This window comes from Caretta caretta, chromosome 6 (assembly GCF_965140235.1).
Source record: "Caretta caretta isolate rCarCar2 chromosome 6, rCarCar1.hap1, whole genome shotgun sequence".
NCBI lineage: Eukaryota > Metazoa > Chordata > Testudines > Cheloniidae > Caretta > Caretta caretta.
Genome location: NC_134211.1, coordinates 118,716,625 through 118,839,157, shown reverse-complemented (window position 1 = coordinate 118,839,157; position 122,533 = coordinate 118,716,625). Strand labels below are relative to the sequence as shown.

General features: G+C 40.5%; 2 protein-coding genes across 12 annotated transcripts; one reads left to right on the top strand and one right to left on the bottom strand.

Annotated features, from left to right (window-relative positions):
• Window positions 1-1,272: 1,272 nt before the first annotated feature.
• TRMT5 (tRNA methyltransferase 5) lies at window positions 1,273-15,881 on the bottom strand. 3 transcript variants are annotated; one of them, XM_048852784.2, is made up of 5 exons: window positions 15,794-15,881; window positions 12,252-12,907; window positions 11,154-11,278; window positions 2,130-2,784; window positions 1,273-1,596 (listed from the first exon to the last, which is right to left on the bottom strand). In XM_048852784.2, the coding sequence occupies exons 2-5, from the start codon at window positions 12,739-12,741 to the stop codon at window positions 1,538-1,540; spliced, it is 1,329 nt and encodes a 442-aa protein (XP_048708741.1). In that variant the 5' UTR covers window positions 12,742-12,907; window positions 15,794-15,881; the 3' UTR covers window positions 1,273-1,537. The 3 variants fall into 3 exon arrangements, with proteins under 3 accessions (XP_048708741.1, XP_048708740.1, XP_048708742.1); XM_048852783.1 differs by having other exon boundaries at window positions 15,787-15,872; XM_048852785.2 differs by lacking the exon at window positions 15,794-15,881 and adding an exon at window positions 14,246-15,750.
• A 34-nt stretch (window positions 15,882-15,915) lies between these two features.
• On the top strand, window positions 15,916-69,517 carry SLC38A6 (solute carrier family 38 member 6). 9 transcript variants are annotated; one of them, XM_048852786.2, is made up of 16 exons: window positions 15,916-16,152; window positions 18,319-18,449; window positions 19,281-19,354; window positions 23,439-23,491; window positions 29,308-29,347; window positions 45,042-45,120; window positions 49,945-50,027; window positions 50,498-50,556; window positions 53,850-53,915; window positions 54,179-54,232; window positions 55,108-55,187; window positions 56,217-56,317; window positions 61,194-61,318; window positions 62,223-62,367; window positions 62,511-62,605; window positions 63,952-69,517. In XM_048852786.2, the coding sequence occupies exons 1-16, from the start codon at window positions 16,036-16,038 to the stop codon at window positions 64,030-64,032; spliced, it is 1,383 nt and encodes a 460-aa protein (XP_048708743.1). In that variant the 5' UTR covers window positions 15,916-16,035; the 3' UTR covers window positions 64,033-69,517. The 9 variants fall into 9 exon arrangements, 8 of the variants coding, with proteins under 8 accessions (XP_048708743.1, XP_048708751.1, XP_048708749.1 ...); XM_048852787.2 differs by lacking the exon at window positions 56,217-56,317 and adding an exon at window positions 57,609-57,634 and having other exon boundaries at window positions 15,917-16,152; XM_048852788.2 differs by lacking the exon at window positions 15,916-16,152 and adding an exon at window positions 16,374-16,519.
• The last annotated feature ends 53,016 nt before the right edge of the window (window positions 69,518-122,533 follow it).

Below are 122,533 nucleotides of genomic sequence, written 5' to 3'. Positions count from 1 at the left end.
AAAGGAGTACTTGTGGCACCTTAGAGACTAACCAATTTATTTGAGCATGAGCTTTCGTGAGCTACAGCTCACTTCATCAGATGCATACCGTGGAAACTGCAGCAGACTTTATATACACACAGAGAATATGAAACAATACCTCCTCCCACCCCACTGTCCTGCTGGTAATAGCTTACGATGATCACTTTAGATAAGCTATTACCAGCAGGACAGTGGGGTGGGAGGAGGTATTGTTTCATATTCTCTGTGTGTATATAAAGTCTGCTGCAGTTTCCACGGTATGCATCTGATGAAGTGAGCTGTAGCTCACGAAAGCTCATGCTCAAATAAATTGGTTAGTCTCTAAGGTGCCACAAGTACTCCTTTTTTTTTTTTAAAGTATACAGTGTAAATAAGAGGGATTAAATGACTTGCCCAAGATGACCTAGCAAGTGAACTTAAGTCTCTGGGGTACAGTGGCTGGAATTTGAAGCTAGACAAATCCAAACTGGAACTAAGGCATACCTTTAACGGAGAATAATTAACCACTGGAATAATTCACCAAGGGTTGTGATAGATTCTCCATCACTGGCAATTTTTAAATCTTGATTGAGAAATTGATTTTTTTTTTTTTTTTTAAAAATATGCTCTAGCTTCAAAAGGAATTATTTTGGAGGTGTTCTATGGCCTGTTACACAGGAGGTCAATGAATCCCAGTTCAGTTCCCTAGCCACAACCTTGCACTGAAGCAAAACTAAATTACTTGTGTTTGGTACTAATGGCCACTTAGTAGGTAGCAGAGTCTTTCAAGCTTCAGTAAGTACAGAGTTCTCTAACACCTAGCGAAATCAATTTGGTGGTAATGCCATTTGTCATTACAGTGGCACAGGTACGTGTGTTTACTTGTACCTTAGGTCAAAATTTCAAAAAGCTGTCTTGCTGACACACAAGCTGTTCATGTGTTCATGCACTCTCCAGTCACGCAAATCCAGTACACGTAAGCACCAAACCGGTCTGCATGTGAAAGAGCCCAGTTCTGCTTGCACAAATACAGATGGCCTTCCCTAACGTACGTACAATTCTCCTTAGAAAAGTTCTACAAAAACAGAATGGGCCATGTTGGGCCATGTTGTCCCATCTAAAACATTTACAATAAAAGTGTTGCCATAAACTGAAAATGCCCAAAATAAAGCTACACCTGGAAATGTTCACAATCTTTGTGCTATCACACCCTCCCTGGCCATTTCCCCACCCCCAAGGACAACATACGTATGACAGAACTAACACACAATGTGAGAAAATAAAAAGTTTAATATTCTTTGCAATAAAAGAAACGATCCTGTCTAGTTACTGATCCTGTTTTTTTAAAAATGGACAGGAGTAAGGTGCTCACAATCCCTCCCCCTGCCCCCCGACTTTCATGCATTATGACTATTTTCTTGGTGTATGTGGGTAAATCCATTCTGCTTTCAGTGACTTGAGGGTAGATTTTCCACCTAGCTCTCTTGCACAAAATAACCAAAATTGTATTAACTAGTCTTTTAAATTTAGTCAATTTTTATTCTGGAAAGTCTTCATTTGGGCGCAGACGTTTAGAGGCTGGTTCTGCAGGACTCTCTGGAACAAGTTCAGAAAACAGTACGTTAACATTTAATACATTTCTACACTAAAACTAAAACGTCTCTACGCAGGACTTGTGGCACTTCAATTAACGGCAAAGAGTCCAGTGTCAAAGCTGTCAGAGGAGAAGGGCGTAAAAATTAATCGGCAGGGAGGGTGGAAGGTAAGCATGTGATGAATGCCATTAACCTTACTAGGACTAAAGCCTGACTCTACTGAACTCAATAGGAGTTTCTACGTGAACTTCAAGTTTTCCAATTTATAGAACCTGATCCTGCCAATTTAGAGGCTCTGATTCTACAACTGACTTTACACAGGCACAGGGGTCTGCCTGTGTGTTCCTTAGTGCAGGAGGGGATCTAAATTAGGACTAACAAATTGGAATTACACCACTAAATGAGACTAGAATCAGCTCAGAGAGAATTCTAGTTTTAAATCCATCAAATGCAGTCTCTTTTTCTCAAGTATAATTTGAGGCAAAGCATACAGTTGAAAAACCCTAAAGTTTCTAGCATCAGACTTTAATTTACCTTCATGAGTACACTGCTTCTTGAACAGCACTTCAGCTGGGATCTGGAAACTGATGCACATCATTTCCTTATTTGGTGCAACATTTCTCACCAGATGAGTAGAACAGCGTCCCTCTAAGGAAGTTCCCAAAAAAGCTTCAGCCCGTTCTTGAACATCTTTGGCAGGATTATCCTGTTTTGAGAAGCTGTAACAGTGCACTGTGGGAAGGAGGTCAGTGCTGCATGGCTTTCCGTCTAAGAAATGTTTGAAAACATCTAGAAATTCAATAGCCAAAGCTGGCAAATTCATGACTATGTGCAGAGTGTTTTTCCTTTCTTTTGTCAGAAGTGACAGTTCCTTGGTTAGCTCTTCTTTAACTGGTCCCAGAAGAAAATCCCTACCATCCATATTGAATTTTTTTATTTTTTTGTCCACTTTGTTTAATTTACAGTTGTGTACAAGCCATTTGTAGGATTCAGGGTTGAGATCATTTGCAAATACGCTGCACTTTCTCTTTGCTGCTGGGATGGCAAAAGGCCCAACCCCAGCAAAGACATCAAATAGAACATCACCTGGCTTTAAAAGTTCAATGATACGGCCATGTTCTGTGCTTAGACGGGAATTCCAATAGACTTTAGAAAAGTCAAATTCATAGGTGATGTAGTTTTCTCTAGTCTGAAAAAAGTCCAAGACATTTGTTTAAACCAACTGTATTTAGGTTCCAGACATACATGTATGTTTAAACAGTAATCAATTTATTAAATATTTTACTAAAATGTAATGGGAACATTGATGTTCATGCCACTGATAGGCATCTTCAATGCCAACTGGCTTTCCCAGCCCAGCTCTTTCTATAAAAGGGCCATTAAATGGTCCTCTGTAGCCAAATAAGGGATATTTCAGTCAGTCAATCCAGGTAGCTGGCATATGTAAATCACCAGGTGGGGAAAAAAGCAACAACTTAAAATAACTATTTTACACTCTCATGCAAGAACTCTTATAGTAGAGAAACATAGCTCAAATATGCTTAATTATGAGCTAATGCCACCTGGTTGTCTTGAATGAAATCACTGTTGATCTGATTTAAATGCTTTCTATCTGTATATTTTGCCAGCGCTACACATCCAAACTATTCAATTATGTTTCAGAGGGAAGAGGAAACACATTTAAAAGTTAAAACAAAAAAAACTTATTTTAAAAAAGCAATTGCCAAATTAGAAATTGTTGCCTTAACTCCTGTCTAAGCCTCAACAGTCCAGTTAAATAAATAGTACAGTACTTTCTATGTTGTGATACAGCATGGCCAGAAGGCAGCAAGAGAGTGATATAGGAGAGATATGGAAGTCCCAGGATGAGGAGAAGCTTTATTCCCTGTAGAGGGAAGAAAGATTTCTATAGATTAATTAAAAGCACCTGAAGCTATCACCTGATAAAAACCCCCTGCTTCAATCAGCCAGGGGAAGGAGTTGGAGTAGAGGAGGGTTTGGAGTTGGAGCAGAGAGCAGTTTGAAGGAGTTGGAGTAGAGGAGAGTTTGGAGAAGTGCCATGGCTGGCTAGAAGACCAAGACCCTAGGTAAAGAGACACCCAGCTTGTGCAGAGAGAGAGGGCAGGAAGCCCCACAAGCTGAAGAGCAGGAGAGGGAAGTAGCTCAGGGGAAGGAACCACTATCCCTCAGGCCCCTGGGTTGGGACCTGGAGTAGAGGGCGGGCCCAGGTCTCTCCCTCTCCACTACCCTTCTCTGGGTTACTAGTGGGACAGTAAATATCCTAGTTCAGGGGCAGGAAACTGCACCCTGAACCCCTGCCAAGAAGAGGAAGCGCGGGACGCACCATAATCGTACCGGCAATTTGCCACACGTGGTGTTAGCAGTGGGATCTCCATGCTGGGGACTTAAACCAAGGTTAACCAAAACCATCCCGTCCCCAAGATGGATGACGTGGTCAAGGCTCTAATACAAGCCACTGCGGCCCAGTAGGAGGCTACCCGAATCCAAGCAACCGCACAACAGGAGGTGACTCGGGTGCAGCAGGAGACTAATCGGCTGCTGATGAATCAGTCTGCCCAGGACCGAGCTCTGCTACAGGAGTTGGCAAACCAGATGAAGGCCCTTATGGAGCAGAACCACAACTGCGACGGAACCTGGACTATACAGGCCAGCCACTGCCTATAGACAGGCACGGGAGGATGATATAAAGGCGTACCTCCTGGCATTTGAGAGAACAGCCCTGCAGGAGGCCTGGCCACAAGATCAGTGGTCTGGTATCCTCACCCCGTTCCTGTGTGGAGAGGCCCATAAGGTCTGCTACGATATGGCTGCAGAGACTGCGGAGGATTACCCCCAGCTGAAGGCAGAGATCCTGGCCAGATCCGGAGTAACCACGGCATTGCGAGCCCAGAGCTTTCATGAATGGCAGTACACAGAGGACAAGACACCCCAACTGCAATTGTTTGACCTGATCCACCTGACCCGAAAATGGCTGCGCCCTGAGGCCCTTAGCTCTGAAAAAATGATGGAGTTCCTGGTACTGGACCAATATATGAGGGGGCCACCACCAGGCCTTCGGGTTTGGGTTGGCCAGAATGACCCCTCTACCTACGATGAGTTGGTCTCCCTTGTGGCAATACAGCTGGCAGCCCGTGAACTGTTCCAGACCCCGGCAAACCAGGAAGACAGCCCCAAACCCAAGGCCCCGGATTGTCGAGAACTACAGAAGAACCATAACTGGGAGGAAAGACCAAACGCCCAAGGCCATATTATGTGATCAAATGTGATCTGTTGTACTCAATAGTGCAAATTTGAGGGGAAGAAGTAGAGCAGCTCTTTGTCCCACAGAAACACACAAGGGCAGTACTAGAGTTAGCTCACAGTCATTTATTTGGGGGACATCTAGGAGTAGACAAGACACTTGATAGAGTCCTAAGAAAATTTTATTGGCCAGGAATACGTGCAGAGGTCCAACACTATTGTACCTCCTGCCTGGAATGCCAATTGCATAGCCTCCGACCTCACTTGCAGGCCCCATTATTACCTTTGCCTATTATTGAAGTCCCTTTCAAAAGGATAGCCATGGACCTAGTGGGCCTGCTGGAAAGATCAGCACGGGGCCACCAAAATGTATTAGTCATCCTTGACTACGCCACACGGAATCCAGAAGCCATTCCTTCAAGAAACCCCATATCCAAGGCAATAGCAAAAGAACTACTTCAGGTTTTTGCCAGAGTGGGCATCCCTAAGGAGATCTTGACTGACCAACGAACCTCTTTCATGTCGAAATTGATGAAGGACTTATGTACCCTGCTCCGCATCCATGCCATATGGACCTCAGTCTACCATCCACAAACAGACGGACAGGTAGAGCCGTTTAACTGCACTCTTAAAGGTATGATCCAGAAGGTGGTAGCACAGGACGGAAAAGACTGGGATACCCTTCTACCATACCTAATGTTTGCAATACGGGAAGTCCCCCAGGTGTCCACCGGTTTCTCTCCCTTTGAGCTACTATACAGACTCCACCCACGCGAAATACTAGATAGCGCCAAGGAGGACTGGGAAGAACAACCCAACACAGGAAAGGATGTCATTGAGCACATGACACAGATGAGAGAGTGAATAGCTCGAGTAATCCCTATAGTACGAGAACATTTGGAAAAAAGCACAAGAGACCCAGTAGACATATTATAACCGCCGGGCGAAAGTACGGAAATTTCAGCTGGGAGAACGGGTGATGGTGCGAGTGCTGACAGCGGAAAGCAAACTCCTGGCCAGCTGGCATGGGCCATATGAGATAGTGGAAGCCATTGGAGAAGTGGACTATAAGGTCAGACAACCAGACCGCCGAAGACCAGAGCAGATCTACCACATAAACTTACTGAAGCCCTGGCGTGACTGAGACACATGCCTGATCATTCAGAGAGCTCCACCTCAGATGGACGACGTACAGGAGTAGGTAAGGATATCCCCCAAGTTAGCCCCAGAACAACGAATAGAGGTCATTGATATGATCCAACGGAACCAAGATGTGTTCTGTACACATCCGGGCCGTACAACACTGGTCCAACATCATATCGTCACCAAGCCCGGAATAAGGGTGACCATAAGACCATACCGGATACCGGAAGCTAAAAGAGAGGAAATTAGGACAGAAGAGATGACGTTGGAACTTGGGGTTATTGAAGAATCCCACAGACAGTGGTCCAGCCCTATCATCCTAGTACCCAAGCCTGACAGCACCCTGAGATTTTGCAATGACTTCTGGAAGTTGAATGAAGTATCCCAATTCGATGCCTATCCGATACCACATGTCGATGAGCTAGTTGATCAGTTAGGCAAGCCCCGACATCTAACCACTCTGGACCTGACCAAAGGATATTGGCAAATTCCCCTGGCCCAGAACGCCAAGGAGAAGACTGCTCTCTCTACACCTGATGGCCTGTTCCAATACACTGTCCTCCCTTTCGGACTCCATGGGACCCCTGCAACATTCCAACGACTTATGGATAAATTGCTGCGACCCCATGCTGCCGCCTATTTAGAAGATATAGTCATCCATAGCCCTGACTGCGAAACGCACCTAGGGAAAATAGAAGCGGTACTAGATGCCCTGTGGAAGGCCAGCCTCACTGCCAACCCTCTCAAGTGCGTGATAGGACTAACTGAGGGGAGATACCTCGGGTATGTAGGCTTGGTAAAACCCCAATGGAACAAAGTGGAGGTGATACAAGATTGGCCTTGGCCAGTCCGTAAAAAGCAGGTCAGAGCATTTCTCGGGTTAGTAGGGTACTATCTGAGATTCATCCTTCATTTCGCCACAAAAGCAGGGCCATTGACGGACCTGATAAAGGCTCGGGGCCCTGAGATAGTAAAATGGTCTGATGCAGCAGAAGGAGCATTCACAGATTTAAGGACAGCCCTTTGCTGCCATACAGTACTCAAAGCCCCAGACTTCAAGAAAAAATTTGTCCTACAAACAGATGCCTCGGAAGTAGAGCTAGGAGCTGCCCTTTCGCAGATGGTAGGGGAGGAGGAACACCCGATCCTGTACCTCAGCCGGAAGCTCCTCCCCAGGGAGCAAAAGTACACCGTTGTTGAAAAGGAATGTCTGGCGATAAAATGGGCCATGGAAACTCTCTGCTACTACCTACTGGGGTGGCGATTTACCCTGGTGACAGACCACGCCCCGCTCCAGTGGATGCACAGAAACCAGAAGAATGCAAGAGTGACTAGATGGTTCCTATCTTTGCAACCCTTTCATTCCCGAGTACAGCATAGGGCCGGATGTCAACACGACAACGCAGATTGCTTGTCATGAAAGCATTGCCGCTCGTCCCAAGTAGCCAAACCCCATGGTGTTGAGCGGGGGGAGGATGATATGTGATACAGCATGGCCAGAAGGCAGCAGGAGAGTGATATAGGAGAGAGATGTAAGTCCCAGGATGAGGAGAAGCCTTATTCCCTGTAGAGGGAAGAAAGGTTTCTATAGATTAATTAAAAGCACCTGAAGCCAATTAAGAGCACCTGAAGCTAGTCACCTGATAAAAACCCCTGCTTCAAACAGCCAGGGAAGGAGTTGGAGCAGAGTGGTTTGGAGTTGGAGCAGAGAGCGGTTTGAAGGAGTTGGAGCAGTGCCGTGGCGGGCTAGAAGACCAAGACCCTAGGTAAAGAGACACCCGGCTTGTGCAGAGGGAGAGGGCAGGAAGCCCCACAAGCTGAAGAGGGAAGTAGCCCAGGGGAAGGAACCACTATCCTTAGGGCCCCTGAGCTGGGACCCGGAGTAGAGGGTGGGCCCAGGTCCCTCCCTCTCCACTACGCTTCTCTGGGTTACTAGTGGGACAGTAAATACCCTAGTTCAGGGGTAGGAAACTGTGCCCTGAACCCCCCGGGGGGCCAAGAAGAGGAAGCACGGGACCCATCATAATCGTACCGGCAATTTGCCACAATGTATAGACAAATTGTACTTTTCACCCAAAGGTCATAAAACATCTACCAAAGTGTTACAGAAGGGGAAATTGAGGCACAGAATCTCTTGCCTAGGTCAGAGTTAGTCAGTGGTAGACACAGGAACAGAATCTAAGTTCCAGTCCTGTGCTCCAGCCACTACACTACGCAAAGTGAATCCAAAGCACTTACCTTATTTTCTTGCGCCAAATGCATTTAACAATGTAAAAATACTTTTTTTTTTTTTTTTGGAAGGGGAAGGGAACCTACATTCTACATTAGTAACTTTTAGGGCTGTTAAGTGATTTAAAAAATTAATCGCGATTAAGCAATAGAATACCATTTATTTAAATATACTGATTTCAGTTACATCGCAGAATACAAAGTGTACAGTGCTCACTTTATATTTTTTGATTAAATATTTGCACTGCAAAAAACTAGTATTTTTCAACTTACCTAATACAAGTACTGTAGTGCAATCTCTTTACCATGAAAGTTGAACTTACAAATGTAGAATTATGTACATCAATAACTGCATTCAAAAATAACACAATGTAGAATTTTAGAGCCTACAAGTCTAGTCAGTCCTATTTCTTGTTCAGCCAATTGCTCAGACAGACAAGTCTGTTTACATTTGCAGGAGATAATGCTGCCTGCTTCTTGTTCACAATGTCCCCAGAAAGTGAGAACAGGTGTTCGCATGGCACTGTTGCAGCCGGCGTGTCACGATATTTACATGCCAGATGCGCTGAAGATTTATATGTCCCTTCATGCTTCATCCACTATTCCAGAGGACATGTGTTCATGCTGATGATAGGTTCTGCTCGATAAGAAACCAAACCAGTACGGACCAACGCATGTTCATGTTCATAATCCGAGTCAGCTGCCACCAACAGAAGGTTGATTTTCTTTTATGGTGGTTCAGATTATGTAGTTTCTCCATCAGAGTATTGCTCTTTTAAGACTTCTGAAAATCTGCTCCACATCTTATCCCTCTCACATTTTGGAAGGCATTTCTGATTCTTAAAACTTGGATCAAGTGCTGTAGATATCTTTAGAAATCTCACATTAGTACCTTCTTTGCGTTTTGTCAAATCTGCAGTGAAAGCGTTCTTAAAATGAACATGTGCTGAGTCATCATCCAAGACTGCTATAACACAAAATATATGGCAGAATGTGGGTAAAACAGAGCTGGAGACGCACTATTCTCCCCGAAGAAATTCAGTCACAAATATAATTTAATGTTTTTTTTAACAAGCATCATCAGCATGGAAGCATGTCCTCTAGAATGGTAGCTGAAGCATGAAGGAGAATACAAATGTAAGCATATCTGGCACATAAATACCTTGCGATGCCGGCTACAAAAGTGCCATGTGAATGCCTGTTCTCACTTTCTGTGACACGGTAAACAAAAAGTGGGCAGCATTATCTCCTGTAAATGTAAACAAACTTGTTTGTCTTAGTGATTGGCTGAACAAGAATAGGACTGACTAGACTTGTAGGCTCTAAGCTTCTACATTGTTTTGTTTTTGAGTGCAGTTACGTAACAAAAAAATCTACATTTTTAAATTGCACATTCAGGATAAAGAGATTGCACTAGAGTACTTGTATGAGGTGAACTGAAAAATACTTTATCATTTTTACAGTGCCAGTATTTGTAATAAATAAAGTGAGCAGTCTACACTTTGCATTTTGTGTTGCAATTGAAATCATATTTGAAAATGTAGAAAAACATGCAAAAACATTTAATAAATTTCAACTGGTATACTGTTTAACAGTGCGATTAAAACTGATTAATCACTATTGATTTAATCACATAAGTTAACTGCAATTAATCTGTTTCAAAGTAGCAGCTGTGTTAGTCTGTATCTGCAAAAAGAAAAGGAGGACTTGTGGCACCTTAGAGACTAAAATTTATTTGAGCATAAGCTTTCGTGGACTACAGCCCACTTCATCGGATGCATAGAATGGAACATATAGTAAGAAGATTATATATATATACATATACAGAAAACATGAAAAAGTGGAGTAAAGAGGCTAATTATTATCAGCAGGAGAAAAAACACTTTTGTAGTGATAATCAAGATGGTCCATTTAGACAGTTGACAATAAGGTGTGAGGATACTTAACATGGGGAAATAGATTCAATATGTGTAATGACCCAGCCACTCCCAGTCTCTATTCAAACCCAAGTTAATGGTATCTAGTTTGCATATTAATTCAAGCTCAGCAGTTTCTCATTAGTCTGTTTTTGAAGCTTTTCTGTTGCAAAATTGCCACCTTTAAGTCTGTTACTGAGTGGCCAGAGAGGTTGAAGTGTTCTCCTACCGGTTTTTGAATGTTATAATTCCTGATGTCAGATTTGTGTCCATTTATTCTTTTGCGTAGAGACTGTCCGGTTTGGCCAATGCACATGGCAGAGGGGCATTGCTGGCACATGATGGCATATATCACATTGGTAGATGTGCAGGTGAATGAGCCCCCGATGGCATGGCTAATGTGATTAGGTCCTATGATGGTGTCACTTGAATAAATGTGGGTTTTTTTCTCCTGCTGATAATAGCTCATCTTAATTAATTAGCCTCTTACTCCACTTTTTCGTGTTCTGTTTGTGTGTGTGTATATATATATGTATGTATAAATAAAATCTTCTTACTATATGTTCCATTCTATGCATCCGATGAAGTGCGCTGTAGCCCATGAAAGCTTATGCTCAAATAAATGTTAGTCTATAAGGTGCTACAAGTACTCCTGTTCTTTTTGCAATTAATCAACAGCCTTAATAACTTTGTAAGAGTCCATTACTTTACCTGACTTTGAATATAGTTTATCTGATTCTCAATAAAAGCTAGGCTATACAAGTTCAAATAATGCTTAGCAATATCCTTATAAAGATCTTGTAAACATAGCTAGCTGTGATTTCATTCATGGTAGACTGGGGCACACAAAACACATACAGGACTGCTAAGCACTGAGATACTGGGCCAAGGGTGGGGTTGGGACAACATTTAAGTTTTACAGTATCTTTCCATCACATCTACTCTTCCATTTCAACTGCACTGTGTGTGTCTGATGAGGTATGCCAGGAGAAAATAGGAAAAATTGTACCTTTGTTATCATATTGGCCTCTCCTGCTAGCACTTCCATTTGAAAATTTCGATAAGTGTTGTCAATAATATTGATTTTATTTACTGTACAGGTGATTCCTGGATTCTTGTCAATTATAACCTGACCTGCAAGAAAGGAATAAAAATATTCAACTACTAAGTGTTGCTAAATCTTTAAATCCTGTAGGATATATAAGACAGCAATTCTGAGTTGTATTTTAAAAAAGCAAACTGCCTATAGAATGACTTACATGTGAAATCATTCAGCGTGCTATAAATTATTTCCACTTGTGTCACAGGGAACTCCTACTGCAAATATTTTACACTGAAAAAAGAGGGTTAGATTCCCAGTGAAGGCTCTTGTGCTTCAGGGAGAGAGTACTGTCTACTGCAGAGATTCCCAACCTGTAATATGTGAACTTGATGTTCCATCCAGTCACTTCACCATTTAAGGTGATGGTAGGTGAACCAATGAAGTTTAGGAGCTGCTGCTGGTCACTGGTCTGGAACTCAAGAGACCTAGTTCTGCTACTGACCTGCCATGTGACCTTGGACAAGTCACTTCTTGTAAAGTGTAAAGACACACAGACCTCTAGTGTTCTAGGGCATTCCAGCAGTACCGTAATACACATAATAAATTATTATCTAGAGGACCGATTCAACTTCCGTATCAACGTGATTCTACTGGTACCCAGATCAGCTAGTAACATAAGTTTAAAGAGTGAACTAGAGCAGTAAACTTTCGCTGCTGTATCAATAAAATGTTAGTTTTGATCTTGGTCTCCCCTGCCATAAAGGGGTTGAGTTTAATGGGCCTAACCTGAAATTTGCTAGATGCAAAGGGCCTGACCCAATGCCCAGTGAGGTCAATAGGCTACTGTTAACTTCAAGTTCGCTAAAAGGCCTGATCCAGTGCCCTTTAACTCAAGCATTCACTTTTAATAAAAGACTGTTTAAGGTAAGAAATTTTTAAAACGAGGGGTTCCAATAAGTTTCCCTGTGCAAAATAATAATCTCTAGCTCAGGCACTTATTAAAATGACTTATCCAATTATACACTTCTCCCAAAGCTATTTGTTGAGTATGAAGGTTGTACATACCAATCAGATGTTTGTAGGGTAGCTGATGATCTCTAAGATTCAAGTGAGCTATATGGCCAATCCTACTAAATCCAGAGGTGACATCTTGACCTTCAGGAAGCACCGCTCGTAAGATTTCCTCAGTCTTGAAATTGTCATAAGTTAGTTCCAAGTTATACTTGGACACATGAGGGTCAATATTAAACTGCTTTAATACTTCTTGTTCAGATTCTCCCAGTGAATATTCTGCTGATATTTTATGAGGATCCAACAAAACAAGTCTATTGTCTTCATCTTTTGGATCATCAATCACTCGCTTCAGACCTGGGCGCTGCAGTGTTGTATGTTTGAGGGATTTTAACAATTTGTTTATTACTACTTTTTTCACTTTTAGAACTGGAACAACAATTGTCCTTTTGAAAGCTGCTCTATCAAGTGTTGTCATTCCACGTACTTCAGGATGAGGTGAATACAGTTCAAGATCAGCTTTATTTTCTAGAATTTCAGGCATTGTAAAGAAACTGTTTCTCTGAACTACCCAAAAAAATCCAGGTACTCTCTCAAAATACTGTATCAGCAGTATCCAAACTTCTGGAAATGATGTATTTGATGCAGCTGTTCTAAAAAGCTTAGTTTTCAGTAGCCTAGCAGAGTATCCATATAATCTCCATAAAATCCTAGAAGGGAAATTATTCCTTTTATAGATATTATGCAATCACTCCATTAAAAAAAAACAACACTGCAAGTCATATGGATTTGCAATCTCACAAAATAAAGTTTTTTTGTATCAACTAATTCACAGCAGTTTTGTATAGTTCATAGAGAATTAGACGACAAATTTCTATCCTTGTACATGGCCAAAAAACACAACTCAACCAATTTTATGTAATGGTGGATGATCACCTCATACCCATACCCAAAGGTAAAGTTTACTTATGATTGATGAGCCTGATGATACTCCCATTAAGACAAATGTGTTTAGATCTGTTTGCTGTCTCTGATAAACCTGATCAGAGAACACTGGTAGCAATACTGCAATTGCTGGTGGGTGGAATACTCTGCAGGGACTTAGCACATTTGTGGGAGGGTAACCTGAACTGGAACAGGAATCTTTGTCTTTTGAGTGTTTCCCCTAAGGGCTGTTGCTTTCTGCCCCACTCTACCTCCCCATTCAATATATACAAAATGAGGCTATTATTGGTTTTACAAGAAAAAGAAGTACAGCTATCCTCTGACACTAGTTCTATGTACGTTTTCATATTGCATCCATCACTTGTAGTATCTGAGTGCTGTGTCTCACTGTGTAAGTCTTCCCATGATGGCAGTCAGTTGTTTGGATGTAAGTCTTATTTGTATTGCTCTTAAGTCAAACAGCTGATTTTTTTTGGTGGTGCTGGTAAAAAGCCATCCACCTCCCTGTTCACCCTCATATCCTGTCCTGCCCTCATGCAGTTGCTACCACCTTTCCTTTGCGTTTTTATCCTTTTCCTTCTCCTGTGCGTCTTTTACCTGTCTTTATTTTTTTGCCCCCCTTTTCACTCACCAAAGGCTCCTCAGTGTTCAGACTGGACACCTATTGGTGAGTGTATGTGTTCTCAGAGCTTAAGTTGAGTATTGTGCAAAAAATATAGAAGCCTAGACCAGTGGGCTTTGGTGCTTTTGCCTCGGGCCAAGATACATCAACTGCTAGCATGGCCAGCTGTACAAAGGGTTACCATAGGGTGGTGGAAGTAGAGGACTTTCCACGTGTCACCCACAACCACAGAAACAGACCTGGGGTCATACAAGTTTCCTTGTTTCACTCCTCACTTTGCCTCATTCCACTAGACTGCCCCTTTGTAGGAAACCTGACTTAAGTAATGCTCCTGGAAAGCATACTGAGGGTGGCTTACGCTTTCTAGTTACTCAGTTAATGTGGCTACCGTTCATCATTGGACGAGTTCAGAATTTCAGAGTGTCTGGATGCTGTTTCCACTGAGAATTTTATTGGGCAACATTATTTTAGGATGACTTACCTTCTTAAGTTTTTCTATAAAGACTGTCTTTCCTCTCTAATGGAGTCCTGAATACAATCACTCATGTTTTCTTTAGTCCCCTTCATATTGCACGTAATTCACTCCTAAAAGGCTTGCCTTGAAATTAATCTAAAAGCGGCAAGAGTTGACAAATGTGGTTTTGTGTTTGTCTTCCTTTTATACCAAGGAACAATTAGTAATTCCTTAGCTCCATAATCTGCACTTGTTGCCACTATGAAAATGGATTCAGTTCAAGGTTCTTCTGATGGTACAGTAAGGCCTTTATTTTGCTAGGTTCAAAGTAACTGAAGAATTTTCTGTTGCTAGTCTCCCTCCAAAACAATTGATGTCAGATGGACTGTTCTGTCATGAGGTTGCACTTGAACTGGGTCAGAAGCAGGTTGGTCTTGCTTCAAAGATGCAATTTACAGAATTCATTCCCTGATTATGTTTTAGGGCATGTCTACATGACAGCTACTGTAGTTCTGACACTTCCTACAATAATGTAAGGTGGTTTTCTTTTGATGTAGTTAATCCATCCCTCCAAGAGGCAGTAGTCAGGTCAACAGAACAATTTTTCCAGTGCCCTACCTCTGTCTGCACCAGCAGTTAGGTCAAACCTACCTACAGCCCTCAGGGTACATACATTTTCTATATCTCTGAGCCCCAGGAGCTAGGTGAATTTAATTTTTAAGTCGACTGTGCCTTAGTCTCTCTTCAACATTCAGGGTATCGGACTACATTAGCCTTCTCTTTTTGAATTTGTTTGACGCAGTTTTGTTTGAGTGGCAGGTTTTCCAGACCAGTAGGTCCAGTTTTTTTTTTTTAGGGGAGCAAGATCAGATCAACTTGGGCCCAAAAGACCAACCAATGAATGGATCCCTGAACTTGATTCAAATGGAAACTTTTGTAAACAACTAAACATTCCCTTCTGTATTTGCAGTAGAGGCTGCAGCCTTGTTCTTGTGCCTATGAACCTGAGCTGGGAGCTAAGAACAGAAAGAGAAGAACCGTCCTGGTGCACTTTCAGTGTCCCGGCGCAGAGGGGAGTGAACCAACCCCTTGCACAATGAAAAGCAAAGGAGCTCTTCCGTGCGGTAACTCTCCAGGTGGCGACCAGCAGCGGCGAGGCAGCTGGTTTATAAAGACCATGAATTGCTACCCCGGCGTCTCTCTGCAGCCGGGCCCCGGCCAGAACGTGTGAGCCCCTGCTCGGGCTCGCTCCTCAGCCAGGGGGACAGGAGCGCCTCCTGGAAAAGCTGCGCCGGGCCGCGGCTGAGCTCGGCTCCGATCCCCTCCCCCGCCGGAGCTCGGCTCCGGCCCCCGGCGCGGCTCGCCGGCTTCACAGCACGAGCAAGAGCCGCAGCCTCCTGCTCCGAGTGGGGGTGTCTGGGGCCGGCGCAGGGTCAGACCCTTCCCCCTCAGATGCCCTGCGCCGGGCCGGGCCCGGCCCTTCCCACTCCAGGCGTCGGCCCACAGGGTCCCGTATCCCCCTCACTAACCGGCTCCCCGGCCGGCGGCGAGCCTTGCCCGCCCCTCACCTCATACCGGGCTCCAGCAGCGCGCGCGCTCACGTCTCGGCGCTCTCCTCAGGCGCATTAAGACGTAATCAGCCGGAGACCGGCGAACGGCGGGGGGGGAGGCATCAGTGACGGCATCAGGAGGCGCCGCCTTCCCCGGCCGGCCCGAAGGGGGCGGCCCCAGCCCGGCTTGAGGCGCCGCCCAACTCCCTCCCCTCGAGAGGAGGCGCGGGAAGGAGCGGTTGGCCTAGCTGGGAGGCAAAGGGCACCATGCAGCAGCCGGGGCCCGGGAGTATCAACTGCGAGCCGGGCTGGTACCTGTCCGCCCGCGAGCAGGAAGGGGAGCAGGAGTCCACCCCGTTGCTGCCGCCGGCGCCGCTGGGCGATGTGTGTGAGGGGACGGGGGGCTGGGCGGGTCCCGGGGGGTGTCTGGGGCAGGAGCTGAGGGAGCGGAGCTGGGTCTGAGCTGGAGCCGGGGAGGAGGGAGGTGTCAGGCACGTAGGTGTGAGGGGAGGAGGGGGAGACTTTTTATCCGCAGGACAGGTCCCGCCTAGCCAGGCTTCCCCGCTTGTGCTTTGAGGGGTGACTGGGGATGGGAGGAGGGATCATTCTCCATGGGCAATTCAAGCCTTGGCTTCTTGGCTTGATCCTGCCACCCGAGAAAGTAGATGAAGGGCCAGTGGGTTGTTTGTGAAGTGAAACCATTGTTCACCCGACTGAAATCACCAAACTCGTCTTGGACAGCTGTTAGATGGTAATGACTATTGGGTTGGGTGTTACTAGTCTGGGCTGAATTTAAACCAGCAGGGACATGCAGCCCTGATGATAATGTGGGGAGGTTGGGTGGGAATTACTGTGTTGGTATTTTTTGGTGCTGCTTGTATTTTATTAGCATTAGTGTGCTTGGTGCCCTAGAAGCAAATAAGAGGACAGTCTCCACCCAAGAAGCTGATAGGCTAGTTCAGACAAATGATACGTAATATCGCCATTGAGTAAGAATATTGAAGCATTTTGTTTTTGAGAGACTTCATCAATGATTTAGATAATGGCATAAAGAGTACACTTACCAAGTTTTGTGGACGATACCAAGCTGGGAGGGGAGGATTAAAATTCAAAATGATCTGGACAAACTGGAGAAAGGGTCTGAAGTAAATAGGATGAAATTCAATAAGGACAAATTCAAAGTACTCTACTTAGGAAGGAACAATCAGTTGCACACATACAAAATGGGAAATGACTGTCTAGGAAGGAGTACTGCGGAAAGGGATCTGGGAGTCATAGTGGATCACAAGCTAAATATGAGTCAACAGTGTAATGCTGTTGCAAAAAGAGCAAACATCATTCTGGGATGTATTAGCAGGAGTATTGTAAGCAAGACATAAGAAGTAATTCTTCTGCTGTTCTCCACGCTGATTAGGCCTCTTCTGGATTATTGAGTCCAGTTCTGGGCGCCACATTTCAGGAAAGATGTGGACGAATTAGAGACGGTCCAGAGAAGAGCAACAAAAAAGATTAAAGGTCTAGAAAACATGACCTGTGAAGGAAGATTGAAAAAATTGAGTTTGTTTAGTCTGGAGAAGAGAAGACTGAGAGGGGACATGATAACAGTTTTCAAGTACATAAACGGTTGTTACAAGGAGGAGGGAGGAAAAATTGTTCTTCTTAAGCTCTGAGGATGGACAAGAAGCAATGGGCTTAAATTGCAGCAAGGGCGGTTAAGGTTGGACATTAGGAAAAACTTCCTGACTGTCAGAGAGGTTAAGCACTGGAATAAATTGCCTAGGGAAATGGTGGAATCTCTATCATTGGGGATTTTTAAGAGCAGGTTGGACAACTACCTGTCAGGGATGGCCTAGATAATACTTAGTCCTGCCTTGATGCAGGGGACTGGACTAGATGACCTCTCAAGGTCCGTTCCAGTTCTATGATTCTATGAAGAAAGTGTATTTTGAGGAGATATTTTAAGGAGAGGAGAAGGTGTTTAGTACATGGAAAAAAAAGACACTCAAGCTCAAAGGACAGTGTGAACTAGTGAAATACTACCTAGAAGGTGGCAGAAAGATGACAAGGATACAAAGTGGGGCCTATAGTAGGGAGATCTGGCCCTACAGAGTGGAGCAGGAAGAAATGAGCAGAGATGCAGGCACACAGAGTAGTACAGGGCTTTAAAGTGAGGAGAACAGTTTTTCTGAGATGTTTGATTAACTAAGGCTTGGAAGTATTCAACTCTCCCACATGCTGCTGTTTCCTTACCTTTCTCCTCCTTCCTCCCCCCCCCCCCCCACTCAATTGGCTATCAAAGCCTTCTTTAACAAACAAAGCTAACCACATTCTAATCTAAACCACTCTAGTTTGTGTAGAAAACTACTGTGTTTGGGGATCATTACTACAGCTGTACTATTTATTTTTTAAGTCTGGGTTCTAGAGTTTTATAAGGGTCTGTTGGATGGAGAGAGGGAGAAGTTATGTGGCTGAAATTTCTTTGGTCTCTCCAAAACAAACAACCAACCACAAAACCCTCATACTAATTGTATTTGTTTATCCTATTTACAGAGAGCCCTGAATCATGCGTCTTCAGGTGTTTCGTTTGGTTTCTCAGTATTTAATTTAATGAATGCAATCATGGGAAGTGGAATACTTGGTTTATCCTATGCCATGGCCAACACAGGGATCATTGGATTTAGGTAAGTTTTTAGTTTCACATACATATCCATTTTAAAATGACCTTTGCATGTTCTTCTTTTTTAAAAAAAAAAGTTATTACAGTATTTAAAGTGGGGAGCAAGATCTGAGCTGAGGTTTTTTGTATGGAAAAATATTACAGTGTACAAGGGCTGGGTGGCTTATATTTATGTCATTAAGGCTATGGACCCTTTCACTTCTAGGTTATTATTTCAAATCTGGCCTTGGAGGTAGTGACCTGAAGTCTCATTAAATTACTATTAAATTGGTGGCAATTTGGTACTCAACCCAATTGCTAATGGATAGATGTTTATATCACAAAATCATTATCCCATTTAGCTTTAAAATTGGGCTGTCCAGGATAGGGCTGATGCACTTCTGCTGAGCAGTGTGGGGAAGCTTGTATTTCTGCTCTTCATGCTGTACCTGTTCTGTGAATAAATAGAGGACTAACTACCATTGTCAGTCTGACTCCTTCTGTAAGGACTAAGTTCACTTTAATATATATACAAACACACATGCGGTAGAGTTGCAGTTCCTGGTGGTTATGTTCCACTTGTGGTTATGAAATGGTTCATGTGCAGTGCTTTTGTCCTAAATAAAATCTGTGATGACTTATAGTCTAGCACATAAAAATGTGAAGTGTGGTGGAACATAGCAAACAGCAGATAAGTCAGTGACTATTTGAACTTTGGTCAGCAGATGTGAGCCATAAAATGTGGAAGTCCTGTCTCGTGATAACTTCTTACTGGTTTATTATTGCACAAGATTTAAAAAGAGAACATGTATTTTACTTTAAGAAATGCCTTAAACGTCAATATTTTATATTTTAGTATCTTGCTGCTGATTGTTGCCAGCCTTGCTTCTTACTCTGTATTTCTGCTGCTTAGTATGTGCATTCAGACTGGTAAGTGAAGAGAATATATAGAACAGTAGTCTATAGTTTGTCTCATCTACATCTCAAAGATGTGACCCTGTAAAATTATTTGAATTAATGTTATATAAATATGATACTGTATATCTCACTATTGCTGTAATATTTTGATAATTAAGATATGTCATTATTTTGTTATAAAACTCATCCATAAGTGTGATTTTTGAAACATTGTCATACTTCTGAAACTTTGTGAATAAATTTGTTTTTTTTTTGGTGGTAGGTGGTATGCACTAAATGATTTTTGAGCTCCCAGAAATTCTGTAAAGATGCACGAAAAAAGGCAAATATCTGATATAGCTTTGTAAGGACTGTTTTAACAGCTTCTGGATTCAAGCATTTTGTTCATTTACATATATACTCCAAGACCCTGCTGCTGCTGCTTTCTTTGAAGTCATAAGAGCAGCAGCAAGCCCTAAATTAGTATCATTGTGGACACTCATTCACTTTAATGGATACCTTATCAGGCTTGGTAATCTTATTTGACTGTTCTCCATCCCCTTCCTCTTTGCATACCTCTTCTATCTTAAGGATCATCTGACGCTGCTTGATTCTGGTGTGTCTTCTGATTCTAGACCCTTAGTATTAACTTATCATAGTTCAGGAGTGTTTGCTTTGGAGTCTTAACTCTCTACAATATCTAATCAGCTGCCACCTAATGATTTAACTCATGCCTTTTTTAAAACTGTTATTGAAACCTTAAGATTCCAGTTCCATAAATTCTTCTACATGGAGGTTTTCTGGTATAACCTGGTCTCTGTCCCCTCATCCACCTTGTCATTACTGCCCTATCTGTCATCTTCACTTTAAGGATGGTTTTCATGGTAAGAGAAACCTTCTTTTCTTTCCTTATTGCCTTCGTTTCCCATAGCTAGCTTTGGTCACTCAGCTGACTGTTTCCTGATTCTGCTGTTCCTGTCTTCATCGGTTGAGTGATCTCCTTTTCACACACTTTATATATAATATTAAAAAAAATCAGTGGAGGTTAGGGATACTTTAATGAAAGAGAGCAATAGCTGCTTGGTGCTTTTGGAATAGTTTATGGCTACCTCTTTCTCTCCGGCCAGTTAAGGTTCCAAGTTTAGAAAGGAATCATTACCTGATAGTGCAAAGGTTTGAAAATTCTTTGTCTACTGTAGGTTTTTATATGGTCCCCATTACCACAATCTTTTAAAGTACAGTATTTCTCATAGGAGGTATCCATGCAGTGGATAAGGCACTGGACTGGAAGTCAGGAGACACAGATTCTGTTCCCAGTTATGTGATAGATATGCTTTCTGACTTTGGGCAAGATATTTAATCTGTTTTCCCATCTGTAAAATGAGGGTAAAAAACATTACAGAGTATCAAAACCATGGATGAAAAGCACTGTATCATATCCATCCTAAATTGTGGCGGTATTATGTTGATTTTATTTATTATCTTCATGGACAACCCAGTGCAAAGGAAATTACTGGGGCAGGCAAAGGGGGAAAATGGAGGAAAAGCTATTTTACAGTAAAGGAACTTTCCACTTGGTGAACTTTGAGGCTTTAAACCATCTTTATATTCTAGGTCCCTAAGTCATTATTCATAGGTAATATTGCTCTTCTGGGAAGCTTTTTTTTTTTTTTTTTACATATACAAGTATAAGGAGGCAATGTCAGTAAAGTGATTGTATGAATTATTTCACATGCTGTAGAAGAACACCTTTCCAATTAATAATTACTACCAATTAACTCATTGCCAGGCTAAACTAGGACCAGAAATATGCCTCAGTACTTCATTGAATAAAAAATGTATTAAAATTCCTGGATGTAAACTTATAGGCTTTCATTGATTTCGAGATGGTTGCAGTCAGGTTACATTTAATATAGTTTTGGTCAGTGGTTCCTGTAAAAACAATGAGATAATTCCAGGTTACAGAACATTGCTGGTCTTTTAGTGGAAACCTGTTAAGGCTGAAAGGCCACAAGCTTGACCTACTATGTCTCTATCTCAGTGAAATATATACTGTTCTTTATACGTGGGGTACTCTTCAAAACAGATCATTACATATTCTTTAAAAAAATGCAGGAGACCAGCATTTGTGAACAAACGTACAATAATGAGCTAATGTGTGACTGGGGTTGGGAAGGAAGGAATTGCAGTGGTTAATTCTAGAGAATGAGTTGGGGATATACTTTTATGGTAAGAAAAGTACCTTGACAACGTTTATAAATTGTCCATTGTGGTGAAAAATGAGTGTAAAAAGAAATGGTATGCAGCTGTCTTCAGAGGAAGCTTCTATATGAATTCTATTGTAAAGGGAGATAGATCTCCAATAAGACATCATGACCAAAATGTTTGTGCTTAATAGAAGTGTTTCTAATTTTTTAATGAGACAAATACTCTGGATTTGTAACAGTGACCGAATCTAATTACTAGTAGCAATCAAATGGCTTAGCAGATAAACATTGCTGTTTACTCCCAAGTTGTGTGTTGAGGGTTGTTCAGTCTTCAATTATAGCAGGATTGAGCTAATAGCTGGATTGATTTTTGCAGGAGTAGAGGGTTAAGGTTACTGTGAGCTGCTGCTGCTACATTTTTATATGTGAAGTGTGCAGCCATCAGTGTTAGTGGTATTGTAATTGTCAATTTCACCTCAGTGGATACAACTGGATTTCCCTTTTGTTGCAGTATGTTTCAGAAATCATATATTTTTGCTGAACTACCTTGTCTTTAAACTGGTAGAGTTTATTTTGCTTTTTAAATCAAATTGTTGTACTTTTGAAAAATTGAGAATAAATGCCAAACTATTCACAGGACTTAATTTCTAGCATAAATGCAGAGTTATTCCAGGTTTACACTGGCGTAACAGAGCAGACTCTGGCCCATTTTGTTTTTGCACAACATATTGATGATGGTACTAGAGAGGAATGTCATACACTGAGCTTGCAAAAGGCCTACAAGATGATTAAGTGATTATTTATCTGTGCTACAGTAATTATTACTGTGTGTATAACTTTACAGAAAAATAACAGTGTCTCTGTCTTGAGTTTAGTCTGAGGCCCCAATCCTGCAACTTGATTGACGCAGGCTGATGCTTTCTCCCGTGTGATATTCCATTGACTTCAACGGGACTCAGCTTGGGGGTCTGTCCTGGCAGGTCAGCTTGCAGGGTTGGGGCCAAAATAAATTGTGACATGGGGAGAGATGGTAAAGCACACTGTAAGGGGCTAAGTGAGAGGAAAGCGTATAAGAGTTATAAAAATAAAATCATGTGTTTAAGACTGATTTGCCCTCTAAAATATTTACAGCAGTTTGAATCTCAGCCATGCCCTGCATTAATATAGACTAGAAGAAAGGCATTTTTGAGAATAATTTGCGTCTTTTTTGATACTTCTTGATTTTCTAGTAACAAAATGTGTATCGACCAACATTTTGAGATTAATTCTTCTATTCAGAATGATCCCTTAAGTTACCAGCATATATATATTGGAAATATTGAATTACTTTAATATGGTTGCTTAGGTCAAGTGATTACTTTTGAAGGTGGGCCTCAGTTCAGGTTACACTGTATGTAAGGATCTATAGTGATTGTTCTTAGGGCCTGACCCTGCAAAGTATAGTGTACCTTCAGCTCTCTCTTAAATTAGTTGGAGTTGGGCAGAATTGAGCGGTGAGGTTGACATTTCTTGAAAGATTTATCCACTATAATACAAAGCTGCCCCGGTTATTCTTTATGAAAATGAAATAAAATAATTAGTTCAATGAATATTGTTCAGAATTGTTTAGTCCATGGTATAATTTACAAGAATCCTTAAAGAGAAGGTGATGTGGTATCCATTTATTTGTAATCATGTTTAACGTAAAACTACTATAATATAAATTTCTACTGAGCATACTGATCATTATGTACATGGAGCAATGTATGTTGAAGAAAGTGTTTATATCCAAAAGCTATATTATAAATGAGCATCATAAAATACTGCTTTAGTTTTGTCAGTGTAAAAATAAATAAATAAATTAACCACACCCAACTATTCATAACTAAGTGTATATGAAGTTGGAAATACTTTTGTTTTTCTTTTAACAGCTGTCACTTCTTATGAAGATCTTGGTCTCTTTGCATTTGGATCACCTGGGAAGGTAACTTCTGTTTACAGTACCCATGTCTCTTTTATTCTGTACTATAGTTCTGAGAAATATTTTGTTGACTATAATTACATCATTCTTGTTTAAGAAATAGCTATGTAGTATAATTAGCAAAACCCTAAGATTGTACAAATCCTATGATTTTGGTAAATAAATTTCTACTAATCCCCAGTTTTCAATTCTAGACTGTGTAGGCCAAAAGTTTAGTTAGCCCTAAAGTATGTAGCTTTAATTTATGGTGGCATATTCTGTTTAAACACAAAGATCTCTTGAAGGAAAATGTTGTTACTTTCCAGTCCATAGATAGTATTTACTACAGTACGTTAGCTTTTGCTACCACCTACTCATCCCAATACTCTATTTCCAATGTTTTTATCTGACATTCAAATTCTGCACAATATTACCACATAATCTGTTTACAGATGCCTCTGAATGAGTCACCATGGTGCTTCAACTCTGAGTGCTTAGGGGATGTCTACACAGCAAACCCCTTTGCAGCAGTGAGTCTCAGACCCCAGGTCAGCTGACTCAGGCTTGCCAGCCCTGCTCTGCAGGACTAAAAATAGTAGTGATATTCAGGCTTGGGTTAGAGCCCGGGTTCCAAGACCCTTACTGGGTTTCAGAGCCTGAGCCCAAACACCTATACTTAGGGCCCTACCAAATTCATGGTCCATTTTGATCAATTTCATGGCCAGAGGGTTTTTAAATTGGTCAGTTTCATGTTTTCGGCTGTTTACATCTGAAATATCATGGTGTTGTAACCATGGGGGTCTCAACCCAAAAGGTACTCAGAAGTGGGTCTGATTCCCCTCCTCCTCCCCATCCCGAGCTGCCATGCAAGGGAAGGACAAATCTTGTCCCTCCCCAGCCCAGCAGGGAATAACAGCTAGGAGCCCCCTAGCTGGAGCGCTTCCAGGAGCAGGAGGATATCGGACCCACCTCCACAAGCCTCCTCCAGCTGCAGAAACCTCTGATGCTAGACAGGGAGCTTCCTGCAGCAGGGGAAGGTGGATCTGATCTCTTTTCCCCGCCCTCCAGACCTCCAAAACTGCCATGGAAGGGAAGGACAAGTCCTGTCCACCCCAGCCCAGTAAGGACTTGCAGCTAGGAGAGCAGCTGGGTGATATCGGACAACCCACTTCCACAAGCCTCCTCCAGCTGCAGGAACCTCTGGGGCTGGAGCTTCCTGCAGCAGGGGAGGCAATCGGAGGTGGGTCTGATCTCCCCCTGAGAGTGAGAGCAGCTGTGCAGGGGAAGGACAAGTCCTTTCCCTTCCAATCCTGACTGGGACTTGCACCTAGGAGCCCCCTGGCTGGGGTGTTCCCAGTAGCAAGGGGGAAATCAGATTTCACAGGGAAGGACTTATTTCATGGTCTGTGACACATTTTTCACAGCCATAAATTTGGTAGGGCCTTATCTATACTATTATTTTTAGCTCCTCAGCATGAGCTCCAGTAAGTTGACCCAGGCTCTGAGACTCTCTGTGGTGGGTCTTTGTTTGCTGTGAAGATGTACCTTAGATACTACATGAAAGGTGAATACTGTAAGTAAATCAGACAAAGTTTAAGGAGTGTTATTAATTTAGTGATCACTTCAGATGAACAATTCTTATTCTCAGACATCCTTATAAAGGCTTTTTTGGGTTAAGAATAAATTGATGTGGCTTCCAGGTTGATTAATAGATGGTCTGCTGCATGCTTTTTTTCTTAACCAGATTTGTCCAGTATTAGATGTAGCATGTGCAGGTGTAACAGTGTTCACTCGCTGTTGGGACACCACCAACTAGATATTAGCTCCTTTCAGGTCTGAGGCCCCCCATCTCACAGTTGCTCCTACCACATCTCCCCCTCACTCTCCTGGATTCGTGGTGCTCCCTCTTTGTGACTCAGTCCTCCAGCCAGGTCACTGTAGGTCTCCCCTTCCAGGATATCAGCATCCCACTGGATCCACTGTCCACATGCTGTTCCAGGCGGTCTTCCAGTTCAAGGCCAGGTCTTGTGCAACTTTCCCAGCTGCTGACAGGGAAACCTGGGTCCACCAGGTTCAGGCCCAGGGACCATATGTCTAGCAGCTACAGTCTTCTTGCTCCCAGGCCCTGTCGCTGGTTCTCTGGGCTCTTTCCTACATCCCTTTTTTAGTCCCCTGGCGTCCCCAGTCCAACTACTTCCTCCCTTTGACTTGTCAAGACTCTGTAGCCTTAAAGAAACCTCCCTTCCCTCGGGGAGTGATTGCCAACTACTTCCTCTGGAGCAGCTCCCTTCTGTTCTCCACTTCATCCCTTTAGACAGGCCCAACCTGTTCCTTCCCAGTGGAACTACTTCTTCCATTAGGCTTTATTGAGCTCTGGCTCTCCTCTAGATTCAGCATATAAGGTTAATTGACCTACTTTAACCCACTCTGCCTTGTGTGGGGTGAACACCCTGTCACAGTGGGGAAAACACTGGTAGTGGATCTCCTTTTTGAGACGGAAGTATATTAAACATTACACATTCTCCATTATTATTCTGATCTGTGTTTCAGGTTCTGTGTGAACTGCCAAAACAAAGTGTTAAAAGGTTGCCTTTTTAAACAACTTCCTGAGGACAAAAAAAGCACAAGGCAGAAGTCTCTTTTCTGCTTCACTGGCCAGATTCTGATCTCAGATGCATTGGGTGTAACTGAGATTGGAATCTGGCCCATTAGGCATGCACAACTTCCAGTAGCATTAATTAGTAAATAATGACTCTAGTCTAGGTGACCTTCAGTATTTATTGACTAAAACTAAGATTAGATCAGGTTACCTCAACCAGTAATAAATCTTGATATTTAACAAAATATTAAATCCATTGTAAATGTGTTAACCACAAGTAATCAGAACCAAAAATGTTTCTACTGTTGAAAAGCTGGTAATTTTAGCTCTCTGGTAGTGTTAGACATTTCTTTCCAGCCTTAGCAAATGACAAGGTCTCATACTTCTTAAAAACATGTCAAACTTATCTTGCTTTTTTTCTCAACTTCAATTCTGGCATGATTTTAATAGCTGCTATTTTGTAACACATCACAACTAGAAATTAATTCTGTAAACTACCTGAAAGATTGAAATCTGAGCGTTGAAATGGTATGTAGAAGTTGATCCAGGTTTTCAGCCACCTCTTTTTCTTCTCTTTATTCCTCCTTCTTAGCTTTTTCCATTGCGCCCAACACCGTAATAGTCTAACGCTGATTATTTACTTACTAACTTTGTGCCCACAAAATAAGTACCCACTACCTTGGTCCATGGTTATACGTTGGAATTGAACTAGAAAGACAGCAAGATAGTAATCACAGAAACATAATTTGTTAACCTGATTTTATAGGGCTGATTTATTATAGGCTTGCCAATGATCTGCCCAGAAGATACTTAGGTTCTTGTTCCAAAATCAGACTACAGAATTAGAGAATGTAGAGAGTTCGGTACTTTGTCTGGACTCTTGAGGTGTGCAGCAAGGACATTCACACTGAGGACAAAGTCAAAATTTTAAGATCTGTATTAAAATAAACGAGAGAGTAATCAAAGCTACAAACCACAGAGCCACAAAAAAAGAGTAGTTTTAGAGTGGTAACCGTGTTAGTCAGTATCAGCAAAAATAACAAGGAGTCCTTGTTGCACCTTAGAGACTAACCAATTTATTTGGGCATAAGTGTTCGTGGGTTAGAACCCACTTCATCAGATGCATGGAGTGAACAGGAGCAGGTATAAATACATGAAAGGATGGGGGTTGCTTTACCAAGTGTGAGGTCAGTCTAACAAGATAAATCAATTAACAGCAGGATACCAAGGGAGGAAAAATAACTTCTGAAGTGGTAAGAGAGTGGCCCATTACAGACAGTTGACAAGAAGATGTGAGTAACAGTAGGGAGAAATTAGTACTGGGGAAATTAAGTTTAGTATTTGTAATGACCCAACCACTCCCAGTCTCTATTCAGGTCTAATCTGATGGTATACAGTTTGCAAATTAATTCCAGTTCTGCAGCTTCACAATGGAGTCTGTTTTGAAGGGTTTTTTTGTTGAAGAATTGCTACTTTTAGGTTTGTTACTGAGTGATCAGAGAGTTTGAAGTGTTCTCCTACTGGTTTTTGAATGTTATGATTCCTGATGTCAGATTTGTGTCCATTTATTCTTTTGCGTAGAGACTGTCCGGTTTGGCCAATGTACATGGCAGAGGGGCATTGCTGGCACAGGATGGCATATATCACATTGGTAGATGTGCAGGTGAACAAGCCCCGATGGTGTGGCTGATGTGGTTAGGTCCTATGATGTTGTCCCTTGAATAGATATGTGAACAGAGTTGGCACCGGGGTTTGTAGCAGGGTACAGTTCTATAGTTCCTGGTGGTAAGATCCCTTTTACAAAAGCTATTTAAACTAGCATACTCACACCCTGCATGGGGGATCTGGTTGTGAGACACAAAAGGCCACCCTGGTCTCTAGCATATCCATTGAGTTTGATGGTCCAGGTTCCTCAATCCCAAAATAGTAGAGATCAGGTTCGAGTGTTGAGTAGCTAAGCTATATTGCAGAAGCTGAGCTGATAGCTTAACAAAAGAGAACTTAAAGAAAGATAACCAAGAGAAGGATTCTTCAACATGGGGGTTTGTCCTCTTATAGGGTCCTGGCACTATCTTGAATATTCATATTCGTGCCCAACCTTCCATGCCCAAATCTTATTTCCTCATCCAGATAAATCTTAGGGTGCACTTACTCTATAGACTAGCACATTCGTACCTATGAATAACATATTCATACATATTAATATCGATTATCTCATTCTCAAAACCATTACCTTTGCTCTGAACTGTTTCTTCCATGCTCCTGCGGTGCACCTTGTGGTTACTGATATGTCCCAGAATTTTGGTAAACACCTTCAGTTCTCCATTCAGTTCCCCAAAGTCAGAAGGGTAACTGGTAGGCAATTTATCTATGCCAAAGGTTACAAACACTTATGCAACTTGCTCTAACTAATCATACAGGATACAGGCCTGTAGGTTCCTTGCATTACAGCCAAATATAATGAAATAATATCCACTGCAATATAAACCAAAATAATATACTCAATCAAATTAATAAAGGCAAACAGATTATATAACACAGCAAGCTGGCAGGCTAGCCCCATTGACTACAAATATTAAGGTCTTCTCTCATGACTGTAAAGGCTAGATATACTTTGGATCAGTTCAGTGCTTTCTGGACTGGTAAACTTCTTTCCCAGCACTGGTCCTACAAATGATCAGAAATTTAAATTTAAAAAATCCCTGATCTAAGAGCTGTAGCTCACGAAAGCTTATGCTCAAATAAATTTGTTAGTCACTAAGGTGCTCCTTTTATTTTTGCTGATCTAAGAGTAAATTTTTAATATTCTAAAGAGAAAATGAGGTTTAAGGTTCAGAATAAAATATTCATAGCCTCTGATGAGGCTGACACACAGAAAAGATTTGCATGTACTATGTGATTGTCTCTTCAGAGGCGAATGACAGATGCAGCAAAGTTCTAAGAAAATTATTAGAATATACTCAAATGCCCTCTGAATGATACAAAAATGAGCGGTCTACAGAGCAGACTTCATTTATAACTACTTTTGTTCTGTCATCTCAAAATGAAAATACAGTATTCTGGTGAAGATTTTTTGCTGTTGTATTACATTTGTTTCCACATGTGTTAAACTAAACAGAAGACAGTACTAATTATCAGTTCTACGTTTGGTTTAAGATAATCAATATGCAATTTGACTGTTAGACTGAAGTTTTGATTTAAGTTTTCCTTACCCTTTCTAAAGAAATCAATTTTTTTATAGGTTATTGTGGGAAGTACGATAATTATTCAGAATATTGGAGGTAAGAAATTTCATAGTGGAGTATGTGTGCTTTGGGGTGTTTATAAACACAAAAGGCTATATTTCGGTAAAATTATACTTGTGAGAGAGGCTGACAAAAAGGAAATTTACGGGTTTATGAGATCTTGTTATGCCCAAGTGCTACAGTAGGTACACTTTGTCACATCACATGCTCTTTACCTTGCAATTCCTACCCATGACGTGATGAATGCAAACATAAAAGTTGGCCTTTGAATTTAATTGTTTTAGTGGCTTCTATTTACTGAACCATAGAATGCTGTGTATGCTAGCTTAATGGTAGTTTTTCTCTATTTTTGGTTAATTTGATATTTTGTGTTGATTATACATTATCCTTCGTAATGTGGTCTGTTTTTCACACTAATCAGTTTTTTGTCATCTGCTGCGTAGTCTAGCTATTTTTATTTCAAGACAGTTATTTTATTAGGAAATGTACTAAGATGAGCAAAAAAGAACTACCGGTATATAATCAATTAAATAGTTATAAACATGTAAATCCCAATTAGCAACCAGCATATGAATAAAGTAGGAGTACTTACAGAAATATTAAGAGTAGAGTCCAAAAGAAGGTAGGTTTAAAAGGTAGAGTTAGAAGAGAGTGACTGACCGCTGTGGAATGCTCAGGTTTAAACTGATTCTTTCTCCTGTATGAAAGCAGGAAATGTGCTGAAAACAAAATAAAAAGATTAAGAAAGAGGATGCAGACAGTCATTTATAATGACTCAGAGAAACAGTGTTCCAGTGTCTGTCTGTAAAGAACAAGCAGTCATTATCAGAGTACCTGGACTTATTGCAAAATGGACGTAGAAGTAGACCAAGTAACTGCTTTTATGATTGGCCTGCCTTTACTAAAATTGCTAGTAATGGAAACTACTTAATTTAAATGACTATAAAAATCCTGGAATTAATATCAGACAGGAGCAAACACATTAATTCCAAGGTCTAAAGATTATTTATTCATGCAGGTTTTAGCGGATGTTATGTAGCTATGAACAGATTTTTAAATTTCCTTTCCCATTTGACTGGACCACTAAATAAATGCTTTTAGACAAAGAGGGGATACATAGTGAAGGTTCGGGTGACTCTGGGATCTAGTACAAGGCTATTCGGTCAAAGGAAATTTGAGTCTTATTTCATCCCCATAACAGTTCATAACCTTCTCTGTGTGTCATTTTTAATAAAACTCAGTTTAGTCATGCTAGAGGCCCAAGCTGTTGCATGTTGGATATTATCAAACTGCTTATTCCATCTTCTGCAATGGAATTCTCTGCCAGGGATCTTGACCTGTTCTGCCAAGAATTTCATTTCTGTTTAACAGGTTAATTCAAGGAGCAGCTTTCACAATTGGAAAGCGTTCTTTCAGGTATTTAAAAATGCCTGTCACTTTCCAAATCCTCTGTCTTTTGGTTCTCAGGATTTAAGTGCAAAGATCTTTTGTATAGGAGAGTGGTACACGTATTTCCTGCCCTCATACATTTAAGTTCTTTGCAAAGATTAACCCATTTCACAGATAGGGATAGGCGATTTTTCCCTAACTGAATCAATGTAGTGTTGCTAGATCAAAAGCACCCCCCCCCTTTGCATAAAGAGGCACTCTGTCTTGTCTAACTGGAGGTGGGGATGGGGAATGCAGCCTCCATGGCACTTCCTCCATCTCCTGGTATCCTGTGGGAGCTTTGTTTTCACTCTCAATGAATCCTCCCTCCCCAGCAGCTGCTATTTCTACTGTCTCAAAGAGACTCAGCCAATAGCAGCATGGTCCTTTGGAAGCATGCTGCCAGGGGAAAGGTGGGAGCTAGTGAAGCCGTGTGGTGGTCAGGAACCACCCTTACAATTGGCTCTCCTAGTATTTAACAGATTTCCAGGATTAGGAGGCCTCTCCCAATCAAAACTCCATGTTCTTGACCCTTGAAGAGACAATTAAGGTACAGGAAGTTTTCTTGCCTTTTTGGTCCCCTTCCATGGGTTTCTCAGTGAGAGAGGTCAGGCCTTTGAGTTTAGTTTGTCCTGAAGGGATGCCTCTAGTCTTATCAGTATAGACTTCTTTATGTTCAGCGCTTTCTTTGATGTTCCATCCCCCCGCCCTGTTTCTTTTGCATCCAGCAAAGCCATGACCCTTCAGTAGTCTTTCACGCTGTATCAGTGTCTTAAATTTCAGAGTACGACTAGAAATAAAATGTTCTCAGTTTACCTTTTCCATCATCAGAGCTGGGAATATTGTATCATTTGGAATCTCATTACAAAGAAGATTATTGGCACTTTCAGAATGTAGGCTAAGCATTATTTTTTAGTGTGGTCTCATTATTTCTAAAAGTAACCAGAATATATGGAAGTGACTTACACTCAATTGGAGTGGAAACGTTATTTAACGTTTAAAGGGATGCCTTTAGTGTTCTGGGTTAGTTTGTTTTTTTTTTTTTTTTCATAAACTTTAAAAAGCCTTTTTCTTATGGTTATATTTTTTTAAAAAAACCCAAAACAAAAAACATCTTGCAGAATTGAAAGTAAACTTCTTATTTTTAATAACTTTATTGCACATACCCACTGGTTTGTTTGTTTATATGGGGATGCTGACTTTACTACTGTGCAAAGAAGCATTGACAAAAGAAGAACTTGCTTGGTTTTTACAAACAGCTATAAGAAGAGGAATAGTAACTCAAATTTGGATCAATCAGCCTTAAAAATTTTTTCCTTAATAGTCATTTTAAAAGTTAAAGTTGAGACATAAGCAATCAGAAGCTAGGGAATTCAAAGTTAGGGATAGGGCTTGGGATTTGTCACTCTAAAGTATTTAAACATGATTTTTCTTTTTTCCACATTTATAAGTCTAATTGAATAATCGTCTTTAAAAACTTTACTCCTACTAGTAATAGTTACTCACTCAAATAGTCCCACTGACTTCAGTGGGACTATTCACATAAGTGCTACTTAGCATGAGAAGGGGTTGGAGAATTAGGCTGTAGATAGGAAGTTGCATGATGCCAGATCATCATGTTGTCCTATCCATGTCCTGTACTGTCTCACTTCCCACCTCCTCCTGAGATCCATGCATGGAATGATCCTCTAGGTCAGGGGCGGGCAAACCTTTTGGCCTGAGGACCACATCGGGTTTCCAAAATTGTATGGAGGGCCGGTTAGGGGAGGCTGTGCCTCCCTCAACAGCCAGGCGTGGCCTGGCACAGCCCCTGACCCCTATCCTACCCCTCCTGCTTCTTGCCCCCTGACTGCCCCCCTGGGACTCCTGCTCCATCCACCACGCCCTGCTCCCTGACCACCCCCGGACCTCCCTCACCTGACTGCCCCCCACCGCCCCATCCAACCCCTCCTCTCATTCCTGACTGCCCCACCCCAGGACCCCTGCCCCATCCAACTACCCCTTCTCCCTATCCCCTGACTGCCCCCCACTGCCCCCTCCAACCCCTCCCCTCCTCTCCTTCCTGACTGCCCTTCTGGAACCCCTGCCCCCATTCAACCCCCCTATTCCCTGCTCTCTGACCGCCCCGACCCCTATCCACACCCCCGCCCCCTAACCACCACCCCGAACTCCCCTGTCCTCTATCCAACCCCCCGCCCCCTTACTGCGCTGCCTGGAGCACCGGTGGCTGGCAGTGCTACAGCCGTGCCTCTGCGCAGCACAGAGCACCGGGTCAGGCCGGGCTCTGCAGCTGCGCTGCCCCAGGAGCTCGCAGCCCCCCTGCCCAGAGCACGGCACTGGCAGCCCAGTGAGCTGAGGCTGCATGGGAGGGGGAACAGCGGGGGAGGGGCTGGGGACTAGTCTCCCGGACCAGGAGCTCAGGGGCCAGGCCTGAGGGTCCCACGGGCCGGATGTGGCCCGTGGGCTGTAGTTTGCCCACCTCTGCTCTAGGTGTACGTTTCAGGCCTGCCATGCTGAAAGGGGGGAGGAGGTCTGTTGTCTATTCCATCTACACACATCCCAGCTGAAGGGCTCTCCATGCAGTTCTGAGTCTGCATGTGTGAGAGGAGGGGGGAAAAAGCATTTTGTCCTAAGGAAGATTCTTGGTTACCACAGCACCAGGCTGTATTCACTTATTTACGTAAGAAGGTGGATTGATTTAAATCACTGATCTTGATTTAAATCAGCAAGCAGGAAATCTTGATTTACATAATTGATTTTAATCTTGTTCTGCATTTATACTTTTTAGTTTTTTTGAAAAAGATGGTTCATTCTCATTGGTTAGTATGTGTCACAGGGTGACACTGGCCTTTTAAGAGGAGCAGGGACAGTACCTGTGCTGCCTCAGCTCACTTCAGTGGGGCTTAAAAGAGGTTATCTGAGCTCTAGAGAAGAGAGAGCGCCAATGAATGAAGGTAACCTTAGAACACAGACATGAGTCAGTTGGGAGAGGGGCGGATGAGAGCTGCCAGAGCTAGGAGACTGACTGTGGTTCCTGGGAGAAGGCTGAAGGCAAGGAGAGCAGCAAGAGGGGTTTCTCCTCGAGCCAGGGCTGAAGGCAACAGGTGCCTGCTGTTTCCAAGCTGGAGCTAAGACTGATGTCTCAGCACTGAAAGGCTGAACCTTAGAGAACAGTGAGAGGGCCAGAGGGAGTTAAGAGATGCTCCTCTGGCAAGAATGATTTCCCAACATGTGGATGATTCCCCTGGGAAGAGCAGGTTTGCACTCCAGTTGGAAGGTCTGGGGTGGCTGTTCTGGCAGAGGGACCGAAGAGGACTGGCAAAGAGGCCATGGTTGAAGGTGCCAGTGTGTGGTATATGTGGCATTGAGGGCCAAAGATGTGTTGGGTGTTTGCACTTGGGTGATAAATGGAATATGTGTTGGGACTTTACCAGAACATAGTTCAAAACAGTTCATGATAATAAACCATGTTGATGGATTAGAGGATGAGACTGTATGGAGTCCTTCAGTTACCCAAGAGGGGATACTGAGGCAGGGTGCCACAGAGCTACTCCTGGCCATGAGGGGACAGTCAGGAGGTGAGTAGCCCTGCTACGGTATGATTTGGTCCTTTTTTTGCTAACCATACTAATACCCATTATTTAAGCAATTATATATTTATTCCAATTCTTGATTTTTACTACTTTTATTATATTGAGATGCATTTCTTATTCTCTAAATGATTAATATTTTTACTTACGATTTGTGTCAAGCTGCATTTGGATGGAAATTGAAATTCAATTAAAAATCTGCAAAATCATCATTTTAAAAATGTTTTTGTTAGTTAAATACAATTACATTAAATGTGCTGGCCACATATGGAAAAAAGTTAATCAAACTATGTTTTACATATAAAAATGATTTATTAAACAAAGGAAGTATTATCTGTAGTTAATGAAGTCAACTGATTGTTTCTAGTCACCATGACCTTCAAGATTTTAGAACTGTCAGATCTCCTCCTATCACACCTTGTTTTTAGTCTTAGATTGGAAGAGGAAAATAAACATTCCTGCTTTTTCAGCTCCCAACAGGTTTCTCAAACTTTGAATGAACTAGTTGTTGAACTGAACTAGTGGGATGTGGAATAAACTGAAAAGAAGAAAATATTCTCTCTGCACCTGCAGAAGAGGCTACTACTGTCAAAAGCTGATTTAGCCCTTCAACAAACTCTGGTTCCAGTGCTTATTCAGTGACTGTTCAAAGAGAGTCAGTGGTATGACTTTCTTTGAAACTTCAGGAGCAAAGATGTACTGTTTGAATGTTTTTTATTTAATTCAAATGATTTTAATAGAGTATAGTAAGGTTGTCATTTTAAATGGGTTTAATTTTTAAAAGAAAAATTTATTTTAATTTAAAATCAGATTTGACATTTTAAAACATCAATTTTTTAATTTAAAAAACCCCATCAATGTTTATCTATTCTGTTACATAATCCTCTCCAGAAGTAACTGAATCTAGAGGGAGCCCCTGCTATTGAAGCTCCAATGGAGTTGTGTGTCTGTGTAGCAGTGAGCGGGGTGCAGTGGGCCAGAGCCAGGGTTCTGCATCCTGTGGGTTCCCCTAGATCCTGAAGGATCTGCCAGGTTTTGGGCTGCTACTCCATGGAAGGGGGCAGGACAATGAGAAGGAATTCTTCCCCAAGGAAAAGCTCTCAAAGATTTCCCATTTAAAAAATACCCTCCGATTAATTGTCCTCTCCAGCAATAAAGTGTGTGTGTCAGTAGGGATATAACAGCATATATAATGAATGAAGTTGGAGAGTGAAGTATTTTAGCAAGATTTGTGGAAAATGGAGAGACACATCATAAAGTATTGCGCAACAGCATTTCACAATCTGTTGCCAACACTAACAAATCTTCAGCATTGAGGTCTAAAGCGGGAATTATGTGGGCGGAGTTTTACAGCATATTTCTCCAGGCTAAAGACTGGCACTAGCAGAAGATCATTGCTTTAGGGAGGTATGACTGATCACATGGAACCTGGAAGTTTTGATAGATAGAAACAAATTGGAAATTTTGAGAACATTAATTTAATGATACTATATGCAGGAGCAGCTGGAATTAAATACTGCAGTTGAACACAGATGATTTCCGCAGGGATCTTTTGCAACAACAGTCTGAGGTGTACAGTGGAACTCTTTTGTTAAAGATCAGTTTGCCTGCTTTTTGTTTGTTGTGTCCAAATGATCAGTATTTGCAGCTCCATGGAATTGAGTTTCCCAAATCAAATGTATGTGAAAGCAGAATTTCATTTTACAAGGATTTAGTAAATTCTAGTGCTGAAGAAGATTAGTTAGTTTATAATGGTTTCCAGTTGTGCCTTCTACAAGTTAAATTATTTACCTGCAGTCAACTGGCTCTCAAAAGGTGCAAAATTATTTCCTCTTTGAAAACATCAAAAACTGTTTCCAGTCAGATTCTAAACTAAAAGCAAAAACAAATTGATGAACGCCAAAGGGTATCGGGAAAGGAAACTGAAGCAATGGTGGTGGTTTTGCATCCTGCAAGCCTAGCTCTATCTTGAGCTATGCTGTTTGCTTGCATACTATGCATTTTAAACAGACGTTCTACAGATAACCGCAGACATTTTATTCTCTTGTGAGTTACATTTTACAGTCTGTTAATATGATCAACAAAATGAACAACACATGAAGGCAGTCGACTAAACTGTAGCAAATTTCAGTAAATGATGTTGAATACATTACTGAATATGTATTTCTTATTTTTTGTTTAGGAGATTTTTTGCGATTAAAATAGTCAATATTTGGCAGACTTTTCTTAAGTATAAAAAGAGCTAAATCTAGGAAAGGGTCTGCATAAGAGACTTTTTGGGGGGTTTTGTAGAGGTGTGGGTAATGTGCTTTTCCAACAATGCTCTCTCAATGCCATCTGCTGGCCAGTCAGAGCATAGCACTAACATGAAGTTGTGATGTTGGGTTTTTGTTTGTATTTTTTAAGTGCTGCTAATTAGCAGTCTTAAGCTGGTTATGCTGAAGAGAGGGCCTTTTTTAGATTTTACTTGGAATTACATTTATTACAGTTAAGACAGTGGGAGAATTGGAGGGAGCCTAAATTAGGGAAGAAGGAATTTATAACTTGCATAAGCTTGGTTAAACATACTTATAGCTCCAGTGATGAATTTGTACACAGTACAATTTACATAACTTATATATAAAACTACAGCATTATCTTGCTTCTGCCAAAGCTCAAGTGGCATATTTTACACCATGAAATTAAAATACTCGAACTTCAGTTGTTTTCTATGATCAAGATAGTCATATTTTTCTGCTTTGCAACTTACCTTTTATTCTGCTCAGAGTTCATTTGTCATTTAATTAAAAATGTATTGTAAATAGAATTTTGTCTTGTTTAAAAAGTACTAATCTGGAGGAATTTAAATATGGCAAATATAGTGAGAAAATCAGGGATTGCATCCTTGTCTCTCCCATCAGAGTACATATTCAACCAACCTATTTGAATAAATTAACAGCCCCATAGAGTGGAAGGGCAGACCTAGTGCATCTCTTTGCTAAAGACTGGATTGGTTAATCCTTTAAGAAGTTACTGACCTTCCCCCAAATACAGAAAATCAAATCTTGTTTTTAAGCAAACTGGAATGCATGCTGCCGTTTGTGTTTGACCTGAAAGCTAATTAGCCTTATTTTTTTTAAACTGAGGATTTCCAGTGTAGAGCTTCTTTAAATAAGGGCAGGTTTATCAATTGCCATACTAAATTAACAATTGATGGCCAGTAAGAACAATTATGCTGTATTTTCATAATGTAGTGAATGTAATTGGGGGATTTTTGACACAGTGAAAAAATTAAGACTTTTAAGAAAATAATTCTTATATTTATTTGCAGATTTAATACATTTAGAGCTTTCTACGTGAGACATTTTTCCTGTTAGATTGGTCTATTTGTAGTTAAACCACCATAGTTACACCAGTATAACTCCCATATGTGGATGCTCTTATTCCAGAATCAGAGTGGCTGTTTTCAGCTTTATTTAAATCCCTTCCAAAGTGACATAAACTAAACTGGAAAAAGACTCTCATGCCAGAATAAAATAGTCCACACAGGAAGTTCTGTTGGTATAATTTATAGCAGATTATATTCATCCTGCCTTCTACCAGTATACCTTTCCCATTCAGACAAGTACTAAATCTGTGGTGGTGTTGTGTTTTGTTTTGTTTTTTTAGTACTGTTTTAAACTAAATACATGCAGCTCCAGTGATTTTTGTAGATTTCTGCTAAAGGAAATATATTCTTTTCATAAATATTGAGTGGGAGAGCCTTCAAGACTTTGTTTTGATTGTGTAATATTTTTATACATACCTAATGCATGGGATGGATGCCTTAGAGTGGTTCTCAAACTTTTGTATTGATGACTGCTTTCACACAGCAAGCCCCTGAGTGTGACCACCCTCCACCCAACCCCCAATTAAAAACAGAATTTTTTACATTAAACACTGTTATAAATGTTGGAGGCAAAGCGGGGCTTGGGGTGGAAGCTGACAGGTCGTGACCCCCATGTAATACCCTCGCAACCCCTGAGGGGTCACAACCCCCATTTTGAGAACCCCTGCCTTAGAAACTGACATAAACAGAAGAGCTGCAAAGAGTTCTGTGGCATCTTGTAGACTAACAGACGTATTGGAGCATGAGCTTTTGATCCAACGAAGTGGGTATTCACCCACAAAAGCTCGTGCTCCAATACGTCTGTTAGTCTACAAGGTACCACAGGACTCTTTGCCGCTTTTACAGCTCCAGACTAACACTGCTACCCCTCTGAAGATAAACAGAAGCCTCATGCAGTATGAGGGGCAAAGTAGCTCATGGATTTTTGGTAGCATTCACACTTTGTTTCTTCTGCTCCTCTTCTCTTCGCAGTTTGGTTATAGTATTATTTTGATTTTCAGATGGGTAGATGGAGATACTCATGGGAGCGGGTGAACTGCCAGCTGGGGGAGGCCAGCCCCGCTGCCCTCTCTGGCCCCCGAGCACAGGGCGGCCCCAGCCACCCCAAGTCTTGGCCGCCCAATCCCCAGCAGCACTGAAGAGGAGCAGCCTGCCACCTGGGGGAAGGGCGAGCAGGAGGTGGCTTTGGGGAAGAGCTAGGCTGGGCCACACGGGGTTGTTTGGGGAGGCACAGCTTTCCCCAGCATATTGGATGTGCCACCCATGGAGATACGGTAATGTTCCTCTCCCTCAGCCCCACTCCAAATCCCCATGAAACAGAATTGCCTACTAAAAATTCAGCATTCCACTCTCCAGTTTCACTTGCATTCACAACTCTCATCTCCTGACATCTCACTATTTAGATGGACACTTTCTCTTGCATCCATTGGGTCAGAACAGACTATTGCTAAGAAGGTCATTTTATCTACAGAGGGAAATGTAAAAGTTCAAATATCTGTTGTCTCATTAGTTTCTATGAAAGATCCAATTTTATCTGAGCAGTCCAGCTCAGTTTCTCAGTGATAGGGTGGTTGTTTTTTTGTTTTTTAGCCTAGTGTAACTTTTAACTAGGTTTACCCCCGCCCTTATTTTAGTTTTTAACCTTTCTTCTCAGTGTTTTGAAATGAACAGGACTTTATTGGTCAGATTCTCTCTAGCAAGGGAATACAATTGTTACTTTTCTTTCCATCTTCTGTGCTGCCTGGAATCTGTGAGGAGACACCTTATTGATCTGGTATTTGCCCAGTTCCACAAGACAAGACTGCTCTGCTGTCTTACTGTCCCCCATCTCTCTCTTCACAGTTCTCTTGTCTCTTCTGTCCAAGAGATCAGTGTCTGGACAGAGGGGTTTTTACAAAGTCTGTTTCCCTTCCTCACCTCACTCCTCTCCTGTGTATAAAGTTTATAAAGTGCTTTGGGATTTTTTGCATGAGGCATTATAAAGATGCAAGGTATTAATAATAACGTAACAAACTGAACTAGTTGAGAACAAGTAGCCAGAGGGAATAAGGTTCATTCTTTCCAACCATGAGATTTTTTTTTAAAGGGTATATCACCAACCCAAGTATTAGGAAGGAACAATCATGTCAACAGTTCCCTTTGGATATGAATATACATCCTCCCAAGTCACTACTTTAGACTTTGGCAGCAAATCCCTTGTTTGTGGATAGGATGATGAAAAGAAACTGAAGTTAGTATTATGGGAACCAAAAAGCAAAGCCATTTAGGTGGCTTAAGGTTGGACTACCTGAGAGGATTGGTGGTGCGTTTATTGGACTTTTCCCAATTTTTCTCTTTTCTTCCCGCCCCCGCCCATGGTTTTTCAAATCTGGGCTCATATGGTGAGTGCCAAACAGTATAAATGCACAGTATAGAAATGCTGACTAATGCATTTATTACATATGTGTTTCTAGTTAGTATTAACCTGTTGTGATGCCCTCAGCTACATAATGAAGAACTCTTGGTGTAAAGTAGCTTAACGTTATACATTATAAATCCTATCCTGCAAACTAGCCAGCCAACATCAGCATTTCACAATGTGCTAATAAGTTCTGTATATCAATAAGTGTGATCACTTGTTGCTCTTAGGACAGTGGTGAATCTATTGGCTGATAACTTTAAGGTGTTGAGAATTGTTGTTTTTCTCCCTGATGGAATGTTGAATTACAAAATTTCCATAAGTCGAGTTGTTGTTGGTATAAAGTTCAACTCTGGTTAATTCTTCTTGATCAGCCAGTTCCTAGTAGTAACTATGTACAAAAAGTTAAATTAAAGGATCATTAAAGTTGCTAAATCAAGCAATAGGAAATGCCCAAATTAAGGTTGCCTCTGCAACTGTATTTCAGCCTCTTTGTGCATCGGCATTATGTTAAAGTCTCTAGTTACGTCGCCACGTACCATTTATTCCATAGGACCTCGGCATCATTCAGTGCACAAGATGGACAGCGAATGAAGCAGAGGGTATGCAAGAAGAGAACAGACATTCTTTTATATTTAAGGCACTAGACTGGGACTAAGGAGAGTTGAATTCTCTCCTTGGCTCTGCCACGCATTTCCTACATGATACTGGCCAAGACTGTCCTAATATATATATACGTAAGAGGGCTGAACTCAGATTGCACAGGCAGCCTTACTTCTGGCACTTACTAATTTTTTGAGTGCTTGACTTTGCAACCTTAATGTTCTTTTAATGTAACTGTTTGTATGTGATAGATAATTCTTTAGACCCCTTAAGTGTCTGTTTTAATACTCAACCAAATGACACAAAATGTTAATTCCTTACTATTGGTGCAGATCAGAGATTATGACGTATTCTTTTGCAATTGCCGTAGAACAGCTCAGCTTCATGACCAACTCATCTGCTCCCCTTATGAGAGATGACCTTATACACTAAGTCCTCTCCAGTGTAGGTAGCATTTAAGTTTTACAGTATAACTTGAAGTTTTTATGTCTGCATCTGCCATTTTTGAAATCTCACAAAACCATTCCTTTGTAGCCAAAGATACCTGTTTTGATTCTATCCTTCTCTCCTACTTCTATTAGTAGACACTGGACAAAACTAGTGGACACTGTAGTTATTTTTTTCTTACTAGAAAATAATTGTTGTTAGACTTTTTTTTTTTTTAACTGCTACATCCCATCTCAGTGGAAAGCTTTCCCTCTTTAGTTTCAACAAACTGATTTCTTTAATTAACCTTTTTGTAGTTTTTTTCCAAAGGATCCGTGATTAGTTTCTTTATTTTTTTCAGTATTGTTTAAGATATTAAAGCAGGGTGTATTAAATCAAAGTGATTTAAATGACTAATGTTAATCCCAATTTAAATCAAGTTTTCCTTTTTGCTGACTTTAATCATCAGTTTTAATTATGTTTTGGATTTGTACTTTTTATTTTCCTAAAGAAAGGTTGATTCTGACTAGTTGGTAACCGTTAAATATGTTGATTTGCAACTAAATAGAGCCTCTACACTAAATTTGGTGTGCATTTTTGCTGATCAGGATACACTATACATATTTATTTAAGCAATTATATAGCTTCATTTATATTTATTCAAATTCTTAACTTTTACAGTTTTGTTATGGTAAATGATGCATTTCTTATTTACTAGATTAATTTTTTATTTGTGATTTGTGTGAAGCACTGTTTGAACTCAAAATTAAATGTACAAAACCAGCATTTGATTTTTTATTATATATGACTCCCTTAAAAGTAGTGAACACACACATTTTTCTTATCAAAGTTTATCAAAACATGTTTTGCATTTAAAACTGATTTAATGAAGTATCATCTGTAGTTAGTGAATCAAATTAATTGTTTCTGGTCACTCTATCTGTCAAGATTTTAGAACTATTAGATCTCAACCTCTTACACCTAATTATTATTCATAGGTTGGAAGAGGAAAACAAGCTTTCCTGCTTTTTTCAGTTCCCAGTTGATTTCATAACTTTGAATGAACTAGTCATTGAACCTAACTAGTTGAATAAATTGAAATGAAGAAGCTACTGCTGTCAAAAGCTGGTTTAGCATTTCAGTAAACTCGGGTTCCAGATGCCTAGCCAGTGATTTCCAGCAGTTCAGTGGTTTGACTTTCTTTAAAGCTTGGCAGAATACATGTACTGTGTAATATTATTTTTGGTATTTAATTTACGTGATTTTAATAGATTTTAATACATGTAGGCCTTAACATTTAGGTTTTCAATTTCAAATTTAAAGTGTGTTCATTTAAAAAAAAAAAACACCTGTATTTAATTTAAATAAAAATATTTGATCGATCGATTAATTTAAAACTTTGGGGTTTTCTCAACCTACCAAAGTGCTATTCTTCCTGTGAAATATGTAACTGTATTTGTTGATATGAAAAAGAAGCTGGAGTTATCCTCTTAAACAATGAAAAGAGCATGGTATCCTGTGCAGTGCTGTTTACTTATGAGTTGCCAAAAGAGAGATTCGTATCTTACGTAAGCTTCAGGGTATAAATATACTCAGTACATTCAGCATTGATTTTCTTCATATCCTAGAGAAAAGAAAAAAGGAAAAGAACATAAATTGGACAAGAAAACTGAAGTAGCTTGTTAAATTATTTATTAGTATATGTATTAGTATATGTACAGAAAGTAAGAAAGATGCATACAAATGTTTAACACGTGCAAGTTTCTTGTTGCACGATTTAGCTCCCTTCTTGGGAGTGAAATTCAATGAAATAGGACTCCAATTTGAAAAACAAACAGTAAGCACACAACAAAGGATAAGCAATTAAATGGTTAGCCAGAGGCTGATAGAAATGTATGGGAAGAGTGACATCATGTGTTAGCAGGAAATCTAAACTTGACATTAATCTGAAGCTTTCTGCAATTTAAGTTGCAATAGAAATTATGATTTTAAAAAAATCTTTCTGAAGGAGATAAATGTCTGAAACTTCAGACCTGTGTACATAGAATGAATTGTATAGTACAAGTAAGAGAGAGACTGATGGCACTGTTAATGATGAATTGTAATTTAAAGAAAGTTACTGTTTCTCGACTTCAGTAGTTTTTAAAATCTGCCTTTTGGGGGGATAATGTATGAATGTATCTATACGTTAGCATCAGAAAATTCAGTTCTTTGTCTTCTTCCTATTGTAATACTGATATTTTTAAAATTTATACATATTCTTATATAGCACATACCATCTAATTTCCATAGTAAAAGAATCAAATTGGTGACACCACGTACAATTTCTCACCAGGCCTTATCAACAGCTGTGTGTCAACAGGGAAAAACAGTTCTAGATTGGAAAAATCTGAGTTTTTTAAGACAAAGAAGTGAATATTTCCTTATTTAGTGACCTAGCAACTGTTTTTAATTTAACCTTGCTGTAGGTACATGTCACTTTGTATTAATACATTTCACTTTCTTTACAGAGACCACATTCCTTCTCTTCAGAATTTACCATTAACTGTTTCAGTGCTGCAGCTTCTGTGATTACTAACTTTTAAAGATTGTAACAGTCTATTTAATTTTTTTATTGTGTCTAATCTTAAAATCAGCTTTCAGAAATGTGCTGTATTTGGTTTCAACTTAAGTTGATTAAAAAAAACCCAAATAACTGAGTTTACTGGACTAAAACTTTAATCTTATTAAATACAAAAAATGTTTTTCAGATTTTAAAAATATTTAAAGCTTTTTCAGGAAATTTCTAAAATCATTCAGTTCTGAAGGGTGGAGGGGTTACCTTCATGGTAGTTTTAGGTGTGTCTTAAAGCTACTGTAAAACTGAACAAATCACTGAGTAATTTTCTGTTGGTCTTGGAATTATATGTAAACCTTTACAGACAGTGAAGACACAGTAACATGAGAATTAGCCTCTTCTAGAGGCTAATGGGTTGTAGATGAGGTAATATATTCATGAGTAATAGTGAAGAAAGTTTTAAGAGTTCTTGTTTACCCCCATGGTCTTTTTACAGAGAGTAACGATTAACTGTATGTTTATCTATATCATTGCCCTCATCTAAACGGAATCGTAAATGCTTAATTGTGTATCATAGTTCCTATGCTGCTGACAATTAATGGAGATTCTTCTTTGACTCTAAAGTGTCCTGTGCTTTTTAAGCAGGAGGAACAGAGTTCTGTCTCTGTTGTTCCCATGACATTCCTAGTGGCCATGGTATGCAGGACAGGGACAACTTTTGAAGTCCTAGTTGACTACATTGTTGTAATTCATTACCAGAAATATTAGTAATTTTGTATTGTAAAAATATATCAATCCTGTAGTTACCTAAATTGTTGCAATGTGTATTAGATATTAGTGTACTGACTGATTTTTAAAAAAAAATCAAAGCACATCATTTAAAATATTTTCTAAATATAAATAATTCTCATGATTTGTTCTCATAATTTAGTACCCCACAGATATTTTTTAACTTATAAAAGAAGGGGGAAGAGACCATGCTGCAGCCAGGCTACCGCTAGTAGATCAAGTTTAAGGAAGAAAGCTTAGCAAGAAGTTCCTTTTTTTCCAACTTGTATGGGTTTTTGTCCAAATTGTTTCAAACTACCTTTCTGTAGTATCCTAGAAAATGTTCCTTATTTCAAGATTCTCATGTGGTAGTAATCTCTTTGCTGCTTTAGTTAATGGGTGTAATGCATGTGGATTTGTAGATATTTCTAATGGAAGTATATGAAAAAAAGCATTAATTTTGACTATGGTGCCACTGAGTCCAATAACTAGCTGGGATGTTACGTTCCAACCACTTTGGTCAAGCCATGCTAATTGTAATTACCAGAGATGCTAGTATTCCAGTACTAAATCTGTTTCATTTCTATTCACAGCTATGTCATCTTATCTTTTAATTGTTAAATCTGAACTGCCTGGTGCAATTGCAGGATTCATAAGTGGAAATGACAGCGGGTAAGAGAAAAATGTTTCAAACATTATATAATGGAAGAAAGCAAGTCCTGTAGAAGCAGTTCAGCTCTGTTTCAAAGTATGGATACCAACATTTCCCTTTGATTTCACATGCTAAAAAAATTAGTGATTTACAGGAGTTCCTGGAACACAGAATACTGTTGGCATGTTTGAGTTCTTCATCCACATACGAAAATAGAGCCTGATTCTCTTCCCTCATAAATTTCACATTGCTTTAACTCCATAGATTTTAGTCAAGTTATTCCCAACTAGGAAATTAAGCCTGTAATTTCTGAGCTTGATTTTGCAGCCTTTGAAGTCAAAACTCCATCCAAAAAAAATCTTTTTCTATATTAGGGAGCAAGAATCTTGTGAGAACTGAGCTTGAAAGGAGAAGGCAGAAAAAACCAAAACGTTTAAACTGCTGTCATGTTATCACTTTGCATATTGTTAAACCGCAATACAAAACCCAGCAGGCATTCAAATTTAAATATTTGTTGTCTTGCTTCAGTAATTGGACTTGTCTTGAGAAACATGCCAAGTTTTCAAACATGGTTTATAATTCCCCAACTTGGCTTCCATTAAAGAACTTATGCTTTGGAAGTACAACTATATAGTTGTATATAGCAGGCAATGTACTTTAGATCTGAATCAGATCCATCACAAGAAAACTGGCTCTCCTAAGAAAAACGTTCCAGCTTCAGCATTCGAATATCTTATTTTGGTTGTTACAGTGCTGTCACCATTCATGTCAATATGTTTTAGGTTGTGTTATGGCTGTTTTGCAAACTCTTATTTTTGGAGATTTTTTCACTCCGTTATAACATTTTTCTCTGGGCTGAAGCTCAGTATACAAACTCTAACAGAGAGACACTGTGTATGCCAGTGATACAGACACAGTACATAAATGTTGTAATGCTTACTTAAAAAAAAAATTATTTTTGCTTTATTTACATCTTTCAGTTTGATACTTTTATGTTAGTTATAATTAAAAACTGTCACTTAGGGAAAAAGCAGTCTGTGATAGTCTTAATTTTTTTCAAAATAATAGAGGTCTTTAACCTATTAAAGCTCTGTATAAATGGTAGTGTTTTGTGTTTGCTTTTAATTTGGAAAATATTGCCATAAGCTTGAAAAAAAGATGTAATTGTTGTCTTTAACATTGTAACTAATGTCATCTTCCACCTTCAACCTGATATTTTAAGCTCTCTGAGCACTGTGACATTAAGCATATTGAATTGATTGGGTAAGTATTGTGGAAAAAATTCTTTATTTTTGCTGTCTGATATTTTTACTTTTAAATAATGGTTGTGTTCCTGCAGAGTTGATTCCAACAAAAATTTGTAATAAGGTTCGTAGTAACTTTTAATTATCGTGTCATAATTATTGACATTCATATAACAGTAGACTCTAGAGGCCCCAATCAGGAATGTGGTCCCATTCCGCTAGGCACTTTACAAGCATATATAGTGACACAGTCCCTGTCTGAAGACCTTACAGTCTAGAAGAAAGAGTTGTATTTCTTAATGTGCCAAAATTTCTGTCTGATACAGACTCCACCAACCTTTGTTGGTTGTCGTGTAAATAATTCATATGCTCAAAATGAGAAGGCTACCAGAATATGTATCTTACCTGAAACAACTGAGGGTTCCTTTGGTCTGATCCATTTCCATTTGAAGTCAATGGGAATCTTTCCACTGACTTCTGTGGGCAAGATCGAATTCCCATAATCTGTTCCATCTAAAAAGCGTATTTTGAAATTACTGATTAAGCCACAATCAAAGTGCATACACTGAACTATGATTTTTTAACTTGTTTTTTTTCTGCATGTCCAAAGCCTGTTTGCTTCATCTATAACTTTTAACTTTTGTTTAAAAAAAAAAAAAAACTTCACACAGCAGCCTGAATTGTCATGTTGGAGCAGAACCTTTAATATTTTTATTTTCTTTGGTCCATTTGTTGAAACCTGAATGTATACCTCTTTGGTAGTTAATTTGTAAAATTGTAGGAAATAATCAAGCACCCAAAATATGTAATTGAATATCAAACCTAAAGGTAGTCTTTAAATATGCAAGGGACATCAATATTGGGTGGTTGATTTAACTAATTATAGTAGGAAATTTGTTTCCAGATGTGTTTACATGACAGTTTTGTTTCTGTTAAGTCAATATGGCATCTGATATGCTTTCATTTTGGTGCATGGTTTGTCTTGTACTTCAGTTAGTTTAGCAAATTCACACACTTGAAACATCACTATCTGTGAAAAATTAGTTTTATATGCATGTATAGGATCTAAATATGTATGTGTGAAATGTATTTAGAGTATGTGTATGCATGTAAATTTTTCTGTTGAGGAAGTTAAGCACATGTGTAAGTGTTTCCAGGCTTAGGACCATAGTTTGCAGTGTGCCTTAATGCCTATTTTGTATATTTTTATAAAAAGTACAGTATACACACTTGTTAATTGTAAATAGAAATGTTTCAATCATTCTGAATAACAAGAACTCCATATATTTTTTGATGATGACATGAACGTAGTTTAAAACACAGACTGCGTCAAAATGTTGTAATTTGTGAGCTCTCTGTTAACATTTAATGACCCTGTCAGGAGGATATGATTGATGCAATTAAGTTGTCTTGCCTGTGTGTTGCATAACTGATATGGACTGAGAGTAAGAACCTAATTTAGAACATATGATGGTCTTGTCCTATTCTATTTGGGAATGAAATTAAATCAATTTATAAATGTCTGTTTTTAGTTAAAATATGGAAAAAAGAGAACATCTGCTTGCCAAAACATTTGCAGTACAGCTAAAAACTTATACTTCATATTTCATACTTGGAACATTTTTATCATAGAGGAGTAAAGTTACAGCTCAAACCAGTTTTATAGGAAATCTAAAAACTTTCATTTTGAGAGAAAATGTTTTTATACTATAATACTTTATGGAAAAACTTGGGGGGTGGTTTGATCGCTGATGTTTCATTGTTAATTTTTAATAAAAAATAACTTCCATATTTCAAACTAAAACACTTTAAGAATCTTTTTGTAATACTTTCTTTTTTCTGATTTGTATTTCATATGTTGTAGTGGTATTTTATATGGTTTCTTATTTGTTTTTTCAAGAACACATTTTCCAAACATAATAGTATTGATTAGTATATGCTAACCAAAAAAGTTTTGTCCTCCTAACTCATCAGTGGTTAAAAGTACTATAATCTATTGATTGTTTAGCTGTTGGTTTAGACAGTCATGTGGCTTAAAACAAATGCCGCACATATACTGCAGCTAAGGTACTTCAGCTTACCACTCACTTAGCGCAGCATTTATGGTCCATTTACTTAACCCCCTCTATTAATTTTAAAGCTCGTCAGCCACCCTGTGGGAAACAAATTATGACAAACTGTGAATTAAAATGACATGTAAATATATTGGGGGCACACTTTCAGGGAATGACCTCAATAAACTACTATATAAATACAACATTTTAAAGCAAATATGAGGGACAAATTGTAAACAGTGAGAAAACTGGCCCTATATTTAGCCAAGATGGCTGCTGCTATTACTGCTGGAGCTCTGCTGTTGTCTAGGCTGTGTGGTGTTAACTGACACTGCTCCTAAGGGCTGCAAATAGCAAAGTTTCATTAGAAAGTACCTGAAGCTGTAGCACATCTAGGCAACAATACATTAAAAAAAAAAAGTCTGTTTCTACAGAAATTTTCAATACATAGCAAAATGGTCACTTGACTTGGAAGTGTGACCTCCAGTTGGCAACAATGCTATAAGCTTGTTGGCTCTGGGCTTTTTTATCCCACTATACATAACTTTTTTTAAAAACAGGACCGGTAGTTGTCCATATAAGTGACAGTACTTTTTCTATGAAACTCAGGTCATCTGCTTTTTTTTAAATGATGTCTTGCGGGCACTGCCTGTGTATGAAGTGCTAACCATATCCTGGACTACCAAAACTCTGAGGCCAAAGGCCAAGGTGTTCATAGGTAATAAACATGAAGGCTGATGTGCAAGGTATTTATCAGTCAAGGATATGGTGGTTATTACCAGGTTAGCAGGGAGCACCCTCTGTTACTGTTTTTAATAAAAGCAGCAAAAAGTCCTGGAGCACCTTATAGACTAACAGACGTATTGGAGCATAAGACTTCAGGTTCTTTGGAGAAGGGACTCTTTGGGCAGAAGGGAGAAGTAGGGTCTTTAAAAAATCATTATAATTATTTATTTTTTTTAATGAAGTATGCTTGTTTGTAAGTTAGCTGTCCGTGTTGGGAATCTTGGAGGTGGAGATGAGCCAAGGTCATGTGGGAGAAACAGGATAGGGAAAAGAGTGGGAAGCTGAGGTGGCCACTTTTGTTTTGGTCCTATGGATGTGTGGTTCTAGTCAATCAAATTGCAGCTGGTATATTGTACAGATGTTGATTTAACCATGGTCCTGGAAATCCCAGTGCTGGGATCCACTACTTTGTCTGAGCTCAGGGTTTTGCATACTGCATGGTTATTAAGAAGTAATCATAGCTGTGTAAATCAGGCCTCTTCCACCAATGTCAATGCAAGTATTTGGCTACCAGAAAACTGTCAACAGTGTTGGTCATTCCTGTATTCTGACCGTTGGAGAACTCAATTTCAATACAGCCATATATGTGAGCTTAAAATACAAATCCTTATAGTGAGCATGATGATCTAGCCATACTGAATTAAAAAAACATATTTTTATCCTAAGGATTATTTGTCCAAGATAAGTGTTTACTAAGGTAATATATGTATATTTTAGGGCCTTTGAACTTTGTGCAATTTATAATTAAGTTTTTCAATAGGTCATGGTATCTTGACGGCAGAGTGCTGTTACTGATTACTTCAGTCTGCATTGTTTTTCCTCTTGCACTTCTTCCAAAAATTGGTAAGTAATTTAAGGAAAGAAGATAGTATTATTCTATTTTAGTAGCAATTACAACTGAGGACTTAAAAACCTTAATGGGTTATTTATTTATTTTAGCTGGCAGGGGGTTGGTAATGGTAGGGACTATTTAAGTTATTGTAGCATGTTCTGCCTTCCAGGCCTGCCTAGTTAACCTATTACTTGGGTTGCAATAGTATTTTGTACGCCATACTAAAATAAAATCTTTACAGCAGAACATTAAAGAGCTGCATTTACTTACAGCATGCCATTAGTGGTAAGCCCGTTCTAATTCTGCCCTACAAAACTACATAAATGATCTGTGACAGGCAGTTGGAATGTTGTTATTCTGAGTCTTAAGCCCCAGATACCAAGCACTGTAATAGAAAACATGCCTAAAATGTAAAGCTTTAGCTGTACATTAGGATCAATTTTCTTATAAATTGCCTTTTATTTTTACTGTTATTTTACAGGCTTTCTTGGCTATACAAGTAGTTTATCATTTTTCTTTATGGTGTACTTTGCTCTTGTGGTAAGTTAAAAATCAGTGCTCAGCTTATCTAGCTAACATTTTTCTTATTGTTTAAATGCTTTTATAAGTCTTTCCTTTTTTTTTTCTTTTTTTAAAGTTCTCTGTAAAACTAAGAGTTTTCTCTGTGTCCCGGCATACACTTTTTTGGACAGGATAAGTGTGTTTTGCTGAAGAGAGATGAAAATATGTATGAACTTTAAAACATGTGAAAAGATTTAGAATAATTATATTTTGGTCTGGTAAATGTAACAATATTTTTGTTTTGCTGACATGGCAGTGAAAACTGGCATGTACGCTTCATTTTCCTACTTGTGGAATGGAATTCTGTTTTCTTAGCTTCTAACTATTACTGTAACTAGCACAGGAAGAAAATGTCATATTACAAGTAAATTAAATTTACATGTAGAATGAAGCGAGACAGTTCAAAGTGAAACTGCTCAAAAAGAATCCAAGAGAACTAGAACTTAGGCAAGTTCCATTAATACATCAAACACCTTCTTTGCAACTGAAAGGAAAACTTCTTTCCTCTGAGCCATTTGGGGGATTTTTGACCCTGATATTCCCCAATTGTGGGCTCTGTAAAGGAAACAGAACCAAATATTGGAGCTGAGATCTGTTATGCAGCCCTAGGAAGAGAATTGTGCCTTAGAATTGCATTGCTTTTTACTGAAGAGAATATACAGTTGCTAATACATAAATGTAATATTTAGTAGGATCAAGAAGGTATGTAAACAAGAGTCCTATTTAGAAGCATGGCAAAATGCCCCCTGCTTTACTCTGGCTTGCATTGACTTGCACAGCAGACTTATGGTATAAAAGGATAAACATTGTGGAAAATGAGTCGAAAGAACGTGCCATCCAGGAGAGCAAGGCAGCCCATTAGGAACTGAACCGTGTGATAAAACCAAACTTCAAAGCTGACCAAAACATCTCCTTAGGGGATCTGTCAAGAAGTGAATTGCTCTTATGGGGAGGTTGGGAGGTAATCTTCTTCAGCTTGGTATTATGGAGCAACAATAGCCTCTCCGTAATTAACAAGGCTGAAAATGAGTTTACATTATTAGCTCAGTGTTTGACCTCCCCTCTAAAATATGTTTTAAAAAAGTTACCACCCTCAAGAATTATTGTTTAGATCTGGGGCTGAGGTAGGTGCAGTGAGTTTTAAAATGCATTCTGTGGTCCTTTTACATTTAAAAGGAAATGTGTGCAGTTTTCAGAAATAAGACATTACGATGAATGAACAGATCTGAAAAAAAATTTGGTTTAAAGAAATGTATGCATAGAACCATAAGAGATTAACATAAACTATAAGCAAGATTCACATGTGGATACTGCAGAGGTAGAAAGCATTTTGGTTCCAGGCCCAGAACTTGTGTGTGTGGCTAGGAAACCCTATGTATTTCAGGGATGCGGAGGGTACTATATTTCTTATGAAGCTGTAAAAATTGCACATTTCTGCCTTAGTTCGTAAATGACAACTTAGGAACTACAAAGAACAGTAAGTGAGGCCATATGCCATTATGTATTTTTAAAGAAAAATAATACTGTTAGGCAAAAATGTAAGGTGATGGTTTTTTGTTGTTTTTTTAAAAACTGCTACTCTGAAAATCTGGAAGCTGTATGAAATACAATTTAGTTTTCATAGTTAACTGCTTTGAAGCAGGTGATATGTACTATTGAAATACATGTTGTAGTTTGCACAGTATTAATTTCTGTCATGACAGATGTACTTCAATTTGTTGCAGAAGAAATCTGCACCAGTCATTGGAAGTAATGCCCTTATTTTACTTATACAATAATTCTGTACAGTCAGCTTCATGCACATACTGTCTCCTTCAGCTTTTGCGTGTGAGCACAAATTTAATATGCCCTGCTGCAGGGATAGGCACCATATATCGCTCATGTCTTATTTAAGCAACATGGTCTAGTGCAGTGGTTCCCAAACTGTGCAGCACTCCACCCTAGGGGGCCATGGAGGAAAGTTCAGGGTGGCGTGGAGTGGGGCCCAGCAGGCTAGCCCCCATGGTAGAGGGGGGCAAAGAGGGAGCGGCACCCAGCTCTGCCTCCGTGCCTGCCTTCAGCCCCAGCTCCTCTGCTGAGCCAACTGTGCTGTAATGGAGGGGCACGGACAGATTCCATTACTGGTAAGGCAGGGACACAACAGGAAAAGTTTAGGCACCACTGGTCTAGTATATAGGGTATTGAACTGGGTTCTATTCCTAGATCTCTTTCCTGCTGTGTTACCTCAAGCAAGTCTCATCTCCTCTCTCTACTTCAGTGCCCTCATTTGCAATGGAAATAATTAAACTTACCTGCATTTGCAAAGTGCTTTGAGTTTAGCTGATGAAAAATATTTTAAAAGCTTCTAAGCTGCATAATTTAAGACCTATGTTATTGCTGCAGAAGGGTTTTTTTCTGTCTGTGTTGCAAGGTTGCATGAATAGCATGCCATGTACCCACTATTCCCTCTGGCCACACTTTTGCTGGGGATACTGCATGAGAGTGGGGAGCTTCTAGTCATTGCTTTCTTGAGAATGCCACGTTTGTACATGTACCTCAAGAACAGTTCGTGTAGGGTCGAAAGCTTCTCTCTCTCTTTCTCAGCAATAGAAGTTTGTCCAATAAAAGATATTACTTCATCAATCTTGTCTCTCTAGCATGTTTGTACAGGTAGAGTTTCAGAGATAAAAGGACAGATCTCTTCCATTTTATCCCTGTCATGAATCTGACCCCTTATTATTTCAAGTTTAAAGCCTGGAGCAAGTGATATAAAGAATTTCTAACACCTAAAAATAGGTAACTAGAATGGGAAATGTGGACAGAGCCATAAATACAGTGACAGGAAGAATGTAACTATAATTATAAATCGACTCATGAGAGGGAAAGTGTCATATTTTTTTTCCTTAATTTCCTTCTAATTTTCGTCCCCACCCCATGGACCTGTCGAAACCATCAGTGTGAGTAAAACTCCCTATAGATTTCTGGGAAATATTAGGGTTTTGGTTTGGGGAGTTTTCTTTTCCTGCTTTTGCCATTTAATTACAACCACGTTTCTGCCCTTGCAATGTTAGACCTCCTTTAATATCTAATTAACTGGCTGGGTGGAATGATGTTGACAGCATTTTCTCTCAAATCTTTTTGATCTTCCTTGCCCAGCTCTCCAATAGACAAGCAGGTTGTTTGTAAGTGCCTTGTATTACTGTGTTTATCAATATACTCATGTTCTAATTATTTATATAATACCCCAGCTTTCAGGCAGTCTTGAAAAAATTAAATACACGCTGTCTTTACAGGTTGTAATAAAAAAATGGTCTATCCCTTGTCCACTGACATTAAACAGCTCTATAGAGATCTTACAGGTAACATATATGCTATTTTGAAGCTTTTATATCTTTTTAGTAATATAAATAATTCTTTCTCTACATCAAAACCCTCAGGTTAGTAATATTTTATAATTTAAAAAATAGTTGATAAATCCTTAGTTCCTTTTCATTCATAGAATATTGGTACTCATTAATTAGCATGATTTTATTAGCTTGAAACAATGTGATCTAATGTCTGTGGTTTGTAGTCAGTCATTTAATATGTCATTTCCCTTTTTTTGTGTATGTATCTTGCACAGATTTCATATTCTACTGAGGATTGTAAAGCAAAGCTCTTTCATTTTTCTAAGGAGGTAATGTGCTGTGTATCTTAATAACAGGTGGGGTGCGCAGAGGTTTTGTTTTTTTAATGGATATGAACCCTGCTGGCATAGGGCATAAACCAATGTTTTTTAAAGGAATAGCTGTAGGTTGGGGGTACCCACATATGCCTCTAAGTTGTTCTCCAGAGTCTCAGCCTTCATTTAAAAAAATTTTCTAGCTGTTAGTTGTGCAGAAGAAAAATCACACCCCTGACAGTTTTACTGATAAAACTTTTTGATTATAGAACAGCCTTCAGACTTCATTTGCAAAAGCATTTTTTTAGGTCTTTCAGGTTTCTGAATGCTGTAACCAATTTTTAAGAGAGACAAATACTGAATTTTTTAACTAAAAGTTCAGGGCTGGTTAAAGGAGTCAATAATTTGACACAGTAATGTTGCATGTTATAGACAGCTGTACTTATAATTTGGTAAGTTTCATACTATATAAATAACCAATTGTAGTATTTTTCCGACCCTATGTGCCAAATCCTACTTATCCTACTTATGGGAGTAGGCTCAGGAGCTAAAGTGGAAGAACCCACATGAGTAAGGTGAGTAAGATGTGGCACTTTTGGGCTTTATATATCCAAAAAGAGTCTTGTAGCCCGTACCCTCCACTGTCAGGAGGGTGTTGGCTGATATACCGGAGTTCTCAGCTGAAATGGCACAGTTGCATGAAACAATTGGGAAACCCCCATTATCTAGTATAGAGCTTATCCAGAAGCATTAGTCCAAAACCTCTCCCATTGATTTCAGGCATTGGATTGAGGCCATGAAGTAGAATCTTAGGTTCACTCAAATTAATTTACAGCTGTTTATAGTGAGAATTTTTTTCTTTGTTTCTCTCCCTCCACCCCTCCTTTTAGAGTGCTTATGCCATTCCAACCATGGCCTTCTCGTTTCTCTGCCATACCTCAGTATTGCCCATTTACTGTGAGCTCCGAAGGTAACATATGGAAAGCAAGTAATGTTGAAATATGATGATAGTGTTTTTTTAATTCAACCAAAGTTGTCAGAAAATCTGTTCCGTATTCAACTGAGTGCGGTTGAACAATGACAATTTATCCTTTATATATTAGATAGGCAAAATTTTCATCTGAGGCAGCACTAGCATTTTAGGCTATGTCTACGCTACAAACTAGGGGTGTGATTCCTCTGCTTATATGCACATAATTGTGTTTGCTTAATAAGAGCTAGCGAGTATGAATTGTAATGTAGCCGTGATGGCATGGGAACCGACAGCAGAGGCACAACTGACCTATGCCATGCCAGATATGTCCCCACTGTTTTCAGGCAGGTTTGTACTCAGCACAGCTCACCCCTGCCTCTGCTGTCCATGCTTCCACGGCTAAACTGCTGTTTATACTCACACTAGCTCTCATCAAGCTACTTGCAAATAGGTGTACACAAGCAGGGGAATCACATGCCTCGCTTATAGTGTAGACATAGCCTCTGATTATATTTGTAGCAGAGAAACTAGCAAATACGTTTTCATTGTCTACTGGGAAAAAAACAAAATCCACAGACATTTACTTGCTGATTTTTATAGCAGCCAGAGAGCCTGCATTTGGCCAAATCTGCACTGTTATGATAGTCACCACCACCATTGGTGTGGGCTCAATTGATAGGATACTGGACTAGGTTCTATTCCTGGCTCTGCCATTGACTTGATGTGTCATCTTGGGCAAGTCAGAACTGGGAGTGTGGGGGTGGGGAGTTCACCTCTGTGTGCCTCAGTTTCTATGTCTGTAAAATGGGGATAATGATACTTGTCTTCATGTGTGAAGTGATTTGAAATCTGCAAATACAGTGACCAGCAAAGTATTGGGTAATAATAAACCACAGGGGTTCATCCCTGTAAAATGTAAATTGCAAGATCATTCTAAAGATAAACTGCTATGTGTTCAACACCTCAAACCATACATTAAACCATAATAATTATTCGGGGATGGGGGGGTGTTGTTTTGCATTTTAGTCCATCAAAAAGCAGAATGCAGAATGTAACCAATACAGGAATTGGTCTGAGTTTCCTACTCTATTTTGTGTCTGCCTTGTTTGGGTACCTTACTTTTTATGGTAAGTATGTTCTTAACAATTCTTTAGAGGTCAAGATAATAGTGAAGAATGTTCTGGCTTATCATGTACTGCATAATACATGTACTGATTCAGCCTGCTCCCAAGGATTTTTTCATTTGATTTGTGTGCTAAATAATTCATTCTGTTTGCAAATATATAAAGCCTACTATAGAATGCATATGAAGGAATAAAATATTTGGGGTATTTAAAATAAGGCCTGTGTTGCACATATGAAATAATTAAGCCACTTAAGCACCAGTCCTGCAAAGGCTTACAGAGGTGCCTAGCTTTGTAAAAATTAACTTCAGTATGGTTGCTCAGCGTGTAAGTTAAGCATGTATGTAATTCTTTGCCGGATAGGGGCCGTAAACACTATACAAGTAAACCGTTCACTTAATTAATTGGGATTAGTGAAATATCTTCTAAGATCATGCCTATGTTAGAGAAGCTTGACATGCTAATTACCATTCGGTCAACCTGTAGCACAACAGGGCCTGCTGTGCCTTTCACCAAGGGCTGGGTCAGTAGCAGGATGACCCTGGGAGCACGGAGGTATAAAGGTGGATTACAGTCACCTTTGCCTCTCTCCAAAGCATTGCCAAGAGCAGCATGGACACATCACATAGGCCATGATAAGATGTAGGTTTCTTGTATGGATTTATTTGAATAGAAATCTGTTTGATTAATGAAACAAAACCAAAAGTTTAAACGAACACTCCAAAAAAGCTTTACTAAAACAGCCTCACTAATTATTTGTATCATAGATTCCTACACACAAAGTGACTTCTTAAAGATACTGCTGCTATCTGCAACAGAAAGGCAAACCAGAGGAAGCACAAACACAAAATGATACATAGAGTATGAATTACTGTGGTCATAGAGACCAAGGTGTGCATTCTGTTGAAGGTGTCTCTCTCTTTAAAGGACCCTTGCCATTTTGTTAAGGGTGAGGATGGGGAGGGTGGTAGTTATGTTTTGTTAGTGAATTTTTGTATTTAAACAGAAAATGAGGAATTACAATTATAAACTTGTCCATATAAAAATCATCCTATCTGTTCAGTAGACTCCTTCAATTCTGCTTTTCTGTAGATTTTGCATGGCAGTATGCTGCAGCAGCAGTGTAATAACTATGCAATTGATGATGGAGTTCTTGAACACTTTGAAGTGCCATTTTTTGTAGCTGGGGCTTAAATATAGGTGACTTAATAGCCATTCTGGTAGGCTTGCTTCTCCCAAATACTTAGACAGATTTCAGAACTCTTAACTACACAATGGCTTTCTTTTTTTAAAGGTCTATCATAACATTGTCAGAAGTAGGTGAGTGTCCATTTAATATAGCAGTTCAGTCTTCCTGTAACATATAGATAGAAGCTACCTGTATCAGTGTGGTATGTCAACTGTGTGATAGTGTTTGCAGTACCCTGTCATATAATGTCATGGTGCTATATCTTTCCAAGAGCAAGTTGTTCAGCTCTACATGTGTCCAGCTTTATTTTCACGATTGTACATTTTGTTCCTAGATCGTGCATGCCAAAGTTGTTTTCTCTCAAGTTTCCATCCAGCAATCTGGATCAACTGCCCTCTGCAGTATGGTAGCATTATACAAACATGAAAACAACAAGGAGGTCTGGTGGCATATTAAAGACTAACAGATTTATTTGGGCATAAGCTTTCGTGGGTAAAAAATCCACTTCTTCAGATGCATCAACAAACATGGTCACTGAAATGCATTACTGACCTGCGTGAGGATTCTTCTTTCAAATTGCTTCTCAAAATTCACTCCTCTCATGAAGTTAACATGTCAGTCAAAATAAATAAAACTCTCAGCCCAACAGTAGGGGGGGAAATGCTCTTAAGAGAACCCTTGTCTCTCTGGGTATTTTGTGTTATCTGTTTAGAATGTCTGTGGGCTCGGGACAGTCTGGCACAACACCAGTCCTGTTGACACCTACCAAATAATTACTGATCTGCAGAGGAAATTGCTTTGAGTTCTTGCAAAAAAGCACGCTGCCTCTTCAGAGCATTAACGTATTTCTCTTGTAGGCACAACAAATTCCTATTATCAATTAAATGGTGGAGACTAGCAGTCCCTACCTCAGTGCCTTTGCTATTCGTGTAGGACTGCTCCTGCCAGCTTTCTAATCTGACTTTTACTGCCTTCCTGCAAATTAGCCCCCCCCCCCCCCCTTGATTCCCCTTTGTCTGGATCTGACCGTGACCGAGCAAATAAGTTTCCTGGGCTTCCCCTCAAATGATAAAAGCGCAGCCTGATTCACCTTGCTGCCTAGCACCATGTCAGATTGGTCAATGCAACATGGGCTAGTTCCGCCACATGCTGGCTCTTTCCACATGGAAGAAAGTTGAAACAAACAGCCTACGGGAGAATGTGGGTGCTGAGTGCCACTGCAGAAGACCACTGAAGCTGATTCCAGGGTGGGGTTCCTGTTCATTTTGTTTCCAGATAAGCCCCCAGCAAAAAGGGAAAGGAAGAAAGAGCACTGAAGTCATGTCCTGGAGACCATGTTCCTGGTCCCTTATGCAGTAGACCTAATTGGAGCCTTGCTTTGCCTTGACTCCAGCCCTTAACCTTTACTTTGATTGAAATGATTGTCTCTTTTCCTTTCCTTTCAGGCCTGATGGTATAATGTACATTAATTAAATAGGGTTTTTTTGCAGAGGATACATACATTCCTGTGTGCAGGCTACTCCTTCCCTATCTTTAGCCAAAAAGGCAAATTAAATTTCATGAGTGAATCTCCCCCACCCCTGCCCCACCTATCCATCCCCTTGTCATAAACGCCATTCCTAGAAAAGTAAAAACCAACTGGAAAGCAAAAAAGAACTCCTTTGAGAACAGATGTTTCTTCTACATCCCGTTTGGAAGGATGTTGACTCTTTTTGCTGTGGATCTGTAAGTCAAGGTGACCAAGAGGCTTTGATAGGAGCAGAAGCCCATGGTAGCATAAATCTGCTATGAGTTAGAGTAGTGGATCATCTGTAGGGGAGTGATTTTTGTTAAAATCATGGCATCTTCCAAAAAAAGTCATGAATGGTCAGGATGAAAGGGCAAAAGTCGTGGAAACAAAAGTGAAAGTTGCAGTTATTGGTTTGTTTTCTAAGTAATCATCATTTCCCACTTTTAGTACCAAAAATAGGAGTTGTGCTTGTGCTATAAGAGATTTGAACATAATAGTTGCCACCCCAGATGTGACTTTTGTAAAACTAATCTCACTCTCCAAATAGTTTTAAAATTGTGGTGGAGATAAGGGAAGAACCCTCATTACTGTTGAGGGAATTAAAGTTCTTACTGAAAGTTCTCTCATCTGGTCTCTTATGTTGCTTCTACCCTGTTTTCTATTAAATTCCTGTACTTCCCAGGGTTTAACTTGCCTGCTCTCGAGTACCAGCCTTTTTCCACAATATCCAATCACTTACATGTCAAACAAACAAATCTCAATCTCATGTGTCATTAATAGAAGTTAACATGTTAAAGTCATTAATGACTTTAGCTAATCATCCTTTCCCCATAATAACTAGTCTGCAAAAATACCGAAAGAAGGCAACTATTAGACAACAGTAGCATATATACATTAGGAGGAATAACCAAGAATTTCTCTTTGAAATTAGAGGCGCTGCAGCTACTTTCCCAAATGGTGAAATTTTACCTTCCAAATCACTTTATACCATATGTGTATGGAAAGCTGAACATGTAAGGTCAATTGGTCCAGCAGAAAGAGTTTACTTCTGAGCAAATTCACCACCCAGTTTAACGAAAAAGTGTCTCCTAGTTTTCTGTTCCAGAAATAAAGAATCAGCTATATGGCACAGTGCCTTGGCTTATTGAATTCCACCCTTTTTTTCTTCTGTTCAGACAAACAATCAAGAAGACTAAAAACCTAGCAAAAATTGTTCTGATTATTTCTAACTACTGAGACCCTCATTCTTCAAACTGGAGGTGTCAGTTAGCAAGCCTATTCTCTAGGACATGCCATAGCAGGACCAAATTTTTCAAATGAGTTGTACCAGGCTTCACCTTACTGCTTGGAGCCTGAGAGGGTAAATCCTCTTGTATTCCCCATGGATTATTACTATTCTGGCATAAACCAGAAAAGATTCTGATAAGGTCTTATTTGGTCTGAATATTTTTCCTTTGGTCTTAGTTTAACAAAGTGGACCCTCTTCAAGCCCCACTCATCGCTATTTTGGATATCTTCTTTGAAGGCTACCACAAATGCCTTGGTTACAACTCATCAAGTTCAGTTATCTACAGAAGGGGCCTTGAGTTGTGCTGTCTTTACAGGATAATTTATCATCTGTCTCATCATCATCATCTCTTTTCTTTAAGCCACTCAGGGTATGCCTGCAGTGTAAGTGCAGGGTTAGTAAAACTCGAGTTAGCAGACCTTGGATTTGTTAATGAAGCACTGGAGCATCTATACTCTTTGTAATCCTGCCTTGGGCTCCATTGTCTATACTACAGTATGCAGGCTTGAGTCCAACCACCCATATCCCAGACACTAGCACAGTGTTGCCTTGCCTGTGGATTGGCCAGCTTATAGTCTACATCTGCAAAGCCTGAGTATCCCTCTCTTGTAGCCCTTTCTTCTCCATGTTTGTTTTCTCACTTGTACATAGCTTGGTTTCATGACTCAGACAATGGAAGTTTCTCTAGATTGAGTATCAAATATACATATGTTTATTGTTGGCTTCATTAGGGGCAGGAAGAAATTTGTACACGGCCTCCATTCTGCTATGGGCACAAAACAGCCTAGTAGTTGCTCCAAATGGAAACTTTGAGAATTAATATAGGTGAGATATAGTTGTTCTATTTCTGAATTCCCTTTGGTTTATGACATTCAATTTCTTGGTTTTTCAGACAAAGTGGACTCAGAATTACTTCAAGGTTACACCAGGTACCTGCCGCATGATATTGTCATCATGACTGTAAAACTAGGCATGTTATTTGCTGTGATTTTGACAGTGCCTCTAATCCATTTCCCTGTAAGTACTCCTAAAAGTTTTGATGCTGGCATAGCAGTTTCATAGTATGGTAATGCTAATTCTTTGCAGACTGCAATATTAGAGTGACATCTAGCTTTGTGTATCTTACTCATTTGTCAAGTGATTGATCAAAGACCTCATACTTGCATATGTTCCATGAAAACTCCAAAATAACAACTAACCACTAAGCTAATTTATGCTTTTTGAGACTGAGCTTAGATTTAAACTAACCGACAGCATTGTTTTTAATTTAGAGACTAAAGTATTTCTAAAGTTTATTTTGTTTCATTTTTCTTAAATTCTGTTTTCAAAAGGCTGTATGGAGAGGAAAATTGAAGTCAGCAAATAATACTCTGCTGCTAGTGATTTAACAAAAGTTTAATGTAGCTTTGTCTTCACATAGTGTAACATTTACTTAAGTTTTAAAGCAGTATTTATCACGTGGTTCTAAAATTTAGGGGACAATTCTGTCAGTTGGTAGGGGATTTATGTTCAGAACTTCATTTAGTTTTCAGGATAATGATATGCCTCTCTGGATAAACGTAACCATTAGCAAATATTAACATCAAAGTATATCCAACTACTACAATCCATATGCTCTTCATAAGGAGCTAGTTACATATATTAATGATTTGTGTGTGCACACAATTTTGCGGTAATTTAAATGTTTTGTTCTTTAAAGGTGGTAAAGTATATGTGTCATATTTTCTATGACATTTATATGTGAACGCCTTTTTTTTTTTTTTTTGGCTTTTGTTGAACTACATCAATAAATGTTTTCCTCTAAAACGGTCTTTTCCAAGTAAAACCTAAGGTATACTTTATCAAAATGGAAATAACAATAAGGCTTTTAGAATAAAGTTTTGTGCCTGCTTGAATTTTTTTTCCCCCTTTCATTATATAGGCAAGGAAGGCTGTAATGATGATATTTTTATCTCATCTTCCTACTTCGTGGATTTGCCATATCCTTGTCACTTTAGCACTCAATGCAATCATTGTTTTGCTTGCATTGTATGTGCCTGATATTAGAAATGTATTTGGATTAGTTGGTAAGTTTTTTTTGTTTGTTTTGGGTTTTTGTTGTTTTGTTTTGGGGGTTATGGGGTTTTATTCTAAAAAGATCACACAATATATCTGCTTATATCCCTGTACCAATCTTACCACATAATTTTTTTCTTATTATCTTGTAAAGGCTCTACCACATCTACGTGTTTGCTCTTTGTGTATCCTGGACTGTTTTATCTTAAACTTAGCAGGGAGGACTTTATATCACGACAGAAGCTTGGGGTATGTTATTTTTCCATGTGTTGTTTTTGTATGCAAGGATTCTAATGTTAGATAAATTTTATTATACTACAGAATATGCTTTGCCTTTTGCACTGCACCCATTTTTAGCAGCCTGAAGTCTGCAATAGTAGTGTGGAGTTTGTCTTCTGCTACGTTCTGTTTCAGTTCTCTGGTCTTATTGAAACTAGTGTAGTCTACCTCTTTCATGAACCTAAGCTGTGTAATATTGATCTGAATCCACATTTCCCCAAAATCCAGATCTGGGGCTTTAAACCAGATCCATCCGTTTTTAAACACGGTTCTGATATAGTTTGGCCTTGTCCATGTTGTCGAGCCAAACCATGTTTGTGTGGAACACTGTTTATATGCTGTTCCCTAATAAACCTTCCTTGGCACAAGCCCCCTTTTCCCCTAACATTTCCCACGGTTGATACAACAGCTACAGCACTACCAGTGGTAGCCATTGAGGGAGTTCTAATGCAACCAACATGCTGCTGCCTGTGGCCATGGTCATTGTCATTTTAACTACCATATCAACTGAGAAAAGTTAGAGGACACAGTGGTTAAAATGCCAGCAGGCCATCTATGCTGATGTTCCCACCATTTTTATCTCCCCTCGCCCTCTCCTCTATAGGGTTGCACTAGGACTACCAATTATGGGAAATCTTAGTGGAAAGGCTAGTATTGACACCTACATACAGTTTAAAGTCTTGAGTAGCTTGTGTAGATAGAGCATGATAACATCAGCAGAGCTGGCTATAAATCAGTAATCTGCTTACTATTATAACAATTTCAATGCTATTGAAAATAGAATGCTGTTTCTAAACATGGTTTCCAGAGGGTCTGTCTCTGTCAACCCTGGCTGCTCTAGCAGAGTTTGGAATGTATTTAACTAGAACTGTCTTTAAAGTAGAGTTTAAATTCTGTTTCTTAACTTACTTTGAGCCCCTGTGTGCATTGGGTCAAATGGAATTAATTCCTTTCCAGGAATTTAGTTAAATATGCAAAGTTCATCTACACAGTTCCCAGGTGGATAGTGTGGACACACTAAACTGGTTTTGAAAGGGAATTCTTTGTGAAATCATTCCCAAAGCAGGCTTAGCTTAGTGTTCATATAGATGAATAGCTTTCTGAATATATTTAATTTGTGTTGGAAAGAGCAGCTGTGTTTAAATACTTTGGTTATTTTAAACGTTGCAGATCATTTAAAAAATATGCTGTTAAAGCCTGTCAGTGCATTGGAGGTAGAATTTCTTTTTCATATTCAGGGTCTTAATAGCAATTCTCAGAAGTATAAATTGAATTCGGCTGTTCAACATTCACTGTTTGTTCTTCTGTCTTCACAGGCTTGTGCATTGTTTATTTTTGGCATAGTTATTGGTCTCTTAAGTTTAGCCTTAATCATTTTCAATTGGATTAATCAATAAAATCCCTTCCATTGCTTCTTGAGCTGGACTTGAGAGAGACAATTCTCAGCAACATATTGCAAATTCTCAACTGAATGCTGGACATCTTCAAGAAGAAACCCTTCAAAAGCTGTGTATGAAACAAGTAACATTTTGTTTGTTTACTCTCGTGTCCATTTCTTTGTCTGGTTTACTTCTCGCACAATTAAACTCTTCCATTCTACAAATATATTAGTCTTAAAATGACTTCACATGACCCAGGTGAAGGTCACTTTATGACACGACATTATATAGTGTGCTTACAATGCAAAAAATATTTTGTTTCAGGCTTTCAGATTTTAAAGGGTCAGAGGTCTGCATCCTAACACCCAGAGCTGAAAGGGACTTATTTCCTGAGTTCTGGCTTGGATTCAGCTGATTTCCCTTGAGATGGGCAGATTTTACAAAAACTTGTACCATTCATAATATTGAAAGTCTCACAACAGCAGTTATAAAAGGATTTGCATCACTTTCATTAAAATAGCTTTCAAAATTTTACCACCCTCGTATTGAAATCTTGAAGCTGATTTGGTCTCCACACTGTTACCCTACCCAATAGGAAGATTTCCGCTCCCACCAGCGTATTCCTCTATTTGAAACTGCACTTTTAAATTATGTATAGTTTATACTTCACTGGATTTAGGCCTTCTTGGAATGAGTCTGTCAAATAAACTCTGTGCCCTTCTAGGATATTTGTTGTGTATTTCGGAAGCGCTAGCAATCACTGTTGTTTTGCACTTAAGATCTTCCAGCATTTCAATTACAAATGCCAATTTTTGAATATTGGTCACCTAATATGAGTATTCAAAGCATTTAGAGCCTGATTTTTTAACACCCCCCCAACACACACATGTGTAACTCAATTAGCTTCCATAAGTACTCATAAGTACTACAGCAAGAAGGAACCATTATGATCATCTAGCCTGATTTGCATAAGACAGGCCATAAAACTTAATTCAATGATTCTGACTTCTAGCCCCATAATTTATGGTTGAACTAGATTGTGTCTAAATTTTACACTGGCGTAAGTTAGAGAAGAATCAGACTCCAAGAGTGAAATCCTGGGACTATTGAAGTTAATGAGACTTTTGCCATATAGGACCAGAGTTTCACCCCACATCGCTAAGCCCTTACATATCCCCTTCTGCACTCTTTATGCTTAAAATGAAATACGATGGCCATTTTCAGCACCAGTTGGACTTCCTCTGAGCTCTAATCCACACAATGCTAAAAATGGTATTGGCAGCCCAGAGCCAACATTGCTTACACCAGAGGAGCTGAAACAGTGATAGGAATGATGGTCAATTTTTAAAAATTTCTTTGTTGTTGAGAATATAGTTTAAAATGAAAATGCTCTAATCTATAGGGTTTTTTTTATCTTCTAAGGAAGTTAAGATAAAATGAGACCTACATAAAGTTAAGTAATTAGTCCTCAGACTGGAGCAGCAAGATTTAGAGGCTTGGAAACTTCACTATTTCCAGATGTGATATTTCTTTTAATTTGATTTGCTACTTACTGTTACATCTGAAATGTAAAATAAGATACAAAAGTGAAATGCTCTAAAGTAACATTTATGCAATTCAGCTGTATTTTGCAACTTTAATTTAAAATAAACTCAGCTGACACAATTTTCAGTTGTGCAGTTGAGGGAAGTCGATGCAAAGATAGCTCTGATCGCCAGCTCTAGTCTTGGGCCAACAAAGGGCTAAACAGGGCTGCTTCAACTTCCAACCGCAAGAATGGGTACAGACCATTCTGCCAGCCCAGGATTCCTCCATGCCAAAGAGAATTCTCAGCTACCCTTTCGTCTGTCTCTATAGCAGAGTCAATGTGCTGCTTTGATGGAGCAAAGTGACCTGATCAGAGCCCAGGATCTGACCTTAGGAGTTTCTGTAGCATATTTCTCTTGTCTTCATGAATGAACATAATATACCTCAAGGAAGTTTACAGTGTAGCCTTGAGCTGAACCAAACTGTTGGGGAAAGTTTGGGTACCTCTGAACATAAGAAGTTTCCTGCCTCCTTTGATCAAGGGATTGGCAGTGTGGATTACTGTGGAAGCCTAGAACAAACAAACATGAAGGAGGCTCTCTGTCCTGCCATTGATCCCTCTTGCAATTATTCCCACATTTTACTCCTGATAAACAAATATCACTATCTTTTCTTTCCATGGTATGTTTTAAGTTCCCCCTTCTACTAAATGTTCGCTGCTCAGATATTTCAATGAGCAGTGTAAAAACCTAAATCTTGGGTAACCTAAACCTTGGATAGATGTTACCCAGCCATCTTGAGTAAATGCGACAGTAGGGACAGTTGTGAATCAACTACTTGTTTTTCATATGTGGCCTGATCCAAAGACCATTTGAAGTCAATGAGCATTGTTCTATTCATTTGAATGAGCGTTGGATCAGTCTCCATGTTTACTTGTAGCTTTTTTGCAAGGACACTAGTAATCTACAAGAATATTAATCAAAATCAGGGGAATTTCTGTGGGAATTCTTTATTTGACATACTACTTTGCCCTACTCTCATATCTTAATATCTAGTAATATCTGCAAGACACGATTATGGTAATCTAAAAAGGTATTTTAAACTGCACAGTAAGTTAACATTAAAAACTTAACTGGGTGAACTGGAAAGCTTATAAAAACCTGGCAAGATCTGCAGTTTTCTTATGCCTCCCTGGGAAAAAAAATGAAAGTTGTGTCCAGCATTAAATTTAATAGCCTGCTCTTCTGAAAGGACTGGAATTACAATGAGGTTTGTGTGCATAATTTTGAAGAATGCAGCTAAGGAAATATCTGAAAGCATATGAACATATCAATGCTATATTTGTAATGGTTTCCCATTTAAAATACCAACTTTACACTGTAATCTAGGTAAACATGACACTTTTAACATGGCTGGGTACAGCCAAATAGCTAAGCTTTTAAAAGGCTAATACCAGTTTGTGAAGTTAATACTCCATTACGGGGAATGGAAGCAATTCATACCTCTGTTGGAGCTATATTATTTCAGTCTAGGTGCAGAGTATTGCAGACAAGACAGCAGTGCATTGATTTATAGTATGAGGGTTATCTTCACAAGGAGAAGATTTCAGAGTAGCAGCCGTGTTAGTCTGTATTCGCAAAAAGAAAAGGAGTACTAGTGGCACCTTAGAGACTAACCAATTTATTTTCTTTTTACAAGGAGAAGAGTTACAAATGTTTCTTTTGAAAAGAAATACATTTATAGGAAATTAAGTTTGGCAGAACCTAAAATCTGGAGAAATAACCTCAGTTTCCAGAATACTGACACTTCTATTGTCCTTGCTCATATGCTTGCCTATATTGTGGGAGAGTCCCTGGATAAAAGCTACCGTTTCTCTCCCCTCATTAATTATATCAATATTTTATACCATTTTTTTGTCCTCATGTCAACATCATCTTTAAAACTTATTTACTGCTTTATAAATAAGTTAAATGGAAATAGAGGGGAAAACGGACCATGTGTTTACTGAGTCTTTAGCACAATGTAGCTATAGCAACATAGTTATACCAGTACAAATTCACAGTGTAGCTGCACTGAAACAGTGCAAAATAGAGCTTGTGCCAATACAACTTACAACAGAGCTGGATGAAAACTTTTCATTGAACTTTTTTTATGAAAAAAAATGTTTAAACAGGGTTTTTTGGTATGGTCATTTCTGTTTTTCATTGATATTTTTCAAGTTTGTGTTGAAAAATCAAAACCCAAGGAAGAAAAATGCACTTTTCAAAAACTAGGAGAAATTTTTCTTTGAACATTTTTTAAAAGAAAGTAGCTCGTTCAACTAGCTTCACTTAGCAGAGTGAGCCCCATTTAGTGCTAGTTCAATATGTCTGTTAGGAGTTTGCATGATGATGTCACACCAGTGCAACCCCAGAGGGTTTGAACCAGTGATTTCCCTGCCTCCGCGCCCCCCCCACCTCCCCACCCGCTCATAATCTATGTATTTTTTTCTGTAGGTGGGTGAGGGTATGTGTATCCTAAATGAAAATGCTGATCATTGTAAGAGAGATGCAGATGCATTGGGAGAGAGAGAAATGATTTGGGAACATTTTTAGGCTAAATAAATCATTCTCTCTCCCATTGCCCTTGCCCACACATTTTGAATGCTGATCAAATTACAGAGCTACCTGTATTTAGCTGGGTGAATATGGTATTTCTGTTCTAGTCCCTCATTACTGTAAATGTTGGAAGCAGAGTTAAGGAAAACGAAGTTACGAAAAAAGGAGCTTGCTTGTACTCACTGTAACATGTTTTTAGTTTTTGTGAAATGCTGACATTTTTCTATATTTTAATGAGTGCTATCTGGTAAGCAGTTTGCCTCTTAATATTTACATAGCGCTTTGTTTTCACAGCACTAGAAATGTAATCTAATTAAAATTCTCTGCTGTATATATCCCTGTATGTTTAACACAGTTGAGTTTCTTACGCCTTTTGTTTCACTATATAGTAGATCTGAGGCCTCGTCTACACTACTGTGGTAAGTCGAACTAAGTTACGCTACTCCAGCTATGTGAATAATGTAGCTTAGGTCAACTTACTGTGGTGTCCATACTGCGCTGCATCGAAGGCAGTACCTTAATCTTCTCGTTCCGGTGGAGTACCGGAGTTGACTGGAGAGCGCTGTGCGGTCGATTTAGTAAGTCTTGTGAAAGACCTGCTAAATCAACCCCCGCTGCATCAATTGCAGCAGCATCAATCCCCGGTAAGTGTAGACATGGCCTAAGATAAACTGAATAGTCATGTTCTGACGTATATTTTTGTATAACATTCCCATTATTTTCAGTTGGACTGTCACTGTGCAGAAATTGTTTTTAGTTTAACAGCCCAACTACTTAAATATGCATGATATGGGATGGAATATGTATAGTGTTCATTTCTGATAAGAACTGTGGTGGGAATTGTCCCACTTTTTGAAGGATTCCTTCCATGCAGCGCTTGGAGGCATGCCTGGCCAGAATTCTGAAGTAATTTAATAAATGTCTGATCAATTTGAATGCATCATATTTCACACTCAAGAACAGTAGAAATTACGTCCTACTAATTATAACAAAATAATTATGTACTGTTGCAATGCCATCGCTATCGTTTTTGTCACTGTTCTGGTAACACCCATTTTGAGAAACGTGCTTAAACAGCTGATGTTTACAATGTTTTCATGAGAGAGAAAACGAGCTCACATCCAATTCATACATTTCTCGTGCTCTGTGGAAATGTCATTTTGTGTGGGTAAAAATAGTGTATAAATTTAGTTCACGAAGATCATTTTTAAAAACACTGTGAAGCACCTATTTTACTGGAGACACTAACAGTATAAAACTGGCTCAGAATCAGGGCCCTTGTTATGAAGACAGTTTTGCCAAATGTGAATTCAGTTATTTTTTTTTCTTTCTACGAGGTATGAATTTCTGTGTATGTGCAAATAAACTATGCAACAATGTATGATTGTGGAAATAATTTTATTTAATTCATTTTATTGACTATTAAGGAATGCTGCTCATAACCCTAGAATCTGTGATATATAAAAAGAGAAAAAGATTTTGGAATTTTTTCAGCAATGTAACTGAGTTACCAGTTCCGTTTAATTCAGTAAAATATCAGATTAAACTAAACCGCTGTAAACACTGTTGAAAAGGGTTTCAGTGTGCTGAACTGTCTAGAGTCGTTCATAAACATGGATGCTGACCTCAAGGCAGACTGTTACAAACCAGGACACAAACCCCAAATTGGTTGTGTGTTCTATAATTAGATTTCCCCAGCTATCGAGTATGAAGCATTATAACAGACAGTCCCCTTAGGCACTCTGGTCTATCTTGCCACCCAGGCAAGCCTGCCTTTGTGATAGATGGTCTCTTACACCAAAAATCACAAGAATATTCAGGTTACTCCTAGTCCCAAAGGATCAGTCACTTACACCAGGTCAGTTGCACCTCAGATCACCAGAGACCACACTTGTAGCCAATCCAGTAATAAACTAACTAAAGATTTATTAACTAAGAAAAGGAAATGAGTTATTTACAAGGTTAAAGAAGGTGAATATATGCACAAAAATGAGTTTGGCTTAGGTTCCAAAACGTAATTGCAGCTGCTGTAACATGCAAGCTCTGTATGTCCTTTAGTGCTAACTCAAGCTAAGCAGCTTGCGGGGGGAACCCTGGCTTACGTTTAGAAATATTGTCTTCTCCAAATTCTAAGCAACATGGTGATATAGTTCCTTCTGGTCAGGGATCTTTATTCCCTTCCCCCAGAGTTCAAACTTTAATGGAACGAGGGTTTGTGCACATCCCCTCTTCATGGTTGTGGGGGAAGCAATCAACAGTCTTTCGGTCACTGATGTTCCACAACAATTCACCTGGTGTCCATAGTTCTTCTGTTGGGCAGGAGATGGACATGTGTTAAACTAGTATTTCACACTTGGTAATGGTTCTCTCCTGATTAGGGATGTTTACAGTTTCATAGCAAACACTTTTATAGTTATAAAGCAAACACTTAAATATTTCTTTTAACATGGTATACAGATATAATAAGTGGGATTAATGCATGCAGGAACTCACAAGCATTTCATAAATTCCAAATATAAAACACGTTTATAAACTGAACATCTGTTTTAAAAGTGTTAACATGCAGGTGAACCAGACTAGTTTCCAGCTATGCATTTGTCAGTGTTCAGTGAAGCTTAGGGGCCTTGGCATGAGCTGGCACCTGATCTACCAGCATCACACAGTGATTCTAAATTACGGGTTTGTGCCAGTATAATTAAATCAATTTAATTACTGTTTCAAGCTGTCTAGTAAGTATAAAGTAAGAATGCTGTATTTGGGTAGTATATTTTTATATAAAAAAGTGTTCGGATACTATAGTGATGAGAGCCATATCTGTACCTAGATAAACTAAACCAGAACCATTTCCTTTCAAATAACCCTGCTCACCACTTCCTGCCATCCTCATAACAAACAAGAGTTAAGGAGAATGCGGTTTAGTTGAACCCAGATTTGAACCACCCATGCTCCTGGCTGTTTTTCTGACACCCCCTCCTTATCTTGCTTTCTCTCGCCCCTTTACTTTCAGAAAAGAGAGAGGGATGAAATCCAAGTCCCATTGAAGTCAGCACGAGGTTTCCCATTGACTTCAGTGTGGCCAGAATTTTGCCATTAGGTTGCAGCCACACAATTTTGGTCCAGTTTTGGGTACAGAGTTTGAAAACCTTCTCTTAAAAGTCCAGGTGTATTGAGATTGTGTTCTAGAATATCTTTGTTTGGGTCATATAGGTGTTTATATAGATACTAAATATACATATCTATATCAATATGATCCTTTTAAAAGAAAAAGGGGTTGGTTGCCAAATTGCCACAGATCAAATTTATTTTAATGTTTTTACTTCTGTAGGAGAAATACTTACGTAATATCTAATTAAAGATTCAAAATCAGATTAGCAAACCAACTGGACAGAGTGTTAAACTATTCTGAGTAAGACAGATCATGTACAACTTTTTTTTGAATTAGGCTTTGATTTTAAATCAGTACTTAAACTGAAATTGTAGTTCTGCAGTTCGAGTTAAAGCTGAAGGAGCTTTAATTGTGCTTGTAACCTTTTTTTTTTCTTTTCCCCCTGACTGAAAGGCTTAATAAAGGGTGTATTTTCTTCATTTATTTTTCTGTTCTTATTCAAGCAACACCACCAATGGCAGAAAATTTCAAGTATTAGGTTGTCTAATCTCTAGATCAGTATTTTTCCCAGGAATTGAAATGAATGGGGTGGGAGGGGTTTCAAATTTACAGGGGAGTGAGGGCCAGTGGATAACACTGTGACGGCAAAGGTGAGGTGAATGGCACCATAGTAAAAACTGAAAAATGTTGCACAACTATTTTATTAGATTTTAAAATGTCACACAAATTAAAGTTGGCTACTCAAGCCTTCTATGAAGCACTACATCCTCCTTGGTTTCTTGTAATTTTGCACAATTCTGTTAATGAACGTTCAAATTCTCTATTCTGTCCTAATCACATGGCAGTCCCATTACTGGTAATGCCTCACTCCACTCGGCTGTTAGTGTATTATAAGACAGGCATCTGTAAAAGCTACGTAGGGGTTTAGTAGAATCCAGAAGTCGTTGTTGTAGATTTGTAAGAATCAAGTCTATGCACTTTTTCAGCTGGCTTAATAAACACTTCTTGTCCTCCTCACTTAAGGATTCAACATAAGTGCCTTCATTGGTCAACTTCTGTACTGAAGTCCTTGCTTCTTCCAAGGCATTTTCAATAGCTATCTTTCTGATCAACGTTTCTATTGCTGAACAAAGATATACTACTGTTGTAGCAGATGCCTGGAGGACATTGTTTAATAACCTAAAAACCAGTAGACAAAAAAGAGAGAGAATGGCAATTGTCTTCTCTGAACATAGTAACAAAAGTAGTCCACCAGCCTCCCTACTTAGATCCATCCCATCTTGGTAGGCACTTTCCAAAGCCAGTCATAATGGTTGCAGTAATTTTAAGACATCAGCCAAGGATTATTTGTGAGAAAGACAGCGGGTATTCCCAGGATGGACTAATTTGAACTTCAGTCCGAGAGCATCTTCTATTTTTTTTTTCAAGACATTCAATCTTTTCAGACTCTTGCTGAAAAATAGAGTATAACAAAGACATTACATTTGTGGCTTTTTAAAATGTCTTTTGAAGATTCCACAGCTCGTATTAGTGCTAGTTGAGTAGATCATAGATTCGTAGGCCTGGAATGGACTTTGAGAAGTCTTCTAGTACAGTCCTGCATTCAAGGAAGGACTAAGTATTATCTAGACCATCCCTGACAGTTGATTGTCTAACCTGCTTTTAAAAACCTCCAGTGACGGAGATACCACAACCTCCCTAGGCAATTTATTCCAGTGCTTAACTGCCTTGACAGGAAGTTTTTCCTAACGTTCAGCCTAAATTTCCCTTGCTAAAATTTAATCCCATTGCTTCTTGTCCGAGCGTCAGAGGTTAACAAGAACAATTTTTCTCCCTCTTCCTTGGAACAACATTTTCTGTACTTAAAAACTGTTATCATGTCCCATTTCCCCCTGACTCCCCACCCCCCTGCAGTCTTCTCCAGACTAAACAAATCCAATTCTTTCAATCTTTCTTCATAGGTCATGTTTTCTAGACTTAAATCATTTGTTGTTGCTCTCCTCTGGATGTTCAGTTTGTCCACATCTTTCCTGAAATGTGGCACCCAGAACTGGACACACTACTCCAGATGAGGCCTAATCAGTGTTTTGCTTTCAATACTCCTGCTAATACATCCCAGAATGATGTTTGCTTTTTTTGCAACAGTATTACACTGTTGACTCATATTTAGCTTGTGATCCACTATGACCCCTAGATCCTATTCTGCAGTTCTCTTTCCTAGGCAATCATTTCCTATTTTGTATGTGTGCAATTGGTTGATCTTTCCTAAATGGAGTACTTTGCATTTATCCTTACTGAATGTCGTCCTATTTACTTCAGACCATTTCTCCAGATCATTTTGAATTGTAATGCTGTCCTCCAAAGCCCTTCAACCCCTCCCAGCTTTAGAAGTGTACTCTTGATGCCATTATCTAAATCATTGATCGAGAAATTGAACAAAACTGGACCCAGGACCAATCCCTGCAGGACTCTACTCAATATACTCTTCCAGCTTGACTCTGAACCACTGAGAACTACTCTCTAGGACGAGGAACAATTTTCCAACCAGTTATGCACCCACCTTATAGTAGCTCCGCCTAGGTTGTATTTCCCTAGTTTCTTTATGAGAAGGTCATGCAAGACCATATCTAAAGACTTACTAAAGTCAAGATATACCACATCTATCGCTTCCTCTCTATCCACAAGGCTTATTACCGTGTCAAAGAAAGCTATTCGGTTGGTTTGACGCTATTTGTTCTTGACAAATCCATGTTGACTGTCACTTTTATGATCTTTTAGGTGTTTGCAAATTGATTGCTTAATTATTTGCTCCATTATCTTTGCGGATACTGAAATTTAAGATGGTCTCTGCAGTGTGTATAAGAGATTAGGGTTACACTTCTCTCTGAACAAAGCTTGTGTGACGCTGTATGAAATATGGGGGGCACTTTATGATATTGTTGATACCAATATTATAAAATTGCAGAGAATCTGACCAGATATGCCATGTGAGGTATCTGCGACTATGTTATAATTTGCCATGTCTGATGATCTTGTTTTATATGTCTGTATCACCTTTGTATTATGAGTGTTATATATGTATGGTATATCTGTATTTCCAAACTTGTGCTATGTTTCTGTGTGACATGCCCAGACAGATTGGCATCAGCATGGCCTAGCCTGTTCGATGGCCCATCAAGGGTGGTCATCTGTACAATGTACCCATTGAAAGGCCAGGGACTACACCTTATGACTTAGCAATGCATGCAGGGGCATGCCTATGGACAGAACCCTAAAGCTTTACCATGCCATGTGCTGTAAAGCTTGTGTTTGGGACACAGGAAGTATAAGCCAAATGGCAAAAGGAATGTGAAGGGCAGCTGCATCATCTCCCTTTTGTCTTCATTCCTGGTTCTTGCTTCTGGAGAAACTTTTTTCTACAAACTGAAGTTCTGAACAAAGGACTGAGTGACCCATCCAAGCAGTGGATGTGCTCAAGAGGGACTTTCAAGCCAGCAAACTCGCCAATATTGCTACGAACCTGATGTATGGACTCTGAAGTTTCTTTATGTAACTGATTACTTACCATTTAACAGCTCTCTTCTTGTTCTTTCTTTTTTCTTTATAATAAACCTTTAGTTTTAGACGCTAAAGGATTGGCTGGCAGCATGGTATTTTGGGTAAGATCCAAACTAATATTGACCTGGTAACATGGCTTCCCTTTCAGAAGAACATTTTGTGTAGTGAGTAGAGTTTTTAAATAACTTCCCACAGTACTGGATCTATGTGTTGATTGGGAGCCAGAGAACTAGAATGCAATAAAGGAGGCTGTGTGATTTCTTTTTTTCATCTTCTTGATAACCAGTTTGGAGAATCAGAAGCACAGTTTGTGACTGGTTAGTGAGTTTAACTTCTGTGGTAACCATCAGTTTAGAGAGTGTCTTCTCTCCCTTTTGCAGCCTTCCCTGACGGTGGCATTTTCCGTGAGGGCCGACCCAGGCACCCCGGGTCTCAGTTTGTACTCCACCATGTGTTCCATAGAAGTTTGCAGCTCCATCAAATGCACAAGCAGCCATCTGTTTGGGTACAATTTACAAGCATTTAACTCTTCTAAGATGTGGCTTGTCACAAATGCAGCCAATGTGTCTTCTATAACCCGAACATCTAGAAATGCATCTACTGGCCTACCACTGACATCAAGATAACATACGCAAGACTACTTGATGCCCATTTGCATTGGTGCTTTCGTCAGTCATATATGCAAACTTTTTGAACGTGGTGAATAGTTTTTTGAATTTTTTGAATGTTCACTTTTCCAACTGCTGAGTGTTTAACTGTTATACCACATGCTTCTAACCAGTCAGTTGAGTTTCTTGTAGAAAGATAGTGAGCATTTGCCGATCTTGTTTGGGACCAGTGTCCAACTTCAGGGTTAACAAGTGTCAATGCACTTAACATTTGTAGTGTATAGTGTAGTTTGTAGTGTGTGGTATCTTTTGCTTAAATAGAAAGTATGATGCAACAGCCATGTTACTTTGCATAAACTGTGTTGTGTCTCCAGCATTCTTAACAGGCTCATAAAGTACTTCTAAAAATGACTTGGACAGTGACTAGCTTATAAGGCTTTCTGCATGTTGATACAGTCTAGAGACTTGGTGTTTTGCATCCCTTTCACGTAGTTTGTCAGAATTGACTTTGCTGATTGGCCTGGCAAACCACGTTCCTCCTGTTTAACAGTTGTAACAGCGGGAAACTTTCCTTCTTTGTAAGCCGTTTTTTTGCAAGAAGTGCACCAGTAGCCATCTTTTGTAACTTCAATAAATGGGAAAAGTTTGACTGATAATCATCAGGAATTGCCTTTAGGTTGTGAAGACATTTTCTTCAGTTGGTGTCTGTACTTGTGATTTGGGCTGCTCAGATGTAGATACACTACTTGAACCTTCAGATGACATGTTGGTATGTTCTTGGTCTCTTCTTCATCTTGGTTGGTTTGACCACAGAGGGGTATAAGGGAATCCCATCTCTAAATCGTGTGTGTGTGTGTATATATATATAATATCTTTCTATTTTAATAGTGATCAGTCTATCATGGGAATATTTATACTTAATGTGAAATTAAAAGGCATTTAAAAATTATCCTATCTTTGTATAAAGTCAAACTTGTGTGTTTTATACAACAAATTTCCTGATTTTGATTCCTCATCCCCTCATAATCCCTGTGCAACAGTCATGGGCTTGTTCCAAAGAAACAGACAAAGAATAATATTTGCATAATTTATTTGACTGTCTACTCTGTTTCAGAATGATTTGTGTATTATAATTTGTCTGTTTCATTAAACTAAGCTTTGTATTATCTCAGTTAACTTCCTAAACCTACCAGTGTTGCCGATAGTGTCAACTCAGTCTGTTAGTATTATAAAACTATTAGATGACTCTGCCATGCTTTTTCTTTTTAAGTATGGTAGTGGTGTAACTTTAATGCATTTTAAAGTGTCTTCTCTCTCCCTGTTCCTGTATAATGGCAAGTCTAGATAGGATCCTCCACATCCTTGCTCCATCCAACTGCTAAAAATTACCGTTTTCCTCCACCCCATAAACACTCTCTTTATAGTTCTGGTGCTTACTCTGGCAGGTGAACAAGAAGCCTCCTTAAATGGTCTAATCTGCCACTCATGGATAAAATGTGGTTGACAATGAGTATGAGACTGTCCAATGGGCTGTTAACTGCTCCTGGAGGATCTGTTTACCTCCAGGACAATAGAAGAAAGGAAAACATTTGTTTTTCTCCTTGAATTATGCTCTCTGACATTTTCAAGTTGCATAAATAACATTGCCCAGTGTGAATTGCAACTGACTGTCTCAAAGACAGTAGTTTAATCCATAGGAAACCTGCTACTTGTGCTATGCACAGAGGGACCACTAGGAGGAGCAAAACGGCACAAATACCAGCAGCATGAAACTGAGGAATGGTGGTTAAGTAGCATGCTTACACCAGAATTGCTTCTGCAGGACACCAGGAGATGTGGTTGGCCAGAAGGGGTCAATGGCAGAACTGAGGGTAAGTGCTCCATATGGTGTACTCTCTCTCAGTGGGGCTTGACGTCTGCAGCAAGATGTAGTGGTGGGGTAAAGACGGAGAGTAACCCACTGACTGACTTCTTTAAAAAAGAATGTTGGAGGGAGTTTGAGACACTATATAGAATGCAAGCTGCTTGGGACAGGGATCATGTCTTTTTATTAGTCTGTAAAACACCATGCTTACCCATGGTGCCATCTAAATAAAAATTCATCCTGATAACTTGTGCGCCAAGTTTTAACCTGATACAGTTTGAAAAGTCCAAGCTACAGAGTCTTGGACATCCGGATTTATAACTGGAAAATCTTCACTGTCTTGTTTCTGGAATAATTATAGCATCTGTGTAAAGAAAAACCTGCTCGCATGCATGAGTGTTAATATACGTGATCTGTTATGCATATATTATTAAACTTTCCTTTGCTCCTAGCCAGAGTTGGTTTTGGATAGCATAAGAACAAGCTCCTGTACCTTTCATAGAATCATAGAATATCAGGGTTGGAAGGGACCTCAGGAGGTCATCTAGTCCAACCCCCTTCTCAAAGCAGGACCGATCCCCGACTAAATCATCCCATCATGCTGAGCAGGGCATGGCAGATTTTGTGTCTTCACCTCAGCAGCTGCTCTTACCTGTTTTTATTTGTAAGTGGGCCCTGTCCATGCTTGGCATTTTTCTTGCCTCCATTTTACTATTTCAGCATAGCTCCTCTCATGTTAGTGGTTTAAACAGCAGTCGTGAGACGCCAGGCAGCACCTGGTTTAAATTTAAAGTTTCTTTGCACATGATGTCACACTGATTGTCAGTACGGCAAAGGTCAAGACGGTTCGTTTTGGGAAGATTTGCATTGTTGAGTCTTTACAGCGATGTCATTAATGCCTTAGCCATCTGACTTGCGTTTCAGTTTTCTGGAATGATGTAATCCAAGGCACTAGATTTGTCAAATGAATGGGAATCTTGAGTGATGGCTAATCAGGCTGGTTTGCAGAACTACTTTTCTGGAGACCAGGGTGGAAATTATAGCACCACATGTCATGTAGCAAATCACAGCTGTAGCCAGAACAAGCTGGGGAAGCTGGGTGGTTGCTAAGATTGCTTGCTTTGTAGAAATGCAGTGAGAGGAAGCACGGTATTATAGCTCCATCAACTAGAATAGAGTAGTGTTCTTGGGGACCTGTTCTTTATTCTCCCATATAGCTCCTATTGATGTTAATGGCATTTTCACACAAGTATGGAGAAGAGATTTGGGACACTGGTTATTAAGACATTAAACCACCATAGGGCTTGAATAACAGAGCATGAAAAACTCGAGGTCCTATTCTTGCCTCCTAACGCATGCTGGTGCTTCATTTTGCAAGTGGGTCTTTGGGTGGATGTTTAACATAGCGTTTTTCCAGCTGGGTTTGTAGAACATGTGGCTGTGAATCCCTCTCTAGGTAGGATTTAGGTAGCTTGTGTGTTTTATGGCTCCTTCCAATTATGGCCCCGGGGAGAGGGTTATGTGTTTAGTCTTGTAGCTGGGGATATAGCTGTACAACCTCCATCCCTTTAAAAGGGGAAAGCGGCTGAATTCATGCCTGTTATTTTCTAAAATACACCCTTTTGTTTTCCACATACGTAAAAGCTCACCCAGTCCTACTGACCAACATTTTTAAAAGCCTGACCTCCCTTTCACTGGTGCAAATTATGACTATAGTTTTCACCAGCCTCTCTTTTCAACTCCCACAGAATTCACAGCTGCATTCTTTATTTGTACCTGTATTTGTAACTGCAGACTTAAATATTAGTGTTTGGTGTAGATCAGAAAATTTGCCATACAAATCCTAATATTTGTATCCTCGAGTGTACAAAACATGGGCACAAAAGGCAAAGCAGGCTGAGGCCCTGCTAAAAATGATGCATTTAACATTAGCGTGCATGTTCTGAATGTGCTTAGCTAATTCCCGGAAACTGCACATGCACACTGTCTTTCCTCTTATGTGTAAATGTTTAATTGTCAATTATTGTGTAGTAACAGGATCCAAAGGCGAGTCATTCCATGGTGAGCTATGGGGCTTTTCTCATAACTCTGGTCTGAGTGTTTGGTGCTTGGCTTTGTGACAGGCATGCACAGAACTCTCGTTAATGCTAATGGAAAGAATTTAACAAGGAGGGGATTCCTCCCCACTCACAGCGCTTCCGCTATTGAGTCTGATCCTACTTCATTGCAATCAGCCGGAGTGTTGACATGGATTTTAATAAGAGGAGACTCAGACCTTGGCAAAATTTACCAGAAATAGTCCTCTCTAGAGCACATTGATTAAATGCCCAGATGGATGGCTAATCAATTAACTAATTAGTTCCCCTCCAGAGCTTCCTGAGGCAGACATGTATCCCCATGTTACAGATGGAGAAACTGAGACCAAAATTTTCATTTGTTTGGTGTGACTCAGTTTTTGAGAGCCTGATCTGAGTCAACAAGGGCCTGCATTTCAGAGGAGCTGGGAACTGTGGGTATGCTACAGCTTTGGAAACCAGACCCAGTGTTGCTGACTTGACTGTTCTTAAAAATCTGGCTGTAAGTGACTTGTTCGGAAAATAGATGAGATCTGCCAAAGCAAGCGTTAAAACTCAGGCGTTCCTGACTCTCAACTCCCTCCATTCAGACCTCTGCCCAGACTTCAAAGTGCCCTTAGCACAATCCCATTTTCTTGATACTGTTTAGTGCTTTACTGGTTGGGAATCATTGTGAGAGTCTTTTCTGGAGACTTAGATACAAATAATAACGAAGGGTAGAGCGTACAGCTAAGGGCTGCTACATTGAATAAATAATTGTATGGTCCATAAATTGGCACAGAAGTGGTTAACCTGATGTTGACAATCACTGAGAAGAGATGTAACTGAACTAAGTAATTATCATAGAACTTAGAGCTGCAGAATATTATTGTGGCAAATTGCATAGCGACTGCCAAAGGGTTTGAGATGGCTCTGAATAAGAATGGCATTTGCTGTTATGCTAGCTATGATAAGATTGCAAGGGCGGTCATTCCTCTTGACCACTAGATATGTGACTGGTCTCCTCTGATATGGCAATTTTGGTACTCTTCATAACAGCACTGTGCTGTTTAACTCTGAGACAGTCATTAAAATGGCACTATTTTCTCTTGTACTTCCTGACATATTTTCCACTGCTGTGTACAAATTGGTTGTTTTTAAACCATCTGCACCCCAACCACATTCATCTGGTCCTCTTTAAGGAGGTTACTATAGCAGACAGAGTTCCTATACTTGGATTCCAAATGCTGGTAGAAGACACTTGTGTATGTCTCTGAGCTAACCACTCCATTTGATGGATAGCTATCAAAAAAGAATGAAATGTTCCACAGAAATACATGTCCCCAAGGCTGGATTTTTACAAACTTGAATATTCTGCAAATTGATATTTAATTTTCAGTCAAATATATCCCCTCACTAAAGGCAGGGACCAGCTGTTTGCCAATCTTCATCTAAACGGATCCTTTTCTTTTGAATGTAATTATTGGCAGACATTTCCCAGCATGGTGTTATGGGGGGAACATTTAGTTTTGACACTTTTTTTCCCCTTTAGCAGAAAATACAAATATGACTGATTTTAAGGGGCCTAAAGGGAGACCGGATGAAATTTCCTGTTTGAAATGTACCTACCTAATGGAGAGAAATAAAGTTCTTAAATTGTTGTCTTTAGCATAAAGTCTGCTGCTTTGTTAGCAATAAAGGAGTTCAGTATAAATCAATATTTTGACCCTGACTAACAGCAAAGCCCATAAGCACTTGCTTAAATGCATTCCTATTCAAGAAGGCACTTAAGCATGTGTTTAAGTGCTCTGCTGAATGGGGCCTTTGAGAGGGTTTCTTTTTCCATGCTGAAGAATGCACTTGAGCCCTGCTTGGACTCTCATCAAAGCCCCTGGTTGTCTTTGTTGTTTTCAGGGGGAGTTGGATCAAGTCTTTGAAAAGGTTTGTTTACAGATCTTTAATGCAGGGCGGGGCATGAGAACCAATTTTGAAATGGGCTAGAAAATATTTAACTTTGTCTTCCATGCAAATTCCTTGCCCCTCCTGCAGTCCCTTCAGCATGCTATTAAAAGAGCTCTTGGGCTTTTAAAATCCCTTTCTGTTTCATAGTGGGGATATGCTAATTTTGCATACAACTGGGAATGTCTAAAACTCAGAATCAAACCTATTAATTTTAACAAAATGGCAGACCTAGTTAATTTAGCGAATTAAAAGTTTTTCCTTGTTTTGATCCTTGCACTTGGAGGGGCCCAATCCTGCCAGGTGCTGAGTGCCCTCAGCTGCCATTGCAGACATCTGGGATTGAGTGTGTGCAACATTTTATGGGATATACAGAACTTGTGCAGTTACTGTAGCTGCATGATTTGTACAAATGGTTTAGATATGCGTATCAGCTAGAATAAAATTTGATTTGGATTTGCGGGGTTCCAAATGATTGGTTAAATGACTACGCTGTCAAAATAAACCAGAGATTGCCAGTAATGGCAATAATGGAGCATGCAAAAATCTGGCTAAAAAATCTTGTTGGTAAAATTTTCAAAAGTGCCCCAAATTGTTGGTTTCCTAAATCCTGTTTTCAAAAGTGACTTAAGCTCAGCTTCTTAGAGGTATTTGGGCATCTGGCTCCCATTGATTTCAATGCAAGTTAGGCACCTAAATACCTTTGAAGATCTGGGCCTTAGGCACTTAGAAGTTTGTCTTAGAAGTGGGACGTAAGCGCCTAAATCACTTAGCTGTGTATTGCAAATTTTTAAATCTTTGTAACCAAGATTTTGTCCATTTGCCACCACCTGCTAGCCTCTATCACATGGGGTACTCTATATCACAAGCTAGCACTGAAAGTACTACAATCATTTGTCAAGCTCCCAAACTTTTAGCACCTGACCACTTCAGCTTGTGAGATACAATTAGTAGGATTTTCGCAGGTTTATTTTAAAGTTTGGCAATTGTCACTTGTTTAGAAATACTGGTCAAGGCCCAGATCGTGAACTGCAGCCAAGTTGTGCTCAGCCGCAGCTTGGGATGAGAGGGGATTAAAGATGGCTTCACGCCTATGGCCTTCTATATGTCAGGCTGGTCCCTGGCATACATTAGATCAATCTCAGGCAGCTGGTATAAAATAGAGCAGTCCTATGGCTCCAGGGGGCCTGTAAAGGTTCGGACTCACCCAGCGGCTCCTCCTGCTGGTAGTCATTGGGAATTAGCTCGTCCAGCCCTGGAGCACCCTCTGCAGGCCGGTGATCCACCTTACTGCTGGCCCCCGTGTCCCTCCCAGGACCTGGTGCCCCTTTCTCTGAGGTGCTGCCCCCCTCGCAGTACCCCCACACTCTCGGGTTCTGGGTCTTCCCACCCAGGGGAACCCCCACCCTCTAACCCCACCTCGCCTCAGTCTTGGCTACTGCCAGTCCCCACTTAGCCCCTTATATCGGGGCAGGCTGCAGTGTATACGCCACTCATCACCGGCAAGGGGGTTTTGGACCTGCTGCCTCCGCCTACCCATGGGCTGCCCCTCTGACACCCTTCACCGATTCGGCCTGTAGTCAGGCCTGCAGCCTGAGGCTTTCCAGGCTCCTCGGAGCTCCCAGCTCCTCTGGCCTTTCCCCAGCCCTGCTCCAATCTAGGTGTCCTGCTCGGCACCTTGCAGACTGCCTGGGCTCCTGGCTCACAGCCTCTTATAGGGGCCAGCTGGGCCTGATTGAGCTGGCCACAGCTGCGGCTGCTTCCTTAATCTAGCTGGGCTATTCCCCACATGGTGGCCTCAGCCCTGCCAGGGCTGGAGCGGGTAACCAACCCACTACAGGGCCATTCCTGCATCTTAAAATTGCCAGAACATAGGGATGCCCCAATCATGCCCCCTGCACTAGGGATTTGGGGAATAATGTGGTGTCAGAGCTGCTATGTTGCCTCTGCAAACCAAGGATTTTCCCCAGCAGGAGGCCTGTAATGCTGGTTTTAGAGCTGCTTTAAAAATGGCCATACTGGGTCAGACAAATGGTCCATCATAGACTATCAGGGTTGGAAGGGACCTCAGGAGGTCATCTAGTCCAACCCCCTGCTCAAAGCAGGACCAATCCCCCATAGTTGCCCCAGATCCCTACATGGCCCCCTCAAGGATTGAGCTCACAACCCTGGGTTTAGCAGGCCAATGCTCAAACAACTGAGCTATCCCTCCCTCCATCTAGCCCACTATCCTATCTTCCGACAGTGGCCAATGCCAGATACTTCAGAGGCAATGAACAGAATAGGGCAATTTCAAATGATCCATCCAGTTTCAGCTTCTGGCAGTTGGAGATTTAGGGACACACAGAGCATGGGGTTGCATCCCTGACTATCGTGGCTAATAGCTATTGATTGACCTGTCCTCCATGAACTTCTCTAATTTCTTTTTTTAACCCAGTTACACTTTTTGCCAAAATGGAGCAAAGCAACCCAGGCACACTGAAGAAACTGGTCCTAGATTTTTTTTCTGGGGTATTGATTGGTCAAAACTTGGAATTTCCATCCCGTGGGGAATTCTGACACTTTGAAATTTCCTTTCCTTGTGAATCAGAAAATGAAAAGGCAAAATTCACATGAAACAAAAATTCTGAAAATAATTGTTTCAGAAATATAGGATCAACCTTATGGAAGTGATTCATTTCAATTACGCTGAAGTGTTTCATTTTGACTTATATTTGATTGATTTATAATATAACCTCAAAGGCCAAATGATAAAGTCAAAACAAGTGCTTGGATAATTTTTGATAAAAAATTGTAATGAATTTGATGTTCCCACAAAATATTTTGATTTTAATCAAATCAGCATTTTCCAATAGAAAACGGTTCCATCAGAAATTTTTGACCAGCTCTTCCACTGATAATTGCATCATGATGACCTCTCTCCAACCAGGAGGATTGACTGTAATTCTGACAGCCTCATAACACCTTCAGTGAACCAATGGAGGCCATGAGCTGTAGAAAGCCCACCCAATGTCCACTGACATTAGTGGGACTTGGATCAGGACATAAAACAGGGCTTTCTCCAGTGGTGGCCTGTACAAAAAAAATTGCCAGTTTTATCTAAGATAGATGCAGTTACCTCAGTTGCAGGAGTATTCCTTTGTTTCCTAATAGGAAATGCCTTGTATATCACAAATTGTCAGGTCATTTAACTGCAACCACTTACTTGGTTGTCTAAGGCAATTGGAAAATGTTTTAATGGCCAATACTTTGAGCAGCATGCAAGAGTCACTGTGTTTGTTGCCCTACCCCAGTAGTTTCCAACCTTTTGCAGTTCATTAGACCAAAGCCTCAGCTGCTCCAGCTGTGTATGCTTTAACCTGAGGGAAAGAGCCATTGCTTGTGCGTGGTTCTAGAACAACATCTAGTTTGTGACAAGGACGTAAGAAGCGGATTATCTGAGCTGGAACTTGGGAAGATCCATTGGTTTTCATTCAGGCCAGTAGTTTTTTGTTCCAGCTAAATCTTTTGAGACTCCCTACATCAGCTGATGATTTTTAACTAATGTAAAAGCTCCATAGTGTTTTTTATCAGAAATGCAGTAAATGTAAAGCAAATCTGGAGTGTCGTATCTGTATCTGGAACTGCTGAGTAAATACTTTTTAAAGCTTAATATAAACTAAAACAGCTCCCCTCTGCTCCTATTCCCTGTGAAAAAGGTTGAATAAAGATTATGGAGTTCTGTTTGCTGAACTTGCATTTCTTTTTTTACTCTCCTGCTCTTTAAGATTCCTAGAATAATTTTTTAGAGCACAGCAGGGTAGGAAAAAACTAGTGCTGATGGCATCTCTGTTATCCCCATTGTGATGCAAAGGAAGAGATCAACTGACCTGCTGACTTGTCACTTACATGAAAATCATATTCCAGGTAAGGGGACATTTTGTTCATTACAATCTGTTGGAGTTTGTTCAACAGAAAGTGCATTCTGGTTTATTTGTAGACACTTCCTGTCCTGCCAAGTCATTTTAAATTCTTGCAAGATGAATGAAAGTGCTGTGTGCAGGGGGGCCGGTAGTGGAGTGGGGGGAGAAGTATTGAAAAACAGAGCTATAATCTGCTTCTTTCTTTTAGGGGTGTCTGTTGGGATCTCCCACTCTCATCTCCCTTGCGGAGGGGGAGGGAATAGACTCCAGCAAGAAGAATGCATGTGGCAGAGTGCCTGTAGCCCCTTAGCATAGCTGCTCTGGTCAGCCAAAGGGGGTTGCAAGAGAGATGGTTGGGGGGGCTGGAGGGATTAACTGATGAGGAAAGCTTAAAAGAAATACTTATAGCTTGGCTCCATGATGGCAACAGGGCTGTGATAACCATCTGTGACGATGTGAATGGAATGAATGTTCAGGTGAGCGATTATTCCTGGTGGTTCAAGAAGTAGTGGCATGATATTAAGAGAAGGAAAACTGAGGACTGAGTTCAGGAAAATTGTCTTAACAATAACTCCTACTAGGCTGTGAAATAACCTCCCCCAGGGAAATAGTTGGAAGCCCATCATGATTCATTTTAAACTGAGCAGGATAGAACACTTGGGAATATGCTGCAGGCAATGTTCCTCTATGGGCAAGGCTTAGAGAAGATGATGTAATCGGTCTTTTCCAGTTGTGATTTGTATGGGCACTCCCTTGAGAGAACACCGCATCTGCAGAGCTCCCCCGACCTGCTGATCTCAGATTTTGTCTCCTCTCAGGCAGCATCTTGCTTTGCCACTTGGCTTTGAGATGATATTTATACACTTAAAAGCTGCCCTCTGATTTATATACGTTGTCTGCTAGGGCTACATAGTGCTATGTTTACTTGGGACTGTGGATCTTGCTGGTAGTGAAGGTGGGAAAACAAAAGGATATTTTGGGTACAGAAATAGGTCAGGGACTCCCCCCTCACCCTCCACCCCCAAATATTTGCAAGATTTTTGTCCTTCAGTATGACTGCCAGATGATTTGTCCCATAAATTACCATGACAAAAATTGCACCCCTACTAAAGGACACTTCAACCCAATTGAAAGCTGATACGATACAGTGTGACTGGCAGCCTGGTCCCGAGAGAGAAGATGGACTGAGGTATCTTAGCAGAGCCCTATGAGGAAGTTTAGATAGCTCCTACCCAAATCTGAGCCACAGCTAACAGTGTGTCCTGATGGGGGGTGTGGGAATTCACCCCCCAAAACAAATGCCAAATATTGCAATTAGATTTGACACTTTCAGTTCATCATGTGAGTTTTGTTCTGAGGCCCTTAAGGCATATCAAAGCAAAGAACTTACACATTGAAATTACAAATGTAGTGCAATAAACTGTGATCGTATAATAGAATTTTGACACTGTATGAAATTTCCATTGAAATGTACATAACTTCAATCTCAGTACATATGCATACCTTAAACACAAAGGATGCATTATGGGGACTTTTCCAAAAACATGGTCTCTACCCGATATTGCTCTCCTGAACATTCTGTTCCTCCTTTCCTATAGCATTCATTAGATAAATAATTGGAAGATGACCCCCCACCCCCAGAAAGCCAAAAGTTTGTGTGTTGCTTTTCCAATAATCATTCTATTATCAGAAAGCAAAGCCACGCAAATAACATGGCTGACCACTCACTCTCAATGCTTGGCCAACATGTTGACGCTTCTCCGAGTTATTCTGGAAAAAGTGGAATGTGGCTCCCATCCCCAATCCCAGCACCCAAGCATGGGTTTGCTCTTCTTAGCCTTGTTATAGTCCAAAGAGGGTGCCATTATCTCTTACCACGCTAACAATGTTCTCTTTCTTTGGCTGCAATTGGCAGGGCTTGTCCTTCAACTAGTGAAGGCAGGTGGGTACTTCCTAACGCCACTCTTCTGCTCTGAGGGGCTATTAGATGGCTCAGGGGATTAGTTAAGGGATACAAAGATTTTTACCTGTCATATGGTAGTTCAAATCCAGCATGGGTTGGTAGTGGCCAAAGAGCATGAGAGCTGCTCAACTACTCAACTCATACATGAAATGAGTTTGATTTCAGATCAGTTTGTAGTGTCCAAATCACTTACACCAAAACCGTAACTATCTTCCTGGTTGGCATCCTCAGGATAGAGACCAAAGTCTGAATGAGTATGGAAACTAAACTACACTTTCATCCTTCGAGGTGGTTCATCCGGATCGCAGTTAAGACACCTGGATGGGCAGCATTGGGGAGCTCACATGGCCACCACAGGTGCTGTGCTTCTTCTGTGAGTAACTCTCTCTCTCTAGTGCTGTAAATCAAACACCTTTCACAAGCATGAAATTCACACGCATTCAAACCAACCAGCAGGAGGCACTATTAAATTGGATTGCTATTTCCCAATCACCCTCCTTATCCTCACCTGCAGCCTGAGTGCTGTGCTGTAATTGAACTAGCCTGGACTTGAAGTCAGGGATGTATTTTCAACTTATCTTAGCTGTGAAATTTGCAAGCCAATTTACATTGAATTCCCACATACGTAATGTTTCAGGATGCCATCAGGAGAGGATTGCTTTTGCTGTGCTTTCCTTCCTAAAAGGAAAGTAAAAAAGCTCCTAAAAATGTGACTTCCCGTGTTTCTGACAGTAATGGCTGATTCCTCGTGAGAGGAAGGAGGGGCCACACCAACTATTGGGGTCTCTGAATGGGGCACAATGGTATGAGGGGAGGGGGACATTATGGACACACAGAGTTCCTCATATAAGGGAAGGGGAGCTTGTGGAGAAGAAGAGAGGAAACCGAGGAAACCAAGGAACCCCTTGTGGTTGTAATCCACTCAGCCTGCAAGTCCGAGCTTCTAGCAGTCAGGGGTGTCCCTGAACCTCTCCCAGCTAGAAGCTGGGATGGGATGGCTCACCCAATAAACTCCCTCTGAAGCATCTGGCACTGGCCACAGGTAGAAGACATGATACTGGGCTAGCTGGACCACTGGTCTGACCCAGTAAGGCCATTCTTGTGATAAACAATGACTCTTATGACCCCCTAGTACATACACTTTCAGAATATTAGAATATTGGGCATCGTCTCTTGATGCCCAAACAAACAAAGGCCCTGTTGTGACATGGTATTTGGGTTTCTTAGCCTCCTCTTTGGTGCCCTCAATAATATGGGCTAAGAAAAGGCGTTTCCAAAGAATCTAATTTGTTAATGGATGAATGGGGCAGGGAGAGGAATTCAACTCCTTGCCTAAGATTCTAGTGCAAAAAGATGCCCCCGGGGAACAGGAGGGGAGCTTTTCAGAGTCCAGCTTTGACTTGCACTAATGAGCATCTCCACTTTACAATGCCCCATGGAGACAACCATGTGCAAGCTTTGTAATTGTATAGTAAATTATCCCCTCTGCCCTTTCCTGGTAAGTGTATAGGGTTTATGTAATCCTAAACTAATTAGTTACCTGTGCATTTGTCCTACAGTGTTCTCATGAGATTAAAAAAACTGAGTTAACATGCTCATTCATCTGTTTGTTTTGCCTTCCAATAGCTATAGGCCCAATTTACTGTAATTATTCTGAATGTTTGTTTTAACTTCCTTGAAATTACATTATTGTATGTTGGAACCTGCTAGATTTGTGTTTCAGGTGGCCTTAAAATATATAGGCAACATTTTTTTAAAGTACAGCATGATATAATTGCATCCTTTCCGCTGCTACGTTCCCTTTCCCTTTCCTCACTACTTTCCTAAGCATTAGATATCACACTAGAGCCTTGTCTAATAGTGTTTTTCAAGAAATCCCCCTCCACTGCACCACTTGTGCTTTTCCACGAGTGCTAGAAAAGGTAAGATGGCTAGTATAGAGACGGCAGAGGCCATTATAACCACTGGCCTTCCACCATTGCTACTACCCCTTGGCAACTGACATATTGTGGTGTAGGCGAAAAGACATAGTAGAAGTTCCAGCAAAAGATGTCTGTCCCAGGTAGATATGAACATTCACTGGTAGAAGTGCTACTTGCATCTGATTTCTCTTATTGCTAGTGTTTTTAATAATCTAATACTAATAGCATTATTAACTATTCAACACTGGGGCATCATGCTAGTCCAGCACTGAAAAGAATCTGACAAATTGGATAAAAATGCATAAATTACTGGAGTTTTCAGAAAATGAACTATAGAAATTGCAGTTTTACATCAGTTCTTTATAACTGTATAACATTAGTGATATCAGACTGGTAAAATAAAATATTTAGGAGGATTAAACACTCCTTTTATATCTAGTAGATCTTCCACTTTTCCTGCTGTTACCTGAGCAAGATGAATATTTATTCCCACAACAATAGTATTGTAGTGGGGTTTTATATATATAAACATTTGAAAAGCTCTGTACATCCAAAATTGAAATCTGGCTCTACAGTTCTACATTGCACAGTAACTACGGTGTTGCCAGCTCTGGCAATGTTATTACGAGTCTGGCAATATTTGGTGGATTTTATTCTTAAAGCCCTAAGATCTGAGTTCATGTGAACACACCAAAATCTCAGCTTTCATTAAAAACAGTAAGTTTCTAGGTCCTCACAATTATAGAGAAATGCTTTAAAATGTGAACAAACACTAAAGCATCAAAAGCAAAAAGGCAAACAAAAAACTCCGAATACATTATTTTGTAAAATCTCAGTATTTTAAAGCCAGTTTCATTATTTTTGGAGTCCTTATTCATGATTTTTGAATTCAAGGAGTTGACAATACTGTTAATTATATCTCAATTTCACTTGCATATAAACTTTCCATTATTGCACAAACTGGAATAAAAGTGGTAGATGTTCTCAGCTTGTTCTGCATGCATGTGTGATGCACACAGTCTGGGAAATGACAATGGGTCCTTTAATAAACAAGAGAATGAGCTTTTGAGCAATGCTTTTGAAGTGTGGACACCAGCACTGGACACAATATCCAATTATGGTCTCATTATGGCTGTATGCAGAGGGCCCAAGTGATATTTGATATTACTGTATTCATACCACCAAGGATTACATTAGCTCTTTTTGCTACTTCCGTTCAGTGGGAGCTCATGTTCAGTAGGTTAGCTACTGTCTTCCTTATCCATTTTGTTTTCTACTTTTGTGTGATGCCAATTTGCTAACCTAAGGACTCATAGGGAAAACCTAGATGTTGGATTTAAATTGTGAGTGGGTCGTCTTAACTGTAGCTGCAATATTGGCAGAGGTACCATTTGAACAGTCAGAACTCTGCACAAACAAAATGCATAAACTCCACATCTACCCCCAGATTTGCATGAATGACTGCCCAGTTAGGGAGCCCAAATGCAAGTGCGTGTACCTGTGTAACCCTGCACAGATCACTTAATCTCCTTGCACTTTGTTCCTTATCTGTAAAATAGGGATAATAGCTCTTCCCTCCCTCACAGGTGTCTTGTGAGGATTAGTATATTAAAGATTGTGAGGTGCTCAGAAATGGGGGCTATAGATGTACACCGTCAGAGCTGGCTTTTTGAAGGGTAGGTATTTAACTCTTGCTGCAGTCTTCCTATACCAAACATGCTGATGATAGGATATTGACAGATAAGTACTATCTGATATTTTTAAAGGCAGTTTCTGCTTCTGAGGGTGAAGTCTCATATGACCATACATATGTGTGTGTTTCCTCCAGTATGTCTGGTGGATAAGTCTGTTAATTTATATCAGACTGTTTTCCTTTACTTTAAAAGACAATATTGCTTTTCTGTATTCATCCAATCACAGCTTCTCAGACTGTCCACTTCAAAATCCAGCTTCATGCTCGGGATCCCTTTTGCTTACCTAATTCCATAAATATCAACACATGCTGCATATACTCTCCCTATTAGGAAGGTTGAGATTTGATTGATTGCTTTATTCCAGGGCAGGCACGTTGAATGTAACCTTGGGAACAGGGAACAGTTCCTATGAAACTGCATGGTTAATAGACAAACGCTTCAGAACCTGGTGCTCCGCCTCTGGCTTTCTTGGTGTAATAAAAATATATTAGGTTCCAGGGATGTTAACCAATGTGTTCTGGAAATGGATGATTGATTCTCACAGCTGAGAATCAGGATTATAACATGTTTTGCTAGAGGACTCGAGTCTGACAGATTAGTTCATGTAAGGATTGTGCTATAGATAGAGCTGATGACAGAATGAATTTTTTTATTTTTCATCAGCAGGAATAACACAAAGCAGGGCTAATTAAAAGTAGTTTCCTGATGTCCTCTGACCATGCGTCTTGAAGTCTTTCACAGACTGTAAAGTTACACCTTGTTTTAGAGTTTCCATCCATTCCTCCCCATGGCTGAAGGACATCCTGAAATCCCACTGTGAAGTAAGAGCTGTGTCATTGCTTCTAGTGATTTCACAAGCAGCCTTCTGACACATGGTGCAATCCCACACATTGAGCAGAAGCATGAAGGGCATCCTGCAATGCACAGAAAGCCCTCCCAGTTGGGCTACACTGGAGACAGAAGTGAAAGGGGAAGGCACACTATAGATATTTTGTGGGGAGAGAAGTTTACATTGTGACCTGAGCTAAACACAATTCTAAATTGAAATAAACTCTTTGTAATAGGAACCCAGATTTGATGAGGGATATGGAAGAGGTTATTTGTGTGTGTACCAGTGTTGATTTGGTGAGTTGTATAAAATAACTTCCCAAATCAGCTAAAAGAGAACAAATCCCATTGTTTCCTCATCGACACCTCCCGTTGTGTTGGTCTGCCCCAGTTGTGGCTTTCTATCTATAGCCTGTTTTATGCAGGTAAGATGATATTCATAATGGCCTTAAAATCTGTGAGTTCTTTGTTCTGCTTGTTCATTATTCTAAGAGGTAGGATGAACTGGAATCTCACGTCTGAAATCCCTGGTAAATTAAAGAGCTGGGGGCAGGGCTCCTCGTTCAAAGCCCCAGTTCCAAAGCTGCTCCTTTGTTTTTTTGTTCCTGGTCATGCTCAAAACTACCAGGCACTAATTTTTCCAGAACTGATTCAGGTGGGGCTAAAAATCAGAAATCTTGTAAGCACCACGGATATTGCAAGGTTGCCATGATACAAGGGGTAGCAATTATAGAACTACTGATCTCACAAGATTTTCACTATTTGGACTCAGTAGAAGACTTAAGGGTGGCAATTTTGCAACAGAAAAGCTTCAAAAACAGACTCCAACGAGAAACTGCTGAGCTTGAATTAATATGCAAACTAGATACCATTAACTTGGGTTTGAATAGGTTTCAGAGTAACCTGAAGTAGCTGTGTTAGTCTGTATTTGCAAAAAGAAAAGGAGTACTTGTGGCACCTTAGAGACTAACCAATTTATTTGAGCATGAGCTTTCCTGAGCTACAGCTCACTTCATCGGATGCCTACCGTGGAAACTGCAGCAGACATTATATACACAGAGATCATGAAACAATACCTCCTCCCACCCCACTGTCCTGCTAGTAATAGCTTATCTAAAGTGATCATCAAGTTGGGCCATTTCCAGCACAAATCCAGGTTTTCTCACCCTCTACTCCCCCACACACAAACTCACTCTCCTGCTGGTAATAGCCCATCCAAAGTGACAACTCTCTTCACAATGACAGGTTTCAGAGGAACAGCCGTGTTAGTCTGTATTCGCAAAAAGAAAAGGAGTACTTGTGGCACCTTAGAGACTAACCAATTTATTTGAGCATGAGCTCACGAAAGCTCATGCTCAAATAAATTGGTTAGTCTCTAAGGTGCCACAAGTACTCCTTTTCTCTTCACAATGTGTATGATAATCAAGGTGGGCCATTTCCTGCACAAATCCAGGTTCTCTCACCCCCTCACCCCCCTCCAAAAACCACACACACAAACTCACTCTCCTGCTGGTAATAGCTTATCCAAAGTGACCACTCTCCCTACAATGTGCATGATAATCAAGGTGGGTCATTTCCATCACAAATTCAGGTTTTCTCACCCCCCTACCCCCATACACACACAAACTCACTCTCCTGCTGGTAATAGCTCATCCAAAGTGACCACTCTCCCTACAATGTGCATGGTAATCAAGGTGGGCCATGTCCAGCACAACTCCAGGCTTTCTCACTCCCCCCCCTTTTTTTTTCCCCCTGGGGACACAGACACACACACAAACTCACTCTCCTGCTGGCAATAGCTCATCCAAACTGACCACTCTCCAAGTTTAAATCCAAGTTTAACCAGAACGTCTGGGGGAGGGGGGTAGGAAAAAACAAGGGGAAATAGGCTACCTTGCCTTGTCACTTTGGATAAGCTATTACCAGCAGGAGAGTGAGTTTGTGTGTGTGGTTTTTGGAGGGGGGTGAGGGAACCTGGATTTGTGCAGGAAATGGCCCACCTTGATTATCATACACATTGCGAAGAGAGTTGTCACTTTGGATGGGCTATTACCAGCAGGAGAGTGAGTTTGTGTGTGTGTGGGGGGGGGGGGTGGAGGGTGAGAAAACCTGGATTTGTGCTGGAAATGGCCCAACTTGATGATCACTTTAGATAAGCTATTACCAGCAGGACAGTGGGATGGGAGGAGGTATTGTTTCATGATCTCTGTGTGTATATGTCTGCTGCAGTTTCCACGGTAGGCATCCGATGAAGTGAGCTGTAGCTCAGGAAAGCTCATGCTCAAATAAATTGGTTAGTCTCTAAGGTGCCACAAGTACTCCTTTTCTTTTTGGGTTTGAATAGAGACTGGGAGTGGTTGGGTCATTACACATATTGAATCTATTTCCCCATGTTAAGTATCCTCACACCTTCTTGTCAACTGTCTAAATGGGCATCTTGATTATCACTACAAAAGTTTTTTTTCCTCCTGCTGATAATAGCTCATCTTAATTAATTACAGGTTTCAGGTTTTAATTAATTAGCCTCTTACAGTTTGTTTGGCAACTTCCACCTTCTCTGTATGTGTGTGTGTATATGTGTGTATACATATATATGTACACATCTTCTTGCTATATGTTCCATTCTATGCATCCGATGAAGTGGGCTGTAGCCCTCGAAAGCTTGTGCTCCAAATAAATTTGTTAGTCTCTAAGGTGCCACAAGTACTCCTGTTCTTCAAACAAAGAAAGTCACAGAATGCCACTAGCTGTCACTTTCAGCCCCCAACTAAAACCTCTCCAGCGCATCATCAAGGATCTACAACCTATCTTGAAGGACGACCCATCACTCTCACAGATTTTGGGAGACAGGCCAGTCCTTGCTTACGGACAGCCCCCCAACCTGAAACAAATACTCACCAGCAACCACACAACAAAAACACTAACCCAGGAACCTATCCTTGCAACAAAGCCTGATGCCAACTCTGTCCACATATCTATTCAAGGGACACCATCATAGGACCTAATCACATCAGCCACACCATAAGAGGCTCGTTCACCTGCACATCTACCAATGTGATATATATGCCATCATGTGCCAACAATGCCCCTCTGCCATGTACATTGGCCAAACCGGACAATCTCTACGCAAAAGAATAAATGGATACAAATCAGACATCAAGAATTATAACATTCAAAAACCAGTCGGAGAATACTTCAATCTTCCTGGTCACTCAATTTCAGACCTAAAACTCACAATTCTACAACAAAAAAACTTCAGAAACAGACTCCAACGAGAAACTGCAGAATTGGAATGAATTTGCAAACTGGACACCATTAAATTAGTCTTGAATAAAGACTGGAAGTGGATCAGTCATTACGCAAAGTAAAAACTATTTCCCCATGCCAATTTTCCCCCCTACTGTTACACCTTCTTGTCAACTGTTTGAAATGGGCCATCTTGATTATCACTACAAAAGTTTTTTTCCCTCCTGCTGATAATAGCCCACCTTAATTAATTGGTCTCATTACAGTTGGTATGGCAACACCCATTTTTTCATGTTCTGTGTGTGTGTGTGTGTGTGTGTGTGTGTATATATATATATATATATATATATATATATAATCTTCCTGCTGTATTTTCCACTGCATGCATCCAATTAAGTGGGTTTTAGCCAACGAAAGCTTATGCCCAAATTTGTTAGTTTCTAAGGTGCCACAAGGACTCCTCGTTTTCTTTAGTGTCTGAGGAGAAACTCTAGTGATTTCAGGATTGAATTTCAATCTAAACCCTAGCCTTGGTTTGGCCTCAAACCTCAACTCGAATTCCTATCCTAAATGTAATCCAAATCTGAACACCGACTCCTTGACCTTTCCGCTCTTCTGCTTGTTATGTTTCCAATGATTAAAGGTGAGCTGAAATGCCTATCTACTATCATGAGTGGATGGTGCACAAGCAGTTACCTCAGTGCAGTGAGTGATGGAGTTTCCATCAGCTGCTGTAGGAGCAACCCAGAAATCTGAATTCAAATCTTGACAGGTATGTAAAATTGTTTAATTTAACATACATTTAGTTATACATTTTAAATCTGTACATGAGCTCTGTTTCTGCTTTGGGACTGTGGACAGTGGAGGCTTTTTCACCCACACAAACCCGTTCCAAATGACCTTTAAAATAAATAATTTGTTCTGAAGGTTGGATCTGGCTTTCTGTGTGGGGTTAAATATAGCTGGTTATTTTAATGTTGACTATGTAATACGTGATAACCTCGGTATTTATTTAAATGCATTTCAACATGCTGTCTCTCTAGAGGCCAGTGGGTATTTCTAAAAATGTATGGAATGTCTGTGAGTATTAAAATGACCCTTTTCCAAGTGAAAAGCCAGGGCACTTTTGTGCTGGTTCTGGTGCAGCAGTGACTTGTGCCTATTTTTTCAGGGTGGAGAATTGTTTTCAGTATGATAGGGTCTGATGCTCCTTTAGATCAAGGTTCCTTGATGCTGCCAGACTGGTATGAAGGAGTCTTAGTGTAAATGAGAATTGGGCTATAATTCAGTGGACAAAGTCACTAGACAAGGAATATCAAATAAAGCTCCCAAGAACTAGGAGCCTTTTCTCAGGGCTGGCTTTATTGTCAAATGAGGTTCCAAAAGAAGAGCCAATAAATTCAAAATACCAGATTTTAACCATCCCAAGGCTTTCCCAGGACACACTCTTCTCTTCTCTTCCTGGCTACTGTGGAAAGACCCATACTGGGGCATCACTGACCACGGGTTTCTTCTCTCTGTGGCTGCCACAGTTGCAGGAAGGAATGTATCTGGTTTCCTGTAGGTCATATGCTTGTCCCTGGTGATGTGCCCTGCTATTACAAATCCCAATTACAAAGAGTCCATGGGCTGAAACACTGGGATGTGCATACACGCCCCACCCATCATGCCCTGTTACACAGGCTTTAGCATTCTGAATTAATTTATCAAGAAACATTCAAGTGTCCACAATAGTCACTCCTAGTTTTGATGGTGTCTTCACTCCAAACACTGCTCATCACCCTGAACACTCACTCCACTGGGCTATGTGTTCCTGTAAACAGAGCAAATGCTAGTCAAGGTGGTATTATTCTCAGAAACATATTTTGTGGATATTAAGAAAAGATTTGAACTGATAAAAGGTGAAATGGGGATATTTTAGGCTGCCCAAAGGAAGTTGCTGAAACAGCAGGACATCCTATGGACTAACACAATGAAACTTGGACACAGTCACATACATAATGTGTATTCTTGTTCTGTATAGGAATAGGGTGGTATCCCTTTAATAAGTTTGTGAGCCTTCTAATGGTGCTCACCAAGTTCTGTTTTAGAAATCTGATATAAATCAATATACAAGGTGCAGAGCAATGGGGTGTCTGGCCCACTGTTTCCTGTCATTGGCGTTTTTCTTCTTAAGACAGTGACTATCTTTCTCCAGAAATAAATAAATCTACTCCTCAGGCTCACTAGGCAGTTTCAATGGATTCTTACTCCTGCAGCTGTGTCCTTCTTCATAAAGATGGGAAAGTCCACCAAGAAAGAATAAATAGAGTAATCAAGTTTTACCCAAGATAAATGCATGTGAGTTTGGAGACTGCTTCAGGGATGCATCAGTGACAATGAAGTGGCTCAAATTACCTTCATTACAGTCTTTTTTTTGAGACTGGGGGGAAGCGGCCTATAATCTGATAATGAAATGTAACCTTCCACTTCATTCCCTGTACCTGACAGCCAGTGACCAGAGATGTAAGCCTTCCCCTCCCCCCCACAACCAAAACAACAACTGCCATTCTTCTTCAGAAACCAGAAAACAAAACGAGAGAGAGAGAGAGCCCCACTGGATTAAGACTACCGCTATCAGTTGCATAGCTCTGGTGATTTGCAGCACACAGGGCTTATTGTCTGCAAGTGTCAAGACAGGGTCTTCTATTTAATTTGAAATACTTTCACTCCTCCAATGGATTTGCTGCCCGGGAGCAAGGTAGTCATGTTATTTTGGTTTTGTCCATGACCGAACGGTTCCACATAATCCTCAACTCTGGCTGCAGTACGAGATGGCTGAGATGAAAGAGACTGCATTTGCCTTTATCCCTCCTGAGTATTCCTTTGGGGAGATGACCGCGCTGGTCAATTGCCAGCCACATCCATTTCGCTGGCACCTCCAGCACTGCATGTGGTGCCTGAATTGCAGTGGGCACTCCCTGCCTGCTAATGGCTTTGTTAGTCATCCAGATCAATTGGTTATTTATGGCAGGCATGTCTCAAAACTGTTGGGTCAAGTTTTCCTACCCTTACTTATTTTGTTCACAAGAACACACAAATCTTCTCCTGCCACTTGCAGCTTAAACCTTCTGAGTGTGAAGCCAGTGAGTTAAAGTTTCCAGTGATAGCAGCTAACCGTATTTTAAAAATTTGCTCTCCAGACTGTCAAGAACTTGGACGTTACATTTGAGCCATGAATCAAGTTAGTTTATGGTGTAAGATTTATAGGTGTTAAGCTCTCTCTTTCGGTGTCCGTTAGCCCCACAGCCTGAACTCATATACAAGAAAATTGAGATCTCTCCATTGCTCTAATGCTGTCCTATTTAATGCTCTCTCCTGAAAAGTCATGGCAACATCTTAGTCATGCACCCTCCATCCAGATGCAACAAGGTCGTAACATTCCATCAATTAAAGGGCCTAATTCTGCAAATCTGAAACAAATAGGCTTATTCATGTCAGTAAAACTACTCGCATGAGTAAAGATTTCCTGATGGGACCCCTTGTTCTAAAGACTAGACTCCCCATGCTTCAGTGACTTGGGGATATGGGGTTTGTAGACCCTAATGCCGTATGACTTAAAGTTTGGCAGAGGGGAAATATTTAAGGAAATAAACCCTTCTTTATTATGATTGAAGTATTGATAAAGCAGCACCCAATTCTTCAAGTTCAGTACACAGCATACCCAGAGAAGTTAAATAAAAACATTAAATACTCTTGCTGGAAGGTGGCAATCTAACACTACTTATTCTTAGAATCCAGAACAACAATACACCCTAACCAAAAACAGAGACGCAATGCAGGCTGCTTCATAAAACAAAGAGGCACAACTGACCCCACTTTACTCTAGGCTGGCTTGTTGCAGCCTGACTGCTGCTACATCACAGGTTTCACTACAGAGCCTTCTAGCCTGCAAGCATGACCAGGAAATCCCCCACACTGAAAGTGGCAGCTTGCAATTCCAATACAGTCCTCAATGCACCACTCTCCTAAATTGAGGAACTCTGGCTTCTTGAAAGTATACAATATTGAAGTAGAGAGTAAATGCCCTTCTAAAGGGTAACTGTCCAGCTGGACAAGGCCTCAAATGTAACCAAGTGTAAAAAATAAACTTTAAAATTCACCTGGATCATAAATAAAAACCTCCCAGCCCATCAAACTACAGCTAGCCCCATATAGCTCTAGTTGGATGACTCATCACTCGCCTTATCCTGCCCACAGATGTAGTTCTACCAGTTTTGCCCATTGACTTCATTTTTGTGTCCTTTCACGGGCTGACATACCAAGTAAGCAGCTATTACATGCTCATTGCCATGGTTCCTGAATGCCTGGCATATATCCTTTTCATCCCAGGATCTCCAAGCATTTTAAAAATCTTAACGAAGTAGGCCTCAGAACACCCCCAGCAGGCAGATATTACACCCACTTTACATATGGCTCAGCTCAGGCCTCTAAATTCTGGATTCCTTCCTACACAGGGAAATACCTAGGATATCTAGGTTCTCTCTATCACACACACATACAGTACCCTTCCGAAAAGCAGGGTCAATTCCTGGACTTGGCACATAACCCGAAGGGCCAGGCTGTGCACTGTGACTGAGGACTAGTGATCTTTCCCTTGCACTAGAAAAGCAGACCACTCTTTAGCTACCACTGCAACGTTTGGCTCTGCAAGTAGTTCCCACAGCCCACAGTTAAATGCTTCCCTACCCCCAGGGAATAATGGGTGGTGGTGGCTCTGTAATCCACCAGGCTTGCCCTGACCCCAGCCTCCCTGTGGGCAAGCAGAGCGGTAATGGTGAGGGTGCAGTCCCCTTTGGTGGGGCCCCCCTTTGCTGCCCTCCCCCCTTTTCACAGTGCAACCCTAGGTCAGTGCCCTCTGAAGCCACCCTCCATAGATGCAGAGGAGGAGGCAGGGTTTGGCCCTTGGAATTAGTTTTAAACCTGTTGTTGAAACTCACCAGGCTTAATCCAAGTCCCAGTGAAGTCTATGGAACGCTTCTCATTGATAGCTTTCAGTGGGCTCTGGAACAGGCTCATGCACTAGAAATCACACAGGGCTATCCTCTTCCTAGCAGTGGGAGAATACATCTCATGATGGCAGGAGGACTATTTTCTAGCTAGGCTATCGTAATCACGCACATAAAGAGACAATGATTTTAAGGTATGTCAGTGTACTTTTGTCTATACACAATTGGAGAAAGCTTAAAGTATGTCATTTCTAATGTATGTTCATTAATGGTCATATATATTTTAACCAATTTATACATGAAATAGGAAATATTTAATCCTTGAATGAGCTCTAAAACAATTGTACAAACAGAAAAGCGGATTTTTTAAAAAATTATTCATTTGTGGTGCTCATGTAGAAGATTTGAGGGGTATTTCCAAGGGTGATAATTATTTGCTACGTGGTAACGTTATTTGCACTTTCTTTTAGAATGCATTTATAAAAAAGAAGCAAGATGCTTGAAGATGCAGTGGTAGAGAGGTGAATATTTGACTGTGATAGTGATATGACTGTGCAGGGAACAGCACTGTGTATGGTTGAAGCGTTTAAAATGACTTTCATCAGTACGATTAAATACTTATGACATGAGTCAGCCATACGGGCTACTTGGAGGAACCTCCTCTTCTGCTTATAAAAACACATCTGGAATTACAGATTGCTTTAAAGAAATAGGACGAATGTAGTTCAGTGTGACAGAAGCTAAGTCCTCCTTTCAGAATTCTACTCCCCCAGGAGAAGGGAAGTCTGGCTGCAGGAAACAAGTTCCCTTGTTCTCTTCCTTATGTGCTTTGGACGAAAAGCTTCTCTCTCCAGCCATTCCTGGGTAAAGAGTCAAAACCTGACATGACATTGACCATGAGACTTCAAATGTAGCCTGCCAGGATGTGACACGCAATTTTCTGGTTGGAGGATATAAAGTAGCTTTAAAAAAATAGCAGCAAGCTCTCACACCAGGGGGAAGTGTACCTTTAAACCAAGAGTAAGGAAAAGCTTTAATTAACTTTAACCAGCCTTCCAAGATCTTTATTAGTTGCCCTTTTGTCAAATTAAATTCACACTGTGGAAGGCAGCTAAGTACTGCAACTTGATGTCATGTGCTAAGTGCCAGAGTAGGTTTTAATTGGCTGTTTAAATGAGAAAAGGGTTCCTGCTGTGAAGCGCACACAGAGTGAGAAAGAGCAGTTTGGGATGGAGCACTTTTGTTTTCAGCATATGCTAAAATAACAAAATAAATGTAACACTACGGGGTTAGAGTGGTAGATTTTCTTGCACTAGTTGCAAAACTTAGTAGCCCCAAGTCTCACTCAATACCCGCTGAAGTTTCTATTCTTCACCTAGTCAATCAACTGAAGAAAAATCCATGTTTTATCTTTTTTCTACATGCATGCTCAGTTATAGTAGAGACTCTGGGGTTTAGCTATGCTTGAAAATTAATTCGGATTAAAGTAGGATGTGAATTTAAAGCAGGATGTGAAATTAAAGTTCAATAGCAATTCCTGAATAACTCCGTGTGTGGACACTCTTATTCTGGAATATGAATGCATTGTTCCAGTTTAATTTAAATGGATAAAACTAAACTAGAATAAGGCAAATTCCAGAATAAGGAACACAGAAGGGTGTTCACACAAGGAATTATTCAAAAAGAATAATTCTGGAATTGCTATTTTAGAATAACTGCACATGTACACAAGCGCTGAATGAGGTCAGTACAGTGTGTTAATAAAGCTGGTCAGAGTTTTGTAAACATTTTTGCATTGGTCACAGCTCAGACTCCTAGATTGTGAATTAGTTGCAGATGTCAACATCAGTACCGAAAGCAGTAAAGATCAGAAGAAGATGAACAGGTCACCTGTCCTTCAGAAGAATTTTGTACTTAAAAATACATTATGGAGACAGACATTGATGACTCCCTAGTTAAGATTACAGTCAGTTTTTGCAATTAAAGTGGAGATTTTTTTTCTTTTTAAACCAGACTGTGAACCTCTTACTCACGGGGGTGAATGGCTACTTAATTCCGTTGGCTTCAATAGAACGATTTGCATGAGTAAATGCTCTGGCTCTTTCTTACGGATAAAAAAACCACTTGTCCCCCTAATCAAAATTTCATCACTTACTCCTAGGATACAGGTTTAATATGGGGGAAAGTTACAAGTAATTTCTTGTAATAGTTTGGGAGTTTGAAGGCTTTATAAAGGAATCCTTTCCACATTTTAGGGTCACTGTCTGAAATGCACAGGACTAGTTGCGGGCAACATTGGATCTTGGGTAGTGCTGAAACCCAGTGAACTTAAACATTTGTTCTATTTTAATACTTCAAACTTTTGGGGGTTGGCTTTAACATGTGATTTGAAATGCTAAGTAGAGAATTGTTGTTAAAATCTAGTTCTTATATGTTTGGGCCCATCTGGGCTGGTTGGTCAACTGTGTTAGAAACCAACATAGGTGGAAGAGCATTAAGCTTGGTTCCTTACATGGGTTTGAGCTCCAGCACATGGACAGGCCACAAGTCTGGCCTCTTCCTTCTCTGTGTCTCCTCCCTGCACTCTTCTCCACTGTCCACTTCTCTTCATTGCCTTCCCCCTTTCCATCCCTTATATCATTCCTCTTCCTTCACTCACTCTTTACACCTTCTCTTACTTCCGGCTCCATCTCGTCTCTTTTCCTTTACTTTCTATCTCATCTCTTCTCAGTCCTTTTACTTCTTTCCCTTGTCTTACTCCTTTGGCTTCTCTGTCTCTCTTTCCTGCACAAAAATATGCTCTGTGGATGGGTGCACCACCCCACTTCCCCCATTAAGCTGGCACTTTGGGAAAATCTGTCTCCTACTGACAACTAACAGCTGATTTTATATGCCACCAGGGTATGGATTTCCTAAAGTACCATTCAGTGCGGAGGTGAAGAAGCTTCCGGCCACTAGCACTAACCTACATTCCAGCATTAAAGATAATGGATACAACGGAAAATCAATGGAGAATATGTAACTTTATCCCGTTCGTAGGTTCACATTGTATTACAACAATCCTTCGGATACATAAAAATGATATACAGCTAGCCTTTGCAGAAAAAGAACACAAGATACAGATCCTGGGACGATGTATACCATAAATACCAAATACCTGCTGTTTCTTGTGGAATTGTGATTCTTTTCAGTAATTTGCGAGGGTGTAAAATAAATCAATGATTTCCATGTATTACAGAGCTCCTTTAAGTGAGTCCAGAATGCTGCTTGAGTTTCCAGTCCCAGCCAGATGTCACGTCTGTCAGAAATACTGCTCTTTTATATTCTATCACCAGAGGAAATTATTGCTGCTATTATCTGCCCTCTGGTCAGAAGCGTATTCTACACCTTGGCTAATGCGCCTTGTGGTGCAGCCACCTGCACTTTCTCAAGGAGTTTGTCTAATTACTGGATAGATGAGTCAGCCTGCATTTCCTATGGACTGTCTTCAGACATACAAAGTTATTAATGCCGATTAGCTGAAAAAGTCCAGGTCTTTACCAAGACATTTCCTGGCTAATATTAGACACACCTTTTGTACTTGAAGGTGTGATGGCTGATAAGAACCAGTAGTAGCAGAGCGAGGATTCAACAATGGTGGATGTGGTATGGGACAGACTTTTTCAGAAGCTTTTTACTTCTTTAAATTCATTCTGAAGGACAGACTTGCTTTTATTTAAAATAAATTTGATGGCACAGCCTGGGATCTGTAAGTCCCCTAGTAAAAGGTGAAAAATGGCCATTGTTATGAGTTTGACTCTTGTATTGGTGGATAGCAGATTTCAGAGGAAGGGGTGACCTGCCTCATGAATTTTCCTTGTCCTATTTCAACAGAAAGAGACACATCCCCACAGGAGACTTGGAGATTCCCAAGAGATTTGGTCATAAGAATTGTTTTGCGTTTCTTGTGAGAAAATTTCAAAGGAAACATACATATCTAACTAGAATCAAATGGATGACTTGAGGGAGTTGTGTTTAAAAAATGATGGCATGGTATGGCTCCTATTATAAGCAGGCATCCTTCCGCAACTCAAGCAGTGACATCAGTGTAGACCTCCAACTGCCACAGGTGAGGCAAGGTGGTCCAGTGAGTTCTTGCAGGGACATGCAGTGTGACCTTTGGTGAGTGACTTTACTTCTCTTTGCTTCTGTTTCTCATCCGACACTTTGTCTGTCTTATCTATTTAGATTGTAAGCTCTTACTATGCGTGTATATTCATCACAGCACAATGAGGAGCCAGTCTCAGGTGGGTTTGCTAGGTGCTTCTGTCCTCCACAGTCTTGCCAATGCACAATTAATTCCAGTGCTGGGCATCCTTTATCTGCCTGTAACACACTCTGCTATTCCAAGCTGGTCCGGTCTTGAGTGGAGATGCTAATCAAGAGAAAGTGGTGGTAAAATGATTAATACGGGATTTGGACAAGTGTCTCGGTGGACGAGGAATGAGACTATCCATCACTTTCAGCCACAGCAAGGTTTCATCCTAATGCACAGAGGTGAAAGGTTAGTCTTGATCTAGACCATCACTGACTTTAGTGCAGTAAAGCTAAACTTGCTGGAGGAGCATTGTGCTTTGGAACACATCAGTGAAGATTTTTCCTGAAGGCTCACAATCAACCACATGGTTCTGAGCATCCCTGAACTTTGCCTTCAGATCAGAAATCCATCTCTAACTTTGGATCCATATGTGAAATCCATGGCTGCCCTTATCTATAATATGTTGAACCAAGAACTTAGATTTGAACCCGCAACCCCCTTCAAGTTTGGATCCAGATCTATATGTATCTGCGTGGCACATGTTTATTTTCAACTTAATCTGATTATCTTCTGCTGAGTGTGTAAAGGTGGAGTGGTGATATTGATGAGGGCTGGATTATCTCAAGACTAGACTAGTGACACTAGGGTTTTAATTATTGCTGTTGATTTTACAAAAACCATAAAAACATAACGTAAGAATGGCAATAGTGGGTCAGACCATTGGGTCCATCTACCTCAGTCTCCTCTCTTCCAATGGTGGCTGGTGCCAGATGCTTCTCAGGGAATGAACAGAACAGGACAATTATTGAGCGATCCATCCCCTGTTGTCCAGTCCCAGCTTCTGGCAGTCAGATTTAGGAACCCCCAGAGCACGGGATTACATCCTTGATCATCTTGGCTAATAGCTCCATAAACTTGTCTTTTTTTTTTTAACCCAGTTATACTTTTGGCCTTCACAACATCCTATGGCAACGGAGATCCACAGGTTGACTTTGTGTTGTATGAAGTTATGATGAGGTGTACTAGGCCTTTTGAGGCCCCCTGCTGAAGGCCTTGTCCTGCCACACCCATTCCCAGAAAAGGTGCAATGAAGGTGGGATCCTCCAGGCCTGCCTAGAAGGGCTGCAGAGAAGCAGCCAATCAGAGTGAAGGAGGCTCAGTTAAAAGGAGATATGCAGGGCCTGAGCTGATCCGTTGCTGGCTGGGACCAGAAGGGGGAAGGAGGACTGGAAAGCTGCAAATCTCCACTGGTAAAGAGGCCTGGGAGAAATCCTGCTCAAGCCTCCCCACTTAACTAGTTAGCAGCCTCCCTCCTCATCCCCAGTGCAAAGTCACAAGCTCCAGTTCTCACGGTCCCATGCAGCTCTGGGCAGCAGTGATACTGGGTTCAGCTCCACTTTGTCCTTCCACTTTGTCCTCCTTCTTGTCCACTTCTCCTTCCACTGGCACAGTGCTCCTCCTGGCTCCCATACTGGGGTGTCCCCAGTCGGCTGCTGTGTCCCTCCCAGGCTTCAGGCAGGTTCTTGGCTGCTTCACTGTGTGAGGGCCTGCTTGCTGCAGCCCTTCTATCTGGAGCACCAGACATACCCTGTTGCTCTCCCCTCTCTCTCTGCTCCTCCTCCCCACAACAGAACTTCCTCCTTCTGGAACAATCAGCACTCTCCCCCCCTTCCCCCCCCCCCCCAGAAAAAGATTTAAAGGGGCCATGCTTTCTAAACCCCAAAGAGGTTACACCTCTTTAGTCCTCTCTTTTCCAAGTTGAACAGTCCCGGTCTTTTTAATCTCTCCTCATAGGGAAGCTGTTCCATATCCCTAGTCATTTTTGTTGTCCCTCTGTACTTTTTCCAGTTCTAATGTAGTTTTTTTGAGATGAGGTGACCAGCACTGCACACAGTGTTCAAGGTGTGGATGTACCATGGATTTGTATCCTGGCATATTTTCTGTCTTATTATCTATCCCTTTCCTAAAGATTACTAACATTGGTAGCTTTTTTGACACTGCTGCATATTGAGCAGTTGTTTTCAGAGAACTGTCAACAATGATTCCAAGAGTGGTAGCAGTTAATTTAGACCCCATCATTTTGTATGTATAATTGGAATGATATTTTCCAATGTGTATTACTTTGCATTTATCAACATTGAATTTCATCTGGCATTTTGTCGCCCAGGCACCTGGCTTTGCGAGATTCTTTTCTAACTCTTAGCCGTCAGCTTTGGACTTAACTATCTTGAGTAATTTTGTATTGTCTGCAAATTTTGCCACCACACTGTTCACTCCTTTTTCAAGATCATTCAAGGATATGTTGAACAGCGCTGGTCCCAGTACAGATCCTTGGTGAACTCCACTATTTACCTCTCTCCACTGTGAAAACTGACTGTTTATTCCTACCCTTCATTTCCTATCTTTTAACCAGTTATTGATCCATAAGCGGACCTTCCCTCTGATCCCATGATAAGCTTATTTTAACTAAGAGACTTTGGTGAGGGACCTTGTCAAAGGCTTTCTGAGAGTCCAGGTACACTATATTCACTGGATCACCCTTGTCCACATGCTTGTTGATCCCAACAAAGGATTCTGATAGATTGGTGAGACATGATTTCCCTTTACAAAAGCTGTGTTGACTCTTCCCCCAACATATTATGTTCATTTATGTGTCTGATCATTCTGTTCTTTATTACAATTTCAATCAACTTGCCTGGTACTGAAGTTAGGCATACCAGCCTTTAATTGCCAGGATCATCTCTGGAACCTATTTTTAAAAAATCAGCATTATATTAACTGTCTGCCAGTCATCTGGTGCAAAAGCTGATTTAAACGATAAGTTAAATATCACAGTTTGTAGTTCTGCAATTTCATGAGTGTTCCTTCAGTACTCTTGGGTGAATACCATCTGATCCTGGTGATTTATTACTGTTTGTTTATCAGTTTGTTCCAATGCCACCTCTGTTGACACCTCACTCTGTCTGGGGCATTTCCTCAGATTTGTCACCTAAAAAGAATGGCTCAGGTGTGGGAATCTCCCTCACATCCTCTGCAGTGAAGACAGATGCAAAGAATTCATTTCGCTTCTCTGCAATGGCCTTGCCTTCCTTGAGTGCTCCTTTAGCACCTCAATCATTCAGTGGCCCCATTGATTGTTTGGCAGGCTTCCTGCTTCAGATGTGCTTACATTTTTTTGATGTTAGTTTTTGTGTCCTTTGCTAGCTGCTCTTCACATTCTTTTTTGGCCTGCTTCATTATACTTTTACACTTGACTTGTCAGAGTTTATGCACTTTTCTGTTTTTCTCAGTAGGATTTGACTTCCAATTTTTAAAAGATGTCTTTTTTGTTTCTAACTGCCTCTTTTACTGTGTTGTTTAGCCATCGTGTCATTTTTGGGGGGGTCCTCTTGCTGTGTGTTTTTTTTGTTTGTTTTTTTTAAATTTGGAGTGTACATTGCGTTTGAGCCACTAAAAAGTTTCCCGTTTCAGAGTAGCAGCCCTGTTAGTCTGTATTCACAAAAAGAAAAGGAGGACTTGTGGCACCTTAGAGACTAACCAATTTATTTGAGCATAAGCTTTCGTGAGCTACAGCTCACAGCTTGCAAGCATTTCACTCTTGTGATTTTTTTTCCTTTTAATTTCCATTTAACTAGCTTCTTCATTCTTGTGTAGTTCCTCTCTTTGAAGTTAAATGCTACTGTGATGGGTTTCTTTGCTATTTTCTTCCCTACAAGAATGTTACATTTATTCCATTATGGTCACTATTACCTAGCGGTTCAACTATATTCACCTCTTGGATCAGATCCTGTGCACCACTTAAGACTAGATCAAGAATTGCCTTTCTCTTTGTGGGTTTCAGGACTAGCTGCTCCAAGAAGCAATCATTAACGGTATCTAGCAAATTCACTTGGAAAGCGCACAGATAATACATCGCTGTATCAATATAAAACCCATCGATAGATAATGTAAGGGAAATGTGTAAAAGTATTGTGAAGGGGAAAGAACCCTAACACAGGAGTAGAAGGGGAATATGGAATGCCTCCAAAATAACTCATGTGGTTTAAGTGATTATGCTTCCTTCTATATATAACATACTAAAGACCTAGTAATCAAAACTGGAAGCAAGAGGAACTGTAATTAAATAATAAAACATTCACAAAACAAACCTTCTAGTGATAGAGGCTTTGCTGCTTCCTCTTTTGATTTATTTGGGTTTTGTGAGCCCCAAACTAGCAATTGTACGTGATGGATTTTCCTTCTCCCATTAACTTTACTGGGCTCACGAGCCTGCCAAACTTGGAGAGCTTCATAGATATCAAGAATAAAAAAGCTTCCTCACCAGTTGGATTTCCCATTGCTTTCTCAGCTGTCTTGCTAATGGTGTTTTAATTTATTCTGTAACCAGAGGGTATAATGGTGCATAGTACATTACTGTGTGATGGGATAGGGTTATTGGCAAGGAGCAAAGTTTTTCTTCTGGAATTTGGAGGAAACTGGTATTAGGGGAAAATATAGGGGCCTGATTCTCCCCTCAGTTGCACCGGAGTTGGTAAGGAGTACTAATAATACCTAACTCTTGTACAGCCCCTTTCTTCAGTAGATCTTAAAGTATTTTACAAAGGGAGGTCAGTATGATTGACATTATCCCTATTTTAAACGGGGAACCTGAGGCACGGAGAAGGGAAGTGATTTTCCCAAGGTCACCCAGCAAGTCAGTGGCAAAGCTGGGAATAGAACACAGGTGTCCTGAGTTTGAGGCCTGTGCTCTATCCTCTAGGCCAATATACCAGTACAACTTGGTGTAACAGAATCATGCTGCTAAAAATCCCATGGCACAAGATGCTACAGTTTTATGTTCATCCCGTCCCTAATGGAAACCATGACATTAGGAAGCCATGACTCCTTTCTTCCCCATTTTCCTGGCTTACTTTCCAGCTTCTCCTGTCCAACGGTTGCTCTCACAGATCCTTTTATCACAGTAATAATACCAGGCACTTCTCTAAAGTGCTTTCATGGACAGTAACTTATGTTCTCCACATCCCTGGGAAGTGGATAAATATTATCCCCACTTTGCAGGTGTGAAAACTGAGACAGTGAAGTTTGGTGAGTTGTTCAAGATGTTGAGGGCAAGTGCAGGTAACATCATTATATTGCAGTGATCACAGTGAATCAGTGTAAGTTATTCCACTTCTCAGTAGAGACTGTAGATCAGAAATGGAGTACAGTGGTACCATTTAAATATCTGCCAATCATTAGGTTAGCAAATATAGGCTCACAATTGATTATTAGGTCAGGTGTAAGAAACTAGCTGCCATCTAAACTTTGAACCAGTTTCAGAATGTTTGTATGCTCATGTATACTGTACTTGGATTGAGTTTATTATGAAAAACATATCTTGAGTCACACATAAGAATCTGTGAGGAAAAACTATCTGGAACAAAGCTTTTAATTTTGGAGACGGCTGCTCAATCCTAACCTGTATCTGTCATGTCTCATTTGCAGATGGAATGGAAAGTCTGAGATGGCCTGGCCATGAGCCGCCTTCCTGGAACCTTGGCATGGATTCCTTTTCCCCTTTCCCAAACAGCATCTACAGGCCTGCTGTTTTTTGGATTGGAGAAGAGCTAGACATTTCCTTCTGGGTCACGTCTAACCATTGGAACTGGGCTGGACCAGGTTTATGAAGTGAAATCAGGCAGAAGGGAGGAAAAGCCACCAATGAGACATTATCGTGAGGGAATAGGGGGAAACGGGGAGTAGGGATTTCTTCAGTGAGCTGCTGTCATTTTGAAGAATTTTGCCCTAACCAAACCGAGAGGCTGTCACTGATGTATGGTGCACGTCATAGAAGTTCACCATGGATCATTGCAAGCAGATTAAAATGACATTTATGCTATTAAAGGCACATTCCCTGATTCACGTTTCCAAGGGAAAATGTTCTGCCTAAGGGAAGTGTTATGTTGGGGTGGTTACTTGCATTGTTAATAGAAATGGCAAGGACTTGGGGTGGTAGAAATATTTGCAATTAAAAGTTAAGCCCGGGTTGGGTGGCTTTTTTTTTAAACTAATGCAAAAATAGAATCCATTTTATTGCAATATTTGATTTCTCAGATTTATTGCACAAAAGTACACCACTCTCTAGTGAAAATTAGCCAATTTTCAAGTTAGAGGGGTTGCCTACAGATCAAAAGGGAGCTTTTAAAAATGCAGTGTTGCATTGTCAACATTTCACATGTCTCTGATGCAAAAATAACTGCATTTTGTATAACAGGGAAACCCAAAATTTAAGGGGCACAGAGTCCTCCACAATGAAATGGCCAAAACAAAAAAATTGTGTGAAAATCCCTGGAAAGTTTTTCACCAGTTTCACACACCTCTGATGTTGGAGAATTTTTTGTGGTTAAAGTGTGAAAGTGAGGAAAGTCGAATGACACAATGAATGAGTGTGGAATTTCATTCAGATATTCCTCAGATCTGGGATTCCTGCCTCAATTTCCAGGCCTCCATTCATTCCCTCTGAGCTGCCAGTCCTTGTGGCAATTGTAGCTATGTAAATGGAAAGGATATTTTGTTCTGTCTTCTGTGCGTTACAGGTTTAAATATAAAGAATCTCCCTGCCTGCCTGTGAGTCATTTCAAAATACCCTCCACACAACTCAATGGGTGGAAAATTTGATAGGAGGGGGACATACTACGCTGTGTGCTGTCTGCTTCCCATTAGCTAGCCAGAGGGAGAGGAGAGCTAATTGGCTCCTTACTCCTCCCCATTTACTAATTTAAGCCCTTGCCAGGATTTTTTTGCCACTGACATCCAGTGCAGCTCAAAGGCCGAAAGGGCCAGTTCCCAGAAGTGAGAGATCTGGGATTTTACTGATGGAGCTTGGGCCTCTAAGAAAAGGGGTGAACTTAAGCCTTTGCAGACTGAGGTCCCTTTTTTTGGCACCCCTGTGGTGGGGAGGGGGGGGGGAATTTGGATTATATAGTGAAAGCCTGTAACCCTGCCCTGGACCCATTTATATGGCTGGTAGAAGGGAGACAGAGCAGAGTGCCCTTCCACAGTATTGAGTTAATAAAGTACAGCCTGCCTCTTAAATCCATCCCTGTGTCTGTGCTCTTTTTCCTGCATGTCCTGATCAATGGCTGTTAGAGAGCTCACTGTGTTAGCCTCCATCTCAGAGAGTCTATAACATGAAGCCAGGGAGAGGCAGGACTAGGCAACTGATACATGGTGGTGTGCATTGGAAGCCAGCCTAAGAGAGGCTCATTAGCTCAAATTCAGGATTACAGGAAATATCCAGGGTCCTTTGATACACTATTTCACACTGTTATTACTTTACATTCTACTTTTTCTCTTTTTCAACTTATTTCAAATGACCATAAAAGCTCTGCAGGCTTCTTACATGAAATCCTTTCAACCTTGAGCCAGGCTGACTCTCAGGAGCAACAGTCAGGAAAAATATTTCTCTTTCTGTTCAGGCTGGTTTTGAAGGGGCTATAATGAAGTGATATATGGCAAGCCATTACAGAAGTCAGTAGAGTACTGGCTCCCACCACCTGCAGTGTTTTTATGGGGTCCCACGTTCCTTGCCAGGTACAGAAATTAAAATAGCAAAGTGCGCAGGTTGTGATGTACTGAAGTTTGACTCTGGCCTCCAGGGATAAGAGATGGAAAAGGCTTTCAAGATGAGGACTCCATGGGAAACCCAGGCCCCACCCAAAATGCAGAGGAGATTCATATTTTCATAGAGTTTTAGGCCAGAAGGGACCATTAGATCATCTAGTCTGACCTCCTGTATAACACAGGCCATTAAATTTCACTCAGTTACTGCTGTACCGAACCCAATAGCTTGTGTTTGGCTAAAGCATTTCTTCCAGAAAGGCAACAACTTTTGATCTGAAGGCTCTACGGGATGGAAAATCCACCACTTTTCTTGGTAGTTTGTCATTGTCTTCTCCTGAAATAATCATATCAGACCATGAAGTTAGAGAACAAATCTGACAAAAGAACAGGGTCCTTTGTAAGAGCTTGATCCAACAGGTCCAAACTGAAAAGCTTCACTTTCCTTTTGGTATTGTGTTCAAAAGCATTGACAGGTATTAAAGTCTGCTCCTGACACTACTTGCAAAGAGGATATACCTTGGTCCCATCTCTATTGATATTCATTCCTGCATTGTGTCCCATCTGCAATCTCATGATAATGGATATTCTTTTCCAAGATGCTTTGATATCAATTAGAGGATCTCTTCTGACCATTTATTTCAGCTAATATTTTCTTTGCTAGGGCATCAGTATCCTCAACTGAAATTCCAACCTGAATTGCCAATCTTCCAGTTTTGGCCAGGTCATCAGCTACCTCACTCCCATATACTCCGATGTGTTATGGAATCCATTGAAAAGTCAATTTATTGCCTCATTTGGAGATCCTCCAAGCCACCTCCTGAATTGCATTGCTGATAGCGTTCTGGTTTCTTGAAAAGGAACCGAGGACCACTGCCTACAAGTCAAGAAACACCACAACATCCACATCTATTTCTGCTCTATTTCTTTCAGTGAAGTGAGAATAGTTTTCAGTTCAGCCAGATAGTTTGACCTGATATTTTTCTGAACTATCACTGTTTCTTGTACTCTCTCCAACAGACCACTGGATGAAGACACCACAAACTATTCTTGAAGGACTTGTCTGACGAACTGTAAATCTGTTTGGCTTCTGCATGATTCTGTAGGATGGTCTTTTCTATGGTTTTGCTTAGTGTGGCCATGTTCATGTTCCTTCAAGCAAAGTTACAAAAAGAAGAGTAAAAGAGAGTTACTAAAAGCAAATTGGTTCAGGTGGAAGAATTACTGGGCATTCAAACTTCTTCACACATTCTATCCCCTGAACATCATCAAGGGCTTCAGTTTCTTCAGTAGCCTTCACACATCTTTCAAAACAGGATAATGATTTCAGCTTTGATTTGTTGTTGGGGTTTTTTTTTAGTATCTGAACAGACCTGATCAGTGATGACATTCAGATACGGAACAAAGATGATGTCCATACTGAAATAGCTGTTCGTTTATACAATTCTCAGTTTGAACATCAGACTCTTGTTCACAAATTGTTGGAATGGATCTCACAGCTCCAGTTATGGGGTGAAATACAGATGGTTGCACAATGTTGATCGTAGCACAATTACTGGGAGTACTATGTGACCAGAAAAGTTAGGCATTTTAAGTATTGGACAAACTACTGAGCAGTATTCAATGTCCTAACACATGAACCCCAATTGGACCGGACAATATACTGTAGAAGATTCAATCTCTGCTTTAGCTGCTATCTTTCTGATTTGTGATCCAAACCTTAGTTCAGTGTCCAAGGTCACTGCAAGGTATACACCAGGTTCCTCTCAATGGGAACATCTTCTGCAATATGAATTTTGGACTGTCGTTGAACCTCCTATGATCTGTGGTAAAGTAGGTGGGCTTCATTTTTCCTGTGTTCAGCTGGAATTTATGTTCATTTACCCATCTACTTAGAATTGCCAAGTCTTCATTCAGGTCACTCTCTAGTACATCTGTTTCACAACCCTTGATACAAAGTGCAATATCCTCTGCATACATGTGTATAGAAGATTTCAGGTGGCCTGATAGTCTAGAGGAGACAAGTATGAAAAGCAGATGACTTACAACTGAGCCCCGAGAAACTCCAGCCCTGAGTGGCCTTGACTTCAAAAAAAAGTGCCATTTAGACTTACTGTTATCTTTTTATACCGTTGGAAAAATCTCTTATCCAAAGGTATGTTTTACCACAGATTCCTATCTTAGCAAGTTTCACTAAGACCTTATCATGCCGAACTCTTTCAAATGCCACACTGAGATCCTAAATGACTCCTATTAATGTCTGCAGTGGCTTTTGTTGGACTCCATCAATAACAGACTGACACAAGGACACCAGTAGGTCTATAATTGAGTGCAAGGGCCTCTAAGCTATTTGGATAGGTTCTGTTTTCCCTTCTTTTAAATGCCTCCCTCCCACCCCCTGCACAGAATTGTACCATTCTTTCCATTATTTTGCAAAGGTGACAGATTAAAGATACAGGCTAATAGCTGCCCAGAAAAGAGGGATGCTTGATAGTCTTAAGAAGAGAAACAATAATGCCTAATGTCCACTGATTAAATACCTTTCCTTTTTTCCATGATTCATTTATGATGTCCAGCAGCCTGGCGTTGTTATATGGCCATAAATGAGGTTGAGCCATGGGGAGTTGCTTGGTTTTAGTTTCTGTATTGTATCTTCTAACTCATGTACGAGAGAGATCTTTCTAAAGCCAAGGAACTCAGATCTGTGTGCACATTTTTAAATGCTGTCTTCCCTCCTGAATACTTCATCTTTTATGTTTTGCCACAGTTCTATCCTTATATATGAGCCTGTTAATCTTGGCATATTGTTCAACCAATATATTTGCAGACTTTGTCATCTAATGCCTCTACACCAGTGGTTCTCAAACTTTTGTACTGGTGGCCCCTTTCAGATAGCAAGTGTGACAAAGTTCCTGCTTTACCTTGGTGGGTCTTGCACTTATTGGCGGATTTGCTCGCCTTGGAGCTTCATGGCAGCCCTCAGCTTGGCCGTTTTTCTGAACCCACAGTCCAGGTCGATGACTCCTGTGTCTGCCAGGAGTTGGGAGGATTTAGGGGGAACCTGGGCCCACCCTCTACTCTGGGTTCCAGCCCAGGGCCCTGTGGAATGCAGCTGTCTAGAGTGCCTCCTGGAACAGCTGTGCGACAGCTACAACTCCCTGGGCTACTTCCCCATGGCCTCCTCCCAACACCTTCTTTTTCCTCACCCTAGGACCTTCCTCCTGCTGTCTGACAATGCTTGTACACCTCAGTCCTCCAACAGTCTGCGTTCTCACTCTCAGTTCCTAGTGCCTCTTGCTCCCAGCTCCTCACACGCACACCACAAACTGAAGTGAGCTCCTTTTAAAAACCCAGGTGCCCTGATTAGCCTGCCTTAATTGATTCTAGTAGCTTCTTGATTGGCTGCAGGTGTTCTAATCAGCCTGTCTTAATTGTCTCCAGAAGGTTCCTGATTTGTTCTGGAACCTTCCCTGTTTACCTTACCCAGGGAAAAGGGAGCTACTTAGTCTGGGGCTAATATATCTGCCTTCTATTACTCTCCTACAGCCATCTGGCCCGACCCTGTCACACTGGGTTGTGGCTGTGCTGCTGTTTGCTCTCAGGCTGTGACTCTGTCCCTTCAAGGGGGAGAACAGCAGAGTGTATACAATGGTAATGCTTTTAAATGTGTTAATCTGGTGTCTTTATGCTGAGGTTAGTTTGCATGTGGCTACACCCTTTTCCCTGTATTGCCCTTTACTCACATGGAATCTTTGTACAGAGGACACTGGCAACTACAAGAAGGGATATCCTGTGCACCTGCCTTTCTACCCCATGTTTCAGAGTAGCAGCCGTGTTAGTCTGTATTCGCAAAAAGAAAAGGAGGACTTGTGGCACCTTAGAGACTAACAAATTTATTTGAGCATAAGCTTTCGTGAGCTACAGCTTCATCGGATGAGCTTCATCGGATGAGCTTCATCGGATGAAGTGAGCTGTAGCTCACAAAAGCTTATGCTCAAATAAATTTGTTAGTCTTTAAGGTGCCACAAGTACTCCTTTTCTTTCTACCCCATGTAGTCCACATGCATCTGTCTCCATATTTTTCTTCCTGTCTGTGCTGCCCAGCAGTGGGCATGTGAAGAAGACAGTAACTTGAAATAGCCTAAAAGGGAATTGATAGAAGAAAATATATTCCTCCATATACTGATTGATAAGAGAGAAGATGATGTGGGTAAGTAGTCCCCGATTCAGCAGTTGTCATCAAATATACAGGTGTTGAAGGAAGGAAGTCAAAGGGATATAGATCACAGTGGAAAGCAGCCACTTGGATGTGGAAGTGGGCTAGTCAGAGAATTTGGGTAAGTCTAGACACTTACAACACTTTTTTACCCCATTGGCAGAGGCAATGCATGGGTGAAGGGCATGAAGGGTCACGTGCCCCCCAAATCTGCTGTTTGGCTTGTACTGAGCATGCGCACATGGACTGAGCATGCTCAGTAACACTGCTGAAGCTGGCTGCCCTCACTCTGCCCTCCTCTCCCCCCCCCCCCCCCCATTATTGGCAGGCACAGGTCATATCTGCCCATTGGTAATGACTGAGGCCCAGAAAGGAGGGGTCACATTGTCACAGCTCAAGTGGAACAAAGGCCCCACCATCTTTGAGGGGAAAAAGTCTCTTGGAGGTTTATTTTTTCTCAGGTTTCAGAGTAGCAGCCGTGTTAGTCTGTATTCGCAAAAAGAAAAGGAGGACTTGTGGCACCTTAGAGACTTAAGGTGCCACAAGTCCTCCTTTTCTTTTTGCGAATACAGACTAACACGGCTGCTACTCTGAAACCTGTCATTATGCAAGGCACTGAATTAGCCGTATGGAGAAATTTTTAGTCTCGAAGGTGCCACAAGTACTCCTTTTATTTTTTCTCAGTTCAACATCATAGCCCACATGAATATCTGCGAAGATGCACTGCGGGGCGGGGGGGGAGGGAGATTTCTAGCAGCCAACTGAAATAGCCCGGCTCTGATGGTGCTGGAGAACTTACCCCCTAAACAGAGACAGAGTTATCCAGATCTGGTACAAGCTCTTGATGTGCAGTTAGGAGCTAGACATCAATTTGAGTTGGCCAGGGAACAGTTAAGCTAGAGGAGAGGGAAAAGAGACCCCACCTGAACTAGAAGAGAGCCTGTGAAGGTCTGTGTTTCTGGCATATCCAAATACCAGGATAAATTGATTTCAAATCAGTTTATTAGGTGCTCAGTTGCCTGTGGAGTTGCAGATCAAGATCAGGTAAAGGAGACCAAAGACACTCCAAGAGGCTGTGTAATTTGCCACAGATAGTGACTCTTCCTTTGTAGCCATGCATCTGAAGAGGAAGCCACTCTACTGAGGAAGATGAAAGCTGATTGCTGTGAACCCTGTGAGTACATGTGGGTCTAATATGCATGATGGAAAAGGGGAGTCTAATCCGGTTTATTGTATTTTTGCATAATTAAAGAAAGTTAAATTTGGCTTGTAAAATAAGGCAAATTGGCAATAATGAAAAATTAAGAGAAGCAGCTCAGTTACATGCTGGTGTTGTGAAAAAATTGGCTATAAAAAGGTTTGTTATAAGGTGGGCCAGGACAGAGTATCACAACTATCTAGTGAAATCCCTCCCGCACAATCCAGTTTGGGAAATAGGGGGACACGAAACTGAAGGAGCAAAGCTTAGAGGTACAAGGATCAGTCCCACCGTTTTTATTTAGGGCTGGGAATATAAACAAGGATAATGGGAGTTTGGCTATTGAGTGTATTATAGGATCTGTGAAATGCACAGGAATAGTGGGCATTGGCTCAAACCTAACTATTCTTAGACCAGACAGGCTAAAAATGCTAAGGAATAGGGGAGCCAAAACTGAACCAGCTAATTAGTCTCAAATGGAGACAGTGACTGGGGAATTTGTACCCATCCAAAAATGAGGAAAATTGGTCCTCTGGAATCTTAGCAGGAAGTCTGGATAGCTGAGATGGTGGATGAGGTAATAATTGGTTTGGATTTAATTATGGCTAATAACTGTGTAATGAATGCCAGGAAAAGTGTCCTATAAATTCAGTCTGTGAAAATTCCCTCAAAAAAATTGGCTCAAGTTTTAAAAAAAATAAGTAGTAGGCAATTGGTTTGCCATTAACAACTTATTCTGGATTCTGCCCCTGAATACATGAAAACAGCTACATATTATTACTATTTTCCAGTATAGGAAAGATGAGGAGTGCTTGAGATGTAGGGTCTTGGCAGGAATTGTAGTGGCTAACGTGTTTGTGGATCTGAAACGGGGATGGATTCCTGTTTGTTCGTTGAATGTTTCTGGCAAACAGTAAACAAGGGAACCACAGCTGCAAAATGTGAACCAGGGGACCTAGTAAATGCCGGTATAAAAGCAAGTATAAGGATGGAAGTGAGGTCCCAAAGCTTCTACTAGCCTTGTTCCGGTGCTGTACATTTAGAGGAGGGGCAGCAGAACAATCTAAGAGACTTTCTGGTTGGGTATGATGAGGTGTTCTCCTGGTCCAACCACAATGTAGATTGGACTGGACCAGACCAAGATTGATACTATGGAAAAGCAGCCTGTTAAACAACCCCCTCACCATTTAGTTATAGCAGAGGGAAGAAGCTATACAGGTTTTAGAATCTAATAATTTTAATAGGAGCTGAGTCAGGTCTTTTGTTAAGCTTGAGCTTACATGACTCTCTTCTGACAGATAGTTCCAGAGATGAGGACCTTCCATCACATATTCTTCTGCCATCTCCCACGAGTTTGACCCTGAGCCACAGTAGCTTCAAGTTCTATGAGGAGAGGAACGGGTATACGCATCTGAGCACAAATCAAGAGGCAATTTCTGGGGTATCTTGGTCCCAGCCCATAGAGGGCCTTGATTGACCTGACCCAGCACCTGTATATTAAAAATTGTCCCAATTGCTTTTTGGGGTTAAAGCCAAATATTACATTTTTAAATACGTATGTTAAGACACTAGTTTTATCTGATGTATAGCTGGATTTTGAACCCAGTGGAGCATGTACTGTAAATTAGCAACATTATTTCTTAGCACCTTTCTGTATGTTTAAGTACAGGCTAGTTATATGGCTTTGTTTCTTGTTGCAGGAGAATTTCCTGATAAGCAAAGCATCTGATTCCCACTAGTGCAAATCCTCGTAGCTCTCTGAAAGTCAATGCAGCTATGTCCATTCACATTTGCTGAGGATTTGGTCCAAAAAATATATATATATAGAATTTGAAAAGTAATTGTTGGTAAAACCCCATGTGGTCACATCTTTGTTTCCCTGGCTTGGCTGCCATGAGATAAAAAACTGAAGCAGGGTGGTTTTCACTAAATCAATAAAAAACAAAAATAGCTTAAACCCATTCAGGGCAGGTTTCAGAGTAACAGCCGTGTTAGTCTGTATTCGCAAAAAGAAAAGGAGTACTTGTGGCACCTTAGAGACTAACCAATTTATTTGAGCATGAGCTTTCGTGAGCTACAGCTCACTTCATCAGATGCATACCGTGGAAACTGTAGCAGACTTTATATATACACAGAGAATATGAAACAATACCTCCTCCCACCCCACTGTCCTGCTGGTAATAGCTTATCTAAAGTGATCATCAGGTGGGCCATTTCCAGCACAAATCCAGGTTTTCTCACCCTCCACCCCCCACACAAATTCACTCTCCTGCTGGTGCTAGCCCATCCAAAGTGACAACTCTTTACATAATCAAGTCGGGCTATTTCCTGCACAAATCCAGGTTTTCTCACATCCCCCCACCCCCATACACACACAAACTCACTCTCCTGCTGGTAATAGCTCATCTAAACTGACCACTCTCCAAGTTTAAATCCAAGTTAAACCAGAACATCTGGGGGGGGGGGGAGGTAGAAAAAAAACAAGAGGAAACAGGCTACCTTGCATAATGACTTAGCCACTCCCAGTCTCTATTTAAGCCTAAATTAATAGTATCCAATTTGCAAATGAATTCCAATTCAGCAGTTTCTCGCTGGAGTCTGGATTTGAAGTTTTTTTGTTTTAAGATAGCGACCTTCATGTCTGTGATTGCGTGACCAGAGAGATTGAAGTGTTCTCCGACTGGTTTATGAATGTTATAATTCTTGACATCTGATTTGTGTCCATTTATTCTTTTACGTAGAGACTGTCCAGTTTGACCAATGTACATGGCAGAGGGGCATTGCTGGCACTTGATGGCATATATCACATTGGTGGATGTGCAGGTGAACGAGCCTCTGATAGTGTGGCTGATGTTATTAGGCCCTGTGATGGTGTCCCCTGAATAGATATGTGGGCACAATTGGCAACGGGCTTTGTTGCAAGGATAAGTTCCTGGGTTAGTGGTTCTGTTGTGTGGTATGTGGTTGTTGGTGAGTATTTGCTTCAGGTTGCGGGGCTGTCTGTAGGCAAGGACTGGCCTGTCTCCCAAGACTTGTGAGAGTGTTGGGTCATCCTTTAGGATAGGTTGTAGATCCTTAATAATGCGTTGGAGGGGTTTTAGTTGGGGGCTGAAGGTGACCGCTAGTGGCGTTCTGTTATTTTCTTTGTTAGGCCTGTCCTGTAGTAGGTAACTTCTGGGAACTCTTCTGGCTCTATCAATCTGTTTCTTTACTTCTGCAGGTGGGTATACCAGTCGGAGAACACTTCAATCTCTCTGGTCACGCAATCACAGACATGAAGGTCGCTATCTTAAAACAAAAAAACTTCAAATCCAGACTCCAGCGAGAAACTGCTGAATTGGAATTCATTTGCAAATTGGATACTATTAATTTAGGCTTAAATAGAGACTGGGAGTGGCTAAGTCATTATGCAAGGTAGCCTGTTGCCTCTTGTTTTTTTCTACCTCCCCCCCCCCCCCCCCCCGATGTTCTGGTTTAACTTGGATTTAAACTTGGAGAGTGGTCAGTTTAGATGAGCTATTACCAGCAGGAGAGTGAGTTTGTGTGTGTATGGGGGTGGGGGGGATGTGAGAAAACCTGGATTTGTGCAGGAAATAGCCCGACTTGATTATGTAAAGAGTTGTCACTTTGGATGGGCTAGCACCAGCAGGAGAGTGAATTTGTGTGGGGGGGTGGAGGGTGAGAAAACCTGGTTTTGTGCTGGAAATGGCCCACCTGATGATCACTTTAGATAAGCTATTACCAGCAGGACAGTGGGGTGGGAGGAGGTATTGTTTCATATTCTCTGTGTATATATAAAGTCTGCTACAGTTTCCACGGTATGCATCTGATGAAGTGAGCTGTAGCTCACGAAAGCTCATGCTCAAATAAATTGGTTAGTCTCTAAGGTGCCACAAGTACTCCTTTCCATTCAGGGCAGCTGTTTCAGAGGGTGTGACAGCAGCTAGCTGCCCCACCAGCCTTCTGGAAAGAAAATGTGTTTTTGTTTCTTTAAAGCCAGTTGGGTTTAGTGGCTGAATGCACTTCTGATCTGTGAGCAGGTTCTTCAGCCTGCGGTTAGTCTTAAGGTGATGTGTAAAAGCCACTAAGGCGAACAGGGTTAAGCTCTTCTATTGGTTCAACCGTCTTTCTCCTGCTTCAAACCCTTTAGTGAAACTACCCTAAATTGTTAAAAACAGATGAGTACATGGAATCTGGATGATTTCAGCTTCCAAGGCAGGTGGCTCAGCTACAGTGGTTGCAGCTGAATGCTTCCAAAAATTTTTCTTAGGTCATTGCCTAAGGCCTTGGACCACCTGCATTGCACCTTTGGGCAAATTCAGTGTAATTACCCTAAAGATCTCCTCTTACTTTCCGCTTCCCAGTCTTCACTCACCTCAAAGACTGTGTTCTGGCAGCAGACTGACTGTGATAAACTTTTCCTTAAAATAATGAAAGACCATTGTTCTGTCTAGAGAAGTATTGGGCATTTATCTATGCCTCACCTATAGCTGTGCGCAGAGGACAAGAGCGTAGGGCTCCCGCAGAGCGGTGTGATCTCTCAAGTAGAAGCTATGAACAGTGTATCTCATATTGAAGTGTGAAGCCTACCAAGGATATTCTAAAGCTACCCAATGGTTTATGCCAAGCAGTACATTGGATGTATTCTTCGGGAGAATTTTAATTTTATTATTCTCAAAAAGAAAAGGAGTACTTGTGGCACCTTAGAGACTAACCAATTTATTTGAGCATAAGCTCAAGTGAGCTGTAGCTCACGAAAGCTTATGCTCAAATAAATTGGTTAGTCTCTAAGGTGCCACAAGTACTCCTTTTCCTTTAGTGAATACAGACTAACATGGCTGTTACTCTGAAACCAATTTTATTATTATTAATTAGTTGAATTAAATTAATGCCTAGGCACTTTAACCAAGATCAGAGCCCAGTTGATATAGGCTCTGTAGAAACACACAATAAGGGACACTCCCTGCCCTAAAGTTTTCAGTTTAAATAGACCAGTCAGGCAAAGGGTGAGAGAGGAAGTGACTTTCCCAAGACACACCAGCATCAGTGGCAGAGCCAGGAGTAGAATCCAGAGTCTCAGTCCAGTGCACTATCCACTAGACAATGCTGCTTTAAAAAAAGTTTGAGAGAGAGGTTTTGACACCCAAATTATTGGATGAGGTTCTTTAGCCTGTTATGCAAGAGGTCAGACTAAATGAGCATAATGGTCCCTTCCGGCCTTAAAATCTATGGATCTATGAAAATGAAAAGATTTTAAAAATTAATATTGTAACCCTTCTGCCCGTCAGAGTTGGCAGCAACAAGGGCCGGGTTCAGTATCTAGGGGTTCAATATTAAGCCTCATTTACTATTCAAACCCTATGAGAGGAGTGGTTTTGAGTTGAAAATTGTCT

Coding starts and splice junctions, on each gene's coding strand:
- TRMT5 (XM_048852783.1), bottom strand. Junction 2,785..11,153: donor AGGCCAATATGATAACAAAG/GTACAATTTTTC, acceptor GACTTTTTTCAG/ACTAGAGAAAACTACATCAC. Junction 1,597..2,129: donor GAAGCAGTGTACTCATGAAG/GTAAATTAAAGT, acceptor AACTTGTTCCAG/AGAGTCCTGCAGAACCAGCC.
- SLC38A6 (XM_048852786.2), top strand. CDS start 16,036: ATGCAGCAGCCGGGGCCCGGGAGTATCAACTGCGAGCCGGGCTGGTAC. Junction 29,348..45,041: donor AATTATTCAGAATATTGGAG/GTAAGAAATTTC, acceptor TTCTATTCACAG/CTATGTCATCTTATCTTTTA. Junction 53,916..54,178: donor GCTCTATAGAGATCTTACAG/GTAACATATATG, acceptor TATCTTGCACAG/ATTTCATATTCTACTGAGGA.